This window comes from Nicotiana tomentosiformis, chromosome 11 (genome assembly GCF_000390325.3).
Source record: "Nicotiana tomentosiformis chromosome 11, ASM39032v3, whole genome shotgun sequence".
Taxonomy (NCBI): domain Eukaryota; kingdom Viridiplantae; phylum Streptophyta; class Magnoliopsida; order Solanales; family Solanaceae; genus Nicotiana; species Nicotiana tomentosiformis.
The window spans coordinates 114,199,745-114,343,923 of record NC_090822.1 but is presented as its reverse complement, the minus strand read 5'-3'; the positions used below and the strand labels follow the sequence as shown (position 1 = coordinate 114,343,923).

The following is a 144,179-nucleotide window of genomic DNA, read 5'->3' as shown; positions in this document are numbered from 1 at the left end:
TGCTCCATCTGGGGGCAGAGGTCAGCCAAGCAGTCCTACATATCCAGCACCGCCGCCTCCTCAAGGTGCTCCAGTTCGACCCTATTTCAGTGCCATGACAGAGAGTTCCTACTGCCCACCGCTATCTACGGTTCTTCCAGTGGGTATTTAGGCCATCAGGGCCAGACCTCAAAGCAGCAGTCCACCGCTTCGAGGGGTTGTTACGAGTGTGGATATCCTGGCCACATGAAGAGATTTTTTCCTAGATTTCGCGGCAAGGCAGTGCAATAGGGTCAGCAGCCCATGATTACAACACTAGTAGTCGCATCAGCCGTCCGGTCGCCCAAAGGTGAATGGCAGATGGGCAGGGGCCATCCTAGAGGTGGAGGCCAGGCAGGTGAGGCCAGGCAGGTGGAAGCCAGGAAGGTGGCACTCCAGCTAAATTCTATGCTTTCCCGGCCAGACCAGATGTAGTGGCCTCAAATGCCGTGATCACAAGTATTATTTCTGTCTGCGGTAGGGATGATTTAGTATTATTTGATCCAGGGTCTACCTATTTATATGTGTCGTCTTTATTTTCTCATTTCCTGGATGTTCCTCGTGAGTCCTTGGGTACTCCTGTTTATGTGTCCACTCCGGTGGGCGATTCTGTTATTGTGGATCGGGTCTATCGGTCCCGCATTGTTACATTCTATGGTTATGAGACTAGAGCGGATCTTCTGCTGCTCGATATGACCGACTTTGAGGTTATCCTGGGCATGGAATGATGATCTCCATATCATGCCATCCTTGATTTCCATGCCAAGACTGTTACCTTGGCGATACAGAGTTGCCTAGATTGGAGTGGAAGCTCGTCTGTCAGCACACCTAGTCAGATCATCTCTTTTATGAAGGCTCGACACATGGTCGAGAAGGGTTATTTGGCTTATCTAGCTTATGTTTGGGATACTACTGTGGCAACTCCGGCGATTGGTTCAGTACCCGTAGTCCGGGAGTTCTTTGATATGTTTCCTTCTGATCTTCCAGGCATGCCACCAGATTGTGATATCGATTTCTGCATTGATTTGGCTCTAGGTACCCAACCTATATCCATTTCACAGTATCGTATGGCTCCGAAAGTATTGAAAGAATTGAAGGAACAACTTGAGGAGTTGCTAGCAAAGGGGTTCGTCAGGCCGAGTGTACAACCTTGGGGTGCACCAGTGTTATTTGTGAAGAAGAAGGATGGGACTATGCGGATGTGCATTGATTACCGCCAGTTGAACAAAGTTACCATAAAGAACAAGTACCCATTACCACATATTGATGATTTGTTTGACCAGTTACAGGGTTCCAGGGCGTTCTCTAAGATCGACTTGAGATCGGGGTACCATTAGTTGAAGATTCAGGATTTGGATGTTCTGAAGACTTCTTTCCAGACTAGATATGGCCATTATTAATTTTTAGTGATGTCTTTTGGTTTGACTAACGCCCCAATGATGTTTTTGGATTTGATGAACAGGGTGTTCGGGCCTTATATTGATTCACTCGTCATTGAAGACTGCTTGAGATCGACTTGAGATAGGGGTACCATCAGTTGAAGATTCGAGATTTGGATGTTCTGAAGACTGCTTTCCAGACTAGATATGGCCATTATGAGTTTCTAGTGATGTCTTTCGGTTTGACTAAGGCCCCAATGGTGTTTTTGGATTTGATGAACAGGGTGTTCGGGCCTTATATTGATTCATTCGTCATTGTCTTCATTGATGACATTTTTATCTACTCGCGCAACATGGACGAGCACGAGCAACACTTGAGAGTGGTGCTTCAAACCTTGCGGGAACATAAGCTATATGCTAAGTTCTCCAAGTGTGAGTTTTAGCTAGATTCTGTAGCATTCTTGGGGCTTGTTGTATCCGACGAGGGTATTAAGGTGGATCCCAAAAAGATTGAGGCAGTTCAGAGTTGGCCTCGTCCTGCTACGGCGACTGAGCTAAGGAGATTCTTGGGGTTAGCAGGATATTATCGCTGATTCGTAGAGGGCTTCTCATCTATTACAGCACCTTTGACTAGGTTGACCCAGAAAGGTGCTCCGTTCCGTTGGTCTGACGATTGTGAGGCGAGCTTCTAGAAGCTCAAGACAGCTCTGACTACTGCACGAGTTCTAGTGTTGCCTTCCTGTTCGGGGATGTATACCGTGTATTGTGACACTTCACGCATTGGCTTGGGTTGTGTATTGATGCAGGAGGGGGGCGAGTTATTGCATATGCTTCACGTCAGCTGAAGCCCCATGAGAAGAATTATCCTGTACACGATTTGGAGTTGGCCGCTATTGTTCATGCTCTTAAGATCTGTAGGCACTATCTTTATGGGGTGTCCTGTGAGGTTTATACTGATCATCGCAACTTGCAGCATTTTTTCAAGCAAAAGGATCTCAATTTGAGGCCATGCAGGTGGCTTGAGTTACTAAAGGACTATGCCATTACTATTCTTTATCATCCGAGCAAGGCGAATGTAGTTGCGGATGCCTTGAGCAGAAAGGCGGAGAGTATGGATAGGTTGGCATTTATCTCAGCAGAGGAGAGGCCATTAGCTTTGGACGTTCAGTCCTTGGCTAGCATACTTGTGAGGTTGGATATTTTAGAGCCCAACCGAGTTCTTGCATGCGTTGTTGCCCAATCTTCACTATTGGAGCAGATCAAAGCTCGATAATTTGATGATCCGCACATGTTGGTTCTCAAGGAAATGGTACTACAGGGTGGTGCCAAAGAGGTTACTATCGGTGAGGATGGTGTTTTGCGACTCCAGGGTCGTCTATGTGTTCCTAACGTCGATGGCTTGAGGGAGAGGATTCTAGAGGAGGCACACAGTTCATGGTATTCTATTCATCCAGGTGCTACGAAGATGTATCGCAATCTGAGGTAGCATTATTGGTGGCGGCGGATGAAGAAAGACATAGTTGAGTATGTTGCGAGGTATCTAAATTGCCAGCAGGTTAAGTATGAGCACCAGAGGCCAGGTGGCCTACTCCAGCAGACGACTATACTTGAGTGGAAATGGGAGTGCATTACTATAGACTTCGTAGTTGGGTTGCCGCGAACCTTGCGGTAGTTTCATGCAGTTTGGGTCATTATCGACAGGTTGACCAAGTCGGCACACTTCATTTCGGTGGTGACCACGTATACTTCGGAGAGGGTGGCCCAGATTTATATTTAGGAGATAGTTCGGTTACACGGTATGCCTATTTCTATTATATCAGATAGAGGCCCTCAGTTTACTTCACATTTCTGGAGAGTGGTACAGAGTGAGTTGGGGACCCGGGTAGAGCTCAGCATAACATTTCATCCATAGATCGACAGGTAGTCAGAGCGGACAGTTCAGATCTTGGAGGACATGCTCAGGGCATGTGTGATTGACTTTGGAGGGCAGTGGGATCGATTCTTGCCTTTGGTCGAGTTTGCTTACAACAACAGTTATCAGTCCAACATTGAGATGGCTACATTTGAGCCTTTATATGGTCGGCGGTGTCATTCTCCCATCAGATGGTTTGAGCCCGGCGAGGCTAAGTTATATAGTACTGATTTTGTGAAAGATGCCTTAGAAAAGGTAACGTTGATTAAGGAGCGACTTCGCATAGCACAATCCAGACAGAAGAGTTACGCGGATCAGAAGGCGCGTGATTTATCATTCATGGTGGGCGAGAAGGTTCTCTTGAAAGTCTCACCGATGAAGGGGATCATGAGGTTCGGGAAGAAGGGCAAGTTGAGCCCAAGGTTTATAGGTCCATTCGAGGTGTTGAGACGAGTTGGGGAGGTCGCTTATGAGCTTGATTTTCCTCCCAGCCTATCGGGAGTTCATCTGGTTTTCCATGTGTCTATGCTCCGGAGGTATCATGCCGACAGGTCACATGTGTTAGACTTCAGCACGATTCAGTTAGATGAGAGCCTGGGATATGAGGAGGAGCCGGTTGCCATTGTCGATAAGCAGGTCCGCCAGTTGAGGTCCAAGAGGATTTCCGCAGTAAAGGTTTAGTGGAGGGGCCAACCAGTCGAGGAGGCGACTTGGGAGTCCGAGGAGGACATGCGGAGCAGATATTCACACTTATTCAACACTCCAGATATGATTCTAGATCCGTTCGAGGATGGAGGTTTGTTTAAGAGGTGGAGAATGTAATGATCTGACCGGTCGTTTTTCTTTCCAGAACCCTGTTCCCCTAAATAAGTCTCTTCGTATGTGTTTTTACTGTTTTATGACTTGCGAGGATGGTTAGTTTGGGATTTGGAAGAGTTCGGGTTGAAATCGGAACACTTGGTTCCTTAAGGTTGGCCAAAATTTTTAAGTTTGACTTCGGTCAACATTTTTAGTAAACGACCTAGGAATTGGGATTTGACGGTTTCAATTGATTTGTATGATGATTTCGAACTTGGGCGTATATTCGGATCGGGTTTTGGATGACCCGGGAGTGTTTCGGCGCCCAATAGTTAAAGTTGGCTCTTTGAAGGTGTTAAAGTCCTTTAAATTTAGTTTGGAGTAGGTTTTGGAGTAATCGAGGTCCGTTTGGGATTCCGAGCTCGTGAATAGTTCTGTATGGTGATTTAAGACTTGCACGCAAAATTTGGTGTCATTCCGAGTAGTCTAAGTATGATTCGGCGCGTTCGGAGCGATTTGTAAACTTGTAGTTCAAAACTTGATAATATTTGGTTTTGGAGTGTGATTATTGGTTTTGTTGTTGTTTTACGCATTCCGAGAGTTCGATCAGGTCCGTATTATGTTTATAGACTTGTTGGTGTGGTTGGACGGGGGTCCCGAGGGGCTCGGGTATGTTTCGGACCACCCGGAGCCAAGTTAAAAAAACCAGATTTTTCAGTTCTGGTTACCTTCTTCGCATTCGCAAAGAAGGATTTGGGCAGTGGGGCAATTAGCCCTTCGCGTTCGCAAAGTCCCCCACGCGTTCGCGTAGAAGGAAGGGAATCGGGGGGAGGGGGAGGGGGGTCAATGTCATTGTTCTTCGTGTTTGCGAAGGTGCCCTCGCGTTCGCGTAGGACAGGGCTGGTAAGCCTTCGCGTTCGCGAGTCCCCTGTTGCGTTCGCGTAGGTCAAGTTTTCCTGGGTCTGGATTGATTGCCTTCGCAAATGCGAGGCCTGTTTCACGTTCGCGAAGAAGAGGGCAGCTGGGCAGAGAGTTTTAAAATCAGGACTTAGCCATTTTTGGGTTCATTTATTGCACTCTTGGGCAATTTTGGAGCTTAAAAAGGGGGATTTCAATCTGGCTATTGAGGGTAAGTAATTTTTACCTAATGTGAGTTTAATACATAGATTATGGGTAGATTTAAATATGTAAATTTGTGAAAAACATGGGTTTAGGTGAAAAACCTATGTCTTAATAAAAAAAATGAGATTTTAACCACGAAAATGGTTATAGAATGGGATGAAAATGGTATATTTGAGTCCTTAAGGTTATGGGTGATGATTTTCTCCGAACATTTCCGGAATCCGGGCACGTGGGCCTGGGGTGAATTTTAGGATTTTTTTTAATTTTGGGTTGGGTAATCACTTTAATAATTAGGATATGAACTTTTGAGCATGTACATTTGACTAGTTTCAAGTCGTTTGTAACCGAATTTGAGGGTTTACGCACAATCTTGGACCGAAAAGTAGGCTTTGAGACGTGGTAAGTCTCTTTTCTAACATTGTAAGAGGGAATTAATCCCATAGGTGAATTTAATTAATATGTGCTTGTATTTGTGGGGGCTACGTACGCACAAGGTGACGAGAGTTCGTACGTAGCTACTAATTATGCTTATGTCCGGGTAGTTTAGGTTTACACCATGCTTTGTTGACATCGATAATTAATTATGCTTACTAATTGTCTTGAATTGAGCGGAAGTTGAGGATTTCAATATTTTAAAAGTTTCCAGTTGAATTTCTTGTTTTGGAAAGAGTTGAGGGATATTATGATAACTTGATAAATCTATGTTCAACCGCGTCGCAAGTATATTCTGCGAGTGGGGTAAATTTCACTACTCTCATGAGAGTGGGCCGTTCGCCTCCGTATAATTAATGGATGCATCTATGATTCGTGTCGTTCGACCCTCGACAGTACACACAGTATATGTATATGTATTTTGGATCGGGCCATACATCCTCAGCATAATTCATGGGTAATAATACTGGGAGCCCAATTATGATTGATATTATTTCATGGGCTTGAGAGGTTAAATGGTTAAATGAGAAAAATTAATTTGGTACTTACTATCGGTGAAATGATTATTTAATTGATGCTTGCTTCCGAGTTCTATTGTCATTTATATACCCCATGTTTAATTAGAATTTTATATATTTTATTGTTGGCCCATAATAAGTGTCGAAGTCGACCCCTCGTCACTACTTCTTCTAGGTTAGACTAGATACTTACTGGGTACATGTTGTTTATGTACTCACGCTACACTTCTGTACTGAATGTGCAGGATCTGAGGCAGGTGCATCTGGTTATCAGTCCGGCGCGCACACTTGACTACTACGAGACTTTGCGGTGAGATACCTTCCGATCCCGTTCTGCCGCAGCGGGAGTCTTCCTTTGCTTTATTTTCTGTCTATCTCGTTTCGGACAGTAGTGTAGTATTCTTTTGTATATTCTACTTGTAGCTCATACACTTGTGACACCAAGTCTTAGAGATTTATGCTAGTAGACACTTGATGGTTTGGGGTTATTTTTCTTATCTCATTTGCTTGAAAATTTTGATCTTGCATTTTTATTAAACTCTTACTTCTTATTTATGCATAAACTAAAAATAAACTTTTTCAAATCTTTAAAAGAGAGGATCACAAAGTTAGTTCCCGGTTAGCTTGCCTAGCGGTAACGTTGGGCACCATCACGGCCTATAGGAGGAATTGAGTCATGACAATAAGGGTGACTATTGTTAGGAATGATATGTGATGATGTGGGGTTATTGTGTTGGTAATTTTTATGTGATGATGTGGAGTTATTGCGTTGGTAATTTTCATGTGATGTTGTGATTTTTCTTGTGTTTATTTTTATATCTTGTGCAACTTATTTTGTTGTTTCGGTAAACATGATAATAATCGGATCTATGTTGAAATTGTGAGCTTGTGGCTATTGTCGGGCGGATTATGTTATTGGCACGTGAACTGTCCGTGCAGATGTAATATGAAATATGGGCACGAGGTGCCAGGAAAATATAATGATTATGTTATTAGCACGCGAATTGTCCGTGCAAATATGATATGAAATGCGGGCACGAGGTGCCGGAAAAAATATGATGATTTTTATTATTGGCACGTGAGTTGTCCGTGCGGTTTTGATAGAAACATGGGCACGAGATGCCGTGGAAACATGAAAGTGGGCTGAGACCCGTGTTACAAAAATATGAAAGTGGGCTGAGACCCATGATTATGAAATGAGGTATCACAGAGTGACATTTATTTGAAAGAATTTATATTTGAAATATATTTATTTGAAAGAAGTATATTCGAAAGATATTTATTTGATAGAATTTTATATTCGAACAATATTTATTTGAAAGAAGTATATTCGGAAGGTATATATTCGAAAGAATTATATGCGAAAGATTTATATTTGAAGGACTTGATTAATTGGTTGTACTTGTATTCCTTATTCATTTGAGCAATAATTATGGTGTTCTTATTATCTTGCTATTTATATTACTGGTTGATTTTTGTTGCTATCACTACTAGTTATTTTTCAGTACTATTGTATACTGCTATATTGCATAGGTTATTTGACTAGTGAGTGTCTTGACTGTACCTCGTCACTACTCACCCGGGTTAGTCTTGATACTTACTGGGTACCAACTGTGGTGTACTCATACTAAACTTCTGCATATTTTTGTGTAGAGACAGGTATTGGAGGTATCGGACTCAGGCAAAATTAGTGTGTTGATCGAAAGGATTCAAGGTAGAGCTGCTTGGTCGTCGCAGTCTCTTGGAGTCTTTCCATTTTATTGTACTGTCAACTCTTATTCGAACAATATTGTATATTCGATCCTTGAGATCATTGCATGTATTCAGTTAGAATTCGTGACTCAGTATTACCAATCTTGGGAGGTTGTTATATTTGTTTCCGCTTTTGGTTTCGACACTTGTATTAAATTATAGGTTTCAAAAAAAAGGCTCGAAATATAATTATAATCGGCTTACCTAGTCTTAAAAACTAAGTGCCATCACGACGCCTAGGTAGAATTTTGGGTCGTGACAGTATTGATTACCAAAAAAGTAGAAAGTTAGAGTTATATTTACAACTAAGTTTCACAATATGGATTAGGAATTCCAATCCAAAAATATATAAACTTTAATTTTAACATATTTAATAATTGGGTATTATGAAAAATACGGTACAACAAAAACACTAGTAAAAGATGGCCCATGCTCAGCATCGACCCAAGATATTTTACATGCGAGAATTTTTTTTTACATTTTTTTTATTTTGTCTTTGCATTAAATAGTTAATTTATTAAGAGAACATTACTTGTGTTATTTAATTTGTTGCCCATGAGATATTAGAGTGTGTGGGTTGATTGTTCAATGTGAGCTTTTTTTTCTTATTGTTTCTTTTATTCTACTTGTCTTTTTTTATATTGTAGATTCATTTAGCGATTATTCATGATTTGTGCGATCGCAATTTGGTGGTCGTCTAATATTAAAATTTTTTTAATATTTAAAAAGATGCGCTTAAGGTTCAGATATTTTATAAAATAATACAAGACATTTCATTTGGATGTCCTCATTATGGCATTCGTTAGAACTTGCTCCCCTCCGTAGTCCTCTTTCTTCTCTTTCTTATTTGTGATTGATTTGAATTGATTTGGTTAAAACTGAAAAAGCATCATTATTGAGTTCTGTTGAATTGATTGTTGAAGAACATTTAATCTATTAGTGTTAGTATATCGGATACAAAATTTAAAGTTATTTGGACGTATTTTGAATAAAAAACTCTTCTCATGATGATATATCGAAATATATGAACTATTTATTTTGTATCAAAATATACGCATTATTTATTTTAAAATTATGATAGGTCGTATACAAAACTCCTGATAATGAGCACAAGGATTTGTAGGTTGTAGCAAGTCCATCCATTAGAAATCTAGTGATCTTTGCTTGATGCGGTAGGATTGAACTTCATCGTTATTTGATAAATATTGAAGGATTGACACTTTAAAGTTTTCTGTGCATATAGACAAAATACAAAAGAATTAGTAACAAAGAGGTTTATTTGTCTTAATAAAAAGTTCATACCCGACAAAGTAAAAGTGGCTACCATGACATTAAAAATAGTCACCTTACTGAACAATGTTGTAGTTATAATAAATAAAACAGATTGTAATTATGCTAATCTATGTGTACTGAAAAATTAAAAAATCTGTAGACTAATACGAAATTCATATTAGTGCATTAGGAATTTGTTCTTCTATCAAACTTCAATATCTTCAAAGTAGGACTTACATAAAAGATTTTTTTAAGCTTTTCGACTTATTTTCTTTAGCGAAAAATTATTCGTTAAATTGGTTGTCTATATAATTAATTAATAAGAGGTTTACATACAAATTTTAGGGTACCATTGAAAATCGGATCCTCACCATTAGTAGCAACAGAAAAAATAATCTTCGTACAGTTCAGCTTATTCAATTACTTTCACCTTTAATTCTCCTCTTTTTACTCTTGTTCTTATTACTCTGCTCTACTGAACCAGCACTGTCTAATATGTCAACTTCTTCTTTTTCTTTTTCTTTTTCTTTTTTCTGATTTTTTTAGAATGACTTTGCTTATGTACAACTACAAAGTACCCATCAATTTTATTTTTTTCAGTATATGAAAATTAGCACATAAATTTTGATATGTCGAATAAACTTTGTTAGATCCATAATCATTTGAATTTGGATTATATCTCATTAAATATAATTCAAAATGTTATATCAATAAAGCTTTAGCAATGAAATCCACAAGGGACAATTTTCCTACATAAAAAAGCATTACTCTGATCCTCGTCAATGGTAGCAATAACAGCAGCAACAAATATTTCATACAATTCAGCTAACTCATTTAATTTTCACCTTCAACTGTCCTCTTTTTACTCTTTTTCTTATTACTCTGCTTTGCTGAACCAACATTTTCACCCTCGCTATCCACGCTCTTCCTCCTCTTCCTTTCCTCCTCCTCCTTAACCCTCAAATCTTCTTCCACTTTCCCCACCACCTCGCCCTCATTGTCACCAACACCCTTATTTTTCTTTTTCTTCTTTTTTTATCCCTACTTATATAACGATCCGACCGTTCGTTTTACTTTCTAGATCTCTGTTCTCTTAAAAAAGACTCCACGTATATGTTTTTACTATTTTATGACTTGCGGGGATGGTTAGTTCGAGTTTAAAAAGGTTCGGGTTGAAATCGGAACACTTAGTTCCTTAATATTGGCTTAAAAGGGTTAAGTTTGACTTGGATCAATATTTATAGTAAACGACCCCGGAATTAGGATTTGAAGGTCCCATTAGGTTCGTATGATGATTTTGGATATGGACGTGTGTTCGGATCGGATTTTGGATGACCCGAGAGCATTTCGGTGCCTAAAGTTGGAAGTTGGTTCATTGAAAGTTTTCAAGTTCTTTAAATTTAGTTCGAAGTAGATTTTTATGTTATCGAGGTCCATTTGGAATTCTGAGCCTAAGAATAGCTCCGTATGGTGATTTAAGACTTGTACGCAAAATTTGGTGTCATTCCGAGTAGCTTAAGTATGATTCGGCGCATTCAGAGCGAGTTGGAAGAACTTGAAGTTCATAAGTTGATTCAATTTGGTTTGGAGTGTGATTCTTAATTTTGATGTTGTTTTACGGATTCCGAGGGTTCGAGCGAGTCCGTCTTATGTTTACGAACTTGTTGGTATATTTGGATGAGACCTCGGGGGTCTCGGGTGCTACTCGATCGATGTACGGATCGAGTTTAGGCTTGAAAGAGTAGCTGGTGCACCAGATCTGGTGTGCCCGCACCTGCGAGCTTTTTGGCCGTAGAAGCGGTTTGGGGCGAGTGGTCAGTGGCCCGCAGAAGCGGGAGTCCATATGCAGAAGCGGATTCAGCCGGCCTGGGCTAGGACCGCACCTGCGATGGATTGTCCATAGATGCGGCCCATGGTCCGCAGAAGCGAAAACGCTAGAGGCAGTAAGGTCCATTTAATACTGTAATGACCCAATCGGTCATTTTGACTTTTAGAACCCCGTTTTCCTAAATAAAATTCTCTATATGTACTTATAATAAATTATGACTTGTGGGAATGGTTGGTTCGGGACTTGAAAGTGTTCGGGTTGAAATCGGAACACTTGGTTTCTTAAGTTGGCCTTAAAGTGCTAAGTTTGACTTCGGTCAATATTTTGAGAAAATGATACCGGAATCGGGATTTGACGGTTCCAATAGCTCCGTATGGTGATTTTGGACTTAGGAGCGTGTTCAGAATTTTATTTGGAAGTCCGTAGTTAAATTAGGCTTGAAATGGCTAAAACAAGAATTTAAGTTTGGAAGTTTGACCGGGGAGTTAACTTTTTGATATCGGGGTCGGAATCCAGTTCCAAAATTTTTTATAGCTCTGTTATGTCATTTATAACTTATGTGCAAAATTTGAGGTCAATCGAACTTGATTTGATAGGTTTTGACATCGGATGTAGAAGTTGGAAATTTAAAGTTTCATTAACCTTGAATTGGAGCATAATTCGTGGTTTTAACATCGTTTTATATGATTTGAGGTTTCAAATAAGTTTGTATGATATTTTAGGACTTGTTGGTATATTTGGTTGAGGTCCCGAGAGCCTCAGGTGAGTTTCGGATGGTTAATGGATCAAAAGTTGGACTTAAAACAACTGCTGCAATTTTTCCTTTCTGCTGGAAATTCTGGGTTGTGATCGAGCCCAAGATCGAGGGTCATGATTGAAGGCCCATGCTCAAGAGCCATGATCGAAGACAAAGGCTCGAGGGCCACAATCGAAGTCACGATCGAGGCCAAGGATCGAGGTCATGATCGAACCACGATCGAGGCCGATGATCGAGGTCATGATCGAGGGCTACCTGGGCAGAATTATAAAGGAGGGCATTTGTCCCATTCGTCATTTTTAATAAATTGGAGCTTGAGCAGAGGCGATTTTTGATAGATTTTCAAGGAAAAGACATTGGGGTAAGTGATTCTAACTCGGATTTGATCAACATACACGAATATATCCTTGTTTTCACCATTTAATTAGTGTTTTGAGATTGAGATTTGGAAAATGTTTAGAAATCTCATAGAAACGAATTTTTGAGATTTCGGTATCGATTCAGAATCGGATTTGAGTGAAACTGGTATGGTTGGACTCGTAATTGAATGGGTTGTCGGATTTCGTAACTTTTGCCGGATTTTGAGATGTGGGCCCCACAAATAAAGTTTTAATTAATTTCGGAATTTTTATTGAAAATATAGTATTTTCTTATGAAATTGATTCTATAATTTTTGGTGACTGTATCGAATTATTTTTTGGTTAAATTCTAGCCATTCAGAGTTGGATAATCGAGGAAAGGGTCTACTAGTAGATTAAATTGGAGCAAGACGAGGTAAGTCTCCTGTCTAATCTTGTGAGAGAGAAATTACCCCATAGGTAATTAAATTAATAATTGTTGCTAATTGTGGGGGCTACGTACGCATGAGGTGACGAGAGTCAATCCGTAGCAACTATTAATGCTAAAGTCCGGGTAGTTTAGGACTCAAAGCATGAATTACTTGTGTAAATTGTATCCGTTATTTAATTAAATTATTTGGTATATATTTTGAATTGTTAGAAAAATTATTAAAAGGTGAAAAATCTCATATGCTTAATTTTCTGTTTAAATTAATTAATTGTTAAAGGAATTGTTCATCCTCTCAAATTGATCTTATAATAAATATACTCTCCTTGCGGAGGTACATAAGAAAATGTCCTTTCTTGTGGAGCGGGCCGAACGCCTCTGCAGGATAGATGCATCTATGGATCGTGTCGCACGTCCCTTGGCAGTGTACACGACACTCTGGATCGGGCCGTACGAACTCAGCAGAAATCGTGCCTAATAATGATAATTATACGATACCTTGGCATTTCAATTGCAGTTGTGAATTTAATTAATAGTTTGGAAATTGTTGCATTTGAAGGAATTTAATTATTTCTGCTGGTTAAATAAATTATTATTAACTCTGTGAATCATGTTGATCTAGATATTCTAGTTTTATTTCAATTATTATTATTGACCCATAGTGAGTGCCAAAGTCGGCCATCTCGTCTTTACCACTTCGAGATTAGGCTTGATACTTACTGGGTACATGTTGTTTACGTACTCATACTACACTTGCTGCACATTTTGTACAGGACCTGAGGCGAGTACTAGTGGAGGACCTATCATCTTACACCCACGTTATCCAGAGGCGTAGTGGTGAGCTGCCTTTCTGAGCCGTTCTGCAGCTACCAGTGTCTCTTCTTGTATTTACATTCTATCTATTTTATTTCAGACAGTATTTGGAGTTTTGTATAATCTACTAGATGCTCATACACTTGTGACACCAGGTCTTGGCACACACATTGGTAGAATTGGGAGTTGATTATATATCTTGGATTTAAATAAATCAGTATCTTTTATATTTTCTTTAATATTGCTAGTAAAATAATAAAAATTACTTAGAAAATTATTCTGAAAATAATTGACGTATGTTTAAATTACTAGTTGGCTTGCTTAGCTGTAGTGTTGGGCGCCATCATGACCTATAGGTGAAATTGGGTCGTGACAAATACGAGACTTAGGCTGTTTTTGGCTCATTTATTTTACTTCTTGGGAGATTTTGGAGCTTCTCGGAGAGGGATTTTGTGACGACCCGATCGATCGTTTTGAGTATTACAGTCCCGTTCCCCTATTTACTACTCAATTTATGCTTCACAATCGTTTTAAGACTTACTGGGTTAGTTGGTTCGGGTCCGGAAGAAATTTAGAGTGAAATGAGACACTTAATCTCATAATTGAAAATATTAAGTTAGAAAAGTTGCCCGGATGGGGACTTATGTGTAAACGACCTCGGATTCAAATTCTGATAATTCCAGTAGCTTCATATGATGATTTTGAACTTAGGAGCGTGTCCGAAAAATTATTTTGAGGTCCATAGAGGAATTAGACTTGAAATGCCGAAAGTTAAATTTTTGGGAAGTTTGACCGAGGGGTTGACTTTTTGATATCAGGGTCAAAATTTGATTCTGAAAATTTTAATAGGTATGTTATGTCATTTATGACTTGTGTGCAAAATTTGAGGTCAATCAGACGTGATTTGATAGGTTTCGGCGTTATTTGTAGAAATTAGAAATTTCAAAGTTCAATAGGCTTGAATTGGGACGTAATTCATGGTTTTAGCATTGTTTGAGGATTCGACTAAGTTCGTATGAGATTATAGGACTTGTTGGTATATTTGTTCCCGAGGGCCTCGGGTAAGTTTCGTATGGTTAACGGATCAAAAATATTGAACTACAACAGCTACTGCAATTTCCTTATGTTGGGAATTTCTTCTGCCAGATTCGAGCCCAGAAATCTCTCAGAATCGAGCCCAGAACCTGCTAGAATCGATCCCAGATCGAGCCCAGGGTCGCGGGCCACGATCGAAGCCATGATCGAGCCCAGGGTCGAGGGCCACGATCGAAGGCAGGGTTGAAGTCACGATCGAGGCCTTGGATCAAGGGCCAGGATCGAGGACCATGATCGAGGGCTAGGATCGAGGACCTCGATCGAAGGCCAAGATCGAGGCAGAACCGAGGTTGTCTGGGCAGAATTATAAAAATAGGGACTTCGTCCCATTCGCCATTTTTGCCAAATTGGAGCTTGAGGAGAGGCAATTTTTGATAAATTTTCAAGGAAAACTTAAGGTAAGTCCCTTGTGATCATTTTTACTCCATAATGTTGAATTATCATCGAATAATACGACTAGATTACTTGATTTTGAGGTGTAAATCGGAGATTGGAACTTAGAAATTTGGAAATAAGATTTGTAGATTTAAGAGTCGAGTTGAGGTCAGAATTTAGTAAAATTGGTATGGGTAGACTCGTGGTTGAATGGACTTTCGGATTTTATAACTTTTGTCGAGTTCTGAGACGTGGGCCCCACGGGCGATTTTTGAGCTAAAATTCGAATTTTTATGGAAAATTTGCTTTTTCTTATGGAATTAATTCCAATAAATTTTATTGACTGAAACGAATTATTTGTGACTAGATTCGAGGCATTCATAGATCGATTTACGAGGCAAAGGCATAGCAGAGTAAAGAATTTCACGCTCTGAGGTAAGTAACAGTTTTAAATCTGGCCCTGAGGGTATTAAACCCCGAATTTTGGTATCATGTGATTATTTTGGAGGTGACGCACATGCTAGTGATGGGCGTGTGGGCGTGCACCGAGGGGATTGTGACTTGGTCCATCCCAGGAAACTGTAAAGTTGAATAATTTTTAGTTAGCTATATGCTCTCTATGCGTTGATAAAAATTTGACTGTAAATCATGTTAGAAATCATGCTTAGGCTATGTGATAGTACTGTTGGGACCAACAGAGGTCGCGTACTTGTTGAATTGCCTGCTAAATGCTATATGTACTCAGTCTCAGTTTTTACTTGCACATTTTATCTCACTCTCTGTTATTATTATTGATACATCATATCATTGTTGTTTGAGCTGATTTCATGATTAATGAAAGCCCGAGAGACTGGAGAGATTTATGACTGAGAGAGGCCGAGGGCCTGATTGTGAGATATTGAGATCATAGCACGTGAGTTGTCCGTGCAACACGTGATTTGGCTGTGCAGATCCTTATATTATACTATAGCACGTGAATTGGCCGTGCAGTACGTGAGTTGGTCGTGCGGATCCTTATATTATAATAGCATATGAGTTGGCCGTGCAACACGTGAGTTGGTCGTGCGGATACAGATATTTATATTATGGCACGTGAGTTGTCCGAGCAGATTATAGCGCTTGGGCTGTAGGAGCCCCTCCGGAGTCTGTACAGCCCCAGTGAGCGCGGGTACCCATTGAGAGTGAGTGATGAGGGCTGGGAGATGAGGACTGGGAGCCTAGTGAGTGATTGTTGTTCTCAGAGGTTGTACTTGATTTTTATTTGTTGTTGCACTTAGTTGCTATCTGTCCTTGCTGTGAAATCTCTGAAAGATTTTTATCTACGGATTACATGAACATGAACTGTATAAAAATTGATTTGACATTAAATTGCCAGATTTGACAGCATGTATATTTTTTGCTGGAATTACTGGAAATGAACCATAACTATGTAGCTCGTTTCTATCTTCAGTTTATTATTTATTATTGTTACTTGCTGAGTTGGTTGTACTCATACTACACCCTGCACTTCGTGTGCAGATCCAAGTGTTCCCGGACATAGCGGGTATTGATCCTTTCGCGCAGTTGATTTTCAGGAGATTTTGAGGTAGCTGCCATGTTCCGCAGACCTTGTCTCTCCTTCTCTATCTCCTTGTTTACTGTATTTGGTCTCAGGCTATTATAGACCATATTTTCTAGACTTGTATTCATATTAGATGCTCATGAACCCATTGACACCGGGTTTTGGGAGTATTTATATTTGTACTTATGAGATTTTCTTCCGCTGAAATTAGTCATTATGTTTTCGTATTTAAAAGATATGTGATTTATTGAGATTGTCGGCTTGCCTAGTATTGAGTTAGGCGCCATTACGACGGGCTAGGTTTTGGGTCGTGACAGATTTCCACCTAGCAATTGAAGGTAAGTAATTCCTACACAATGTAAGTTAAATACATAGATTATGGGTATATTCTAACATGTAAAATTGTGAAAATTATGGGTTTAGTTGAAAAATCTAGGTTTCTGATAAAAATGGGATTTACCCACGAAAATAGTTATAGAATTGGGTGAAAATTATATATTTGAGTTCGTGAGGTTATGGGTAACAATTATCTTCAAACAAATTTGGAATTCGGGCACGTAGGCCGAGGGGTGAATTTTAGGAATCTTCTGATTTGGGTTGGGTAATAGTTAAATTATGAACTTTTGAACATGTATTGACTAATTTATATAACATTTGGCTAGTTTTGGATTGTTCGGCACTGAGTTGAGGCTTTAGAACAAATTTGTGGGCCGGAAAGCGAGCTTTAAGACAAGGTATATTAATTATCTTGAATAGGACTGAGGCTAGAGACTTTAAAGTTAAAAAACTTCCAATTTAGAATTCTTATTTTGGGGAAGAATTGACGAATATTTAATATCTCTGAGATATCCACGTCCTCTCGCGTCGTAAGTACTTCTGCGAACGAGGTAAACTTCTTTATTCTCATCAAAATTGACGAATGCAAAACACACACTATAATATGCTCGCTAATCGAATATAGTATAATATAATATCGTATCCACATGGATTGGAGTTAAACAGTATTATCGTACTTTGTAGCTAGATTGCTATCCAAGATAATCAATAGTTTAGAATTATGTGATTAAAAACTAAAATTAACTAAGAATCTAAAGCTAATTGACGAATGACAATCAAAACAAAAATAAGCAAAGAAGATATCAATGGGAGAAAATAGGGATTGATTGGATATGTGCAAGATAAATGATTGGGATTTAATTCTAGTTAATTCACTTCTAATGTTCAAGTGCGTCTCTCGAACTCACTCAATTATTAGTTCAAACGTTTAGTAAAAACTCCTCTCTCGATTAAGTCTCAACCTCACAATATGAACCAATGTAAGCTCGGTGAAGATATGCACGACTTCGTAGTGGATTGGTTTTTAGGAGAACCTCTCTCGATTATCCTCCTAACTAGGTTTAATCAGCAGTTCAACTAGCCTCTTTCGATTACTAAGAAGAGTTAATGAATTCAACCAAACAGATAATGCAAAGATATCACAAGTTATGCCTCTCTCGATTACATAAACATGTGAATATAGATGCAACTATATAAAACATCCAAAATGATTCAATACATAAAAAACTAGAGTTATAATCCACAAACAAATATCAAAACACCAAATCCATCAAACACTAAAGGGAACTACTCCATGGATATGGAGTAATTCATCACAAATATGTTTAAAGTAAAGAAAAACATAAAACGATCCAAACTCTTGTCTTGAGTGAGGATTGAATGATGAATTCCTTGTGCTTTTGCTTCTCCACCTCCTCCTTAACCTCCTTAGGTCTTAGATGAGTCAAAAGTCCTAAACATAATATTTTTACATGTATTTATACCAAGTAGAGTCAGGCCCAAATAAAACCACCTTTTCCTACGCGAATTAGGACAATTACTTTGTAAAATTTGTACAGGCGTGCCGCATGGGGCGACGCGCCAGGCGGGGCGGCAGTGGGAAACTTTACAGAGCTCAACAATTCATAGGCATCAGGATTTGTACTAGCGCGTCACACAGTGTGTCGCATAGTACGTCGCATTAGTGCAAATTTCTCAGATACGGATTTTGCTTCGATTATGACATCCAGACTTGGTCCTCGACCCCCGAACACGATCCCGGCTTAATCCCTTGGGCTTTTACTCAGACTTCAAAGCTCCAAATAGCTCAAATTCATTCTGCAATATCTACATAGCTCGGAATCCTCCTACCAGGCATAAAATACACAACTAGTCAGAACACTAGCGATTAAAGCTCAAATTCAATTAAAGTGCAGTAAATTAGAGTGCAATAAGTGACTAAAATACGAGATTATAGCCTACCATCAACACCCCACACTTAAATCATTGCTCGTCCTCGAGTAATCAAACTACACTTCATAAAGACACGACCGTTTTAAACAACTCTCATAACTCATCAAACCAAGAATATTTAAAATAGATTAAGCACAATAACGTAACATCATAGCCTCAAAATTTGACTCAAAAGTATCACGTATTTTTCACAACCTACTCACTTACTCTAACATAGAGGTCAACGACATTACCTTCCTTTGTGAATCATGTGCCCTCACATAACAATATAGAGTAGTTCCTCACACAATAAAAGATAATTAGGAACGCAAGATATAAAGAATTCACTCACTCTCAGAAACAACATTCATATGCCACAAAAGATGCACCATAGGCTTGCCCGTAGTGTACTACTCTACTAATTGAGTCCAATCAGTCAAGGATCAAGTAGGACTTTAATTGGATGTAATGTAAGATGCGGGATGGGCCGGATACCTTTAAATATAAGAGTGACTACACCTCCTAGGCACTTTAATACATACATTTCATTGTTCAAAACCCCACACTTATGTCAAACCATAACTCCACCTTTACATCAATATACATTAACTCTCAACTTCTTTAAGCACAATTAAATCAAGATTTACTACTATCATGGAATATTTTGCACAATCATACAATATTTTTTTTTCCTTTTCAATTCAAGTGGCTCTTACTTTTTCAATACAGTGCACCTTTCTCCTTATTTCATTAGTTCCACTCAAAAGCCAAACCAACCACCCCACACTTCAAATTTTACAAAGTTCATAACAAATTTAAGTACTCACTAGAGGATAAAGGTTCAAATAGATGGTCAATTCACAACAAATGGGTAAGGCTTGTAATGTGGTTGCCAAAGAAACAAGATTACAAGCTCAAAGGGGTTAACTAAGATACATAACAATTAGGTGGGTAAGAGCATATAATTAGTTCAACAAAGAAATGCCTAAATCACTTCCAAGCCTGAACAACACTACTATTTCGCTTTGCAAACACACAGGACAAGTTCTAGATATCAAATGCAATGCACAAAATACACAAAACCTCACACACACATGGTACCTAACTCACTCAAGATCAAACTATCAAGACACTTTAGTCAAAGCAGTTAAGCAAAGTTAAGATCATACACTTTAAGGTACTTATACAAGAGTCAAAAACTTAGCCTAAGCGTCACAGCTAAAGCACTCATTATTCTCAAGGTATAATAGAGTCAAGAGATATTACTTTTAATTGAAATCACAGCACAAGGTTTCCTACTATTCTACAAAACCAAAAACTAACTACACCTGGTTCAAATAAAACCCTTGGAAAAGAATTGCGGCACAAAGAAAAACCAAGAGGGAATTATTACACTAACTACAAAAGAAAATCTTTTTGTCTCTTCCTTTCGACTTTAATCCCTCAAGAAACCTGTCGAATGATATCCATCGTCGGGAAAAGTCAAAAATTTTAAATTTTTATGGTTTTATTTTTCATTTTTTCTTTCAAACTACTAAAATTAACAAACAAAAACTAAGACTAATATACATACAACATACAAATATCCCCCACCCCACACTTTAAGTTGTGGCATGTCCCCATGACACATAATTAAAAAGCATAAGGTGAAGGAAACTTCCCTGAATTTTCAGTCGGGGTCTGAGTCGAAGTCGGGCTCCATTCTACACGCCCGAACTAATGTACACATCCATGCAGACAGCTTCTTCTCAGCCTTCTTGGGGTACACCCCACACTTATCATTTCCACTCATTGCAGCCTTTTCTTTCGAGCTCTTCAGTTTCCACTCAACACTTGTAACTGGCTTCTCATTCTTCACCCCCGTTTCTACATTTATCTCAAAAGTCACAGTCTCCTCACCCACTCTAAGCATGAGTCTTCTCTCGTGTATGTCTAACATTGCTCTGCCCATTGCTAAGAATGATCTTCCTAAGATGAGAGAGACCTCTTTATTCTCCTCTATATTCACTATTTAAAGTCTACAGGAAATACAAACTTATCTACCCGTACTAAAACATCTTCCACTATCCCCTCGGGTATCAGAGTTGTTTAGTCAGCCAACTACAAAGATATTGGTACCTACCATATCTCTACAATCTCACTCTCCAGCTTCATGTAAATAGACAAAGGCATTAGATTAATTGAGGCAGCAGAATCACATAAAGACTTATCAAATTTAATAGTGCCTAAAGAGCAAGGTATAGTAAAACTCCATGGATCTCCACGCTTTTGTGGGAGTTTGTTCTGCAAGATTGCATTGCAATGCTCTGTGAGCTTGACTATTGATGTTTCTTCTATCTTTCTCTTCTTTGTCAGGATTTCCTTCAAAAATTTTGCATAAGCTGGCATTTGGGAGAGCACCTCTGTGAATGACAAATTTACATGAACTTGTTTCAGCATATCCAGAAATCTCTCAAATTGCTTGTACAGCTTCTCTCTATAAATCTTTTGGGGAAAAGGTAAAGCAAGCATGTGCTTACTCTCTTCATATTCATCCCTTCTTGAATTCTCTTCCTTCTTCTTTTTCTCAGTTCCCTTCTCGCCTTTCTTCTTCTTATCAACTTAATTTTTCAGCTGATCCCTACTTTCTTTTTCAAATACCACCTCTTTATGGATAGGGGTGGGCTCTTTCACTATTTGTCCACTTCTTAGAGTTACAACATTTACCGTCTTCTTGGGGTTTCTTTCAGTATCAACTGGCAAAGTACCTGGGATCCTTTCAGACAATATGGTGGCAATTTGTCCCACTTGCTTCTCTAAGTTTCGCAGCCTTGTGCCAAGTTCTTTGATAGATGCACCATGAGAATCTAACCTCTTATCTGTCTTGATAATAAAGAACTTCATCAGATCTTCTAACCCAGGCTGATTGGATTGTTGAGGTTGAAATTATTGCCTTTGATGATTTTGGAAGCCTGGAGCTCCTTTTCCCTAGAATCTGGAGTTGTTTTGTTGCTACGCATTTGCAGTACCCCCAGGTGAACTCCATGAAAAATCGGGGTGCTTCTGACCTATTGCATTGAAGTTATAATTTCCCATATTATTTACTTCCTCGGTTGAGGCATGACACTCATGAGTAGGGTGTCCTCTTCCAAATATATCACAAGTTGCATGATTCTCACTTTGTACAGAAGCTAAGGTCAGCTTCCATATCTTTTTCGCCATGGCGTCAAGATGTACCTGCACAGATGTGTTAGCATCAACCTGGTGAATACCATTCGCCCATCTTCATTCAGCACTTTCAGAGGGCCACTGATTTGCATCTTCAGACAATTCATCAAGAATAGTGACTATCTCCTCTGGTGTCTTTTTCATCAAAGGGCCTCCAGCTGCATTACTCAATGTTCTACGTGAGGCCGATGTCAAACCATCCCAAAAATCCTGGAGTTGCATCCAGAGTTCAATTCTGCTATGTTGACAATTTCGAACTAATTCCTTAAACCTCTCCCACACTTCAAACACAGTTTCAGTATCTTTCTGGAAGAAGTTATGGATTTCCCTTCTAAAATTGCCCGTTTTAGCTGAGGAGAAATATTTATCAATAAATTTTCTGGTCATCTCCTCCTATGTTCTAATTGATCCCCAGGGCAAGCTTTTAAGCCACTGCTTTGCATCATCTTTGAGTGTGAAGGGAAATGCCCTTAAATACACTGCATCTTGTGACACACCATTATATTGAAAGGTGTTCATAATCTCCTCTAAGTTCATTAGATGTGTATTTGAATCTTCGTTTGGCTTCCCTATGAAGACACAACAATTCTGAAGAGTTTGGAGAAACCCTTGCTTCAATTCAAAATTGTTCGCAGCCACTGGAGGTGGTCTAATACTTGATAAGCCTTGGTTGTAGACCGGTCTAGCGTAATCACCAAGTGGTCTCCCAGCTCCGGGAGCTATGTTTCTGAATTGGTCTGCACCCACGGGTCGATTCTGAGCAATTCTCCGAGCCCTCTCCTCTTCATAGACAAGTTGTGCATTTCGAAGAGCATCTTCCTCCGCATCTCGTGCAGCTTTTTTTCATTGTTGGGCTGCCTCTCTTGCAGCCAAATCAATATTATCATCATCTCCAACCATAATTTCTTTGGTTGAGGATTGCCCAACCTTCTCTATATTCTCGGGGAGATTTCTTTCCTTCCTTAATTATCGCAGTTGTTTCTCGATTTCTAGTTCGTATGGTAGCAATTATTTCCAGAAGATCGAGTCATGCACCAATCTAACATGTAGCCTGCGCACAGTTAAAAACCACCAACATAAAACAAAAACAAAAAAAATAAATAAAAAGAAATATTTCTGAATTAGCACTACAAACTATTTCAAACACTATTGATGACAATCCCCGACAATAATGCCAAAATTGACGAACGCAAAACACACACTAAAATATGCTCGCTAGCCGAATATAATATAATATAATATAATATCCACATGGATTGGAGTTAAAACATTATTACCGTAGTTTGTAACTAGATTGCTATCCAAGATAATCAAAAATTTAGAATTATGTGATTAAAACTAAAATTAACTAAGAATCTAAAGCTAATTGACAATGATAATCAAAGCAAAAGTAAGCAAAGAAGATATCAATGGGAGAAAATAGGGATTGATTGGTGCAAGATAAATGTCTGGGATTTAACTCTAGTTAATTCACTTCTAATGTTCAAGTGCGTCTCTCAAACTTACTCAATTATTAGTTCAAACGTTTAGTAGAAACTCCTCTCTCAATTAAGTCTCAACTTCACAATATGAACCAATGTAAGCTCGGTGAAGATATGCACGACTTCGTAGTGGATTGGTGTTTAGGAGAACCTCTCTCGATTATCCTCTTAGCTAGGTTTAATCAACACTTCAACTAGCCTCTTTCGATTACTAAGAAGAATTAATGAATTCAACCAAACAGATAATGCAAAGATATCACAAGTTTTGTCTTTCTCAATTACATGAATATGTGAATATAGATGCAACTATATAAAACATCCAAAATGATTCAATACATTAAAAAACTAGAGTTATAATCCACAAACAAATATCAAAACACCAAATCCATCAAACTCTAAAAGGAACTACTCCATGGATATGGAGTAATTCATCACCAATATGTTTAAAGTAAAGAAAAACATAAAACGATCTAAACTCTTGTCTTGAGTAAGGATTGAATGATGAATTCCTTGTGATTTTGCTTCTCCACCTCCTCCTTAGGCCTTAGATGTGTCAAAAGTTCTAAACATAACTTTTTATATGTATTTATACCAAGTAGGGTCGGGCCCAAACGAAGCCACATTTTCCTACGCGAATTAGGACAATTACTCTATAAAATTTGTACAGGCGCGCCGCATGGGGCTCCAGGTTGGGAGGCAGTGGGAACTTCAGAGAGCTCAACAATTCACAGGCATCAGAATTTGTACTAGCACTTCGCACAGTGTGTCGCATAGTGCGTCGCATTAGTGCAAAATTCTTAGAGTACGGACTTTGCTTCGATTATGACATCTAGACTTGGTCCTCGACCCCCGAACACGATCTCGGCTTAATCCCTTGGGCCTTTACTCATACTTCAAAGCTCCAAATAGCTCAAATTCATTCTGTAATATCTACATATCTCGGAATCCTCCTACAAGGCATAAAATACACAACTAGTCCAGAACACTAGCGATTAAAGCTCAAACTCAATTAAAGTGCAGTAAATTAGAGTGCAATAAGCGACTAAAACACGAGCTTATAGCCTACCATCAATAGGAGCGGGTCGTTCACCTCGGCAGTGTAACAGATGCATCTATGATTTGTGTCGTTCGACCCTCGGTAGTGCACACAGTATATATATTTTTGGATCGAGTCGTATGACCTCGGCATAAATCGTGTGTAATATTACTCGAAACCTGATTTCACTTGATATTACGTTATGGCTCGAGATGTTGTAAATTTATTAAATGACAGATATTGATTTGGGATTAAAGATATTGGTTAGAGATTTTGAAATTTATTATCAGTTAATGGGTCATTTACTTACTGCTTGACATTGTGTTATTGTTATTGTTTCCATGGCTTATACACGTTTAGAATTCCTGTATTTTATTGTTGGCACATAGTAAGTGTCGATGTCGACCGCTCGTCACTACTTCTTTGAGGTTAGACTGGATACTTACTAGGTATATTTTATTTATGTACTCACGCTACACTTCTGCACTAATCATGCAGGATCTGAGGTAGGTGCACCTGGCAGTTATCCCGGCGTGCACCCCTGATACTTCGAGACCGAGTGGTGAGCTGCCTTCCGAGTCCATTCTACAATACCTGGAGTCTCTCTTTTGAATTTATTTTCTGTCTACTCTATTTCATACAGTAGTATAGTGTTTTGTATATTCTACTAGTAGCTCATAAACTTGTGACACCAGGTCTTGGAAAATATGCTAGTAGACATTCTGTGGTTTTGAGTATTTATTTCACCACACTTATCCTAATAATTATTTATATTTTATTTTATTAAATCTTTCACCTCTCACTTGCTTAATAAATAAAAATCAATTATTTCGAAGTCGTTAAAAAGAGTAAATACATGTCTAGTTCACGTTGGCTTGCCTAGTGGCAACGTTGGGCGCCATCACGACCTATAGGTAAATTTGGGTCATGACAACATGGTATCAGAGCACTAGGTTCATGTAGGTCTCACAAGTTATGAGCATGCCTAATAGAGTCTTGAGGATCGGTGCGAAGATGCCGTACTTATCTTCGACAGGCTATAGGGTGTTAGGAAACTACTCTTTCTTCATCTCCTATCGTGTAGTTAATGTTGTGCTAAGTATCTTTCTCTTATTCTCTCACATATTATGAGAACGCACACGACAGATGTACCTGATCATGGAGGAGTTGCTCCCCCAGTTGTTTCAGGTCGAGGCAGAGGCCGAAGAAGGGCTCCAGCCCATGGTAGAGGACGTCCCAAAGTTGCCCCAGTTGTGCCACCAGTGAATCCAATAGAGGATCCGATTATTGAGGAGTAGGGGGTGCTTGCAGCAGAGCTAGCCTTGGTAGATTTCATGTCCGCACCGGGATTCTAGGAGGTCATGGGTTGTATGCTGCGGTTCATGGATTTTATGACTCAGGCTGGTTAAATTTTAGTGGACCCAGCCACATCTCAGGCGGGAGGGTGAGCACATACTCCTACTGCTCAGGCTCCAGGGCAAGCAGCTGTCATATATCAGACCCCGGGCGCACTACCCGTGGGCGGAGTTCAGCCAGCTGCAACAGTTATACGTGAGCCCAGACCAGTTGCGGCCGGCAAGCCGCAGAAGCCATTGGACAGATGGACCAAGCTACATCCTCCTATCTTTGGAGGTGAGAGACATGAGGACCCCCAGGACTTTATTGATCAGTGTAGAGACATACTGCACAACATGAGGATATTGGAGTCCCACGGGGTGGACTTTACCACCTTTCAGCTGAAGGAAATGGGATGTAGATGGTGGCATTCTTATCTTCTCGGCAGACCAGCATGTTCTCCTCCCATGACTTGGGACCAGTTCACATCTTCCTGGATAGAGATATTCCACCCTCTCAGAGGAAAGAGTTGCGATTTCAGTTCGAGCAACTCCAGTAGGGCCAGATGTCGGTGACCGACTATGAGGTGAGATTCTCTGAGTTGTCTAGCCATGCACTTATGATACTTCTTACCGATGCATAGAGAGTGTGGAGGTTTGTTGCGGGGTTGCACTCTAGTATCCAGGCCACCATGGCCCTAGAGGTTGATATGGGGACTTCTTATGAGCTAGTTGTAGAGATAACTCAGAAGATCGAGGGTGTTCGTCAGCAGAGCCAAGAGCAGATGCCGCAGGACAAACGGTTTCATTATTTTGGAGGGTTCAGTGGTGCTCCATCTAGGGGAAAAGGTTAGTTTGGCAGAGGTCAGCCTAGCAGGCCCGCATATCCAGCACCGCCGCCTCCTCGGGGTGCTCCAGTGCGACCCTATTTCACCGCCATGCCAGAGAATTCCTACCACCCACCAGCTATTTAGGGTTCCTCTAATGGTTATTCAGGCCAATAGGGTCAGACTTCAGGTCAGCAGTCCACTGTTCTGAGGGGTTGTTACGAGAGTGGGGATCCTGGCCACATAAAGAGGTTTTGTCCTAGACTTTGGGGAAATGCAGTACAACAGGGTTATCAGCCTATAATTACAGCACCAGCTGTCGCACCAGCCATCCGGCCGTCTAGAGGAAAAGGGTAGGTGGATAGGGGCCATCCTAGAGGTAGAGGCCAGACAGGTGGCACTCCAGCTAGGTTCTATGCTTTTTCGGCCAGACCAGATGCAGTGGCCTTAGATGCCGTGATCACATGTATTATTTCTGTCTGCGGTAGGGATGCTTCGGTACTATTTGATCCAGAGTCTATATATTCATATGTTTCATCTCTGTTTTCTCATTTCCTGGGTCTTCCTCGTGATTCCTTGGGTGCTCCTATTTATGTGTCCACTCCAGTGGGTTTTGTTATTGTGGATCAGATCTATCGATCCTGCATTGTTACTTTCTATAGTTATGAGACCAGAGCGGATCTTCTATTTCTTGATATGACCAACTTTGAGGTCATCCTGGGCATAGACTGGTTGTCTCCATATTATGCCATCCTTGATTGCCAAGTCAAGACTGTTACCTTGGCGATGCCGGAGTTGCCTAGATTGGAGTGAAAGGGTTCATTTGTCAATGCATCTAGTCGGGTTATCTCTTTACTGAAGGTTCGACACATGGTCGAGAAGGATAATTTGGCTTATCTAGCTTATGTTCGAGATACTACCGCAGAGACTCCGACGATTAATTCAGTGCCCGTAGATTGGGAGTTCTCCGATGTGTTTCCTTTTGATCTTCGAGGCATGCCGCCAGATCGTGATATCAATTTCTACATTGATTTTGCTCCAGGTACCCAGCCTATCTCTATTCCTTCATACCGCATGGCTCCGAGGGAGTTGAAGGAGTTGAAAGAAAAGCTTGATGAGTTGCTAGAAAAGGGGTTCTTCAGACCGAGTGTGTTGCCTTGGGGGTGCACCGGTATTATTTGTAAAGAAGAAAGATGGGACTATACGGATGTGCATTGATTACCACCGGTTGAACAAAGTTATCATTAAGAACAAGTACACGTTGTCGCGTATTGATGACTTATTTGACCAGTTGTAGGGTGTTCTCTAAGATTGACTTGAGATCGGGATACCATTAGTTGAAGATTTGTGATTCGGATGTTCCGAAGACGGCTTTCCGGACTAGATATGACCATTATGAGTTTCAAGTGATGTCCTTCAGTTTGACTAATGCCCTGGCGACGTTTATGGATCTGATGAACTGGGTATTTAGGCAATATATTAATTTATTTGTCATTGTCTTCATTGATGACATTTTGATCTACTCGCATGGAGAAGCACGAGCAGCATTTGAGAGTGGTGCTTCAGACTTTGCAGGAACATAAGCTATATGCTAAGTTCTCTAAGTGTGAGTTTTGGTTAGATTCCGTGGTATTCTTGGGGCATTTTGTATCAGGTGAGGGTATTAAGGTAGATCCCGAGAAGATCGAGGCAGTTCAGAGTTGGCCTCTTCCTACCACAGTGACCGAGATTAGGAGCTTCTTGGGGTTAGCAGGTTATTATCGTCGATTTGTTGAGGTTTTCTCATTTATTGCAGCACCTTTGACTAGATTAACCCAGAAGGGTGCTCCGTTCCGATGGTTTGACGATGGTGAGGCGAGCTTTTAGAAGCTCAAGACCGCCCTGACTTCAGCACTGGTGTTAGTGTTACCTTCCGGTTCAGGGATGTATGCTGTGTATTATGATGCTTCACGCGTTGGCCTGGGTTGTCTATTGATGCAGGAGGGGCAAGTTATTGCATATGCTTCACGTCAGTTGAAGCCCCGAGAGAAGAATTACCCAGTGCATGATTTGGAGTTGACCGCGATTATTCATGCTCTTAAGATTTAGAGACATTATCTTTATGGGGGTGTCCTGTGAGGTTTACATCGATCAGCGTAGCTTGCAGCATTTGTTCAAGAAGAGGGATCTCAATTTGAGGCAGCAAGTGGCTTGAGTTACTGAAAGATTATGATATTACCATCCTTTATCATCCGGACAAGGCGAATGTGGTTGCGTATGCCTTGAGCAGAAAGGCGGAGAGTATGGGTAGTTTGGCATTCATTTCAGCATAGGAGAGGCCATTAGCTTTGGACATTCAATCTTTGACTAACTGACTTGTGAGGTTGGATATTTTAGAGCCCAGCCAAGTTTTTGCATGCGACGTCGCCCAGTCTTCACTATTCGAGCAAATCAAAGCTCGCCAGTACGACGAAACGCACATGTTGGTTATCAGAGAGATGGTAATACAATGTGGTGCCAAGGAGGTTACTATCGGTGAGGATGGTGTTCTGCAACTCTAGGGTCGTTTATGTGTCCCTAGTGTTGATGGGTTGAGGGAAAAGATTCTAGAGGAGGCACACAGTTCTCGGTATTCATCCAGGTGCTACGAAGATGTATGGCGACCTGAGGACGCATTATTGGTGGCGGCGGATGAAGAAGAACATAGTTGAGTATGTTGCAAGGTGCCTAAATTTCCAGCAGGTTAAATATGAGCATCAGAGGACATATGGCCTACTCCAGCAGATGGTTATACCTGAGTAGAAATGGGAGCACATTACTATGGACTTCGTAGTTGGGTTGCTGCGAACCATGAGGAAGTTTGATGCAGTTTAGGTCATTGTCGACAGATTGACCAATTCGTCACACTTCATTCCGGTTGTGACCAAGTATTCTTCAGAGAGGTTAGCCCAGATTTACATTTAGGAGATTGTTCGATTGCATGGTGTGCCTGTTTCCATCATATCAGATAGAGGACCTCAGTTTACTTTGCATTTCTGGAGGGCAGTATAGAGTGAGTTGGGGAACCGGGTAGAGCTCAGCACAACCTTTCATCTGCAGACCGATGGGCAGTTGGATCAGACGGTTCAAATCTTGGAGGATATGCCCAGAGCATGTGTAATTGACTTCGGAGGGCAGTGGGATCGATTCTTGCCTTTGGCTGAGTTTGCTTACAACAACAGTTATCAGTCCAGTATTGAGATGGATCCATTTGAGGCTTTATACGGTCGGCGATGTCGTTCTCCCATCGGATGGTTTGGGCCCGGCAAGGCTAAGTTATATGATGCTGATTTGGTGAAGGTTGCCTTGGAAAAGGTAAAGTTGATTCAGGAGTGACTTCGCATAACACAGTCCAGATAGAAGAGTTACACGGATCAGAAAGCATGTGAATTATCATTTATGGTGGGGGAGAAGGTTCTCTTGAAAGTCTCATCGATGAAGGGAATCATGAGATTCGGGAAGAAGGTCAAGTTGAGTCCAAGGTTTATAGGTCCATTTGAGGTGTTGAGGCAAGTTGGGGAGGTTGATTATAAGCTTGCTTTGCCTCCCAGTCTATTAGGAGTTCATCCGATTTTCCATGTGTCTATGCTCCGGAAGTATCATGCCAACAGGTCGCATGTGTTAGACTACAGCACGGTTCATCTAGATGAGGGTCTGGGTTATGAGGAGGAACCAGTTGCCATTGTTGACAGGAAGGTTTGCCAGTTAAGGTCCAAGAATATTTATGCGGTAAAGGTTCAGTGGAGGGGTTAACCAGTCGAGGAGGCGACTTGGGAGACCGAGGAGGGCATGCGTAGCATATATCCACACTTATTCGGCACTCCAGGTACGATTCTAGACCCGTTCGAGGACGAATGTTTGTTTAAGAGGTGGAGAATGTAACGACCCGACCGGTTATTTTGCTTTCTTGATCCTCGTTCCCCTAAATAAGACTCTCTATATGTGCTTTTACTATTTTATGACTTGTGGGGATGGTTAGTTTGAGTTTGTAAGGATTCGCGTTGAAATCGGAATACTTAGTTCCTTAATATTGGCTTAAAAGGGTTAAATTTGACTTGGGTCAATATTTGTGGTAAACGACCCCGGAATCGGGATTTGAAGGTCCTAATAGGTTCTTATGATTATTTTGGACTTGGGCGTATGTTCGGATCGGGTTTTGGATGACCCGAGATTATTTCGGCGCCTAAAGTTGGAAGTTGACTCATTGAAGGTTTTAAAGTTCTTTAAATTTGGTTTGAAGTAGGTTTTGGTATTATCGAGGTTTGTTTGGAATTTCGAGCCTAGGAATAGCTCTGTATGGTCATTTAAGACTTGCACGCAAAATTTGGTGTCATTTCGAGTAGTTTAAGTATGATTCGGCGCATTCGGAGCGAGTTGGAAGAACTTGATGTTCATAAGTCGATTCGATTTGGTTTGGAGCGTGATTCTTAATTTTGATGTTGTTTTACACATTTTGAGTCTTCGAGCGAGTCTGTCTTATGTTTATGAACTTGTTGGTTTATTTGAACGAGGCCTCGGGTGCTACTCGGGCGATGTACAGATCGAGTTTAGGCTTGAAAGAGTTGCTGGTGCACCAGATCTAGTGTGCCCGCACCTGCAAGCTATTTGCCCACAGGTGCGAGCTCTTGGCCGCAAAATCGGTTTGGGGCGAGTGGTCAATGGCCCGCAGAAGTGGGAGCCCATTCGCAGAAGCAAAGTCAGCCGGTCTGGGCTAGGACCGCACCTGCGATGGATTGTCCGCTGGTGCAGTGCTACAGATGCGGCTCATGGTCCGCAGAAGCGAAAACGCTAGAGGCAGTAAGGTCCATTTAATACGGGAATTAGGCCATTTTTGGCTCATTTATTTCACTTCTTGGGCGATTTTGGAGCTTCTTAGAGAGGGATTTCTACCTAGCTATTGAAGGTAAGTAATTCCTACACAATGTAAGTTAAATACATAGATTATGGGTAGACTTTAACATTTAAAATTGTGAAAATTATGGGTTTAGTTGAAAAATCTAGGTTTCTAATAAAAATGGGATTTACTCACAAAAATGGTTATGGAATTGGGTGAAAATTATATATTTGAGTTCGTGAGGTTATGGGTAATAATTCTCTTTAAAAAATTTCGGAATCCGGGCATGTGGGTCGGGGGTGAATTTTAGGAAGATTACGATTTGGGTTGGGTAATTACTCTAATAGTTAAATTATGAACTTTTGAACATGTATTGACTAATTTATATAACATTTGGCTAGTTTCGGATTGCTCGGCACCGAGTTGAGGCTTTAGAACGAATTTGTGGGCCAGAAAGCGAGCTTTAAGACAAGGTAAGTCTCTTGCCTAGCCTTGTAAGAGGGAATTCATCCCCTTAGGTGTATATTGTTGTGCGTTATTTGTTTGGGAAGCTACGTACTCACTAGGTGACGAGAGTCTGTGCGTAGCTATATTTCATGAGATGTCCGGGTAGTCTTAGATTTACATCATGATTTGATTGTACTATCATATTTGTTATGTATATTAATTATCTTGAATAGGACTGAGCCTAGAGACTTTAAAGTTGAAAAGCTTCCAATTTAGAATTCTTATTTTGGGGAAGAATTTATAAATATTTAATATCTCTGAGAAATCCATGTCATCTAGCGTCGCAAGTACTTCCGCAGGCGAGGTAAACTTCTCTATTCTCATGAGAGCGGGTCGTTCGCCTCGGCAATGTAACAGATACATCTATGATTTGTGTCGTTCGACCCTCGGTAGTGCACACAATATATATATTTTTGGATCGGGTCGTACGACCTCGGCATAAATCGTGTGTAATATTACTCGGAGCCTGATTTCACTTGATATTACGTTATGGCTCGAGAGGTTGTAAATTTATTAAATGACAGATATTGATTTGGGGTTAATGATATTGGTTAGAGATTTTGAAATTTATTATCAGTTAATGGGTCATTTACTTAGTGCTTGACATTGTGTTATTGTTATTGTTTCCATGGCTTAGGAATAGTGCTCAGGAATTGTGCTAAAGTCTCCTAAAGTCCTGGGGTAAAAATAGGCACCTCTGGTACCTGTCCCCCAACTGGAGATACTAGTGGCTCCTCAACTACTGCTCTGACAGGTGCTCTAGCTGTAGCACGCACTCCTCTTCGGCCTCTGCCTCTGTCCCGACCCCTGGCAACACCGACTCTAGGGAAGCATTGTCCGTAACTGCAGCTCATGTCTTCACCATTTATGAGAGAATAAAATGACAAAGGTTTAAACTCCGAGATTAATAAACTTGCATGATAGGAATGAAGGAAAGTGAAACTGTCCTGATAGTTCTGTAGCCACTCAAAGATAAGTACAGACGTCTCCGTACCGATCCGCAAGACTCTACTAAACTCGCTTATGACTCGTAGCACCTATGAATCTAGGGCTCTGATACCAACTTGTCACTACCCAAATTTTCCTCTGTAGGATGTCGTGACGGCACCTAGTCTCTAAGACTAGGTAATCCTAACACTTATTGAATTAATAAAAGAATTTGACCAACAATTAATAATTATGAAATAGAACCTTATACACAACTTACAATTCCCAAAACCGGTAGTACAAGTCATAAGCTCTACTGAGTTCGCTAAAAGAATCCTTAAGTACAACTGTTCGGAATAGAAATCAACCAGTACAAAAACAAAATCGGAAGGTGATTTGCGAACGCGACGGCAGGTTTACCTTGAGTCTCCACAGCTCTACCAGCCAGCTAACAACCAACAACAATCGTGGCAACTAGATTTGCACAAAAATATGCAGAAGCATAGTATGAGTATACCACAGTGGTACCCAGTAAGTATCAATACTAACCTCAGTGAAGTGTGGCGAGGGACAGTCAATACACCTACCAGACTAAACAACCTGAACAAGCGTAAAGGTGAACTAACGGAGGAAACAATATTAATATAAAGCTAAGCAGGATAAGGAACACAGATTAATACTTGCAATGATACACTAATAATAACAATATTTAACAGGAAGCAGGCGTGTGATAATATTGTAGAGTAAGTTGAACATTGTCTCTAAGTCCGGGGAAATCAAATAAAGGGAAAACCAGCAACAACTCCATAAGAACAATCGCTTTCACACCAGATCTGTTCAAGCATTTCCACGAGGTACCGAACCTCATAATCACAGCTCGCGGGTCCCAATTCTTGAACCCTAATCACATGGCATCTTGTGACCACATTACAATTCATAACCGCACGGACGACTCACGTGCCAAGAGAACAATTCTCACACATAAGGCAAATAGACGAGAGTACATGCAATGGTCAACAATGTCAGGATTTCTCTTCTTAAATCGATAGGGTGATTTAACTACGTGTATGCTTGTGCAAGTGTGCTACCACAAATCAAGTCAACCGATAAGAGTAGAGACAATGCATGGCACATAAGCAATGATCACAACAAAAAGTACGCAACAATGAAGTTGAAACAATGACTAGCATAACAAAATTAGCTACATAGTACTGAGCAAATAATGCAACACGGAGAGGGACAATTAATAGTATGCTAAGAAAACAACAATCAAAGACAAGTGCACAGAAATAGGGGAAATGACAACAGATCCCTCCCGAGGTACCACCTCGTAGGCTCAAATTGTAAATGAATCACAACGGCACGGAAGAAACCTCGTGCAAATAATAACAACCACAAAACAGAAACCTCATGCAACAATAACGACCGCATGACAGAAACCTCGTGCCACAATAACATCCGCACGACCGAAACCTCGTGCCACAGTAACCTTCGCACGGCAAAAATCGCATGCCACAATAACATCTACACGGCAAAAACCTCGTGCCATAATAACATCCACACGGCAGAAACCTCGTGCCACAATAACCTTCGCACGGCAGAAACCTCATGCCACAATAACATCCGCATGGCAGAAACCTCGTGCCACAATAACATATGCACGGCAGAAACCTCGTGCCACAATAACATCCACACGGCAGAAACCTCGTGCCACAATAACACTGAATATCACAGCAACAACAACAATAACACAAGAATACAGCAAGTAATTAAACTCAGGAACTCCATAACACAAAAGGACGGAAGAACGAACTCACAAGGAAAGACACAAAAGGAGATAATGGTACAACATAGCAATAGCTCAACAATTAAGAGATATTGTGTAGCAATGATCCCGCATAAGTACAATTCAACGATAAGAGGGATAACATCAATCAATGACTCCAATTAGGGGTAAGTCAGCAATGTTAAGGGATAATAAATCTTCACTTAGGGTGGAGCAATTACGGAAGAGATTCAGAAAATTCAATTAAGGATAAGCAGATTATGGAAAAGATAATAATAACTTCAATCAAGGATAAACAATTACGAACAGGATATCATAGCAATAAAAGAGGCAACAACTTCAATTAAGGCACATAAGAGTATAATCAACAATAAGGCTAGAACATGAAGCAATTAATTCCAATTAAGGCTGGTAAGGGTGAATTTAGTAAATGAGGAATTTAACATGACAAAACAACTTCATATTTAATGGACATAAGAACCTAAGAGCACTAGACGGTCAAATTTCCACAAATAAGTCGGGGCACATACTCGTCACCTCGCGTACTCGGCCTTCACATGACACAATTAGCACAAAAGAGTCAAATCCTAAGGGGTAGTTCCCCCACACAAAGTTAGGCAATATACTTACCTCAAAGAAGCTAGACCGTTACTCTAAATTAACTTTCTCGCGTGAAACAACCTCTGGACAGCTCAAATCTAACCAAAAAAATATCAATTCAAAAATAAAACTCATAGAAAACAATTCCGGATAATAAAGCTTCAATCTTTAACAAGAACTAAAAGTCAACCCCCGGGCCCGCACCTCAGAACCCGACCAAAATTATAACATCCGAACACCCATTTGATAACGAGTCCAACCATACAAGAATTACCAAATTCCTATATTAATTCGTCCTTCAAATCATCATTTTATATTTTGAAAGATTTCGACAAATTTTCCCCAAATTTCCAACTTAATTCACTAATTAAATAATAAAAATAGCAATGAATTCATGAAATATAACAAGATTCGGGTAGAGAACACTTACCCCAATGAGTTGCTTGAAAAACCCACGAAAAGTCTCCCAAAACCGATGTCTACAACTCCAAAAATGAATAAATCCTCAAACCCTTTGAAATATATGATTCTTCCCAGGGATCCCACTTCTGCGGTTAGCAGGTTGCTTCTGCGACATCTGCTTCTGCGACCTCAGCTTCTGCGAAATTTATCCGCTTCTGTGAAAAGGCCTTGCCTCAGACAAAATCGCTTCTACGACAGCATATGTGCTTCTGTGCATGCGCTTCTGCGCTCAACATCCCGCACCTGCGATCAACGCACCTGCGCCGAGGGGTCCGCAAGTGCGACCACATCAGAACTCAGTCCAAACCAGCCTCACCCAAAAAATGCTCCAATTGATCCGAAGTTTGTCCAAAACTCACCCGAGCCCCGCGGGACCCCATCCGAATATACCAACAAGTCCTATAACATAACACGGACCCGCTAGAGGTCTCAAATCACATCAAACAATGTCGAAACTACAAATCGTACCACGAATCGAACTTATAAATTTCCAAGTCTTAGTGCTCATTCTGTCACGACCCGAAATTTCCACCTTCGGGACCGTGATGACACCTAACATTTTACTTGCTAGGCAAGCTAACGTTAGAATAATATTAGCTATTTTTAGCTAATTTTAAATTAATTAATAACAAAAAAATAAATGCAGAAATAAAGTCTGAAATAAAGTGAATAATCTATAATAATAATAGCAATGTCTAAATATCATCCCAGAACTGGTGTCACAAGTGCATGAGCTACTAGAATAATACAAATAAAGGTCTGAATGAAAATGAAGCTGTCTGAAAGAAATACACAACTACGAGAAAGTGGAAGGGGACTTCAAAACTGCGAACGCCATGCAGTTATACCTCAAATCTCCTGCGAATAGCTGAATCTGAGAAAATCTATTGTACGCCACTGGGACCAACTCCGGTATCTGCACAAGAAGTGCAGAGTGTAGTATGAGTACAATCGACCCCATGTACCCAATAAGTGCCGAGCCTAACCTCGACGAAGTAGTGACGAGGCTAAGGCATGTCACATACATTAACCTGCACGCAATAATAATAGTAATAATAATAATAATAATAACAACAACAACAATAATAGAAATAAAACAGGTAACTCATTTCAACAGTTGAAGCCAACTCAGCAGTCATAACCAATTATTATTTCAATCAGTTTCCGTTGCGGCGTGCAACCCGATCCCACAATATATTCATATTAAATTCCGTTGCAGCGTGCAACCCGATCCTATAATATATTCATTTTCATTTAATCATGTTGCGGCGTGCAACCCGATCCTCCAATATATTCATTTCAATTAATTATGTTGCGGCGTGCAGCCCGCTCCTCCAATATATATTCACTTTCAATCAATTATGTTGCGGCGTGCAACCCGCTCCTCCAATTTATTCACTTTCATTTCTGTTACGGCATGCAACCCGCTCCTCAATAATATAATTTACCAATTCTTATAAAAGAAATTACTCCAATAAATGCAACAATTAATATAAAATTATAAGACAACAAGTATACAATAATTATGATTTATTTAGAAATAAGTGATAACAAGTAGCAATTAATTGTGGACATTAAGGAGGAAATAGGCAATTTAATAATTAGTATGCTAAATGTCAAGTAGCAATTAAGTCACATAAATCAAATAAGCATGTAGCAATTATAGCATGGATTCAAGGCATAATATTGAGCAAGGAATATGAGAGAACCAATTAATATAATAATTAATTTATGATTTAAAATAATTTATAATTTTTAAATAATTATGCAAATAATTAATTTGACGACGTATAGACACTCGTCACCTCGCCTATACGCCGTTCACATGAATTTTACATAACAAATAATTCAAGGGTTTTATTCCCTAATGCAAAGAGATACTTCAAGTTCTTGAATTGCTGGACTGAAGGTGACTCATTCATGCCTCTAGTTCAAACAATGTGGAGTAGACTATTCTTTGGGAACCCAATGTGGATCTTCCATCAAAAAATCAAAGTTCTGTGTTCTGAATTAAGCAAATGGTCAAGGCAAGAATATGGAGATATTTTTCAGAAGGTAAAAGAATTTGAAGAAAAAGATAGACAAGCAGAAGAAAAATGGGCACAAACCAACAGTGAAACTGATAGAATGCATCTCCAACAACTGAATTCCCAATATATCATATATATGAAAATATAGGAATCAGTTCTGAAACAAAAAACCCAATTGAAATGGTTCAAGGAAGGTAATGCAAACTCCAAGTACTTTCACAGTTTGATCATAGGAAGAAGAAGGAAGCTTTTTATCCATAAGATCAAAAACAATGACAATGAGTGGATTCAAGGAGATGATGCAATTGGGGAAGCTGCCTGTGAACATTTTCAGCAACTGTTCACAGATCCTGGAGGCATGATCAGGGAGGATCTTCTCTCATGTATTCCTACTCTGGTCAATGAAGATGATAATGAATCCATCAATAAGGAACCTACCTTAGATGAAATCAAGGGGGTGGTCTTCTCAATGAACCCTAACAGTGCAGCTGGTCCTGATGGTCTTAATGGCAAATTTTATCAACACTGCTGGGAAATTATCAAGTATGACCTCCTGAATATGGTAACAACATTCTTCTGTGGCCACTCAATGCCTAGGTACATGACACAAGCTTGTCTGGTCCTCCTTCCAAATGTGGAATTTCCTAACTCCCTTTCTGAATTCAGATCCATCAGCTTGAGCAACTTCATCAACAAAATTGTTTCCAAAGTTATATGTTCCAGAATTGTTCCAATCCTTACTAAACTCATCTCCCCCAAACAAACTGGTTTTGTCAAAGGAAGGAGTGTCTATGAAAACATCATGCTTGCCCAGGAAATAGTCCAAGGCATCAAAAAACCAAACATATGGGGCAATGTTGTGATCAAATTGGATATGGCAAAAGCATATGACATGGTATCTTGGTCCTTTACTTGCATCATGATAAGAAGGTTGGGTTTTAGTGAATTGATAATTGACATGGTATAGAGGATCCTCTCAAACAACTGGTATTCAGTCATTGTCAATGGAACAAGATGTGGTTTCTTCCACTCTACAAGAGGTTTGAAGCAGGGTGATCCCTTATCTCCTGCTCTTTTTATTATAGGGGCTAAAATCCTATCCAGAATGCTCAACAATCTCACTCATGACCAATTTTTCAATGGTTTTTACATGGAAAAGAGAGGCCCTCAGATCACACATTTGAGCTTTGCTGATGATATCATAATTTTTACCTATGGCAGTAGAACTTCACTGCAGAAAATTATGGATATCCTTCAGGCCTATGAAGACACTTCTGGACAGTTGATTAACAAAATCAAAAGTCATTTCATGACTTCCCCTTGTGCCTTTCAATGTACCATCAAGAGAGTCCAACAAGTTACAGGATTCTCCAAAAATGAATCCCCAATCACTTACCTGGGTTGTCCTCTCTATACATGAAGAAAGGGAATTGCTCACTTCAGCTCCCTTGTCACCAAAGTTGTGAGTAGAATCAGAGGTTGGCATACCTAAACATACCTTATGGAGCAACTTCCTTACTGCTAAATATTATCAAAGGTCTTACCTTATCTCAAAAAAATGGAATTATGGTCAGTCACAATCATGGAAAATAATGATGACAAATAAGAAGGAAGCTGAGCTTTCTATTTTATGGAGATTGAGATGGGTACTTCTTATGAGCGAGTTGTGGAGATAGCCCGGAGGATTGAAGGTGTGCGTCAGCAGAGCCGGGAGTAGATTATGAGAGATAAGTGGTTCAGGTACTCTGGAGAGTTCAGGGGTGCTCCGCCTAGGGGCAGAGGTCAGTTTGTGCGGGGGCAGTCCAGTAGACCCCCATATCCAGCACCACCACCTCCTCGAGGTGCTCCAGTGCGACCTTATCTCAGTGCCATACCAAAGAGTTCTTACCGCCCACCAGCTATTCAGGGTCCTCTCAGTGGGTATTCAGTTCCATAGGGCCAGACACTTAGTCAACAGCCCATCGCACCGAAAAGTTGTTACGAGTGCGGGGATCCCAGTCACATGCGAAGGTTTTGCCCCAGGATTCGGGGTAGACCAGTACAGCAGGGTCAGCAGCCTATGCTTACCAGACCAGTTGCTCCACCAGTGGTCCGAGCACCAAGAGGTGGAGGACAGGTGGGTAGGGGCCATCCTAGAGGTGGAGGTCAGCTAGTTGGTGCTCCAGCTCAGTTCTATGCTTTTCTGGCTAGACCAGATGCAGAGGCCTCAGATGCTGTGATTACAAGTATTATTTCTGTTTGCGGCAAAGATGCCTCAGTATTATTTGATCCAGGATCCACATATTCATATGTGTCATCTCTATTTGCTCCATTCCTGGGTGTTTCTTGTGAGTCCTTGAGTACTCCTGTTTATGTATCCACTCTTGTAGGCAATTCTGTTATTGTGAACCGGATCTACCGGTCTTGATTTATTACATTCTGTGGTTATGAAACTAGAGCAGATCTCTTATTGCTCGAAATGATCGATTTTGAAATTATTCTGGGTATGGACTGGTTATCTCCATATCATGCTATTCTAGATTGTTATGCCAAAACTGTTACCTTGGCTATTCTATCTTTGCCTAAGCTGGAGTGGAAGGGTTCGTCGGTTAGTTAATTTAATCGGGTTATTTCTTTTATAAAGGCTCAACACATAGTTGAGAAGGGTTGTTTGGCTTAACTAGCCTATGTTCGAGATACTACTACAGAGATTCTGGCTATTGATTCAGTGCCAGTAGTTCAGGAGTTCTCCGATGTATTTCCTTCATATCTTCCAGGTATGCCACCTGATCGTGATATTGATTTCTGTATTGACTTGGCTCCAGATACTCAGCCTATATCTATCCTACCGTATCGCATGGCTCCGAAAGAATTGAAAGAGTTGAAAGAACAGCTTGAAGAATTACTAGCTAAAGGGCTCGTCAGACCAAGTGTATCACCTTGGGGTGCACCGGTATTATTTGTGAAGAAGAAAGATGGAACAATGCGAATGTGTATTGATTATCGCCAATTGAACAAAGTCACTATTAAGAACAAGTACACGTTGACGTGTATTGATGACCTAATTGACCAGTTGCAGGGTGCTAGGGTGTTCTCTAAGATCGACTTGAGGTTGGGGTATCATCAATTGAAGATTCGAGATTCGGATGTTCCGAAAACTGCTTTCCGTACTAGATATGGTCATTATGAGTTTCTGATAATGTCTTTTGGTTTAACTAATGCCCCGGCAGCGTTTATGGATTTGATGAACAAGGTATTCAGGCCGTATATTGATTCATTTGTCATTGTCTTCATTGATGACATTTTGATCTACACGCGCAGTAAGGAAGAACATGAGCAGCATATGAGAGTAGTGCTTTAGACATTGCGGAAAAAAGTTATATGCTAAGTTCTCTAAATGTGAGTTTTGGCTAGAGTCTGTAGCATTTTTGGGACATATTGTATCGGGCGAAGGTATTAGAGTTGATCCCAAAAAGATTGAGGTAGTTCAGAATTGGCATCGTCCCACTACGGCGACTGAGATCAGGAGTTTTTTGGGTTTAGCAGGTTATTATCGTTGGTTCATGGAAGGTTTTTCATCTATTGCAGCACCTTTGACCAAATTAACCCAGAAGGGTGTTCAGTTCCTATGGTCCGATGATTGTAAGGCAGGCTTTCAGAAGCTCAAGACAGCATTGACTATAGCACCAGTGTTAGTGCTACCTTCCGATTCGGGGATGTATACAATGTATTGTGATGCCTCACGTGTTGGTTTGGGTTGTGTATTAATACAGGAAAGGCGAGTTATTGCATATGCTTCATGTCAGTTGAAGCTCCATGAACAGAATTATCTGGTACATGATTTGGAGTTAGGTGCGATTGTTCACGCCCTTAAGATTTGGAGGCATTATCTTTATGGGGTGTTCTGTGAAGTTTATACTGATCATCACAGTTCGCAGCATTTGTTCAAGCAGAGGGACCTAAATTTGAGGTAGCGCAAATGGCTGGAATTACTAAAAGATTATGATATTACTATCATGTATCATCCGGGTAAGGCAAATGTGGTTGCAGATGCCTTGAGCAGAAAGGCGGAGAGTATGGGCAGTTTGGCTTTCATTTCAGCAGAGGAAAGGCCATTAGCCTCGGATATTCAGTCCTTGGCTAACAGACTTGTGAGGTTGGATATTTCAGCGTACAATTCAGATTTTGGAGGATATGCTCAGGGCATGTGTGATTGATTTTGGAGGTCAGTAGGATCGTTTCTTGCCTTTGGTCGAGTTTGCTTATAATAACAGTTACCAATCCAGCATCGAGATGGCTCTATTTGAGGCTTTGTATGGTCGGCGATGTCATTCGCCCATCGGGTGGTTTGAGCCCGGTGAGGCTAAGTTATATGATACTGATTTGGTAAAGGATGCCTTGGAAAAGGTAAAGTTGATTCAGGAGCGACTTCGTACAGCACAGTCCAGATAGAAGAGTTACGCGGATCAGAAAGCGCGTGATTTATTCTTTATTGTAGGTGAAAAAGTTCTCTTGAAGGTTTCGCCGATGAAGGGGATTATGAGATTTGGAAAGAAGGGCAAGTTGAGCCCAAGGTTTATAGGCCCATTTGAGGTGTTGAGACAAGCTAGGGAGGTTGCTTATGAGCTTGCATTGCCTCCCAGTCTATCGGGAGTTCATTCGGTTTTCCATGTATCTATGCTCCGGAAGTATCATGCTGACCTATCACATGTGTTGGACTTCAGCACAATTCAGCTAGATCAGAGTTTGGGTTATGAAGAAGAGCCATTTGCCATTGTTGATAAACAAGTTCGCCAATTGAGGTCCAAGAGGATTTCTGCAGTAAAGGTCCATTGAAGCGACTTAGGAGGCCGAGGAAGACATGCGGAGCAGGTATCCACACTTATTCAGCACTCCAGGTAAAATTCTAAACCCGTTCGAGGACGAACGTTTGTTTAAGAGGTGGAGAACGTAATCACCCAACCGGTCATTTTAACTTTTAGAACCCTGTTCCCTAAAATAAAACTTCTCGTATGTGCTTTTAATGATTTATGACTTGCGGGGATGGTTGGTTTGGGATTTGGAAGTGTTTGGGTTGAAACCGGAACACTTGGTTCCTTAAGTTGGCCTTAAAGTGCTAAATTTGACTTCGGTCAACGTTTTGAGAAAACAACCCCGGAATAGAATTTTGACGATTCCAACAACTCCGTATGGTGATTTTGAACTTAGGAGCGTGTTCGGAATTTTATTTGGAAGTCCGTAGCTAAATTAGGCTTGAAATGGCTAAAATAGGAATTTAAGTTTGGAAGTTTGACCGGGGAGTTGACTTTTTGATATCGGAGTCGTAATCCATTTCTGATTATTTTCATAGCTCTGTTATGTCATTTATGACTTGTGTATAAAATTTGAGGTCAATCGGACTTGAATTGATAGGTTTCGGTACATAATGTAGAAGTTGAAAATGTTAAGTTTTATTAAGTTTGAATTGAGGGATGATTCGTGGTTTTAGTGTTGTTTGGTGTGATTTGAGGGTTTGACTAAGTTCGTATGATATTTTGGGACTTGTTTGTAAAATTGGTTGAGGTCCCGAGGGGCTCGGTTGAATTTCGGACGACTAACGGATCACTTTTGGCCTTTGGAACACTGATGTTAGCTGCTGGTATTTTCTTCTGGTATCCTTATACGCAATCGCGTAAGTTGGTCTGCGATCGCGTAGAGTAATTTAGGCAGAGGTGGATTTATTCTACGCGATCATGTGAATGGGGTTGCGATCGCGTAGGGTTAATTTAGGCAGCTGGAAATTTGTTCACCGCGATCGCGTGGATACGTCCGGGATCACGTAGGATTGGCCAGTGTGTGTATCGCGATCGCGTGTCATTGTTTGCGATCGCGTAGGGGAAATTTGAGAGGAATCTGGGCCACGCATTTGTGCTACGCGATCGCGTGAAGAGGGATGCGATCGCGTAGAGTCAGAACTTGGTGCATCGCAATCGCGTGGGACTTGATGTGATCGCGTAGGGTTAATGTTTGGGCAGAAAATTTGTGCTACGCGATAGCGTGAGGAAGTTCGCGATCGCGTAGAAGAAATCACTGGGCAGAGAGTTTAAGTTCTGAAAATGGGATTTTTAACGATTTGGAGCTCGGATTTAGGCGATGTTTTGGAGATTTTCAGAGAGAACAACGGGGTAAGTGTTCCTAATTCAATATTGGTTAAATTACCTTAATCCATTACTATTTTTATCATTTAATTGGTGAATTGAGTTGGAAAAGTTTGAAAACCCTCTTGGATAGATTTGAGGATTTGAGGGCCGAATTGTTATTAGAATTTAGTGATTTTGGTATGGGTAATGCAATGTAGATACCCTCCCCATCATCATTTGTTGGAATCTATGGAAAAACAGATGCACTGTCAGATATGGGGGGGAATATCATCCATCACCAGGACCTGCTATTCCATTGACTCTGATATTCAGCTGCTTCTCGATACCACTCATCCTAACACCAGATGGCCCAGAAATTGGTCAGATCTTTTCCACACCATTGAAAACCTCTCCCAGCACGCTAAGGTAACTACGGTAACCTGGACAAAACTTGACCTTGGCTTTGTAAAAGTCAATAGTGATGGCAGTGCTCTAACAAATCTTGGAAGAATTGGAGTTGGGGTCATTATTAGAGATCATGAAGGTGCCCTAATACATGCCATTGCAAGCACTTTAGGTGAAGGCACCAACAACCTTGCAGAAGCTCTAGCAGCATACATTGGGATAAATTGGTGCATTGAGAATGGTTATACCAAGATTCACCTTGAAACAGACTTAAACCTCCTGATTCAGTGGTTGACCAACAATTCCCCTCCCTCATGGAACCTATGTATGCAGATTCAGAAGCTCAGAGATTTGTGCTCCCATTGTGCAATCATCCATTACTCTCGTGTTTACAGAGAAGCCAATTGTCCTTCAGATGCTCTTTCTAAACTCATCCACACCCTTTCTTCACGAACTCATTACCACAGCTTGTTAGAACTCCCTTCTCACATCAGGGGTCAGATCTGCTTGGATCAAAGTGGCACCCCTGCCTTCAGACACAAGAAAACAAACAGGATCCATATGCCACCATACCTTCTACACCCTCATTCTGATGCTCTTGATTGAGATTTCTAGACATAGGGAAGCAGGCCCACTGATTTACCTCACCAAACACCCAAATACCACACTATGCTAACAGTTTTCTATTTTTTGCAGGTTATATCTCCTAGTGAACTACCTAATTCATTGTCTTTCCTCCAGTGTGTGGTATCAACACTCTTGGTGCTCATTCTACTGAAAGCTAAACAAAGAACTAGTGTAGGGCATTTGGAGATAAGAATTCTCCCTCACCAGTCATACCCACTATTAGACTTGTGCATCCCCATTGCATTCCCACAGCAACACCTCCCAGATCCTTACCTATGCACCCTCATAACAACACCCCATCCCCACTCTCCAAATGTAGGAATGCACAGAAACCTTCTCAGAACCAACCATACACCCTTAACCATCAGTCAACAACCTTTCAATCCCTTCCAAATTGCACCAGTAAACACAAGAACCTGAGTTCAACCATCCATGAACCTCACAATACTGATAGAACCAAACAATTGGGCAAAAATATCCAACTTTTATCTAATTCTGTTTTCTTTTTGGCAGGTTTCAACACTATCTCCATGTTCAATCAATTAGTGTATTTTCAGAGTGTGGTATTAGCATCTATGATGCTCATTCTTCTGGAAATATACCAATTAAGAGAAGTTGATAGGCCCATCAAAACTAAGAATAATGCAGCAGTTTCTCCTATGATAGTCCACACAAATGGATAATTCTCCTTACCTCAATGCTGCAGCCACCCTTTAAATGGCAACCAACCACCTCATGTCAACCACACATTCCAACAATACAGTTCACCACATAACTGCATTTGTGAATACTTTCCCAATCCTCATCTCTTTGTCTCAGAATTCCATTTACCTACAACCAACCACCCCACAGCTAACATCACACCCCAGTATTGTAGCCCAACACATACCTGCAACTGTGTTTTCTCACCCTCTTCTCACCCTTCTAGTCACAACAATAACCAAACAACCTACTTCAGTATCCACAAGAACCTACAAGTAGGTGGCCAAACAGGACAAGAGATACCCCCAGTTATCCTCTGCCATCCTCATTCACACTCAACTCCACTCAGTGTTCCACCTCTGAATCCAGAACCCCAAGAACCTGGAAACAAAGTCCTCTTCTCAGAATATGGAGCCCTTCTGCTCCCTCTTTGCTAACATGTTTGCTCAGTTTTGCATGTACCTTCAATAGACTTAGCCAATTGATGCACTTTTAGTGTGTTGTATTAGCATCTATGATGCTCATTCTGCTGAAATTGCATCAATTCAGCCAAGTCCCTCATGACACACTCTCACTCACTGTCCAATCACACAACTGTTGGACACATGGTTGTATGAGTATCACATCTCAGATGCACACAAATAACAGTCACCAGCAACTTCAACTCTACTGCCCTCTTATGCCATACATCAGCCACCACCAGAAGACATCAATAATGCTGACACTGCACCACCAGTCAGCCTCCTACTCATCAGTTCCTCAACACCGGGAATTACCTAGGGGCCCAGTCCCCCTGACTTGTTCAGTGCAGCCACAAATGTCTAGCCCCAGAATTCAGAAGACGTCACCAGCAGGCCTACAAGATCTTTGGACAACTGAAGCAGGACAATGCTTACTTTTTTCTGTCAGAAAGATCAGACAACAACAGCATTTCAGTCCAATTCTATGGACCTTTTTGTTAGTTATCTTCAACCTGGATTTCTTTGACCTCAATGTCAAAGCAAGGTTGAAGATAGCCCTCCCCCCTCCCCCCCACACACACACACTATCACATGTATTTTGCCTCACCTCATAGGGATCTTTTACTATTTTGTTAGATGTAAAATTTGTTGTATACGGAAGTCCACCTTCCAACTCATTTGCTTAGTAGATTTAGGATCACTAGTACCTTTTGGTATAGTTGACCTAGGCTTACTTCACTTTGTTTTTTTATACCCCAAGTGACTATCATTTTTGGATAGACACTTGGCATATCACTATACAACTAACTTAACATAACATTCAGGGCTCACTTGGTTGTCAGAATAGGATGAATAAGTGGTCTTTCATTTTCGGAGGTCTGGTTATGTCCTCCTCCATTGTTTTACTTTATTGTTTATATATGAAATCAGCCTTTGGCACAATGCCTAGTGGAGTCATTATGGAAATAAGGGTTTTATTCCTTCAAGTCAAGGTTAACCACGATATTTACCTCGCTTTGCAACCAAATTCAAGATTCCAATAAACCTTTGCCTCGCGAATTCCTGTCCAAAATCTTCAAATATAATCACAAACAATTCAATATACTCAACATAATTAATTCCATATGAATTTACTAATTTTCTGGATTAAAATTTGAAATTCATTTTAAAACTCGACAGTGGGACCCACATCTAGAATCTCAGAAAAACTCATTAAATCCGAGCACCCATTTCGATACGAGTTCAACCATACAAAAATTATCAAATTCTGATGCCAAATGGACCTTCAAATCTTAAATTTTATATTTGGAAAGTTTTACAAAAATTCTAATTTTCTTCCATCTAAATCCGAAATAAACGATGAATATAAGCATGGATTTATGAAATATAATCACTTTCAGGTATAGAACACTTACCCAAGTCGAAGTCGTGAAAAAACCCTTTGGAATCGTCCAAATCCGAGACTCAAAACTCAAAAATAAGTAAAAATGGCTAACACTCTATTTTTATGTGTTCTATCCAGCATTTTTGCATCTGCAGACAAATTTCCGCATCTGCGGACTGGCATTTGTGATACATAGCTCGCATTTGCGGAACAGGGCAGCCAAGCAGAGGACCGCATCTGCGGACTTTCACGTCGCAGATGCGCGAAGGGAACCGCAGAAGCGCGAAAGATCGCATCTACGATCATGGCACCGCAGAAGCGGGCATCGCACCTGCGTCCCAAGCTTCGCAGAAGAGAAGCTTATCCCCTAGACTCAAAGTTGCAGAAGCAACACTGCCTCCGCAGAAGCGATCACGCACATGCAGCCAAAATTGTGCAGGTGCGAAATACCAGAACCACACATGCAAGTTTTTACCAAAATGGTCTGAAACACGTCTGAAACTCACCCGAGCCACTCGGGACCTCGTTCAAATATTCCAACAAGTCCCATAACATAATGCGGACTTACTTGGGGTCTCAAATCACGTCAAATAATGTCGATATCATAATTTACACCTCGATTCAGACTTATGAATTTCAAACATTTCAATTTACAAAACTCGTGCCGAAACATGTTAAATGAATCCAGAATGACTTCAAATTTGACACACAATTCATAAATGACATAACGGAGCTATTAAAATTTTTGGAATCTCAATCCGAGTCCGATATCAATAAAGTCAAATTCGCGGTCAAACTTTAAAAATCTTTAGTTTCCGTTAAATGGCGATAATTTGAGGTAGGGACTTCCGAATCCAATTCCGGGCATATGCCCAAGTCCCAAATCATTATACGAACCTACCGGAACTGGCAAAACACTGATCCGAGTCTGTTTGCTCAAAATGTTGATCAAAGTTAACTCAGTTGAGTTTTAAAGCTCTATTTCATATTTTAATCCATTTTTCATATAAAAACTTTTCAAAAAATTATACGAACTGCAAATGAAGGTCGAGGAATGAAGAATAGTGATATTCGAGGTCATAGAACACAAAAATGAATGTTTAAATTAAAGATGACATTTTGGATCATCACATTGTCCACCTCTAAAACAAACGTTCGTCCTCGAACCGAATTAGAAAAGTACCTGAGCTGGTGAAAAGATATGGATATCTACTCCGTATGTCCGACTCGGACTCCCAGGTAGATGCTTCTACCGGTTGACCTCTCCATTGCACCCGAACTCAAGGATAACTCTTAGATCTTAACTGTCGGACCTGCCTGGCTAGAATAGCTACCGACTCCTCTTCATAAGTCAAATCTTTGTCCAATTGAACTGAGCTGAAATCTAACACATGGGATGGATCACAATGATATTTTCGGAGCATGGATATATGAAACACCGGATGAACTGTTGATAAACTAGGTGGTAGTGCAAGCTTGTAGGCTACTTCACCCACCCTTTCAAGAATTTCAAAGGATCTAATATACCTAGGGCTCAACTTGCCCTTCTTTCCAAATCTCATTACACCTTTCATAGGTGAAACCTAGAGCAATAATCTTTCTCCAACCATGAATGCAATATCACGAACTTTACGGTCGGCATAACTCTTTTGCCTAGACTGAGCTGTGCGAAGTCGATCTTGAATAATCTTGACCTTATCCAAGTCAATCTGTACCAAATCGGTATCCAACAAGCAAGCTTCTCCCGGTTCAAACCAGCCAACTAGCGAACGACATCGCCTCCTGTATAATGCTTCATATGGAGCCATCTGAATGCTCGACTGGTAACTATTATTATAGGCAAACTCCGCAAGTGGCAAGAACTGATCCCAAGAACCTCCAAAGTCTATAACACAAGCGCGAACCATATCTTCCAATATCTGAATAGTGCGCTCTGACTGTCCGTCTGTCTATGGATGAAATGTTATACTCAACTCAGCTCGCATTCCTAACTCACGTTATACAGCCCTCCAGAAGTGCGAGGTGAATTGCGTACCTCGATCAGAAATGATAGACACGGGCACACCGTGAAGGTGGACAATCTCGCAGATGTAAATCTCAGCTAACCGCTCTGAGGAATAGGTAAATACTTCTGGAAGGAAATGTGCTAACTTGGTCAACCTGTCCACAATGACCCATACTACATCGAACTTCCTCTGAGTCCGTGGGAGCCCAACAACAAAATCCATAGTGATACGCTCCCACTTCCACTCAGGAATTTCTAATTTCTGAAGTAAACCACCAGGTCTTTGATGCTTCTACTTAACTTGCTGATAATTCAGACACCGAGCTACATATGCAATTATATCATTTTTCATTCTCCTCCACCAATAATGTTGTCGCAAATCTTGATACATTTTGGCGGCACCCGGATGAATAGAATACCGGGAACTATGGGCTTCCTCAAGAATTAATTCACGAAGCTCATCCACATTAGGAACACATATACGACCCTGCATCTGTAGAACTCCATCATCTCCCACAGCAACCTGCTTGGCACCACCGTGCCGCACTGTGTCCTTAAGGACAAGCAAATGAGGATCATCATACTGTCGCAATCTGATACGTTCATACAAGGAAGATCGAGCGACTGTGCAAGCTAGAATCCGACTGGACTCTGAATCATCTAACCTCACAAACTGATTTGCCAAAGTCTGAACATTGGCAGCTAATGACCTCTCACCAACCGGAATATATGTAAGGTTGTCCATACTCACAGCCTTTCTACTCAAAGCATCGGCTACCACATTGGCCTTTCCGGGGTGATACAAAATGGTGATATCATAGTCTTTCAACAACTCCAACCATCTTCTCTGCCTCAAATTGAGATCTTTTTGTTTTTACAAATACTGTAGGCTACGATGATCAGTAAATACCTCATACGAGACACCATAAAAGTAATGCCTCCAAATCTTCAGCGCATTAACAATGGCTGCCAATTCTAAGTTATGAACAGGATAATTCTTCTCATGAACTTTCAACTGCCGCGATGAATATGCAATCACCCTGCCATCTTACATCAATACTGCACCAAGTCCAACGCGAGATGCATCACAATATACTGTATAAGATCCTGAACCTATGGGTAATACCAATACTGGCGCCGTAGTTAAAGCAGTCTTAAACTTGTGAAAGCTCAACTCACACTCGTCTGACCATTTGAATGGGGCACCCTTCTGGGTCAATTTGGTCAATGGAGATGCTATAGATGAAAATTCTTCCACAAACCAGCGATAATAACCTGCCAAACCCAGGAAACTCCGGATCTCTGTAGCTGAAGTAGGTCTAGGCCAATTCTGAACTGCCTCAATCTTCTTAGGATCCACTTTTATGCCTTCTGCCGATACAACATGCCCCAAAAAGGCAAATGAGTCTAACCAAAATTCTCATTTTAAAAATTTGGCATATAACTGATTATTCTTCAAAGTCTGAAGCACAGTCCGAAGATGTTGCTCATGCTCCTCTCGACTGCTGGAGTAAATCAAGATGTCATAAATGAATACAACCACAAAGGAATCCAGATAGGGCTTGAACACCCGTTTCATTAAAGCCATAAATGTTGTCGGGGCATTTGTCAGCCCAAATGACATCACTAGAAATTCATAATGCCCATACCGAGTCCGAAAAGTTGTCTTAGGGACATCAGATGCCCTAATCTTCAACTGATGATAGTCATACCTCAAGTCAATCTTTAAAAATACCTTGGCACCCTAAAGTTGATCGAATAAGTCATCAATTCTTGGCAACTAATACTTGTTCTTAATAGTAGCCTTGTTCAACTACCGATAATCTATACACATCCGCATTGAACCATTTGTTTTCTTCACAAACAACACTGTTGCATCCCAGGGCGAGACACTAGGTCTAACGAATTCCTGATCAAGCAAGTTTTGTAACTGCTCCTTCAATTCTTTCAATTCCGGTGGTGCCATACGGTATGGTGGAATAGAAATGGGCTGAGTGCCCGGAGCCAAATCAATACAGAAGTCAATATCTCTGTCGGGTGGCATCCCCAGTAAATCTGCAGGAAATACATCTGGAAATTCATGAACAACTGGTACTGAGTCCACAGAAGTAACATCCGCACTGAGATCGTGAATATAAGCAAAATAAGTTAGACACCCCTTCTCGACCATACGTCGAGCTTTCACGTAAGAGATAACCTTACTTGTGGAATGGCCAAGAGTCCATTTTCACTCTATTCGAGGTAACCCTAGCATGGCTAAGGTCACTGTCTTAGCATGACAATCCAATACATCATGATAAGGTGACAACCAATCCATTCCCAATATAACATCAAAATCTACCATATCAAGAAGTAGAAGATCCACGCTAGTCTCAAGACTCCCAATAATAACAACACACGAATAATAGACATGATCTACAACGATAGAATCTCCCACCGGTGTGAACACACACACAGAAGCACTCAAAAAATTACAAGGCACAACAAAATATGAAGCAAAGTAGGAGGACACATAGGAATAAGTAGATCCTGGATCAAATAGAACTGAAGCATCTCTATAGCAAACTGGAACAATACATGTGATCACGACATCGGATGACTCGGCCTCAAGCCTAGCTAGAAAAGTATAAAATTGGGGCTGGGCCCCACCAGTATGAACTACATCTCTGGGACAGGCCATAGCTCGTTAGTCTCCACCTCTAACAGTCTGGCCTCCACCTCTAGCAGTCTGACCCCTGCCCCTAGCTAGTCGGGCGGGCGGTGGAGCAACTGGTGCCGGTATGATAGCACGAGAATCCTGTTGTGATCTGTTGCTCAACAACATAGGGCAATGCCTCCTGATGTGACCAATGTTCCCACACTCATAACACCCATCCTGTTGTCATGGCTGCTGAAGCTGAAGCTAACCCGAACGAGTCGGATAGCCACCATAGTGACTCTGGAGTGGTGGTGTACTAATAAAAGCTGGATATGCACCAAATGTCGGCTGCCCAGAGTAAGGCATAATAGGACCATGACTCCCTGAAGCACCGTGAGATGCCTGAAGTTTTGAATAAAATGGCCTGGGAAGATGACCCCTACCATAAGTACCCCTGCCTCCAGATGAGGCACCTCTGAAATTACCAGAATGGTGGGGCCTCTTATCTGACACTGGCCCTATCTCCTATGAAAGAACCATCTCGATCCGCCTGGCGACGTTAGCAGCCGTCTGAAAAGAAATCTCACTCCCAGTCTCCTTGGCCATCTGTAGCTTGATAGGTTGAACGAGTCCATCAATGAACCTTCTAACCCTCTCTCTCTCTCGGTAGGAAGCAGAAGAAGAGCATGACGAGCTAGATCCACAAAACGGGTCTCATACTGAGTGACTGACATACTGCCCTGCTGGAGATGCTCAAACTGCTTGCGGTAATTCTCCCTCAGTGTGATAGGAAGGAACTTCTCTAGAAATAGCTACGAGAACTGCTCCCAGGTAAATGCAGTGGAACCAACTGGTCTAGTAAATACATAATCTTTCCACCACCTCTTGGTGGAACCAGTCATCTGAAACACGGCAAAATCAACCCCATTGCTTTCGACTATCCTCATGTTTTGCAATACTTCATGGCATCGGTCAAGAAACTCTTGTGGGTCCTCAGAAGGTGTACCACTGAAATGGATTGTAAATAGCTTAGTAAACTTGTCCAACCTCAACAAAGCCTCAGAAGACAAAGTAGGCATATCATCGGCATGTGCTGCAACAATTGGCTGAACTACCCCAACTAGCGGGACTGTTGGAGCCTGATACTGGGGAGCTGTCTGCCCCAGAGCTGGAGTAGTGGGAGATTGTGCTCCTCCCACAGCCTGTGAGACGGCCGATGCCACTGGAAATGTACCATTTTGGGCCACACCCTCCATTAGGCTCACCAAACAGACTAGAGCATCCTGAAGCACTAGAGTAGCTATGAATCCTTCCAGGACCTGAACTGGTCCAACATATACAGTCATAGCTAGAACCTCCGCTCCCAAATCCACTTGAGGTTCTACAATAGGTGTTGTTGCTCACGCTCTAGACTGAGCTCTACCTCGGCCTCTGCCTCGGCCTCTAACTCGACCTCGGCCCCGACCTCTACCCCTGGTCATAGTTTCCATCGGGGGCTCTAGTCCTTGTCCGTCAGTAGATGTATTATGTGTTCTCACCATCTGCGAGAGAATAAGAGTAGAATGGTTCAATCATCGATGATAGAATAAAATCGCACGACAGAGTAGAATAGAAGTGAAATTGTTCCTAAACTTGATAGCCTCTAGAAGATAATTACAGACGTCTCCGTACCGATCCTTCAGACTCTACTAAGCTTGCTCGTGACTCGTGAGGCCTATGTAACCTAGTTCTCTAATACCAACTTGTCACGACCCGAAATTCCTACCTTTGGGACCATGATGGCGCCTAACATTTCACTTGCAAGGCAAGCCAACGTTAGAATAATATTAGCCATTTTTAAATAATTTTAAATTAATTAATAACAAAGAAACAAATGCGGAAATAAAGTCTGAAATAAAGTGAATAATCCATAATAATAGCAATATCTAAATACAAACCCAGAATTGGAGTCACAAGTGTACGAGCTACTAGAATAATACAAATAAAGGTCTGAATGAAAATGAAGCTCTCTGAAAAAAATACACAACTACGATAAAGTGGAAGAGGACTTCAGAACTGCGAACACCATGCAGTTATACCTCAAGTCTCCTGTGAATAGCTGAATCCGAGCAAATCTACTGTACACCACTGGGACCAACTCTGATATCTGCACAAGAAGTGCAGAGTGTAGTAAGAGTACAATCGACCTCATGTACCCAGTAAGTGTCGAGCCTAGCCTCGACGAAGTAGTGACGAGACCAAGGCAGGTCACTTACATTAACATGTACGCAATAATAATAATAATAACAACAATAATAGAAATAAAATAGGTAACTCAATTCAACAGTTGAAGCCAACTCGGCAGTCATAACAAATAATTATTTCAATTAGTTTTCGTTGTAGCGTGCAACCTGATCCCACAATATATTCATATTCAATTCCGTTATGGTGTGCAACCCGATCCCACAATATATTCATTTCCATTTAATCTTTTTGCGGCGTGCAACCCGATCCTCCAATATATTCATTTCAATCAATTCTGTTGCAGCGTGCAATCCACTCCTCCAATATATATTCACTTTCAATCAATTTTGTTGCGGCGTGCAACCCGCTCCTCCAATTTATTCACTTTTATTTCTGTTGCGGTGTGCAACCCGCTCCTCAATAATATAATTTACCAATTCTTATAAAAGAAATTACTCCAATAAATACAACAATTAATATAAAATTATAAGACAACAAGCATACAATAATTATAATTCATTTAGAAATAAGTGATGACAAGTAGAAATTAATTGTGGACATTAAGGAGGAAATATGTAATTTAATAATTAGTATGCTAAATGTCAAGTAGCAATTAAGTCACATAAATCAAATAAGCATGTAGCAATTATAACATGGATTCAAGGCATAATATTGAGCAAGGAATATGAGAAAATTAATTGATATAATAATTAATTCATGATTTAAAATAATTTATGATTTTCAAATAATTATGCAAACAATTAATTTGACGACGTATAGACACTCGTCACCTCGCATATACGTCGTTCACATGAATTTCACATAACAAATAATTCAAGGGTTCTATTCCCTCAAGTCAAGGTTAACCACGATACTTACCTTGCTTTGCAACCAAATTCAAGATTCCAATAAACCTTTGCCTCACGAATTCCTGTCTGAAAGCTTCAAATCTAATCACAAATAATTCAATATACTCAACACGAATCGTAGGAATTAATTCCATATGATAGTGGGACCCATGTCTCGAATCCCGAAAAAACTCACGAAATTCGAACACCCGTTCCGATACGAGTTCAACCATACAAAAATGATCAAATTTCGATGCCAAATGGACCTTCAAATCTTAAATTTTATTTTTGGAAAGTTTTACAAAAATTCAAATTTTCTTCCATCTAAATCCGAAATAAACGATGAATATAAGCATGGATTTATGAAATATAATCACTTTCGGGTATAGAACACTTATCCAAGTCGAAGTCGTGAAAAACCCATTTGGAATCGCCCAAATCCGAGACTCAAAACTCAAAAATGAGTATAAATGCCTAACACCCGATTTTTATGTGTTCTGTCCAGCATTTTCGCATTTGCGGACAAATTTCTGCATCTTCGGACTCGCATTTGTGAGACAAATCTCGCATTTGCGGAACAGGGCAGCCAAGCTGAGGACCGCATCTACGGACCTTCACGTCGCAGACGCGAAGGCGCAGATGCGCGAAGGGAACCATAGAAGCGCGAAAGATCGCATCTGCGATTATGCCACCGCAGAAGCGGGCATCGCACTTGCGTCCCAAGATTCGCAGAGGCGAAGCTTCTCCCCTGGCCTCAAAGTCATAGAAGCGACACTGCCTCCGCAGAAGCGATCACGCACATGAGGCCAAAATTGTGTAGGTGCGAAATACTATAACCAGACCTCCAAGTTTTTACCAAAATGGTCCGAATTACGTCTGAAACTCACCCGAGCCACTCAGGACCTTGTTCAAATATTCCAAAAAGTCCCGTAACATAATACGGACTTACTCGGGGTCTCAAATCACGTCAAATAATGTCAAAATCACAATTTATACCTCGATTCGGACTTATGAATTTCAAACTTTTCAATTTACAAAACTCATGCCAAAATATGTTAAATGAATCCGGAATGACTTCAAATTTGGCGCACAAGTCATAAATGACATAACGGAGCTATTCAAATTTTTGGAATCTCAATCTGAGTCCGATATCAATAAAGTCAACTCCGCGGTCAAACTTTTGAAATCTTTAGCCTTTAGATTTATAGTTTCCGTTAAATGGCGATAATTTGAGCTAGGGACTTCCGTATCCAATTCTGGGCATACGCCCAAGTTCCAAATCACTATACGGACCTACCAGAATTGTCAAAATACCGATCCGAGTCTGTTTGCTCAAAATATTGACCAAAGTCAACTTAGTTGAGTTTTAAAGCTCTATTTCACATTTTAATCCATTTTCACATAAAAACTTTTCAGAAAATTATACGGACAACGCATGTAAGTCGAGGAATGAAGAATAGTGTTATTCAAGGTCATAGAATAAATAAATGAATGTTTAAATTAAAGATGATATTTTGGGTCATCACACGTTCTTTATTACACTACTGACATCAAAAACCTATTTCAAACCACCATTACTAACATTAAGTACGATGGTTCCATCAATTCCATGCATGACTCCAAATTGAATGTTGGTTCCATCAACAATTACTCATTATTTGATCTCTACAACTGCTATTGATAAAGGTTAAATTATTTTCACCTTCCCCTAAGAAATCAAAAAGGGAAAAAAATGTGCCTCAGTCATGAAAAAGGATAACATTGTTAGTTGAAATCTCCACATATGATAGTTAATTTTTAAAAAAATTATGTTTCTTACATTAATTACTCCTTGGTTAAAGGTGGAGTTGTCACTATTTTAAACTAATAAAATTACAGAACCTATAGGGATATCATTTAAGAAGCTTCAGGGAAAGCACCATCAGAAAATTTGCCCCTTCCGTTAGTTTTTAACTTGGTTATGTTAGTGAGACTAAAGGTGCTCCACTTTAGCAAAGTTAAGAGATTAAAGATGCTCCGGGTTATATTTGAAGGACTAAAATGAACCTACTCCCATAGATAAGGGACAATTTTAGTCAAAGCTCCTAACTAGTCACTGGTAAAAAACTTAATGCTCATTCGAACAACAAAATATAGTAAATACTTTTTTTGTAATGACATGACCGGACGTTTTAAGCTCTAGCGCATCGTTCAGTATTTTGAGTCCTTGAGTAGCTTTACTTCAGGTATTATGACTTGTAAGTGTGGTCGGAGTTAAATTTCAGAGTTCATTTGGAAAGAAAATTCTAATTTCGGAAGCTTTAAGTTGGAAGAATTGACTAAGGTTTGACTTTTGAGTAATCGACTTCAGAATCGGGATTTGAAGGTTCCAATAGGTTTGTATGATAATTTCGTACTTGGGCGTAGGTTTGGGTTGAGTATCGGATCACCCGGGAGCATTTCGGCGATTATTGTGGAAAGTTGGCATTTGGAATGCTTTAGAATTTCTTAAGTTTGGTTTGAGGTGGACTTTGGTATTGTCGATGTCCGCTTGGGATTCTGAGCCTTGGAATAGGTTCGTATAGTGATTTATGACTTGTGCGCAAAGTTTGGCGTCATTGCGGAATGTTTTGATATGAATCAGACGCGTTCGTCGAAGTTTGAAAGTTTAAAGAAAGGTTTCGATCGTCGATTTGCAACTTTGATATTGTTTGGTGTAATTTGAAATCCCGAGTAGGTTCGTGTAGTGTTTTAGTATGTGTTGGTATGTTTGGATGGGATCCCCGGGGCCTCGGGTTTGAAATGAATTAAAATCGGATTGAAATTTAGATCTGAGGTAATGCTGGAAACTGCTGAAATCTGGTGTCACCGCACCTGTGGTGGTTTGGTCGCAGGTGCGGACACACAGGTGCGATGGGGGTCGTCGCAAAAGCGGAGAAAGCCTGCCAGGAGAAGGGCCGCATGTGAGGCTGAAGGCGGGTGAAGGTGCAGGAGCGAAAGAATCTCGCACATGCGATGCCGCAAAAGAGAGGAATGTTTTCGCACATATGAGGCTTCGTGTTGGGGGATTTTCCGCAGAAGCGCAGGAGTGGTCGCAAAAGCGATACCACATGTGCAGGTGTTTTGTCCGCAGAAACGGAGTTGGATGGGCTTAGTGGGAATCGTACCTGCGATGGGAATTTCCGCAGGTGCGGAGTCGCAGAAGCGACTAATGGACCACAGGTGCGAAGGTCAGGCTGGGCAGTGTGTTCTTTGAAAACGGGGATTTGGCTCAATTCCACTTCATTTGGTCCATGGGAGCCGATTTTAGAGCAATTTTGGAGTGCCATCTTCATCTTCTATTTTGAGGAAAGTGATTTCTTCACATTGTGAGTTAAATACATGGTTTATATATGAATTTAAGCATGAGAATTTGTAGAAAATTTGGGATTTTGGTGGAAAATCTAGAAATTGGTATTTTTGGATTTTGATCACGATTTTGGAAATGGAATTAGGAATAAATTATATATTTGAGTTCGTGGTATTATGGGTAAAGTTATCTTCGAATATTTTCGGAATCCGGGCACGTGGCCCCGGGGGTTGATTTTATTGACTTTTAGAGTGGAGTTGGGGATTTTTATGAATTGATTAATTATAATCATTGGAGTATATTTTGATTGAGTTGCAAATTATTTGACTAGTTACGGATCGTTTGGCTTTGAGTTGAGGTGTTAGAGAGGCGTTGGAGCCGGTTATGGATCTTCGAAGTGAGGTAAGTCTCCTGTCTAACCTTGTGAGTGGGAAACTACCCCTAAGTGATATTCATTGTTATGTGCAACTAGTTGTGGGTGCTACGTACGCACGAGGTGACGAGAGTCCGTACGTAGCTAAAGCATGTTTATGTCCGGGTAGACTTAGGACTTTATCAGGTAATAATTGAATTATTTGAACTCGTTCTGCTGGCTTAATTAATTAAAGTTATAACTGAATTTGATTTAGAAATAAATATATGTCCGAGCCTTAACACTTTGACTTGTGGGCGAGTTATTTGAGAAACGGTAAAGATTATATTCGTTCTGTGCTCATGTACTGGATTGTAAACACGTGTCTCGTAATTCGGTAACTTCCTTCCTTTCTTGTGGAGCGGGCCGAACGCCTCAGCAGTATCATAGATGCATCTATGGTTCGTGTCGATCTACCCTCGGCAGTGTACATATTATTCTGGATCGGGCCGAACTACCTCGGCAGAATCGAGCGTTATATAGCTAGTAGTCCGAATATTCACGAGATACACCTTCCACCGATGCTTGACATTTTTATGGTATTCCTTATTTATTTGATATTGACACTTGGCATTTCCTGAGCTATTAAGGTAGAATATAAGATCGAGAAATTTATACTTTAAAAGAAATATTTGGAAGATTATAAAATTTACAGATTTACCCCACTATCGATGTGCACTTCATATATGTTATGAATTATTATATTATTTTATTGGACCTCAATAAAGTATAGATATCGACCCCTCGTCACTACTTCTCCGGGGTTAGGCTAGATACTTACTGGGTACGCGTTGAATTACGTACTCATGTTGCACTTCTGCACTAAATGTGCAAGATCTGGTAGGTTCATTTGGTGATCATCTTGGCGCGTAGGCGCATCTATTGAGGAGACTTTAGGTGAGCTGCAATTCAGACTACGCATCGCAGTCCACCGAGTCTCCATCATACTATTTATTTTATCATGTCTTATTTACATTCTGGACAAATGTTGTATTATTATTGTACTCCTTAGAAAATGTTCATGCACTTGTGATACCGGGTTTTGGGCGTCGAGGAGTTGTAATGGTACTGCAGACATGGTGCAAGATGTTTTTCCCTTCATGTTCGGGCATGCTATTATCTTCGCCTTGCGGAAGGATGTTCTTTTATTTCAGCTCAGTATCTGTATTTTCAATGGTTTAGGGACTGTGCACGGATTGCTACGATGTTTATGCGTTGTTATCGCACAATGTTAGTGTAATGGTAAGGTGCTTGTTTATATGCCGAGGCAGTGAATGACTTGGAAGGAGGATTTCTCAGTGCATGATTTAGAGGTTCAACATTTAATTCCAGCAAAGGAAAGGCAATCGGAACATAGATGTTCAGGCCTTGGTCGATGAAGCGACGAGACTTGATATTTTCGAGTGTGGTAGAATTCTCATTTATGATGTGGTGTCGTCGTCCATGTTGGAACGCATTAAGGTTCGCCGGTGTTATGGTCTTCTTCGAGTTACCTTCGGGGCAGGATATTGGGAAGTGGCGCCTAAGAAGCGGTTGTTAGAGATAGCAGTGGGTAGTGGTTCAGAAACGAATTGGTATTTCTACCGTTGATGGCTCGAGAAAGATGATCTTCTAGGAGGTTTAGAGTTTGTAGCAATTCATTAGTTCCGATGCTACATGTATAGATTTTATTTGAGGCAACATTTGGGCAGCGAAGTATGAGGAAGGACATGGCGGGAAGTGTTTTGTGGTGGTTAAAGTACTAGCGGGTCAAGTATGAAAAGCAGAAGTCGAGAAGTTGCTTAAAGGAGATAGTTTAACCAAAGTAAGAGTGAAAGATTAACATATGGATTCTGTGGTAGGATAGCCACGTGCCTTGATAAAATTTAGAGTTGTTTGGGAATCATGGTGGAAAAGTGACTAGGTCTACGGATTTTATTTGGGATGGTGGCTACTATATTGAGGAACATTGAATATGTTAGAAGGAATTTGCTTGAAATGAAGAGGGGTGTAAAAACTTGATTATCGTTGGCATGCAACAGACTTGTACAGCTAGTGGGCGAGCATGGGCTCAGGAGAGTTTACTGATTTCGTGGTAGTTGTACCTAGTGCAGCGTCGTTGGAAGATGTCGGTAAGGAATTCCACAAGTGGGTGATCTCCTATGAGTAGATTGGCAGTTGCATGATTCTGATGAAGTTTCTACGAAGAGTTCTACTTACTACCCGACAGAAGGTCGAATATGCGATTATGGCTGATAATTTGGGATGTCCATGAAAAGTTTAATAAGAAACTATAAGAAATTTTGTGGGTTAAGTGTGCGAGATCATGATAATTGAGAAGGAGGAATCCTGATGGGTTCTAGGTTTATGTAATTGTAGCTTCAAGCTAAATGGGGGAGCCCCACCGTCTACGATTGAATCACGTGGTTGTTTGCTTGTGCGGTTTCTGGTTATCGGTATATTGGTGGGTTATTATGACTAAGGGAAAAAAACATCACGGGTAATTCGAGCAAAGAAATTGATAAATGTGCATTATATTCTGCCTTATCAATTTATGTGCAGGTTTTGGGAAGATTCAGAGTTTATACTTCTTGTGGATGTGATGTACAAGGAAAAAAATTCCGCCAGTTGCTTCTTTGAGAGGGTGTTCATGTGCTAGTAGAGGGTTGAAGTTTGGTTATATTCGAGATCAGGTCAGAGTAGGTGACTCTCAACAACGGCCCTAGTGGGTTCAAGAATTAAAGTGCAGTGCCTAAGGATTTCGGGTCCGTTGTGTGGTTAAGGATCGAGTTTTCATAGTGGATTACGAATGGGACTTCGAATGTTATATGTTATTATCGGGTATGCGGTGTAGTATTGAAGGAAAGGAAGAAATAGCTTCGGATTCGCGGAAGGCCTTGTAGAATGGTTGCACCAGTTGGAGATGCTATTGTGCACATAAGGAGAGTATGAGAGGGTTCATGAGTATTGAGACGAAGTGGTCTCGTGATGCGGGTCACTCGGGATGAGTGCGGATTTGGTTCGTTACATTTTTGAATGGAGCTATTGTTATTTCTAAGGCAAGTCGAGAGTAAATTAGAAGAAGTTGGGTCGGTTAGTAATGGCTGAATCAGCATGATTGTGGCAAAGATCAGTTCCTTCAGCGTGTGAAGTTATACATGTAGTTTGTGGTTGTACGCGCAGGCTTGACAGCCACCACAACTTGATTGATTTGGGAGGCATCTGATTCAAATGGCCTTGTAGTGTAAATGGATTCTGGAGGAGTCATGACAGTTTAGATCACGACTTGAGGTTTGTATTTTCTGCAGTTTGGGAATTCAGTTGCGTGTTGCATTGGTTCTTCTGAAATGAGCTAAGTGAGAGGTTTCTAGCCAATGAAGTGTTTATTCTACTGGTAGTTCAGGGGTTATGATGAATTCGTGTATTCTCGCGTAGCGACATGATAGGTGAAGTGAGCGACATGGGAATTTGAAAGTTGAGAATCAAGGTTGCGGTTCGGTGTTGACAAGAATGTCACGAGCTCAGATGAGCAAGGGAGAATTCAGATGTTTAGAGTAAGCTTTTATTTTCTTTAATGTCACCTGAGAATGGCATTCTATGTAAGAGGCTTTGTGTATTGATTTGCGGATTCTTGATTTGCTCTACAGAATTAGTATGGTTGGTGGTATGGATGTGCAGACTTTGCTACATGGGCGGAAGATCGTGGGAGCGGACCCCACGGGAAAATTTGTATGAGTGTGACATGTTAGTCATATGATTGTTAAAGATTGAAACCAAGTACAGAGATTTTTGGTATTATCGTTAATGTGAGAGTTTATGCTTAGAATGTGTTCTATTCCCTTGGTTGTGTACTGTGGGAGTTGGCCCAGAGTGGACGGTTGCTCGTGTGTGTCATGAATGGGGCCATTGTGGATCCTTGGAAGGTTATTGACCCGGTATGGCATGATCAGAATCGGGTTGAGTTCCGTTGATGGGTCTAATGTGAAGGTGTGCTCTACATCAGGTCGGATGTGTTCATTCGTCATAACATTGCTTACGGAGGAGTCGTCGGGCATTGGATGTTATTTCCGTCGTCATCTATTCTATGTAAATCTATATTATGTCATGTTGGTTGTGAGACGGCTTGATTATTTGCACGTGTGTTGAGGGCCCGTGTAGCTTGTGGTGTTATATGAGCAGGATGGCTCTCGTGACGCAAGTCGTATATCGCACCTTAGTTGTGCTTGGGTTTCATAGCGTATGGCGCTATCCATCTCCCCAGGATTTGTATTATGCACTTGGCGTGCTTGTGGTCGATATTCAGGTATTTCATAAGTATAAGCGTTACGACTTGATATGTGTGTTTTCTTCTTGATTGTTATGTGCGGATCGGGTGGCACGCCGTCACGTGTATATTGTTTGGATCGGGTGGCACGCCGCCACGAGCATATTGTGTGGATCGGGTTGCACGCTGCAACAGTGTCATATTGGATCGGGTTTCACGCCGCAATAGTGAGATGTTGAGCATAGTTCCTTACACTTATTCTGTGTGCCTTGTTTTTCATCCCTGAGGTAGGTTCATAGCATCTATTCGGCCGTTTTATTCGTTACGCAGGCTAGGTAATTTCCTGCCAGAGTTCGTTCTTCCTTATGAGTTATATTCGAGTGATAACTTGTTGGCGCTTTGATAGTGTTGCATAAGATCTTTGTCAGTGTTTGAGGTGACTTATTGCCTGAGCAGTTTGTACTGGGTGAGACGAGATTATTGGGCCTAAAATTAGTGCAATCATATTTATATAAGGTATATTAAAGAGAAAATATTGTTATTCAGTTCAGAATGAGGTAATGGTTCTTGTCAGGAGGAGAGACTCCATGCTTTATTGATTCGACAGGTGGTTATGAGTTTCTACATGTCTCTTTCGTCATGGCAGTATTGCGAGAATTGGAACAGGGCTCATATGTGTTATGAGGCGTATTGCAGGCATCAGATTCGTGAGATTTCAGTTGTTATGGTCGGAGGATGTATTATGGGCATGTGAACTATGTGGTGCATGGTGTGAATTCAGCAAATATGTACGATCATGTTTTGGTACAGTGTGTAGTGATTGATATGGTGTTCGTATGTTAGAATCAGGTTTTGTAGAGAAATTCGGAGGTTGGAATTTGGTTCTAAGGCTTTTTGACTAAATAAAAAGGGAGGATCTTCAGTCTGGCTCGGGCTAATGTGTTTAACTAGGTTGTGGTGGCAGGGGTAGGTGCACGAGGTGTTAAACAATGGTTTTGGACAACTCCGGATCAGTCCTTAGCACGTTCGAGGACGAATGTATGTTTAAGTGGGGGATAATGTAACGACCCGACCGGTCGTTTTGAGTTCTAGCACGTCGTTTAGTGGTTTGAGGCCTTGAGTAGCTTCACTCCAGGTATTATGACTTGTACATGTGGATGAAGTTGAATTTCGGGAAGTTCGGAGTTGATTTAGAAAGAAAATTCTAATTTCGGAAGCTTTAAGTTGGAAGAATTGACTATGATTATTTTGGACTTGGGCGTAGGTTCGGGTTGAGTATCGGATCACCCGGGAGCATTTCGGCGCTTATTGTGGAAAGTTGGTATTTGGAAGGCTTTATAATTTCCTAAGTTTGGTTTGAGGTGGACTTTGGTGTTGTTGATGTCCGTTTGGGATTTCGAGCCTTGTAATAGGTTCGTATTCTGATTTATGAATTGTGCACAAAGTTTGGCGTCATTCCAGAATGTTTTGATATGAATCGGACGCGTTCGTCGAAGTTTGAAAGTAAAGAAAGGTTTCGATCGTCGATTCACAACTTTGATGTTGTTTGGTGTGATTTGAGACCCCGAGTAGGTTCGTGTCGTATTTTGGGATGTGTTGGTATGTTTGGATGGGGTCCCGGGGGCCTCGGGTTTAAAAAGAATTAAAATCGGATTGAAATATGGATTTGAGGTAATGTTGGAAACTGCTGAAATCTGGTGTCACCGCACCTGCGGTGGTTTGGTCGCAAGTGCGGACACACAGGTGCGATGGGTGTCGTCGCAGAAGCGGAGAAGCCGGCCATAAGAAGGGCCGCATGTGCGGAGCTTTGGCCGCATATGCGCAAGCGCATAAACGATACCCTGGGCGCAGAAACGAGTGAAGGCGCATGAGTGGAAGAATCTCGCACTTGCGATGCCGCATAAGCGGGGAATGTTTCCGTAGGTGCGAGGCTTCATGTTGGGGGATTTATCGCAGAAGTGGAGGAGTGATCGCAAAAGCGACGCCACAGTGTGTCGTGTTGTCCGCAGAAGCGGAGTTGGCTGGGCTTAGTGGGAACCGCACATGCGATGAAAATTTTCATAGGTATGGCCACGCAGAAGCGACTAATGAACCGCATGTGCAAAGGTCGGGCTGGACAATGTGTTCTTTTAAAATGGGGATTTGGCTCAATTCCACTTCATTTCGTCCATGAGAGCCGATTTTGGAGCAATTTTGGAGTGTCTTCTTCATCATCTATTATGGGGTAAGTGATTTCTTCACATTGTGAGTTAAATACATGATTTATATATGGATGTAAGTACGAGAATTTGTAGAAAATTTGGGATTTTGGTGGAAAACCTAGAAATTGGTATTTTCTGATTTTGACCACGATTTTGGAAATGGAATTAGGAATAAATTATATATTTGAGTTCATGGTATTATGGGTAAAGTTATCTTCGAATTTTTTTGAAATCTGGGCACGTGGCCCCGAGGGTTGATTTTATTGACTTTTAGAGTGGAGTTGGGGATTTTTATGAATTGATTAAGTATAAGCATTGGAGTATATTTTGATTGAGTTGCACATTGTTTGACTAGTTACAGATTGTTTGGCTTTGAGTTGAGGTGTTAGAGAGGCGTTGGAGCTGGTCATGGAACTTCGGATTGAGGTAAGTCTCTTTTCTAACTTTATTAGGGGGAAGCTACCCCTAGGTGATATTATTGTTATGTGCAACTAGTTGTGGGTGCTACGTACGCACGAGGTGACGAGAGTCCATACGTAGCTAAAGCATGTTTATGTTCGGGTAGACTTAGGACTTTATCAGGTAATAATTGAATTATTTGAACTCGTTCTGCTGGCTTAATTAATTAAAGTTATAACTGAATTTGATTTAGAAATAAATATATGTATAATAGGCCGAGCCTTAACACTTTGAGTTGTGGGCGAGTTATTTGAGAAACGGTAAAGATTATATGCGTTCTATGCTCATGTACAGTATTGTAAACACGTGTCTCATAATTCGGTAACTCCCTTCCTTTCTTATGGAGCGGGCCGTATGCCTCGGCAGTATCATAGATGCATCTATGGTTCATGTCACTCGACCCTCGGCAATGTACAAATTATTTTGGATCAGGCCGAACGACCTCGGCAGAATCATGCGTTATATCGCTAGTAGTCTGAGTATTCCTTATTTATTTGATATTGACACTTGGCATTTCCTGAGCTATTAAGGTAGAATACAAGATCGAGAAATTTATTAAATATTTGAAAGATTATGAAATTTATAGATTTACCCCACTATCGCTGTGCACTTCATACATGTTATGAATTATTATATTATTTTATTAGACCTCTAGTAAGTGTCGATGTTGACCCCTCGTCACTACTTCTCTAGGGTTAGACTAGATACTTATTGGGTACGCGTTGATTTACGTACTCATGTTGCACTTCTTTACTAAATGTGCAGGATCTGATAAGTTCATTTGGTGATCATCTTGGCGCGTAGGCGTATCTGTTGATGAGACTTTAGGTGAGCTGCAATTCAGGCTATGCATCGCAGTCCACCGAATCTCCATCGTACTATTTATTTTATCATGTCTTATTTACATTCTGGACAGATATTGTATTATTATTGTACTCCTTAAAAATGCTCATGCACTTGTGACATCGGATTTTGGGGTTATACTAGTTGATGCTTAGGGTTTCGTATATTATTATCGCCTTTCATTTCTTTTATAAATTACAAATGTTGTACGTTCCCATGACTTGAAAGTGTAAATCTCCTTTTCTTATTAAAATTTGTGATTTTGAAAGTAATAAAACGAGCAATCAAATTGGCAAATCACCGTTGGTTTGCCTGACGGCCACGTTAGGCGCCATCACGACCTATAATGAGTTTTGAGTCTTGACATTTTTACTATGGTTACCTCTTAAATAGAAAAGATTCAGGGCTATTGGCCTGCCTCTGGACGAAAAAAGATACAAAAAAGACAACAATAAACCTAATGTTGTCATCATACTTTTTTGAATACCACCTACAAAGTAGAATGATTAGTTATGTCATCATAAGAATACGAATGAACATTTTATTTTTAGCAAGTTTTGTCCTTTCATGAAAAGTTAGATTTAAGGCAATAGGAAGACAATTTGATTGTCACATATTAGGTTCACTTGTTTGACTTCACTTCACCAGAATTATTATAAAAATTATTTCAACTAGATTAGCTCACGAGTTACAAGCGCCATAACTCGAAATTATACTTTTTATACAAGATCTAATGGATAACGTCTTTGCTCTTATCTTGTTGAAAGCTCGTCTAGTTTGCATTAGAATATCTAATAATGTATGTGTTGAGCTTAATGTTTATTTTCTTGACATATATAGTAGAGACAAACACACTAAGTTTTTGGTACCAACCTTGGCCCCAAGTGTTTCAAATTGATTGATAGAATGAATTATTATTTTTTTATACGGTCTCAGACAATCATTGTCTCATGAGTTAATTTGAAGTTGAGTTATGTTTAAAATTTATTTTTTTAACCGTACGAGTGTTCTTTTTCCTCGTATGCTAGTTCCTCCTCTAACTATTGAAATACCTTGGAGCTATACGAGGCTTGAAGTTGATAGAATAAAAATATTTAAAGTGGAAATTAAATAAGAGTATTAAGTTGAAAATGAGTTTTGACATGAACTTTACTTAAAAAACTTTTGAACTTTTATAGTTGAAAATCATTATTTTACTTGAAATACTCCTCAAATAAGTTGAAAACTTCATTTTCATTATTTAAACTTGAAGTATAAATAATAGACCAAATTATAAAATAAAAATTTATTTGTAAATAGTATATCAAATTGAAGTTGAAATAATGAAATAATTTGTATGGACAAAAGGATTGGTGGAATAGTAGTAAAGGTTAACAGTTAAAAAAAACAAATAAAGCTCTTTTTAACATTCCGGATTCGAACACGAACTCTTTGAAAGAGGGCAAAAACTCCAAACGGCACTTACCACCCGATCTACACGACATACAGCTCTCGCCACCTTCACCATTCAAATAATATTGTAGGGTTTTTCTGTCTCCTCACTTAAGCGCCTCAGTCGGCGTCAGTACCGCCCCATAAACCCCAACCCTCCCGCCCAATAAGCCTCTTCTCCTTAAACCCCTACACTTCACACTTTCATTCCTCTGTACTATTTCAGTACAGAAGGAAAAAAAAAGAAGTCTCTTTGAGATGAGGAGAACACAAGAGATAATCCAATTCACTAAACAGCCCTACATTGAAGATGTTGGTCCTAGAAAAATGTCAGTTAATTCAATTTTTTTTTGTTTTTTGTTTTTAGTTAATGTTTTGATCGATTGTTTTTTATTGTTGTTGTAACAGAAAAAGCATTCAATTTTCTCTATTCTCAGAGGCGGAAATTTTGAAGTTAGGAGAAGTTGAAGTCTACCGTGGGGTTTACTATGAATCTACTAAAAAGCCTATTCCTAATGGCTTGTTAGATCCCCGCATGGTAACCCTCTTTTAACTCCAATTCACATAATAATCACATTTAAACTGATTTAGCAACATAACCACTGGACATTGTTTATGGAAGGCGGGTCCCAACTCATCTATATACTACTCCATCCGTTCCATTTTATGTGACGCAGCTTCTGTACAGCTTGTTGGATGGTTGTGACGTATTGTATCAATTATTTTGGTGAATACAATATTTGTTTTGGTTGTTACTTAAATTTTATTGTATCATATTATTAAATCCGTAGTCATGCAACGATAAAAAGTTCCATTTTATGTAACGATGGATTTGGTGTGGTCGCGCCGATTATTTGTTCCCCCCATTTTTGTATTAGTATTTAATAATTACATTTTATTCTTTACCCTATCCCTTTTTGATAACTCTACCTAGTACCCTACTCTTTCTTTATAATATTGTAAGCTTATTCCTCATTAGCTAGGGGTAAGGTCTACGTACACTTTACCTTCCCCATACCCTACTTGTGGGATTTCACTGGGCTTCTTGTTGTTGTTGTTGTTTGTATTCCTCAAATTGCTGGCTATGTGACATTATAAAACGATATAATCTATCCAAATATTGGATTCATCAATACAATACAGTACAATACATTATGAAACGATACATAGCAACCAACAACAATAAAAACAACATACCTAGTATTATCCAACACCGTGGGATATGGGGAGGGTAGTGTGTACGCAGACCTTACCCCTACTTTGTGAGGATAGAGAGGTTGTTTTCAATAGACCCTCGGCTCAGTATAATATAAGTACCACATTAATGAAAATATAAGCAAGAAGAGACAATATAAAAAAAGCCATATAAAAGCAGAATAAAACAATAAGACAGTAAAGTGATCAACAATGAAAGAAAATAACGGTTAGTCATAAAACCTACTACCAACAGAAAACGAGAATGCGTGTCAATACTAATGTTATGAACACTCTACACTACCTACTCTACTACCCTAATTCTCGATCTCCATACCTTTCTATTACGGGTCATGTCCTCGGTCAGCTGAAGTTGCGCCATGTCTTGCCTAATCACCTCTCTCTACCTCTTCTTTGGCCTACCTCTACCTCTCCGTAGGCCCTCCAATGTCAACCTCTCACACCTCCTCACCGGGGCGTCTGTGCTCCTCCTCCTCACATGACCAAACCACATAGCAACCATCAAAACAAATTGTTATTAGTACATTTCAAAAAGAATGGCACATTTCAATATTTGGAAACTGTTTAACTTTAACTTCCCATTGCACTTACTGAGAAACTTCTATAGCCATACAAATACTCTGGCATGTTTAAGACCAAAGCTCTCAAACGTCTTCGTTTTTCCTTAATATCCATACCAAGTCCATACCAAGTCAAACTATGTCACATAGGGTGTATATAATTTGTGGTTTTATTGTATAGAGGTGTAGCTGTTGCTCTGGAAATTATTTTTAGGGCTGCTGGGAGTATAATGCAGATTAATCATTATTTTTGGAGCGCGAGTTGTTTACAGGTTTTTAGTTGCTAACAGTTTATGATCTGTGCATATCAGTTTAAATGAGTGGAGGCTAAATAAAGCTATTTTTATTTATGATTAGATGATGAAAAGGAACAACCTTGACCTTCATGTTTCTCTTTGAGTTTGATTAACTTTTTTTTTTATGTCTTTGATGCTGATTTCTGTATCTTGATTATACGAAGTTTTGGATTTTCAGGGGCCTCCAAACAAGAATGGGGGTTGTGAAACATGTCACGGGAACTTTAGAGAGTGTCCAGGTCATTACGGATACTTGGTGCTTACTCTACCCGTTTATAATGTTGGATATTTAGGGACGGTGGTGGACCTCTTGAAGTGCATATGCAAGGTGATATCTTGTTTGAACTTAACCCCTATGATCTCTGCGGCAATAAGCTATTTGTAGTTTTCACTCTTTTCTGGTATATATCAACTTTATACAACTTCAAGAATGCAATTTAACTAGGCAGAGAGGTTGAAAATTTAGTTTTTCTTCCACATCATATTGGTAGTAGTGAGGAAAAATTGTATACAAATTGTTTAAAATTTCTTTGATTGAAAAAAAAGAAGTCATTTATAACTTTAATTTTTAGCTGTTAAATGATGAAAATTTGTGATAGTTTTATGTTAAGTTATATTTTTAGAACTGTGAAATTTATTTAGAGACATTAAGTAGAATAATGAGAAAAAGACACTTAATTTCCTATTATTCTCAAGACAAAAATAGCAGTATATTGATCAAAACTCCAGATAATTGATGTGCCTTTTCATAATACTTGTGCAAAACTCCAAAGTACAAACAGAATATTCAGTTTAGAGTAGGCGTTCATTTATTATAAATCAGATTGCATTTCCTATTAACATGACAATAAAATTATCAGATAATTGCAGTTGTCGTAAATATCCCATTAATACAGAAAAGGATAAGAAAACATGGTTACGAGCAGATGTCCTCCAAAAAATACGTAATCTGATTTTTCCAGTTAACGATTATGAACTCTGGAGGGAAAGCCTTAGGATCATGTAACTCTTAGTGAGAGACCTTGATTTTTATAGTCTTGTTCTTGTTTTTATTACTTTGCTTGTTGTATACTTCAAAGTTCTCATATGTCGTGGTCCAAAATAATTAGTGAAGAATGGAGTTGAGAATAATAAGCATTTTTGGTTGTCATGAACCTTTTTTTTAAAAAAATTAAGGTTATTATGAACATTATTATGATGTTAAAAAAACATGTCTGGTGCTTATGAACATTTTTGTTTCTGGTTGAAATTAAAAACAGAAATGCTCTTAGAGATCAAATATAAAAGTCGTTTTGGTATCAAAGTTTTTGTTATGGAAAATTTAAATGAAAAGTAGAAGCTGGTTTGGAGGCACAAAATTTTTTGAAACAAATTCAAAAAAGAAGAAGTGGGGCGTACATATTATGACACTGACTTGCTCTTTTATCGATGAAATTGTTTCTCCCAAAAACGAAAAGAAAGAGAATTAAAAAGAAATAGACGAGAATGACTTTGAAGTAAGAGGAAAAAAGGCAGTAATTTGAAGTTAATGTTGAAAAACCAGTAATTTTGAATTAGCATGGTAGAGGAAGTAGATGGGATGTTTGGGGAGTATGCTATTTATGCAGTAATTTTAAATTAGCATGTAAAAACTAGCTTCGGAGGCAGCAAAATCTTTGAGTCAAATTTAGAAGAAAGAAGAAGTGAACTCTGATGGGTTTGTTGTAGGGGAGAGATAAAAATAGTTTTAAGGTGAGTTAGTTTGGGGGGAAGGTAAAAGACGACAGGTAGGGTAAGGGTAGACTTATCATGGCATGAGGGTTTAAGGCGTGTTATATGTGCAAACATGAAATTGCCTGTTTTACGAATATAAGGAAAAATAACATTGCGATGCATTTCATCCGCTGAAGGTAAAGTTAGGATGTCCTGGTGGAGAATGGTCACTGCAAAAGTTAGCTCAGATAGGGATATAGCACAGGTCACTAATAAAAATAAACATGGCTGGGAATAGCGATAGAGTAGGTACAAATTGAACAATCCTAACTGACTTCAAAAGCTAATTGGTAGTCATCCATGCCACAACAACAATTTATTTGATTCTGATACTTTCACCAAGATTCCCATGTGAAGTTGGTTAGGAGAGTAGTATTTACCAAACCAAAAAAAAAACAAGAAAAGAAAAAGAAGAAGATGGTTTGGAGATAGTACGAGTGACATTAGCAATTTATGATGCCCTGTCAGAATTTTGTTTTCTTTTGGCTTTTTTCCTTCCTTTGACCGTGCTCAAGAGCTTGGTATCTACTTTGCGTGCAGTGCTTTAATATTTTTCCTTATGCAACCGCTTTTTTTATCAGTGCTGCTCCTCAATACTTCTAGATGACAAGGAGTGTCGAGTCTTTTTGAAGAAGATGAGAAACCCAAGAACTGAGCCTTTGATGAAGAGTGAACTACAGAAAAAGGTTGTGAAAAAGTGTACTTCCATGACAAGTGGCCAGAAGACTGTCACATGTTCCAAATGCGGATACATGAATGGTTTGATATTCTTCTTTATCTTCATCTTTTTGGCTAAAGCTAGTCCTTTGTTCTAACTAGATGCCATCTACATTTTTGTTGACTATTCATTATGCATGTGCAACTATTTTTACGCGATTTTGGAGGGCATTCATTTGAAAAAATCTAGGAAAATTGCTTTATCTCTAATATCGAAATCTAAGTGAGCAGATATTATTTAACTTGTAAATTTGAAAAATATGTGAAAATTGGTGAAACTTTTTTCTTGAAAAATTGCTTCAGATTCTCCAAAGCTGAAAAAGTAAATGTTTTTCGATTTTTCTAAAAGCTGAAATGCTACTCCAGTGGTGTTTTTTATAGTTTCCTGCAATAACTAAAAACTTTTATCGAGAAATGGCATTTGGTTGCAATTCTTTTTTCCACAAAAATTGATGAAGATTTTCGCAAAAGACTTTCGACACTTTTTGATAACAAATGCTCCATTGTTTAGAAGGTTGGGCCTTGAATTTTTCTTGATATCTAGTGCTGAATGTTAAATTTTGTTTTAGCTTTTACGTTGAGGAATTCATACTCGGAAACAGTCTTTCTGCCCTTCCAGGGTAGGGGTAAGGCTGCGTACATCCTACCCTCCCCAGACCCCACTTGTGGGATTATACTGGGTGGTTGTTGTTGTCGTTGAGGAATTCATATTTCTCTTTATAGAACCAATGATGTAATACTTCTTTTGGCATGTGAATCGTATAATATGTGGATAATTCTTCAACAAAAAAATTCCTTAATACTAATTGTTAAATTCAAGCTCATTGTAACATGCATATTGCCCGTAAGATTGTATCAATAAAGAAACCAAATTGTTATAATGCCTCTTGTAGATAAATAGTCACCATACCTACTAATTTACATTGGGATGGATCTTTGGTCCGAGTTGCATTTTGTCTTTTTATGCTGGATTATATTTCATAATGGATGAAGGTGTTAAAAGAGAACGAGGTAGACCTAAAATAACTTGGAAGGAAGTTGTCTCGAAAGACCTACAATCTCTTGGAATTAGTGCAGATTTAGCGAAAGAAATTTTTTATATAGGCAATATCAGTTACTCCGTCCCAATTTACGTGGCACCGTTTGACTAAGGACAAAGTTTAAGAAAGAAAGGAAGGTTTTTGAAACTTGTGGTCTAAAAGAAGTCTTGGATATTTGTGTGACTATAAATCTTCTTATTAAGGGTAACATGGAAATTTTAAAGTTAAATTGTTTCCAAATATTAAAAATTGACATTCTTTTTGGGACATACTGAAAAGGAAAGAGTGACACATAAATAGAATGCAGGGAGTAGTTAGGAATGTATTTTAGTCATGTTAAGACGTTTGTTTAGGTCCTATACTTTGTAGGAGTCTTTTAACGCTATTAGATATTCTTATGCGAGTAGGAAATATAGAGAATGTCTAGCACTTTTCATATTTATTTTTATGTTGTATAATGTTAGCGTGAGACGATTTAAATGGGGAAAAAAGTTATGGGTTGATTGGTTTGGGGTGACGCATTACATCATCAACACCAACAAGCCCAGTGAAATCCCACAAGTGGAGTCTGGGGAGGGTGAAGTATACGCAGACCTTACCCCTACCTAATGAAGGTAGAGAGGCTGTTTTCGAAAGACCCTCGGCTCAAAAGAAGTAAAAATGAAGCAATAAACAGACAGTAGCAACAACCAGGTAAGTAGACATGGGAACAAATGAAGATACGTGCAACAACAAATATCTAAGAATACGACACTATAAAAGTAGATTCAGTCTTGCTGGAAATAATGGCACAATATGAAATAGCAAGGGGCTAGGCATGGAAAAATACAAGACTAGGACTAATACTACTGGGATGCCTAGACGAAACTCTAGAGTGCCTATTAACTCACAACGCTAATCCTCTACCTCCACACCCTCCTAATACTACTGGGGTGACGCGTTACATGAGAAGCGTTAAATCATGTCAGCATTTTGCTTCAGTGGCTTCTCTTTATGCATAGAGTAGATACTTGTCATGTAGTTCTCTGATAAGCGAGCAATTTGTTCACTAGGATAAGTAAATAAAATATCTCTGTAAGGACTCATTGAGGGTAGGGGTAGGAGTAGATGGGTTATTTTCTGAAGTCTTTATCATAAGCTCTAGGCAAAGGATGAGTTAGAGTTTTCCATACTTATCGATTTGGATTCCCATATGACAACAAAAAAGTTTGCTTTTTCGCTTGGTTGGCAGCGAGAATTTGAGAAAAAGGCGAATTACATATGTAAGTTGGTGCTTCGTGTGCACATGTCTAGGTGAAGATAGATGTTGACCACATCCTACTATATTGTTAAGCGGTAACTCGCTTGTCGTGTGTGGTTTTGAGATGATTCAGGATGACTCTTCAATTGGAAATTCAGAAGAACAAAAGAGAATTAGAAGAGCATGAGATGTTGCACTACTAGCATTTATTTGGGTCATGTGGAACGAAAGTAATATGAGAACATAGAGAACGACTATGTACATTTGAGGATTAGCTTGTCATTCCTAGTTTCTTTTTGGTGCACCCATGAGATTCCAGTGTATATAGAAGATTGGGTATCATTCATAGAGACTCATATTATGTCGTAAATTTTCTAGTTTTTGGTATACCGCTTGTATATGAGAGATTTTCCCATTATTAATAAAAATATTTACCGTATAAAAAAATGTCGAAGTTTATATAATTTTTTTTGAATTGTGTGACCATCTCATTCAAAAAACTAAGCTGTTAGGGAGATCACACTGTATTTACTTAATTATGTATTCAGCATGCCCACTCACGTGCATATCTGAGTTTTTTTCATGAGCCAATCACATAGAAATCCTCTTTGATAATCTGTAGCGATGAGACTCGAATTTGAAACCTCTGCTTGCTAGTATGTAATGTTGAAGTGTGTGACCAACTTATATAAAAGCTTAAACCGTCAGCGAGTACTTTTGATAAGTATTAAGATATTATAAAAATATTTGAACTAAGCTAGTGGAATAAGCGTAGTTGCAAATTGCGTCTCTTTTTAGCATTGTATCTACTTCATTTATATTAACCAGTTTTCGCCAAAAAGCAACCAAAAAATACATCTATGTTCAAGGCTATGAATGCTTCTTCTTTTTCTTAATTATGCCTTCAACGATTTCGAATGGTTGAGCTGAAAATTTTATTAGATATAGGGGAGACTGGGTGCTTTATGGTTTTTGCATGGTGATAGTATCTTCTAGACCTCATTGTTTATCTTATTCTTTTATTTTATTATAATTATTAGGTATGGTGAAAAAGGGCCAGTTAAAAATCATCCATGAACGAGGAAATCGTTTCTTGGATGAGTTTAATGCGGCTATCTCTCACAAGATAGAGCTCAAGACATCTGTTAGTGTACCTCCAGAAATTGATCCAAAAGCAGTTTACTCCCTTTTTAAGAATATGTCTGATGAGGTATTGTTTGATATTTGTTAACTTTTGTACTCCTTCTGTGCAATCCTTTATTCTTCTTTCTACCATTGTTCTCTCATTGTTACATATGCAGGATTGTGAGCTACTCTACCTCAGCGATAGACCAGAAAAACTTCTTGTCACAAGTATTCCAGTGCCACCAATAGCTATTCGCCCTTCAGTATTTGTGGATGGTGGAACACAGAGGTCATATGCATTTTTGTCTTATAAATTTTTAATTTGATCTAGATATTCGTAGACAATATAAGATATTTTAATGCACAAAATTTTTTCTCCAAATGAAAGTTTTTAAGTTGTTTATAAATTCTCTTTTCTGTCAATTTAGGTCATAAGTAGTTGTGTTACTTGTTTTGGGATGTAAACTTTTCGAGGTGTAGGTCGTCGACAATCTTATGTTTGCCCGAGATATAAAAATATGACAAACAAACGTCTTGTGTTGGAGGAGATTGGCAGTAATCAGGATATTTTGTGACTAATGGTTACATCGTTGACCTAACATAGGCTAAATAATTTCTAATTGGACATTGAGACCCCATTTGTTTTTGTTGAGATTAAGACGTATGAATCTGGATACACGTATGAATATTAAGATGTGTATTAGGATTAAGACGTCTGAATATTAAGATGTTGTATTAAGATTGCTTGTTTTCTTAACATATGGGTGTATAAATTTTTTCTTTATTTGAAATTAATAAATATGAAATTCAAATAAAATACTAATTAATCTAATAATATATCAACAACATAATTTTAAAAAAAATTATATGGTGTTTGGTGGTGGTGATGACTAGTGGTAGTGGGTTGTGGGTGCTGACTGGGAGTAGTGGTTGGTGGTGGTGTTAGCTGATGGTGGTAGTAGTAGGTAGTAATTAGTGGTAATGATGGCTGGGCGATAGTGGTTAACCGTTAACAATGGTGGTAGTTGGTGGCGGCGGCTTATAATTGTGGTGGATGATTGTAGTATCTAATGGCGGTGGTGACTGATATGGGTGGTTGATGATATATAGTGGTGGCAGATGGTGGTGATTGTTGGTAGTGATTAGTGGCTATTGTGGTAATGGTGGTGATGATTGTAAATAGTGTCCAGTGATGGCGGCGTCTGACTGTGGTGACCAGCGGCGACGATTGTGGCTGAGTAAGGTGGTTGTGTCTTGTGGGTGGTGGTAGTTAATAATGATGGGCAGCTACTGGCGATGACGGCGGTTAGCGATGAAAGTGGATGAAGTAGTTGTGAAATGTCATTTTTGCAGAAATCTCAGAATGGTTTGCATCTTAATGATATTAATACTTTGTTGTAGGCCTTAATCATTCAGATTTATTTAGACCCATTAAATGGTTGTAAAATAAAAAAATAGACACACTTAATGATTGAGATATGAATGATTAATAGCCTGTTTGGCCAAGCTTCAAAAATTAGCTTATTTTGAGAAGTGTTTTTTCTCAAAAGTACTTTTGGTGAGAAGTATTTTGTGTTTGACTAATTAATTTGAAAAGCACTTCTGAACAACAATTAGTGTTTGGCCAAGCTTTTAAAAAGTATTTCTAAGTGTATTTTTCTCAAAAGTGCTTTTGGGGAGAAACTACTTTTTTCTGCTTCTCCAAAACTGCTTCTATTAAAAAACACTTTTTTTCTTCTAAAAAGGTTGGCCAAACACTTCAACTTTGAAAAAAAACACTTTTTTTTGTTGAAAAAAAGTGCTTTTGGTTTTGGAGAAGTTTGGCCAAACAGGCTATAAGATTTAGACATAAAAACAAACTTTAGTTAATGACTGAAATATACAACAACAACAACGACCCAGTAAAATCCCACTAGTGGGGTCTGGGGAGGGTAGTGTATACGCAGACCTTATCCCTACTCCGAGGAGTAGAGAGGCTGTTTCCGAAAGACCCTCGGCTCAAGAAGACAAAAAGAAAAGAGAAAGAAAAGAAAAGAGACAATATCAGTACCACCAACAGATACCATAAGAAAAAATTAACAACGTCATGAAAGCCAGAAAATAGGTGCAGAGCAAAAGCGGTAACCATTAAATAGAGTCGGTTCTATGAAAAACGAAAGAGTAGTAAGACACAACATTGCCACTAGCTGTCTTAGACAAAAACCCTACCAAGCTAGCTTCACAAATGTACGAACTATGGAAAGACTCAACTACCTCCTAACCTATAACCCTAATACTCGACCTCCACAGCTCCCTATCAAGGACATGTCCTCGGAAATCTGAAGCCTCGCCATGTCCTGCCTGATTACCTCTCCTCAATACTTTTTAGGTCGCCCTCTACCTCTTCTCGAGCCTTCCAAGGCCAGCCGCTCACACCTCCTTACCGGAGCGTTTGAGCTTCTCCTCTGAACGTGCCCGAACCATCTAAGCTTCGCTTCCCGCATCTTGTTATCAATGGGAGCCACGCCCACCTTCTCCCGAATATCATCATTCCTAATCTTATCCATCCTAGTGTACCCCCACATCCACCTCAACATCCTCATCTCTGCTACTTTCATCTTCTGGATATATGAGTTCTTATCAGGCCAACACTCAGCCCCATACATCATGACCGGTCTAACCACCGCTCTATAAAACTTACCTTTGAGTATCGGTGGCACTCTCTTGTCACACATGACTCCAGATGCTAACCTTCACTTCATCCACCCCACTCCAATACGGTATGTGACATCCTCGTCGATCTCCCATCCCCTTGGATAACCGACCCAAGGTACTTGAAACTGCCTCTACTCGGGATGACCTGTGATTCAAGCCTCACATCCACGTCCACTTCCCTCGACTCAGTGCTGAACTTGCACTCCAGGTATTCCGTCTTTGTCCTGCTCAGCTTGAAACCCTTGGACTAAGAGCCTGTCTCCAGGCCTCCAGCCTCTCGTTAACACCGGCTTGCGACTCATCAATCAGAACTATGTCATCAGCGAATAACATACACCATGACACCTCCCATTGAATATGATGTGTTAACGTGTCCATCACCCGGGCAAATAAGAACGGGCTGAGCGCAGAACCTTGGTGCAATCCCATAACAATCGGGAAATGCTCAGAGTCGCCTCCAACTGTCCTAACCCGAGTCTTAGCCCCATCATACATTGTCCTTAATCGCCCTAATGTAGGCAATCTCCAGAGAACTTTTCTAGGAACCTTGTCATACGCTTTCTCCAGATCAATAAACACCATGTGCAGATCCTTCTTCCTCTCCCTATACTGTTCCACCAGTCTCCTAATAAGGTGTATAGCTTCCGTAGTAGAACGACCCGGCATGAACCCAAACTGGTTGTCGGATATAGACACCAGCCTCCTCACCTTTGCTTCAACCACCCTTTCCCAAACTTTCATGGTATGGCTCAGTAATTTGATACCCCTATAATTGTTACAACTTTGGATATCACCTTTGTTCTTATACAACGGAACCACCATACTCCACCTCCACTCATCTGGCATCCTCTTCGTCCTAAAAATAACATTAAACAACCCCGTCAGCCACTCCAAGCCTGCTCTACCCACACCCTTCCAAAATTCAACCGGAATTTCGTCCGGCCCGCTCGCTTTGCCCCTGCTCATCTTACGCATAGCTCCCGTGACCTTCTCAACCTTGATGCGCCTGCAATACCCAAAGTCACGGTGGCTCTCGGGATGCTCCAGTTCACCTAGCACAATATCTCGATCCCCTTCTTCATTAAGAAGTTTGTGAAAGTAAGTCTGCCATCTCCTCTTAATCTGGGCATCTTCCATCAATACTCTACCATCTTCGTCCTTGATGCATCTCACTTGGTCCAAATCTCGAGCCTTCCTCTCTCTCGTCTTGGCCAGCCGGAATAACTTCTTCTCCCCGCCTTTCTCCCCAGTTCCTCGTACATACGACCATAAGCCGCAGTCTTAGCCTCCGTGACCGCCAACTTAGCTTCCTTCCTAGCTACCTTATACCTCTCCATGCAGGCTCGCGTCTCCTCCTCCCTTATGCTCCCTACTAACTTCAGGTACGCCGCCTTCTTCGCTTCCACTTTACCTTGGAACACTTCATTCCACCACCAGTCTCCTTTGTGCCCTCCAGAGACGCTCGCCGAGACCCCTAACACCTCTCTCGCAACCTCCCTTATACAGTCTGCTGTCGTCGATCACATAGTGCCCGCGTCCCCACTACTCCTCCAGGCTCCCATAGCCGACAACCGCCCCTCCAAATCCTGGGCTTTATCTAATGACTGAAATATGAATAATTAAAATTCAAACCTTCATTGAGTACAAACAAATGAGGCCTAAGCATAGTTTTATTACGTTGTGAATTTATAGTCCATGAAAACTTGATTCCTAATATTATGGGGATATTCTTCTTATTTTTATAGCTTTACATGATTGACACATTGATATATCTATCCATATTCTGATAGATGGTCAAATTACCACTTGAAGTCTGACTTTGTCCTTTGCAGTGTTATTATCTTCGAATTACCACTTAATGATTGAGATCTGATGATTAGGATTCAGACCTAAAAAATAAACACACTTAATGACTAAGATATGAATGATTAAGATTTAGACCTTCATTAGTGTGAACAAATGAGGACTAAGCATAGTTTTATTGCTTTGTGACATGAACAACAATTTTCAGTGTTAACTTTTAGTCTATGAAACTCGATTCCTGATTTTATGGCCAAATCATTCAGCTTTACATGATTGATACTTTGATATTCTGATAGATGCTCAAATTACCACTTGAAGCTTTGTCCTTTGTAGTGTTATTATCTGTCACCGTATTGATTCAAATACTTTTGTTAATGCCTTGAAGTTGTTCAATTGCATGTTGCAGCAATGAGAATGACATCACGGAGAGGCTTAAGCGTATTATTCAAGCAAATGCCAGACTTCTCGAAGACATTTCTGATACCAGTTTTCAAAATAAGAGTCTGGTATTTTTTAGTTCACTTCCTGATCTTTTTTGATCAAAGACTTCCTTCTCATTTTGAAAATCAATGATTCAGTGTTATCAATATCAGCTTTTTGTAGCCTCCTTTTTTGGTTAATTAGATGGAAATTTTAATATAGACTTTATATTCAATATGTGCTGTATTGCTGTTATGTTATAGTCGAACTCTGCCTACTGGAATGAGAAGTACTAAGCATGTTTTGATTACTATTGCATCTCACCCATCGCCAAAATATTTTACATTTCATATCGACATTTTAGGAGTCCATTTTTCTTATAAGTGATGTTCAGAAACCTAATTTGATTATATCTCCCGTCCCATAATTGTGGGTGGCTATTTGTGGTTGTTTTTTCTTACAACAAGTATAGAGTAGAGTGTTAAGAGGAATCTCAATTGGTCTTACTCCTTATTGAAGTTGTTGAGTTTTATAAAATCCACATTAGATAAATAAGAGCAACCAAATTATAATGATTTTGGGCCACTTTACCATTTGCATGAATGTTTCAGTTGGATGCTTAGGTCTTTAGTGTGGTATCTGAGACACACTTTGTTAATTGTGAAGAACATTTACCTTGAGTCTGATTCAGCCTCAAAAACTAGCTCATTTGGTGAAAATTGTACTAGACCACATGAGAATTTCTGCTTCTGCCCAGCTTTTTTTCACCTTGCCACTTCTGTTAACTCCTTATCAGGTTCTCAGCGTGTTATTTCTAGCGTCAGCTTTTGCCGGCTGTAGAAAAGCACCAGTTGATAACTTTATTTCTAAGTTGGAGATGTACTTTAAGATATTTATGATGCAATAGCATGCAAATTACAACTGATGGGAATTCTTTCATATATTATGCACTTTAACACTGGTGGGTTAGTCCTTTGTACTTGCTGGCTTAGCAGATAAAGTTGTCCTCAGGGGTGAATACTAATACCAGGGTTACATTCTCTCCTATCTAAATTAACCTTCTTACTTCCATAATATGAATTAGAGAATTTATCCATATATACCTGTGGAGAGAACTGCAACGATAGATTTTAAACCTATCTTAGGTAAATTATTTATCAAATTCTTTTAGAACTGTTGAAACGGAAAAAGCCTTGCGCTTTTGTTAAATCTTGGTATTCCGCACACTATTGCAAATTACTGTGTCTTCAAGATTAAATGGCTAGGATAGTGTCGGGTAGATCTTTGAATCTAACTACTGTATAAGCGATTCGACTTGGTTTGTCTGGTAGTTTTGTTAGTTCTGCCAAATCCTAGTACTACTTCACCAAATTATCTCCTTTTCGAAAGATGCACCTGTTTCTCTTTGTCTTATTGAACACTATGACAGTCACTCGAGAGTCTAGATATCAATCCTGCTAAACTGTGTGTGCCAAGCTTTCTATTCCCTGATGAACACTACAAAATGATCATGCATTTTTTGACATTGGTTTGGCATAGTTACTGAATGTTTAATATGAGCTTTTCCTATTAGAGATATATGTCAGCAAAAGGTGTCTATTTAGACTGCACTCGAGGCGCGTAACAGGCAGGGTTTTTCCAAACGTTAGAGCTGTTTGGAAGTTATGTACCGTGCATGGATAATCGTCAATTTGCTGATGCATTAGGACCAGATGTTTTCTGCCTATTCATGCTACTTTCCTCTTTTTTTTAGCTTACTAGATGTTACAACTTTGATATAGAGTGCTTGGGTTGATCTGCAAATGGAAGTTGCACAGTATATAAACAGTGATGTTCGTGGAGTGCCACTACATTTGCAAGCTAGTAAACCAATGAGTGGTTTCACTCAACGCCTTAAAGGAAAGCAGGGACGATTCCGTGGAAATCTCTCAGGGAAGCGTGTGGAATATACTGGCCGAACTGTTATATCTCCTGATCCAAATTTGAAAATTACAGAGGTCTGCCATGGAACTAATGTTTGATCAATATTGGTCGTTTTATTTCACTATGAAGGGAGAATCACAAATACATATGCAGGTTGCCATTCCAATACTGATGGCTCGAATTTTGACATATCCTGAGCGAGTTTCACAGCACAACATAGAGAAGTTGAGGCAATGTGTTCGTAATGGACCAAATAAATATCCTGGTGCAAAGTTTATTAAGCATCCTGATGGAACTGAGATGTATGAACTATTAAATTTTTTAACCCCTTCCTGTAAATCGCATCCATAAATCTTCTAAAGCCTGTCTTAACTGTATAATGCAGATCGTTGATGTTCTCTTCTAGAAAGCGTCATGCTGATGAATTGAAATTTGGTTATATTGTCGATCGACATCTGGAAGATGGAGATATAGTCCTGTTTAACAGACAGCCAAGTCTACATAGGATGTCAATCATGTCTCATCGGGTGACTATTCTTTGATCAAATGATGTGTGAATGGATGTTTTGTTCATGCGGGCAGTGGATTGATTCTGTTTTTAAATTTTAAAATTTTCCTTCAGGCAAGGATAATGCCATGGCGCACATTGAGATTTAATGAATCTGTATGCAATCCTTATAATGCTGATTTTGATGGGGATGAGATGAATATGCATGTGCCACAAACAGAAGAGGCGAGAACAGAGGCTCTTATGTTAATGGGGGTAAGTTTATTCCTTCCGTCCATCTTTACCTGACATATGTGAAGAATTGAGTAATATGGTAGTGTTTTGAGTTAGCTAGACAAGTGTTTGAATTAATAGTAATGTGAAAAAGAGAAGTCCAGGTGAGAAAAAGGCCGCATCTTAGTGTTTTGAGGGTAAACATTTGATGTGTTGAGAAAAGTGTCAACCTTTTGTGGTTGGACTAAGACAAAAATATGGCCTATACTATCCAAACGATACAAAGTCTGTTTTGACTTTTTTTATTTTGACTAACATTTTCAATTGTATTCATATTTAAGAGAAGTAATTTGCTTGGTATAGTCCTTACGATAAAAAATTTCTTGGTATAGTCCACGGTTTTATTTTATATACATTATAATGTAGTACAATTTCTGGGAAGAACCAAAAATCTAGATTCAATATGGGATGATGATATGCCGGGTGGTGTTTTTCATTCCATTTATGCAGCTTAGAGTTTACTGCTTCAGGACATCTATTTGACTGATGACCATGGGGTCTCAAAGGCTCCATTTCGTCGATGTAGTTTACTTTTTCCCTTTTCCAAAGCAAGGCAGCTTATCTTTTCCCCTTTCTACTCAATCTTTTTGTGATCAGTACTCTTGTTTCCTGTTGGAGATAAAATATAGATTTGCTTGTTCCATTGTCAATGATGTTGTCTGTCTGAAAGCTCCATTGGCGTATCAGGATGGTGTCATCTTATATCATGATGACATCCCTAGCTGCTGCTTATTAGCTGAAGTTATTTAATTGGATGTATAGGCATATGTTACAAGATCGGGGGGGGGGGGGGGATTTGGTTCTGCTTCTAATTTTCCTTTATTCCAGATTTTTTCTCAAGGCTTTTTATGTGAGGTCAAGGTTTCATTATCTATGCTTTAGTAATCTTACTTTTCGGTTAGAAAGTTTCCTGATAATTGGTAATTAAAAAAATTCCTGAAAATTATAATTGGAAACTTAAAAGGCAGAACTTCAAAACTCTTATCTTTTTCATGATATTTTGTGGCAAAAATGTGGCAGAAATTGTTTCGGTATCCTCTAGCTATGACCAAAACAGGCTATGAAGAAATATCGAACCTGTTCTTTGCTTGTCCCTACATTAGTTTTCTCCTTCAAGTGTTTGTGATGGTAATGCAGGTTCAAAACAATTTATGCACTCCGAAGAGTGGCGAAATTTTGGTTGCTTCTACCCAGGATTTTTTGACGTCTTCCTTTCTCATCACGAGGAAGGACACATTCTATGAGCGTGCTTCCTTTTCACTTATATGCTCATATATGGGCGACGGAATGGATCCTATAGATTTACCAACTCCAGCACTGATTAAGGTTGGTAACTACGAAAGAGTTTGTGAACTTTTACTTCTGTTTGCTGCCTAATTGATGAAGTTTTCATTTTCAAACATTCTTCTTTGATCCTTTTTCTATTCCTCTATGTGTTCCTTTCATGCTTCCAACTTGCTTGATGATTGATCAGACATAAGGTTTCACAAGCCAATGAAGTGTTTTCACAAAACTTTGAAAATTCTAAAGTAGCAATTGCACAGTTCAACATGTGAACTGCAGTGATTATCAAGAATAAATCAAATATGAAATACTTTCCCCGGAAGTGCTTTCACAAGTATTAAGCATATGGATGTGCAATTTGCATTTTTTAAATTTCAGAAGTTGAGGTTTTCTTTCAATTAATTCTTTTTTCCGTTCAGTTAATATCTTTTTATTGTTTTTATGTCAGAATGTTAGTGTTGAAGAAACAATTAAGTAAATAAAGTTTGTTGTCTCTAATAGCTTGAGCTTTTAGATGAGATGGTCACACACTTCAATATGGTATCAGAGCAGTCATAGATCCTGTGTTCGAGTCTCACTGCCATCATTATAGAGAATGAATTTCAACGTGCTTGGCCAATGAAAATATGAATGAAGCCTGCAGAGGGGGCGTGTGAAGAGACAATAAAGTAAATAAAGTGTGCTCTCTCTAATAGCTTAAGCTCTTAGATGAGATGGTGATGTACTTTCAAGGTTTTGCACCTCTCAAGCACAAAGAAGAGATTAAAAACAAAAGCACCCCGCTAAAGTTTTTCACAAAACTAGCGAAAGCGTTCTTCAAACTCACGTTAGAAGAATGTAAGATGAAAAGAAATCTAACCCACACCGCCACACGTTCCTCAATCCCACAAGATTGCAAGAAGCGTTGAATAAGCGAAGAAGAGGAAACAAGAGTCAATCACGTTTTTGAAGCTAATGCTCAAAGAAACTATTCACCAATGTTTATTTTCAGCATATTGAGCCCTTTAAATAAGCCTTACAATGGGTATAATTGATGAGGTTAATGAAAACTAATCCTAATTGAACTAGAATAAGAATAAGGTTAAGAAAAATCTATTCTAACTAAAATAGGAAAAGGTATTCTAGTAAGGATGAGATAGTAACTAACAATCCTAGTTTGACTAGAACTATAAATATAATCCTACTAAAATAAGAATTAAATTACTAGGAAACAAGAAATAAGAAATACTAATCTTTAAGGAAAAGAAATCCTAACCTTGAATGGATTCTTGGCTTCTTGGCCTTCTTCATTTTGCATCAGATGGTCACACACTTCTACAGTTAGAATAGAATACTGGCCGCGTATATACTCTTACATTGGAAGAATGTTTTTAAGCATTGTTTAAAGTCTATAAAAGCATATATGCATAAAAAACTTGTCTCCATGCATTCTTCAATCTCTTCCCTTATTTCTCATCTATTGGCCATGTTTTTAGTTTGTGCGACTACTTTAGTCCCTGGAAGTGTGGACGTCTTTACTTTGGAATGCTGATAGGGAATGCTGGCTTGGTGATCAACAGGTCTTTAACATGTTTTTCTGAGGAAAATATATGTTTCCTAAGGGGTTGAAAAAAAATTGACACTCCCAATCTGCTGAGAACAGAAGGCAATGTAGTGGGTTGTGGAAAGGGTGTGCAAGGACTCGGAAAGTCTGGCAATGAACTTTTTGTTTCCTTTTTTTTTTTTTGGCTGGTCTTGGGGCTGCCTTACACAGCATAAGCAGACTAACACCTTTTAGCTTTTGAAAGCATGTGTAGTTACTAGTTACCTCTGTGTATTTTTCAGTAAAGATATAACAGTGAGGCTTTTGTAGACTCATTATGGCAACCGCTTTTTAGGAATTTGCTGGTTATGGGGCTTCCTTACCCACACCATCAGCAGATTTCCACTTTTTTGCTTTTGCAAGTATGCGCTGGTGCCTCTTTCCATCTGTCAGTAAAGAAGTGAGTGAGTTCATCATAAAGTAGTACTCTGGAATTAGGTCTTTGTCCTGTGTCTCATGAGGGCTTGTCTGTGTCGGATTTGTGGGTGGAATAGTCCATAGATGGCCATACTTTCTTTTCCCCTAATGCTCTCTCTCTCTCCCTCAGAGAGGGAGAGATAGATATATATATATATATATATATATATATAGAGAGAGAGAGAGAGAGAGAGAGAGATTATCTTAGCCCAAGTAGTAGATAAGTGTGTAATCGAGAGGAAGAAAAGGAAATTGGGTGGGAGGGGAGGGTATTGGGGATATGGTTCTCGAGAGAGGTGCTTAGAGAAAGGACGGGGGCAGTTGTTTCAACAATTTCTTTCTGTATTTTCTTTATATTGTTTAGCTTATTTTATTCTTTGACAACATAGAGTCAGCGAAGTGGGTAGTTGCCCTAATTAAGGAAACTATTAGTGACATTTGACCTTCTTTTATGTTAATACTGCTAAAATTCAGAAATATCATTTGATTGAAAATTTTGATCTTTGAAGCTTTTGGCGAAAGCAACAAGTCATCTTTCTTCCTAGATATTTGATTTGGATTGGAATATGCATATTAACACTAATCAAAATCATAGTGCACACCCTTCTTTTTTTTTTTATTAGTAGCTATGGTTTGGTTGAGTTTTGTTTCCATCTTTTTACGTGCTGAAGCCAGTAGAATTTACTGTTTGTCTTGTCTTTGGATCTTCAAATGACTGAGATGGCTTTTCACAGCCGGTTGAGCTTTGGACCGGGAAACAACTCTTTGGTGTGCTGCTGCGTCCATATTCAAAGATGAGAGTCTATGTAAATCTAACAGTCACAGAAAAGAGTTACAGCGGGAAAGGGGAAACAATGTGCCCAAGTGATGGATTTGTTTATTTCCGTAATAGTGAACTGATCAGCGGGCAACTCGGGAAGGCTACATTAGGTCAGTTTACCTTTAGTGCCCATTTAATCGAAACAGACATGATTTTTATATTATTTGCCATATAGTTTGATTTTGTTGATTCCCCTCTTGAGGTACATGTGTAAAAGGCCACCTGCTTATGCACTAATGTTGCTATGGCACAGCCTTAATCTTTTCTCGTACCCTTTGATTGATTACATTGGAAGGGGTTCTCATGTGTATTGTCCTTTTAACTTATGGTCTGTTCTTTTTTTGGATTTCAAGACCGTAATCAATAATGAGTGACAGTAGTTGTTATTTGTGTGAGATGACAACAGGAAATGGAAATAAGGATGGTCTATACTCTGTTCTGTTGAGGGACTACAAGTCACATGCTGCTGCAACATGCATGAATCGGCTTGCAAAATTAAGGTGCGCTAGTTAGATTCAGATCAGCCATTTACTTCTGCATTTTGCTGTCAACTGAAGTTAATTTTTTATGCTGACATTAGAGAAGTGTACTTCATACTTCAACTTTGTAGTTGATATTTAGACTTTTAGATGAAATAAATGATTAGAGGATTTCAATTTCACGGCTAAGATCAATTGTAACACACTTTTTGCCCTTCTTACTTGTAGTTGGATATGAATGTCTAATAAAGGTTCTTGCTGTGATTGATTTTAGCAAGTTTACTGTGTATGTTAAGGATTTGGTGCGTCTAGGCTAGCACTAGGAAGTCAAAGGAACATCAACAACAACAACAAAAAACCCAGTGTAATTCCGTAAGTGGGGTCTGGGGAGGGTAGTGTGTACGCATACCTTACGAAGATAGAGAGGTTGTTTCCGGAAGACCCTCGGCTCAAGGAACAGTGAAACTAAAGCAACAAACAATTGCAACAACAAAATAACATGGTAATGGAAGCGAATAACACAACATGTACGAATACGAAACAAGAATAAGAAAATACAACAATAAAACTAGTAAAACAGGCAAGCCTAGGAGCGACTCACGACAAATTTTCAACCTTCCACCCTAATACTCGTCCTCCACACCTTCCTATCGAGGGTCATGTACTCGGTAAGCTGAAACAATGACATGTCATGCCTAGTCACCTCACCCGGTACTTCTTAGGCCTACCCCTACCCTTCCTCAGACCCGCCATGTTCAACCTCTCAGACCTCCTAACCGGGACAACTATGTCTCGCCTCTTCACATGCCCGAACCATCTCAGCCTTGATTCTCGCAACTTGTCCTCCACAGGGGCCACTCCCACCATGTCCCTAATAACTTCGTTCCTAATCTTGTCTTTCTTAGTATGCCCACACATCCATCTCAACTTTCTCATTTCAGCTACGTTCATCTTTTGGACATGGGATTTCTTGACGGGCCAACACTCAGCCCCATACAACATAGTCAGCCTAACCACCACTCTGTAGAACTTGCCTTTAAGTCTAGGAGGTCAAAGGAACATCAAAGAAAACATACGATTAGAGTAAGGTAGCTCTTAAACAGTGCAGCAGAGATGCATTATGCACAAAAAATTAGTGGCAATTTTTTCAGTTTAGGGTTTTCCGTTCCTTGATATTAGTCATAAGCTAGCTTCCTTGTGTTTGTTTGTATCATTTTGAATGCTTGAAATATTAATAGGAGTGTAGTTCTTTAGTGCAACTGAATTAATATTGCTAACTTAATGAAGCTTAAGAAATTCTCCAAGGGAAAAATCCCCAACAGAAAAGCTGTAACAAGATTGTTTGCCTTGCAAAATTGAAGCTCTGAATGTTTTATGATATCCAATGTTAGAAGAAATTTGATCTTTCTGAATTTTATGATTAACACTGTCAACACATAGAAGTTAATATATAGCATTTTAAGTTCAAATATTCTTGAATTAAGTTAGTCAAGCACTTTTTTGTCGCAAGTAAGCCTGCCCAAGGATGCTAGGTTGTATCAAAGTTGTATATATACACATTCTGTAACACCAAAATTGTTCTGTTCAAGAGGAATACCTTGTTGCGATTGAATCCTGAAATACCATCATGGTTCGACACAATTATTTCATATAGGTCTTACTCTAGTAGTGTTTACAAAATAATTGCAAAGCTGATGGCTGGAAGACTGAAAAAGGTGATTGGGAAGCTGGTATCAGATAATCAGAAATGCCTTTGTAAAAGGCAGGCAAATTGTTGATGCTGCTATGATAGCAAATGAATGCTTGGAGTATCTATTCAAAAGAAAGATCAAAGGAGTGGCTTGCAAGCTAGATTTGGAAAAGGCTTATGACTATATCTTTTGAAGCAAATGGACTTTGGTGAAAGGTGGATTGGGTGGATACAACAATAACAACAACAACAAACCCAGTATAATCCCACGAGCGGGGTCTGGGGAGGGTATTGTGTACGCAGACCTTACCCCTACCATGAGGGTAGAGAGGCTGGTTCCGATAGACCCCCGGCTTAAGGAAAGAATGAAGAAAGTAGTAACAACCAGCAATACCAACAACAAGATAATAAGAAAACAAACACTAACAATAACAAGATAATAAGAGAACAAACAGTATCAACAACAATATAATAAGAAAACATGTAGTAATCAAGACTGTCAATAACCGAATACAAGGCTAACTACTACTACTACTACCGGTATGGGAAGACACACACTCGACTACCTACTAACCTTCTACCCTAATTATCGACCTCCACACCTTCCTATCAAGGGTCATGTCCTCAGTGAGCTGAAGCAACGCCAAGTACCGCCTAAGCCTCGCTTCCCACATCTTGTTCTTCATCAAGGCTACTCTTACCCTATCCCGAATATCTTCATTTCTAATTTTTTCAATCCTGGTATGTCCGCACATCCATTTCAACATCCTCATTTCCGCTACTTCCATCTTCTGGACATGAGAGTTCTTGACTGGCCAACACTCTGCTCCGTACAACATGGTAGGTCTGACAACGACTCAGTAAAATTTACTCTTTTGTTTAGGTGCCACATTCTTATCACATAAAACACCGGATGCGAGTCTCAATTTCATCCACCCCGCTCCAATACGATGAGTAACATCTCAATCTCCCCATTTTCTTTGATAATAGACCCAAGGTACTTGAAACTAACTCTCTTAGGGATGACTTGTGTATCAAGTCTCACGTCCACGTCCGCACCATCAGTTTCATCACTGAACTTGCACTCCAAGTACTCAATCTTGGTCCTACTCAACTTGAAACCTTTATACTCCAAGGTCTGTCTCCAAACCTTCAGTCTCGCATTAACACCGCCTCGCGTCTCGTCAATCATAACAATATCATCCGCAAATAACATATACCATGGCACCTCCCCTTAAATGTGGTGCGTTAGTGTGTCCAACGCTAAGGCAAATAAGAATGGGCTAAGAGCTGACCCCTGGTGCAACCCCATCATAACTGGAAAGTGGTCTGAATCCCCCCGGCCCGGTCCTCCCTCGTATCTTAGATCCATCATACATGTCCTTAATAACCCTAGTGTAAGCCACCGGAACACCCCTAGCCTCCAAACACCTCCATAGAATCTCCCTCAGAACTTTGTCGTATGCTTTCTTTGGATCAATGAACACCATATGTAAGTCTCTGTTCCTCTCCCTATACTGCTCCACCAACCTCCTTACAAGATGAATGGCTTCCGTAGTCGAACGTTCCGGCATGAATCCGAACTGGTTTTTGGAAATAGACACGCTCTTCCTCACCCTCGCCTCCACCACTCTCTCCCAAATTTTCATAGTGTGACTCAGTAGCTTGATACCCCTGTAGTTGTTACAATTTTGGATATCTTCCTTATTCTTATACACCGGAATCAGCATACTCCACCTTCATTCCTCAGGCATTTTCTTCGTCCTAAAGATGCTGTTAAACAACCCAGTGAGCCATTCCAAGCCAGCTTTACCCACGCTCTTCCAAAATTCTACCGAAATTTCATCTGGCCCAGTCGCTTTTCCCCTGCACATCTTACGCATAGTCCCCCGACCTCCCCCATTTTGATACGCCTACAAAAACCAAAGTCACGACGACTCTCGGAGTGCTCCAAATCATCCAACACAATACTCCTATCCCCCTCTTCATTTAGGAATTTATGGAAGTATGTCTGCCATCTACGCCTAATATGCGCATCATCCATCAATACTCTGCCATCCTCATCTTTGATGTACTTCACCTGATCCAGGTCACGAGCCTTCCTTTCTCTCACGTTGGCTAGCCTGTACAACTTCTTATCTCCACCCTTGTCACTAAGTTCTTCGTACAAACGTCCAAATGCTACCGTTTTAGCCGTTGTAACCGCTAACTTCGCCTCTTTCTTGGCCCTCTTGTACCACTCCCTGTTCGTCCTCTTCTCTTCTTCGTCCTTGCTCTCCACCAGTTTCCAGTACGCCGCTTTCTTGGCTTCTACCTTTCCTTGGACCTCTCCATTCCACCACCAATCCCCCTTATGACCTCCAGAGTAACCTTTCGAGACCCCTAGCACCACTCTAGCAGCCTCCTAATGCAGTTCGCTGTCAAAGTCCACATACCACTCGCGTCCCCACTACTCCTCCATGCTCTCATGGATATTCACAGTTAACTTTTCTGTCCTGATTAATGAATGTCCTCAGGGTTACTTCAAGTATTACAGGTGGCCAAGGCAGCGGGATCCTTTGTCTCCTTATCTATTCTTGCTGATGATGGAGATTCTAAGCATCCTGCTTCAAAAAGCAGAAAATTTGGGATGGATCAGAGGGTTGAAGTGTAGAAGAAGTGAGGGAGAAGACTTCCAATCTCACACATACTTTATGCAGATGATACTTTGATTTTGTGTGAAGCTGAGTATTAATGCAGAACATTGCATTGGTGATTTGGCAGACATTATTGGTTGTAAGATGGAGCAGCTCCCTACGGCTTACTTAGGCCTGCCTTTAGGAGCTAAAAAGAATGACCAGAAGATGTGGCAGGGAGTTCTAAGGTGTAGGAGTAAACTTGTTCCATGGAAGAAACGGCACTTGTCATTTGGGGGAAGACTTACACTGGTTAACGGTGTATTGGATGGTATGCCTACTTATTTGATGTCAATAATAAGAATGCCAACAACAGTGGAGAAAAAATTGAGTGCTATGCGAAATAAATTCCTTTGGGAAGGTAATGCTGATAGAAGGAAGCTCCACTTGCTCTTTCAGTGCTTTTTCCATTTTCCTTCCTTCACTTCCAACTCTTGTCCCTGATTTTTTCTTATCTGCATTTTGTCATCTTTGGCTTTTGTTGCCTTGAGGTGTTTCTGGAGCGTAGCTATTCATTGATGACATGTAGATTTAGTATTTAGATCCCTTATCAACCTGATATCGTTTTTCTTTGTTATCATTGTGTCAACCATATTTCTTTTCCTGATCGAGTCCATGTTCAACTATATTGTCCCTCTCTACCAAGGAAACAGATGATACTAGATATTGAGTGCTGACATTTCCAAGTTTATTTTTTGAACCTAAGCATAAGTTTTCATTGATAACCCAAAAGCCAAGCACTCCGATAATGCTGGTCATTGGTTATCAAAAATATAATGCTGGTCATTAAAAACTGATCTTTCTTACAAAAGCTGCTTTCTTGTGTAAGGAGTCTATGAAATCTATCAATCTATATTCATCATATACTGCACCAGAGGGCTCGCATGCTAGGACATATCAGTTATAAGGTAAGCAAGGCATATCCTTCCTTTTAAAACATCTCCTATTCTTTTCATTCCTTAGTGTCCAATCAATACAAGCTGTTCTTTTGAATCCCCCTTTGTTTTCTTTTACCCTTAGTCCTATCCTGATCTTTCTTCCGTCCCAGCAGCAAAATAACTCTATACCTGATAAAGACATCACGTAGTACACACCAAAAATGCTACGGATAGTTCCCAGAGTTGGGGCCACCACTGGACTATGTGATGCTTTCCAGTTTGTTTACCCAATTTTGTTAAAATTTTATCAGCACCTTTACAAGGGTGGTTCTGGTTCTACATAAGATTGAAACTTCTTTCCGGTTGCCATTTGGTTATAGCAGGTGAATGGGAAATTTTCTTTTTGTGATTTCTTGGCTATTTAAGCTTAAAAAGTCTCTTTCACCAATATTGATGCTGAAATTAGTTATTCTGATTGCAAGTTGTTTTTTTTTTCATTCAATATATAGACTTCATTGAAATTAAAACACATCATGTTTCATCACAGCATAAGCTCCTATAAAATGAAACGACATAATCCTACAAGTATTTTTTTCATTAGAATCATAAATAAAGCACGGGTCTTCCACCTTAAAACCCTAGCTTGGTTCTACGCCAGTGCCTGCGCATAGCATTGTACCTGATAGTGTTGTCAGTCCTCATATGGCTCCAGTAAGGAATGGGCCTGTTTTGCCTCTGCTTCTTCGCCAGTTTCTTCTTAATTATATGTCTATGTGACGGCATTTTCACCAGTTGGAGATTCTCAGCGATAAGCTCTGATGCTGCTTGAACATTGAAACCCTCAATTGCAAGTTGGCTATTGTAGCACTAAGTTCATACGCTTTTGGTGTTTTTGAATTTTCAGCAAATTTGCGCCCATTTCAAAGAAGCATGCATTTTCACATCAACCTTTTCGCTTCAGCACCATGGACCTTATCGTTTTGTTGCACTTTTCTTTATTACAAACACTGACCTTATCTATGTTTGTGTCTTGCTAGTGCTCGGTGGATTGGTAATCATGGATTTTCTATAGGGATTGATGATGTCACACCTGGGGAAATCTTAGTTAAGCAAAAACTAGAAGAGATTCATCAAAATTACAAGAAATGTGAAGACCGTATCCAACAATTTAATGAAGGAAAGCTTGCCGTGCAACCAGGCTGTGATGCTGCCCAGACTCTGGAGGCTGAAGTAACTATGTCGTTGAATAAAGTTCGTGACGACATAGGAAAAGTAAGAACAACTTATCTTTTCATGTGCTGCCTGTTTCCAACTAACAGTCGTCACTTGTGGGGTTCTTATCTATCATAACAGGTTTACTGCTTGTGAGCTCTCTCTTGCTACTAGAACCTTCACGTCTTTGATCTCTTCCTAGCTTCCCTGACAGATAAAAGGAGGGAAAGCATGGACAAGGAGAGCTTAGCCACAATATTTAAAAAAAGGGCAGCCTGATGCACGAAACATCTGTCGTTCACGCAGGGTCCAGGGAAGGGCCGCACCCCGAGGGGTGTAATATAGGAAGCCTACCGTGATGCAAACATCAGTGGCTGATTCCACGGCTCGAACCTGTGACCTATAGGTCACACGCAGACAACTTTACCGTTGCTCCAAGGCTCCCTTTCCTTAGCCACAATATACAAACATTTAAAACTTCAAGACCGAGTGAAGTGCTAAACTTGTGAAAGTACAATAGTAAGTATAGAAGGCAAAGAGTTACGTTTGGCTGCTGACTGAAGTGCTCATCATGTAAACAGCAGCTCGAATGGATCACCATAAGTCAATCTGATTAAACCATATCTGATGATGTTAAAGTTCAATTCATCAATTAAAGAGTTGTGGCTACCCATATAAAGTATAGGAAAACCCGTGTGCATCAAAGCCTTCAAAATCCAGGGGCCTAATTTAGACATAATCTACAGCCCTTTCAAAATCTACTGTCCTAAGACCTTATGTTTCCATAGTTTTTTTTGGCGCCTCTTCACGGTCTTCTATCAAAATTTTGTCAAATTAGAAAAACCCTTGCCAAATTGCACAAACCATTTTATGATTTAATCAAATTGTGGCCTATTATATGTGGATTTATACATTATATTCATGTTCCTCACTTAAATCCCCAACGGACATCAAAGCTTTTTGCGCTTTTCTCCTTTGCTAACACTGGATCGAGCAGATAGGGAATTAAAAGTCTACGTTAGTCTGAAAATATGCAGAGTGGTTGTGTTTTCCTTCTCTGAAGCGCATGCCTTCACCTATGAGGCTCTAATCCCCTCGCTTCGCATCGCTTGAGAAGCAATGACTGGTAATAACACGAGTAATAAGATAGATATGCAAAAGAGTTTGTAATGGAACACGGTATTAGCATGCATACTACGAGTATGGGAAAAGATGAACTGTAGATGTCTTGAAAACAAGGCTGTTGCAGTGCATAGACTGAAATGTAAATGTTTATCTCTTTTGGCTTTTTGGACTTGTTGCTTGAATTTCCCGGTTCCCTCCTGGAGCAAAATTGATTGGCACCTTTGTCACTTGTATATAAGTGGGCACCCTCTTAGTGCTGTTTTTGTGGAGCTAACCTTTGTGATGTTCTTTTTTTCTTCTTTACTATCACCTGGAGAACAATGTCTCCTTGCATCAAAGAAGAGAGCCCAGTCAGTAATAGTGCCAACTTGTGATGAGAATTTTCTTCCTTAAAGCAAATCGTCGCTTTAAGGTCCCACCAAATCTATGAAAAAAAGAAATTGAGTGGTCATTTGCATCTAACGCCTGCATCAAATAATATTTAGAGTTAGGAGGCATGCTTCTTTGCAGTCTCTTTCTTTCCTCTTGTACCTTTCTCCCAGAGATATAGTTGTTGTGATGTTTAGTTATTAACTCATAATGTCACATTTTGATACGGGATGATGGAGCAAATTTGCCTGAATATGAAATTTTTTACAGATCTGTATGAAAGCACTACATTGGAGGAATAGTCCTCTGATCATGTCACAGTGTGGTTCAAAAGGATCCCCAATTAACATAAGCCAGATGATTGCATGTGTTGGTCAGCAGTCCGTTGGCGGTCGTCGTGCTCCTGATGGATTCATAGATCGCAGTCTTCCTCATTTTCCTACCAAATCAAAGTTTCCAGCTGTGAGTACTTCATGTTACATTATCAGTTTATTTGTTATTCTCTGGATCTTTAGTCATTGCTCTTCCGACAAGAGCTTAAGGTCTTTTCTTGTACGCCTACCTATACTGGTAGTAGGTGGGATCCCTGAGAACATCCTCCTATTCTTGTCATAACTGTGTTCACTTATTTTTTGTTCAATCTTTTCAATTAAATTTATTAAGCTGCCGAGGGTCTATCAGAAACAACCTTCTCTACCTTGCACAAGGTAGAGGTAAGATATGAGTACACCCACCCCCACTTATGGGACCACACTGGGTATGTTGTTGTTGCTGTCTGTTGCTGCCATAAAGTTATCATGATTCCGTATCTAATTCTTTATGTGACGTGTCTTCAGTAACACATTGTCATATATAGTTATTTCAGCGGACCACACGTTACAATTGTTTCTCATTCACATACGTGGCTGCACTTGTACTATTAAATGATTGACCGGACGCCTTAGGTGAGATATGCATTTAGCAGATAGTGCTTGTGACTATTGGTCTGTCTATTCTACCAATGGAAGTTCACCTGCCCACTCGTTAGCTATTGGTCTATCTGTTCTACCAATGGAAGTTCACCTCAGCTCAATTGCCTCTCGTATATTATAGTTACTTTGAGTTGGCTGAAGAAATGGTAATGAACTGGAAACCTAATAAGAGCGGATAAATGTGGTGCTTTTGAACACATAAGGATGATTCTGAATTTGACAAAGGAACACATTCTTTGCTGGCAGCCATCTGTTGTGGGAAGAACAACATTTCTTTGGTGGGGCCGTGGGGAAGACGTATCCTAGGGACTAGGCACATTTACCATGTTCTGCAGCGGGGGTAGATGGGCTCTCCATGTCACGGCTGTTTCTACTGTGAGATCCCAGAATTATTTCCTTTGATAAGCCATTATATGTAGGTCTAAGTGGTCATGTGGTGCACTATCTTTGGTTCCAGGAATGGGAAAGGGTGATAAGCCATTATATGTAGGTCTAAGTGGTCATGTGGTGCACTATCTTTGGTTCCAGGAATGGGAAAGGGTGATAAGCCATTATATGTAGGTCTAAGCGGTCATGTGGTGCACTATCTTTGGTTCCAGGAATGGGAAAGGGAGGGGATGGTTTACTTCACTTAGGTTAAGTATTGATGATATAAAAATAAGAGAGAGAAGCAGATGCTTCGATGGTTTTGATGATTTGATGATTATAAGACATGCCTATTTATAGGTGTCAAATGGAAGACTATCCACATTTATGCTGTAGCATGTGATGTTTCCACATTAATAATGAAAACTCGATCCCTTGTTCGAAAAAAAACGAAAAAAAAAAATGGAAGACCATCCAACTTCTTTGTCGTTTCCTGGTAAGACATTCCTTTTCAGATTTTGATCTTTTTTTGTTTTATTCAATCACTTTTTAAGTGATTGGTTAAAAACTGAGATATAATGACGGAGAGATGGGAATAAATTATATGACATCATGGAGAACATTGATTGCTCAGAAGCTTGGTATGACTGGGTTGAGAGAAGGACAAATACTTTATGCTGCATGTCAGTGAGTAGGAAGGTGCTTTTATGGCTGTGTCAACTGCTTTTAAAATGGTTTATTCAGATTCATCAATTGCAGTTATGTTATTTTAAGGAAGAAATGCTTAAAGTAATTATTGATGTTACTTATGCACTCAATTGTACAAATTGCTTGTATGTACGCCCGCTGATGCTGATTACAGTTATGTTTTTGTTCCAGGCTAAAGGGTTTGTAGCTCATTCCTTTTTTGACGGTTTGTCAGCAACTGAGTTCTTTTTTCACACAATGGGAGGAAGAGAAGGCCTTGTTGATACGGCAGTATGGATTTCCTCTTTCGACTTATTTGATGGTGTTACTATTTATTTCTCATTCGGACATTAGATATGTTTACCTGAATTCTTCATTTGTCTGCCTTGACATACTTGTATGGAACGGATGTGATATAAGTGCGGATACTTGTAGATTTTCTTGAAATGCACTAAAAATTAACAAAAAGATTGCACAAACTCGCATCGGATGCTTACCTGTATCAGATATGAGAGTGCATGTAACATAGAATATGTCCGGATCCAACAGATTCTTGCTGATGTCTTCCTTTTAAGTGTCAAGGCTAAAGTTTTGCCAGTGTTGGGTGTTCATCCATTTCGATCGTCACAGGTTAAAACTGCTGACACCGGATACATGTCTCGTCGACTTATGAAAGCTTTAGAGGACCTTGCTGTTTATTATGACAACACTGTACGAAATGCCAGCACAAGTATAATTCAGTTCATGTATGGTGATGATGGCATGGATCCTTCACAGATGGAAGAGAAAAAAGGCCGTCCTCTGAACTTTAGCAGATTATTTATGAAAGTTAAGGTATGAGCTTCAATTTTTTAATAGAATTCTCAACAGTTTTATGGCGAAGGTTAGAAAATTTTGATAATAATTTCTATTTACAGGCAACGTGTCCTCCTAGAGGTGAGAAGAGTTTGTCTTACTCGGAAATCTGCGAGATTGTCAATGAAAGGCTCTCATATCATGATATGAGTCCTGAAGGGGGGTGCTCAGAGGCATTCCGGGCTTCATTATCAGATTTTCTGATTAAACATTTAGCTGAAACCTTGAAGAGATTACGGGAAGCCCTCTTATTGGATGGAGAGCAGTATGCAGGGGGTGACCGTGAATATCTTGAAAACATTGCATTAAACATATCTGGTATTACAAAGAAGCAACTACAGGTAAATAGATTTAGAAGTTCCTTTTTGCCGTTCTCGAGGATTTTTGGGTAATTCCTTGCTCCAACTATAAGGGGTTTACTAACAGAACTTTGAGCAACAATTAAGTCACTACCTGATTTTTTCCCTTCATATGGAGTATTGGTTATCCTTTAAGATGTGAAGGTATATTATAAAATTAATGTCATTGAGTATGATGCCAAATAGTTATTCAGATGTAGCTTATTATCTTGTCAGGAGTTCAATATGACATGTTTTCTATTACTGCTAGACTTTAAATTCTTATGGCTACTATATTATTGATAGAAGTTTTCTGACTGGCCAAGTATAAATTAAATAAATAGCAAGAAAAAGCAAGAATTAAATCTTTGTTTCTCCTTAGTGGAAACTTTATATACTTCAATCTAACCATTGTATGTGGCATTATTTGCTTTCCCAAGTGGATTCAATGAACTTTTATTTGCATTTAGCACTAATATAACAAAATATATGGATTCAAAATCTTTTTCAAAAGTTCTCTGTGCCCTTGAATGATAAAAATATGAAGTATGTGAAACAGAATATAACTGTTCTGCTTCACATACTGTAAAGGCGATACAATTTTGACTAGTGTAAAGATTTGCATAAAACAAAATGAAACAGAGGAAGTAATTTATTTTCAATCAAAAGTTTCATAAACTAATTTGTCTGAAGTATCTAACAAGCTATCTTGCTTAATTGTGAATACTAAATTCAAGTTTAACTGGATCACGGGAGTAAGTGTTTGATGATATGTCTCAAATGCTAACCAAGTAGATTTTAGTTCTCTATTTCGGAAATTGTTTCTCTTTTAAATGAAATTGTGTCTTAGTTTCATATTAAAAAAAAGTAAGCCCCGTAACAGGAAAAATCAAAGTTAAAGTCTAATAGGTAAATGAATATGAATTCTTCAAATTTTGAAAGTCATATACAACAGTCTTTTTAGTTGAAGTGTGTCAGATATTTAGGGAAGTCCAAAATTAGAAAGAGTGTCGGCAAATTAGAGCAAAGCGGTTATTGACCTTGATGTGTCACATTTGCTGTAAACTATCTTATGTTGCACTTTTTCTGTCAGTATTTTTAAAATCCTAGCTCCCTCCATGTAAAGTCGAGAATGTTATCCTATATTAACTGTTCTGCTGGCCAAAATCATTTAAATTGGAATCAAGGAATAATTCTATGATATCCCCTGTAGTAGGACTTGGAAATAAAGATATAGCATGTAAAAATTGACATGAATCTGTGCCCGGTATTCCAGGAACGGTTGGGTATCAAATAGGTTATAAGACCTACGAGCTGTACTTCATTGAGTAAATAATTTCAATGGGAAATTTAGGAAAAGAAAGAAAGGAGAAACTAAGAGATAAATCTTTTCTACTTAAAAAGAAAAAGTATCTGTAATTTCCCCAAGCAATAAAGTTACTAATAGCACTGTGTGATGTGTGGGTTTTTATTTTTCCTTGCTTGTTTGTAGGTGTTCCTCAACATGTGCATCTCTCGCTATCACCTGAAAAGACTAGAATCGGGAACTGCAATTGGTGCAATTGGAGCTCAGAGTATTGGGGAACCTGGGACACAGATGACATTGAAAACCTTTCACTTTGCTGGAGTTGCAAGCATGAGTATCCTTGATTATTTGGAGCTTAATTTTGCATCTTCAAGTTGGATTTTTTGGATAGTCTAGATGGGTTTTTATCATATTATCCTGTTTCTTTAACTCTTTGGTAGACGTTACACTTGGAGTTCCTCGAATAAAAGAAATTATAAATGCAGCAAAAAAGATCAATACTCCTATTATTACTGCAAAACTTCTGTCTGCTGCTAATTTAACTGCAGCAAGGATGATAAAAGCCCGCATTGAGAAAACTCTTTTGGGACAGGTAAGTTACTTGTATTTGCTAAATCTTTTTAGACTTAATGCCTCAGTTGACACCTCAACTTATCCCGTTTTGCAAAGCTGGCCCCTAAGTTCCATTTTGTTCCGTTTAAACACCTGTAGTTGGTAAAAACACATTTCAAACGTTTCTGAAAATAGAAATAGCGCGTATCTCTCAATCACTCTTATGTGTTATACATATCGTTTAACTTTTTGACACGTCTCAGACAAAAAAATGACACGTCAAGGCATATTATAATTGGCAACACATTCATCTGGAAACCATTCCTCTCCTTCCCCTTGACTGCCTCTTTATTCGCTAACTCCAACCACCACTCCCTTGACGACCTTATCTCCTTTGTACCTTCTCTACATTCTCATCTCACCCACCATTTATCACTGGCAGCGCCCTCAAGCGGGGAATCCCAACAGCACCAGGCCTCCACCTCTTATTCACCTCCACCCTCATTGCCTTACCACCACTGCCACCACTGAGCATATTGCCTCCACCTAAGTTGCTTGGACTCAGGTGCAGGTGTCCGATACGGGTGCGAATCTAGAGTCAGATCTTTCATGATCTAAATTTTAAGATTCGGTGGTACGGGTGTGGATGCGGGGGTTCGGCTAAAAATAATTCAAATATCTAAAAATAAAGTTATAAAAATATTTCTAAATTATGAAACATTATGTGGAAAACTTACAAGGTATATTCCGAGAAGGAGAAAAATATTGATCAAGAGGAGAATCTGAGAAGGAGATAAAAGGAAAAAGACTAACATAGAAATTTCTATTTACAAGGTATTTCAGTTTCTTCAATTTCATCTTGGCATTTATTTTTGGTTTCAAAAATCATTGTATCTGTCCCGAATTTCTCCGTCGATTTTGGTCGAAGTACCCAAAATCAGTTGACCAAATCTGGTACGGATCCCACACCCACACCCATGTCGTGTCGACATGGGTGCGGCACCGAAAGTGAAGAGTCCGAGCAACTTAGGCCTCCACCACTTCCTCTCTTGTATACTCTTCACCTCCACCCCTGTCTACAGTGCTCCTTGTGCACACCCACCACTGCCCTCCTAGCCATTTTGCTTTCTTTGTTGACCGGCAGGATCCCTGTTTTTCAATCACAAATCGAACCTCCTACAACTCTTAAAGGTCCGGTCTGCTCTTGTTGGCTTCAAAATTCAAGTTGGGTAAGAGTGGTACAGATAGAACTCAAAGGATGGGATTTGGAGTTGGGGATATTGAAAGATCATGAGGCATGAGGAATTTGGTAATTTGATTATTTGACCTTTGGTCTTTAGGCCAATTCTACAGAAAAAAATTAAATTTTGATGGCAGCAGAAAGCATAGCAGTGTTTGGAGAGCTGTAACCAAAGAAAAAGAAAGTAGAGAGAAAGATAACAGGGATGATTTTCTTCTTATTTGCGCTCTCCAAACACATAATTCACATGCTTTTAAGCCACATCATCGAAACCGATGCCACATGAGCATGGTCAATGGTCAAAGGTTTTAAAATATGTCTTTTTACCAAGTATAGGTCTTTAAATGGGGAAAAACGGGAGTCGGGGGCCGTCTTTGCAGACCGGGACAAGTGAGATGTCAATTTAGGTATTAAGCCGTCTTTTTATGATATAATAGTTGCTTAGTTCTTGAACTGCTTACTGTGCTGCTAGAGATGGTTGCTTTTTTTTTTTTACTTCATTGTTTGCATCTTCAACTAAATCATTGATAATAACACTACTGAGCCCTAGTTGGATTGCTACACTGCTTCTTTCTCTGAAGCTTTTATCAAATGACTCCTATAATAGCCTTACATTCCAGTACACTGGGCTTCTCAATTGAAAATCTACCGAAAGCAACGCCTGTAAGATCTCAAGTTTTAACTTTGGTATAACTCATGCAACATTTTCAACTTTCTACTTAACTTATGTAGCATTTACTTGTTCTGAAAAATATGAAGTTCATGAAAAGCTACTTAAAATCTGTAAAATATATGCATAATATTAAAAATATTCCTTGCCCTGTTTAGAGCAATATATTTTGATCCCTGCCATTTCTTCTTCCACTCAAACCTCCCTGATTAATTTGTGAAGCTCTCATAATGACATTGAACTAAGTACTTTGTGAGTTGAACATTTATTTCCTATGCAGGTGGCTAAGAGTGTAAAGATTGTGATGGCGTCTCGATTAGCATCAATTGCTATTACGCTAGATATGGAGACAATTCAGGTGTCACAACTGTGTATTGATGCTTATACTGTCAAGCAATCGATTTTGCAGACCCCAAAAATAAAATTGAAAGAACAGGTGAGGAAGGTTGTGTTTCTGGTTCAGCTGCTTATCTGTTAATGATATCTTATTGGGTAAAATTCCTATTTGCTGCAGCAAGTAAAAGTTTTGAACCACAGGAAGCTGGAAGTTTTTCCTCAGGCTAATAAAGATAAGCTGCATTTTGAACTTCACCGGTTGAAAAATAAGCTTCCTGTTGTTGTTGTGAAGGTATGACAATTATCAAGAATTAATTCAAATTTAATCGGTGGGTTTTTGTCCGAACTACTCTGTTCACTTCAACTTGCAAATCTTGTCGGGATTTCAGGGTATTACTACGGTTCAAAGGGCTGTGGTGAACAAAGAACAAGAAAGAGACCGTAAGAGTGATGTCAAAGGAGAAACATATGAGTTGCTTGTTGAAGGGTAAGTTTTATGTACAGCTTCTGCATTCTACATCATTTGGTTGTGCTCTGTTTGGTGTGGCAAGATTGTTATTCACTACAATATTCTGATAACTAGATGTATTCAAGATCTCAGAACTTATTTCTCTTTCCGGAAGAGAGATTCCAAAAGTTATTTCACTTTCCATATTCTGTTTTGTTAAATTAAAGAATAACCTAAGAGAAGGGCTAGTTAGGCTATCGAAAACGTTGCACCAATCTAGAGAATTTGAAACCTCCTTCTCAAACAATTGCTTAAAGTGAAGTAGATTAGAACTTGGGTCAATCTTAGTCTTTGTAACCTCCTTTTGGACAGATCCTTTTCAGCCAGGATAGTCTCGGACTGATAATGCCCCCCCTACCAAATTGATTATCTTCAATTATTTATACCTCTAACATTAGATATTCATCTGATTGTATCTAGCAAAATAAATTGGTAAATTTTAATTTTAAAAGTATATTCATTAGCAAACATAGTGTATTTAACTAGTCAATGGCTACAAATACTCATTAAAATCCAGTGAAGTTATTGCAAATTTGTCTGGTATTTTTTTCTTTGGGACTTGCATACACATCTTATGTTTGCAATTAATGATTTTAGACAGTCTCAATATCATAACAGTACACCAAACTAATTTAAAAATTAAATGCAATTACGATCTCAAATATATGAAAAGAAGACAAAAAACTGTAACTGCGGGCTGCATTTTATGTCTATGCAGGCAGCGTAAGGCTGTCGGCTGTTACATGAAAATTACTGTCTCTACCAAGATTCTGGAGGCTCTGATACCATATTGAAGCATATCACCTACCTCATCTAAAAGTTTAAGTTGTTAGAAAGAAGGAACACGGTAAAATATTTATTTATCTATGTAAATTTAGGTTTGTTACATTTTTGAAAATCAAATAAGGAATAACTTTGAAATTATCTTTTCAATTGAAAAAAAGTAATTAATGGAACAATTTTAATCACGAGATCATGATTTGGAGCTTTTCTGGGGCTGGTTTGTTGCAGTTAGATCATTTAAAAAGATTTGAAAGGATTATAAAGTATGTGCAGAAAATCTGTATTTGTTTGTTTGATTGAGAGGTTAACTGGAAGGCTAGCAACTCATCTAATCAAATGATATTTCAAAATAATATTATCTAATATAGTTTCAAGGATCCTGTGAATGAAGTGTAAAAGAGAGTAACAGTCCTACCTTACTGTTTTGGTTCAATTTTCAACAGCTTGGGTTTTTGGTTTTTTTTTCTGGGACTCCATGATCCAGTTAGTTCTTGCTATAAAATAGAAGTCCTTCCACACGATACCTGATTTGCTCTTTCCTTTCTGCAGTACCGGTCTCCTAGCCGTAATGGGCATTGACGGAGTTGATGGACGTAATACAAAGAGTAATCATATAATGGAGGTGCAACAAAGACTAGGCATTGAAGCAGCAAGGATCTCCATAATTGATGAGATTAACTATACCATGTCAAGTCATGGAATGACAATAGACTTGCGGCACATGATGCTTCTAGCAGATCTGATGACATATAAGGTAATTCTCCTGGAAATTTTTTCCTCATCCAAAAACATGTTGGATTCCTTTAATGTCCGATTAACAAGTTTAATGGACGCTTTTTTTTTTCTATCATAGGGTGAAGTTCTGGGAATTACCAGACATGGCGTTCAGAAAATGAAAGATAGCGTACTGATGTTAGCCTCATTTGAGAAGACAACCGACCACCTGTTTAATGCATCTGTAAATGGAAGGGATGATAAGATAGAAGGAGTTAGCGAATGCATCATCATGGGCATACCAATGCAGATAGGCACTGGGATGTTTAAACTTCGGCAATGGTATGTGTCTGATATTTTGGCATGAAATTTTTAATCTTGAACCTTAACGTATCTTATATGTGTGTCGTAATTATTTGAATAAGCTAATCATCAGAAGCTCCAAAGGGAGAAAATTGATTAGTCTACACAACCTTTAAGGTCTTATTGCTAGATCAGAGAAGTAATATTCTGAGGAATGGTTCCTTTTCATATAATAATCTAGTGTTGGCCTATCTTTGCTTCCGACTGATGCAGGACGAGAAGGGAGATGGGATAAATGGGAGAAAATTAGAGAGAAGTGCGCGAGCGAGAGAAGAATAAGATAGACCACGGAGATTTCTATCATAGGTTTAAGTCATCTTTTTTGCAAGTTTCTGAAACAAAATAAACAAAGCCTTATTTATAGAGTAGGGGGTCCTAAACAAGATTTTCTATTTTTGTTCCAATTACCTGCAGTTATTGTGGTAGCTCCTAAATCCTAGCTGCATATTAAAGTGACTTTTCTATCTGTGGTGAATCTCTAAAATCCAATGAAATCCAAACGTCTGCATTGGGAGGATAATGCCAGAATAACTTGGCTATTTTGATCCCTCTAATTATCATATTTTATCCTTTATTTCTGCCCTCTTCTCTTGTCATTCTTGTGAATGTCTTTATAGTTTGATGTTCTTCATACATTCCAAGTTAACTAATCCCTTGTTTCCCGGTGTTGTCTTTCCTTTCTCTATGCCAGTGTTCAGCAGGTTGAGCTGAATTATCAATCAGAACCTATGTTATCCTAGGACTTCTAAATGAATTTTTCCGGTTCTGCTAAGGTAATACTTTGTCAATGCCTCAATGGCATTTGGGAGGCGTTGCTGAATTCTCTTGGAAGGATAATGGCAGAGGTAAAAATGAATTTAATATGAGGAGAATATGCGCTCTTTTTGTGGCTTGATATTTCGATGCAGCTGCTTGTTTTCTTCTCCCATTGCATATTGTGCATCAAATTTGTTTTTATAGTTCCTAATCTGGAACTATTCTTCAAAATGCTTTAATGGATAGTGTATTCACTTTTCTGCCCTTTTTCCTTCTGCTTATTGTTTTCCATCTATTTTTCATGGGGCACCCGCTCTCGGGTTTGGGGGAGGACGGAAATGGAAAAGCTGGAGCATTGTCATATGTTATTTGGATATTAATTGGGTGCTACCTTTCTCGATTTAACCATCTTACCTTTTATCTTCTTTGGCACTGATTTTACAGGTAGACGACTTGTAATATTTCTTCCTATGGCGTGATATGCAGATGCTAGCATTGACCATGCAACATCAGGTGAATTTTAAAGAAATCGTCGAAGGAGGCAGTCTTACCAACACCTGAAAGATTGGTTTCACCAACCTTATAATGTAGAAAGTTACTCTGGCCCCTGTTGGTAATCATGTTTACGGGTGACATTGTTTTCATCTTTATTCAAGGCAAAAAGTATCGTTGGGATTTCCTCCTCCATCCTGTGGTAACACATCCTTATGTTACTTCATTATGGCTGGTGCAGATTTTGTTAGTATTTTTTATGATTCATTTGTAAAAAGGGTTGGCATATTGATACCTCATATTGGGAATCTTCCCTCAGGGAATTGCAGAATGTCTAGAGGAATAGGAGTAGTGTAGAGTCTGTGAAGTGAGGATATATCAAGTTGCTATGTTGGCTTGAAAATATATATAATATGCACAGAAAATATATTTAAAGATAAATGTGAAACTTCTTACTTGGTGATGTGCTTTTTGCATAAATTTCTAATTTCCTAGTTTACGTTTCGCAAATTAGGAAATTTGAATTATAATATTCAGAAGAGGAATTTGTCCTTTTGGCATAAATTTCCTAGTTTATGTTCATTTAGAGTCAAGATAGAAAGGTAACTTGTGATCAAGGGAATTACACTTTTCTTTTCTGGAGTTCACCATTTCTGGACTTCAAATTTAGGGTAAAACCTCTCACGTGTTTGAAGAGGTCGATGACGTACCTGTCACTTTATTAGATGTGTTCTTCTGGATGTCAATATTTTTTTTAATTTACAATGTTGAAATTACATGAAAGGTGATGTAAATTGATTTTTTGGCGTTCCACAGCATCAATTTTCTTTTCTACAACATTGATATTTGTGTGTGTATGTGTTGCAATGTTTAGTGATGAATTAGTCTTATTTGGCTATTACTTAGCTAATGTTGCAAAGCAGTTAGTTTGTTAGATGGTTCCCGAAATTAGTTAGGAGTTAGTTACAGTGAAGGGGAAAATCCTTGGGCTTAGATTCATCCATATATAGATTGTATTGTGTACATTTGGATTCATTCATGAAAATAATACTTTCTCCTACTCTTGAACACTCTTTCTCTAGCTAATATCTCGATTGTAGCCCTGACTTAGCTGCACTGTTCTTCGAATTCTTGCAATTCCTAGAGCTATTGTCTTTTGTCTGCACTATGTGCATCAATTGGTATCAGAGCAACACGATTCTCGGCTCTAAATCATGGCTAAAAACAACGAAATCGTGACCAAAAATAGAAGTCAAGACCAACAATTGAAGGAAATGGAAGAAAAACTTGTCCATATTCAAATGCAATTACAGAAGCTTATGGAAGGAATGACTAGCATGAATGAGCGCAATTTAATGGCGGACAAGGAGATGATGGAGAGCGAACTACCATCAATAACCTCAACAGAAAAGGGAATGGAAATGAAACTCGTAGAGTTGAATCTTCATCAGAGGACAGAGATTGTTTGAAGTTGTACCTGAAAGGAGAGCAAGGGATAATCATGGCAATCAAACACCTACTGCTAATTTCTTCACTAGGTATTCGAGGTTAGAATTTCCTAAATTTTCTAGACACGACTTGAAGACTTGGCTGTATAAAGTGGATCAGTTCTTTGCTATGGATGAGGTTCCCTTTGATCAGAGAGTCAAGGTAACTTCAATTCATTTGGAAGGTGAGGCAATTGCTTGGCATAGGTCATATATCAAGGCTAGGAATTCAGTGATCGGTCCTACTCGGACTGAATATGTAATAGCTTTGAATGAGAGGTTTGGGGAAGAATTTGAAGATCACATGGAGTCGCTGAAAAATTTGATGCAGTCTGGTAGTGTAAGGGAATACCAAGCTGAATTTGATAGGTTGTTAACTGGTGTGAATCTCTCTAATGAGAATACTATTAGCTGCTTCTTGGGTGGTTTGAAACTTGAACTTAACAAAGCAGTAAAAGTACAGGTCCCAAGGACACTAATGCAAGCTTACAAGATTGCAAGGTTACAGGAAGAAGTGTTTGAAGCTCAAGCAAAAACTTGGGGATTAAAACTTGTGTATAAACCAGCTCAAAATGGCCTGCTACCCACCCCAAGTCACTATAAATCACAGAGCTTCCAAAAATCAACTATTCCTCAGCCCACATTCAAGAAACCAGTTGAATCCCGACAGGCTTGGCCTAGTAAAATTTCAGGAAGAAGGTTAACTGCTGCAGAAATGGTTTTTTCTGTGATGAAAAATATGTCCTAGGGCATAAATGTAACTCCAATAGAAAGATTTATATGGTGGAAGATGTTGATGGTGACACAGCTGCAATTGAGGCATTGGAGGATCCATTGCAAGAGGTCATGGAGGAGATAGATGAGCTCATGACCATATCCTTACAAGCTTTTATTGGTGTGACAGGTTACCAAAACATTAGGGTAACCGGATACCATGATAAGAGACCTCTACAAGTCCTTATGACACATGAAGCACACATAACTTCATTGACCAGGACATGGCCAAGGAGTTAGGATGTCAAGCAAGCAGTATTATGGCTCAATCAGTTAGTGTTTCTGATGGGAGGAAGGTGCAGACAACCTCAGTTTGCAGAAATCTTCAATAGCTTCTACAAGGTACAACATTCAGTTCTGATTTCTTATTACTGCCATTGGGTAATGTAGATATTGTTTTGGGTGTATAATGGCTAAACACCTTAGGTAGGATACTATTTGACTTCAGGAATAGGACTATTAAGTTCATGTATCAAGGCAAAAAACATGTCTTAAGAGGAACAACTAATCACTTGAAGTCAACTAAGGCAAAAATTGTTAATAAAATTGAAGGAGGGAGTACTCAGTTTTACATGCTGACATTGACAACTGGTGAGGAAGAGGGAAGTTATTGTCATTATATTCAGGCTGCACAGGGTGACCCCATTGCTCCTGAATTATCTGATCTAATTGATCGGTATGCTAGCATCTTTGCCTTGCCTAGTACTCTTCCACCCCACATAGGTGCTTTTGATCATAGGATACCATTGATTGAGGGTGCAAATCCAGTAAACAAGAGACCCTATAGATATCCTGGGTCAAGAAGGATATCATTGAGAAGTTAGTGCAAGAGATGCAGACCAAGGGTTTATACGGCACATCACAAGTCCTTATGCATCACTAGTTGTATTAGTGGGGAAAGAAGATGGAAGCTGGAGGATGTGTATTGATTACACAGAATTGCACCAGCTGACTATTAAGGACAAATTCCCTATACCTATTATAGACGATCTGTTGGATGAATTGGGTGGAGCAGTGGTGTTCTCTAAGATTGATCTTAGAGCAGGTTATCATTAGTTGAGAATGGCCGAGAGTGATACTCATAAAACAACTTTTAAAACTCATGACGGCCACTATGAGTTTTTGGTTATTCCATTTGGACTAACCATTGCCCCTCCTTTCAAAATCTCATGAATTCAGTTTTCAGACCCTTGCTAAGGAAGACAGTATTAGTCTTCTTTGATGTTATATTAATATACAGCTAGTGTATGACTGTGTATGACTGATCATATTGAGAATGTGAAGGCTCTTTTCGAACTGATGCAAAAATTCCAATTGTATGCTAAGATGTCTAAGTGTGCATTTGAAGTTCCTAAGGTAGAGTATTTAGGTCACTTTATCATTCAAGAAGGGGTCTACGCAGATCCTAAGAAGATTATAGCAGTGAAGCAGTGGCCTATTCCCACCAATATCAAGCAGTTAGGTGTTTTTTTGGAGCTTGCTGGATATTATAGAAGATTTATACAAGGTTATGGAGCTATATGCGGACCATTGCATGACTTACTCAAGAAAGATGGTTATGCATGGAACTCTGAGGCTACTGCAGCGTTTGAGAAGTTGAAACAAACTTTGGTTTCTGCTCCTGTGTTGGCAATGCCTGACTTTTCAAAACCTTTCTTGGTTGAGACTGATGCAAGTGGTTAGGGTATAGGAGCTATATTGATGCAACAGGGGCACCCTATAGCCTATATCAGCAAATCATTGGCACCGTCTATGATAGAGAATTACTAGCTCTCATATTTGATGTCACTAAGTGGTCACGCTATTTGTTGGGAAGGCCATTTATTGTCAAGACTGATAAAAAAGCCTTGAAACATCTGTTGGAACAACATATTCATACTGATTGGCTTTTGATTTATCTGGTGAAGTGGACAGGCATTGATGCTTCTCAAGCTACTTGGGAATATCTCTCTGAGCTACATCGTAGATTTCCTATATTACAGTCTTGAGGACAAGACTGTTCTACTGTTGGGGGCATTGTTGCAATGTTTAGTGATGAATTAGTCTTACTTAGCTGATGTGGCAAAGCAGTTAGTTAAACTGTTAGAAGGTTCCGGAAGTTAGTTAAAGTCAGGAAATTAGTTAGGAGTTAGTTACAGTGAAGGGGAAAATCCTTGAGCTTAGATTCATCCATATATGAATTGTATTGCGTACATTTGGATTTATTCATGAAAATAATACTCTTTCTTCTTCCACACTGACTTAGCTGCACTGTTCTTCAAATTCTTGCAATTCCTAGAACTATTGTCTTTTGTCTGCACTATGTGCATCAGTATGTGCGTGTGTGTGTGAAATGGTAGTCACTACCTTTTTGGCTGAACCTATTGTTGGCAAAATTTTCTCCTTTTCTTGGAATGTAAATAATAGTTTGGCCACCGTCTAAAAACATAAGGCAAATGACCAAGATATTTCACATCGTCAGTTTGTTCGTATGAATATCTCGCCGGCAAGGTTTAACTCTTAAAAAGGAAATCAAGAATTATAGAGTATTATTCTCTAAAGAAAAGTCGGGATGTACCAACATAGAAGGAAAAAAGGCTAGCTTTTTAAAAGAATATTCCTGCACTATCCTATTTCCTGTGATTAGTTTATTCTTTTTAGTCTGTCCCAAAAAAGTACTATTACTTAAGTGAATCAGAGAAACTGAGAAAGAAAAGGAAGATGGTAGATATTAAACTTACACGTATTGTATGTTAGACTTCCACTAATACCACTAAGTTGTAGCCTTGATTAAGGAAAAATGATGTAGCCATTCTTACCCTCATATATGTTTATCGATTCTATTCAAATAAAATTTTCTAGACTGAAAGAAAAAAATGTTCTTCCACTAATTTTCTATACTGAGGTTTTCTAGAGCTTAAAAAACATTTATTTTCTCCTTTGTGGCTCTTCACTTGTCCCTTTTGCCCTAAACCATCTCCCTGTACCTTCTTCTCCATGGGGAAACAAATGAATACAGCTACTTTTTTCCAAACTTTGTTCTTTTTATTTTTTTTAGAAATACAAGGTAAGGTTGCATACATCAGTCTCAATATGGTCCAATCCTTCGCCGGATCACACACATAGCGAGGGCTTAGTGTGCCAGGCTGCCCTTTTTAATGGTCTTAAGTACATCCAACTACTTTGGGATGAAGATGTTTGTCTGATTAATTGACTTGTTCTGGTTTAGGGTCCTACAAAAGAGAAAACTAGTAAATATGAGAAACAGATTTGAGTTAATCATGGTCTGGTTTGGGTATAGTCTATTCAAGTGACTGTCATCTTTATATAACTAGATGGTTTTATTTCGAGTACATTAATTTTCTGCTACTCTTCCCCTCTTCAGATAAATCGTCAAACAAGCCAAAACTCCAAATTTACATCAGAAAGAGCTACACAATTGTTGGAAAGAATGGCATTTCATATATACATTGGTGTATAGGAGCACATAGCAATTTAAGATTGATATATTGTACAGTGTCTACTCAATCTGTATAATCACAGAGAGCTATTTGTAACTGAGAGTCAACTGTGTATTGCTTAACGAATGACCTTCTCCACCAAATTTCAAAGGCTCTCTGAATATTGGGACAATCGTCCCCTTTATTAAGAAATCGATCGAACCAGTTAAGTAGTATGGTTTGTTGCTGAGCCAGTGGTAGTGTTAGAATAGTCTGGCCAAGTCCCTCCTCAACTAACTTCTTGTCAATTGATCTACCAGCCCTCTTCATCCACCCGAAATCTTCATATAAACTTTCCAGCCATGTCGATAACAGAGAATATCTAACCTCTTTAGGCACTAATAAATTTCCCCTACCAATTGCAACACAAAGTTGTGCAGTGATCTTGCTGATCTCGTGGCGATACATGGTGGGAATCTTGGAGTGGAGAACAGAGAGTTCTTTTTGTTCTGCCCATAGGTTTACAAACTCATCTCCCATTTTCCTGTCAATTAGGATATCAACTAGCCACTGTAGATTGTCTGCTTCTCGAGCTATCTCACCCATTAGAACCCCTCGATCCTGTCTGTTATCATCCGCAGATGTAGCTTCAGACAAGCAAAGTATTAGAGAAGTGAGGCATCTGTGACAAAAATGATACAGACTATCCCTAGAGATATCAAGGTTACTTTCACGACTGCTACTATTGCTTGCGTTTTCTCTAAGCAAACGAGATATCACTGTTTTCATCTCTTTGCGGGCTTTATCATCCTTGGCATGTAAAACGCCAGTGAGTAATCTCTGGAGAATGTCATCAGAACTTGAAGATGTTGATGGTTCAGCGACCACTCTTTGAAGCACATCAGCTGCTGAATCGGGAAGCTGAAGTTGACTGAGATGAGATACTACTTTTTCCTCTTCTTGTATGGTCCAAGGAACAGCCTCGAGATACTCCAAACAAGCCAGTACTCCATCATCAAACATAATTGCTGAAGATATCTGCGATAAAACATGATAAAGGAAAATTTTAATATAGAAAATAAAAACAAACTCAAAGTCATAAGCATGTTAGTGTAGTTAAAACCTTGCCATACTAATCACTGGAAAAAATGAAGCTTGGTTTAGTACTTTCTATGCATTCCGCTAGTTGCCAGGATATCTATTCGCACATTGCATTAATTTCTTTCACAATGTTTAGCTCTGCATTTTGATTTCATTTACTTAAGGAGCAACAAAAAGCAAAGAATGGAAGAAGATGATTTCCGTAAGATTTACTCTACATCAGGATTAAATTTTCGCTTTTACCACAAGCTGGAAATGTAAAAAGATGGATTTCAGAGGATTCAGTTCGGTTTCACAATTACAACGCCATTCCCCCCTTCTGAAACCTTTCCTTTAGAGCCAAACAAAAGGCTGCTACTCTATATTTGGTTCAACACTTATATCAGCATACTGAATTACAATACCAGTCACTTGCTGGATTACAAGAAGCATCTTTATATTTTAGAATGTAAAAGAAAATATCAACTGCATCAAGTAGTTCTAAACTTTATCAGCTCCCACACATGAAAGTTCATTTTTCTTTCTCTCATTGAACAACACAAAAAGAAAAAGAATCTTGCAACAAGATTCACAGCTCCTTTACCTTCCTAAAAGATAGTAAATAGCTAACCAAACAATGAGTTGAAAAACAGATCAAACCACTGAACATTCACAAACGACCAAAATATAGCAAGATGAAATAATATATATGGCCAGATTTCTAATAAACTTAAAAGCAAATGAATTAAAGGGCATAAGATGTTAAATCCCCCAGCACCCTGTCTTAGTGGTACTTAACACCCTCGCTCGCACTATGACATGAACCACATAGCGCATCATTGTTTTAACAAAACCTACAAGTTTCCCCTACAAAGCCACATTCAGCGCAAGAAATAACTTTTTTGTTATTTTATTGTTTTAGCGCAAGAAAAACTTGCTGAAAAAAGTTAGATTTGAAAACCTGCTTCCAAATGTCATATTTTGTTACTTCTTAAGGAGATTGAGTCTCCTTTTTCACATCTTAAGAATAGTCTTTTATCTTTGATCGCTTTTTGGTGCACTCATTTAGCCCCTACTTGTATAGAAGATTGGGCGTCTTTTGTAGAGAATCATGTTCTGATGTAAATTCTCTACGTCTTTGGTATACTTCGTGTACACGGGAGTTCTCTCCCTTTTGATTAATACAATTTACCTTATAAAAAAAAACATTTTGTTACTTCTTCTGAACATGTCATTTTATAGCTAGTCATTGGTCTCTTATATAAATGATTCTCCTAACTTTATTTGTATTCCACTAAATTTCCTACCTCTATGCGATTACTTTTCCTGCTACTGTCTTCTTCATCAATTTAGGCATTCATAAACTTAAAAATATGAACATACTTCCATTTCAAAAAAAAGAATACGACCATACATTTGTAGAGTATAAATTTATCTTAACAAGCCTTTCCTTCGGCAGGTCATAGGTTGGCATGGTACAAAATGCAAATTATAGGCATCCTTACGTTCACGAACTAGCTATATATGCAATATAATACAGGATTATCACACAGTAAATAATGATCGCTAGGCGATGAAAGGCGATACATGTATTGTTATGCAACTATCAAGACGCCATTAGCTTTATAATAATATTGCTAATATCCTTATTCTTACTCCACATTTTATCATGTACAAAATTCTAAGCGTAGATTAAACTTTTCTTAGATAGAAAGCACAATTAGCCCAAAGCATTTCCAATAGGGTAAGAATACACCAACAAACAACAACAACAACAACCCAGTGAAATCCCACAAGTGGGGTCCGGGGAGGGTAGTGTGTAGGCAGACCTTACCCCTACTCCGGCGGAGCAGAGAGGCTATTTTCGATAGACCCTCGGCACAAGAAGATGGAACGAGACAGTATAGCAGTAACAACAAAAGAATAGGGTAAGAAGAAAAATAATACTCTCTCGTCCCTCCGCCCAAGTCTATCCATTCCTATATTTAGAAACAATTTAACTTTAAATTTCTCATTTTACTGACAAGTTTTTAAAGCCATACAAATGTTACTGCTTATTTTAGCACAAGTTTGAAATGTCTTTCTATCTTTCTTAAACCCCACGCTCAATCAAACTGCTTGAGTCACAGAGGGGTACTAGAAATGATGTTAACACAAAGAGTCTAAGTTATAGAATTCAGGTCACCCAATGGATATCTATGGGTAAAATGTAACCTTAAAAACAAGATAGGTTACTTGCTACAACCGGTATAGTGTAAAAAATTCTTATCTAACAGTGTATATAACTTAAACTCCAGCAAGAAAAAGAATACTAGAACATACCTTAAGCAATCCGATGACCTTGGAAACATCCTCGCCAATCAATTTCTTCTTCAAATCCTCACAATACATAAGCACTAAAGTCTCCACATAAACCTCCACGTCATCACAATCAAGAATCTCCACCGAATGTGACCCATTACTCTTAAGCTTCTCAGCAAAAAACCTACTCCGTCCTATAAGCACGCGCCGGTGAACGTCCATTGAAACCTTAAACCCATCACGCGCCGCTATAGTCAGCCTGACGTCACCCACACGTGGGAACGGTGCATCAGCCAAAACTTTAGAAACTCTCTCGTGTGCCTTGTGACGCGATTCGAAAAGCGAGTGTTTGGACTCTCGGGTCTGTTCCTCCGACATCATTTCGAAAAGGGTCGGGCTTGGGTTGTTGGGTCGGGTCGGAATTTGGGTAGGGGAAGTTGGGCTGAAGACACGCGGCGGCGAAGGAGAAGGAGAAGGAGAAGGGGAGATATAGGGGTTGGAAATGAAGCCTTGTTTAATCATAGTGGAGACTAATTGGTTCTTGGATTTGTTGGTGGTACTGTTAGGGGAAGCAGCCATTTGAAGAAGCTAAATTTTGAGCTTTTTGTTGTGGGGGTTTTACAGTTTTGTGAATTGAGCTTAAATGGAGAAGCAAATGAAGAAGCCAAGATTGATATAGCCGACCCCAACTTATTTGAGATTGATTTTTGTTGGTTTTACAATTTTTCTTGAGTGTGAGTTATTTTGAGGGAATTGAAAAAGAGAAGTGAAGATAGAGAGCTCCAATGGCGGATTTTGGGAAAGGGGGAAGACGGGGGTGTTGGATCTGAAGTTGGTAGTGTGACAGAGTGTATAGGGAAGTGACAGTGTAAAAGTAGTTAATTATTTTTGGGATGAATATAAAACTATAATAACTGCTCCTCAAAAAGTGGGGTTTTCTTTTAATCATATGCTGAAGAGGATTATACTATGTTTTTACACCGTTTTAAAAAAATAAATATATTATACATAGGGACAGGGGAAGGAAAAAATGCGAGAAAAAATTATATGTTGAAGAATCAAATCATTACCAACAAAGTGAAAGTTCAATAATTTTGATTGTGAAAAATTATATTTAAAAAAAAAATTTACTTTACCATTTTTTTTTACTTTTAACGGCCTATCGTAAGGGCATACCTCAAGCCTACCTCAAGGGATACTAATCTCTTCAAGCAAAATCTAGATGCACGAAATCGACCTATAGATAGAAAGAAATTATAGGAGAGAAAAAATAAAGAAGAAATCAAAATTTGTTATGAAAATAATTATAATGTGAATGTCCATTTATTACTCCGCTATAGATAATCTTTCTGAAAAAGATTATCCGTTTGGTACTTTATTGAAGTTTATTTACAAGCAGCTGATACAGACAGGTTGCAAGCAATTGAAATGATTTGCAGCAGCTTTTTATTAAACAGGCAGGTTGCAAGCAGCTCATGCAGACAGCTTACAAGCAGCTCAAGAAAAGCCTCGCAGCTGCTTCCTGAAAAACCTCGCAGCTGCTTCCTTTCTTCTATAAATAGAGGAGTTTTCAGTTCACTATGTACAACAGTTTGAAGTTGAATAAAAATATCAATCTCCCTCTATACTTGTCTTCGATTTATTTACTTTACAGTCTTTATTTTATAACACATTATCAGCACGAGACTCTGCCATTTTGAGCACTTAATTCAAATTTAATTTCTATTTCAGTGTTCATCTCTGATGTAAGGAGACGTTCTTATCTCCGTGGTTAGATTTTGTTCATTCCGAACATCATAGACAGATTATATCCTTGAGGTGTGTTCATCTCCGATGTAAGGTGATGCTCTTACCTCCGTGGTTAGATCATGTTCATTCCGAGCTTCATAAGGCATTATTATATTCTTGAGGATGTGAGTTTTTCTTCTTGGCATTAGTGATGTAGATATCACTTACATCTGGAGTGGCCAAATTTGCTTAAATTAATTTGAGTCTTTTGCTTATATTTTTATATCTTTATCATCGCTTGCTTAGTTATATGTTACGTATACAATACTTATTTTGGTATTTATTTTCATCCTAATTATCTTAATAAAGGACTACAAAGTGGATAACATTGTTAGATCCACTTAAACTCCAGCACGAGTTTGCTAGAAATATACAACCACCAGAAGTGGTTATGTTTCATATATCTCATTATAACTAATATTGTTAACCACCAGAAGTGGTATATGTCTATGACCACCAGAAGTGATAATTTAGGCTTTTTATGGTTACAATTAAAGATAAGCTAGAGAAATATTCTCTATATTACATGCACGCCTCGATTTGCTCCTGAAGTAGTAAATATTTTAAAAGATGTTGAAGCATCACAATTTGATGTGATTAATGCGCGTTCAAATAATTATGTTCGATTTCCTAAAGGATGAGAATTTTTATAAATATTAATCCATTCCCTGAAGTGAATGTGATAATATTAATAAAGTCGTAAATATGAACGCGCTCTTGATGCAAATATATTACAATTCACCTCCAGAAGAGTTAATATGATTGAGAGAATATATACTCAATATTTCATATTTTAAATTTGCTCCTGAAGAAGTAACACAATTGAAATTTTCTCCTGAAGTAGGAAAATATTATGAATAGGTGTTTTCGTGTGCTTAAACAATTATTTTATATTGTTTATTTGATTATGATTTTCTCTCATGATACCAGAAGTGTCTGAGCAATATTTGATAGTACAAAACTTATCAACAACTCCTGAAGAGCTAACTGTTTATCTAGAAGATATAGTAGTGATTGATAAATATTAGATTATGGATAATAAATTAAGGCTCTCGAAGAGCTTATATACAAATATGTCATTCATATTATATAATTATGGTCAAAACATATGTTATAGTAAACCTGAAGTTTACTAATACAAATGGCTATCATATTGAGACTACAAATGTCTGAAAGATTAAAAAATTTTATGTTTCCACAATCATAGGGGGTAAAATAATAGGTAAATGAGAAGTGACCCGCTTTATTCTTCAATTTGTATTATATCATGTGTCACAGTAAACCAGAAGTTTATTAATGCAAAAACAGTCACAGTAAATCAGAAGTTTTACTGAGGCAAAAGTAGCTACTATAAACCAGAAATTTACCGATACAAAAGTAGCCACAGTAAATCAGAAGTTTACTGATGCAAAAGTTTATGTCATAGTAAACCAGAAGTTTACTTAGAGATAGCACATGCCATGATAAACTTGAAGTTTTCATTTACCATTTTTAAATGAGCTATCTGAGAATTCAGATAAGCATATACTGAAGAACTAGAAAATTCTTCAAGAATTCTCTTGTGTTGCTTGTTCTTATAATAAATTGATTATACCAGCTAAAGTTGGGATTAAAATTCCCGAATTCTGGAATATATAAAAGGTAAATATGGGCTCATTCACCTATCATGTGAACCACTTATAGATGCATATATGAGATGATTACATGTGTGTTTATTGTCAACCTGTAGTTTGGCATTTGAAATTGCCTTTCTTAATTAAGAGCATAATTTTTAGATTATGAAATCAAGATAGTTCATCTTGATGATGTTGGTTTATATCCAAGCTAGTTTAGCATTGAATACCTCTTATTAATGACTAAACTATTGCTTATGAGAACAAAGCCTCATGTGTTGGTCTAAGATTTTCTAAATTGCATACAACAACACTTGTATGCATCGGACCAACAAAATATGATAAGTCCTCTCTTCACAATTGATTTTCGATCAGAAATCAAATATTCTTACTATCTAATAACTTTTGATGTGTAGTATATGATTAATTTCTCTACCACAATGCACAAAGATAGGTTTTCCAAAGAAGATTGGGGATATGAGTTATTTTTTCTAACATTTGGGGGATGAATAAATAGCTAGAAAATATGATATATAAATCGAATTATCATTAATATGATCCTCACTTAGAACATAATTCAAGTCAAATGCCAGAAGCATTTGCTGATCCAAAATAAAATATCATATTCCAGCTGCAAATGCTCCTATTAAAATTAAAGTCCCTGAAGGATAAAGTTTACTGCACGCATGAAACGTAGTAAACCGATCGGTTCCAAAGGTAACAATCCTTGAAAAGGATAGGAGCAAATGATCAAAATGATTATAATGATGAGGAAATGAGCTTTAGAAGAGCCCACGGCATAATATTTCATGAAACTCCAGAAGAAGTTCAGGTACCTAAAAATAAAGAAAGTGATGAGATCTCAACGAGTTATGCCACTTGCGAACCGATACAAAATGATCGTCGACGATATATTTGATACAATATAGTGCACAATATTGTGAGGATCAGACCTGTAGTCCAGACACTTGAAGATGTCATGCCATTTAGATGCAAGTCATAACCTATATGACCCATTTGATCAAATTTATATAAATATCCCTGAAGGATTTAAAATGCTTGAAGCATATAATTCAAAGTCTCGAGAAATGTACTCAATCAGATTACAAAAATGTTTGTATGATTTAAAAAAATTAGGGTGCATATGGTATAATCGCCTCACTGAATTGATGAATGAAGGTTATATAAATGATGGCATTTGTCCATGCGTTTTTATAAAGAAAACAACATCAGAGTTTGTTATACGTGTTGTTTATGTTAATGACGTAAATCTCATAGGAACTCCACAAGAGCTCCAAAGGGAAAAACTTTGTCTTAGATTGCAAATTGAATATTTAGCAGACGAGATCTTTATCCATCAATCTGTCTATACAGAAAATATCTTAAAACGCTTTTACATGGACAAAGCGCACCCATTAAGTATACCAAATGGATGTTCGATCACTTGAAGTGAATAAGGATTCGTTCTGACCTCCAGAAGAGGATGAGGAACTCCTTGCTAATGCTAACAAAGGTGGTGCAGATCAGATTGGTGATGCAGATGCAGGTTATTTATTCGATTCCCATAAAGCTCGATCTTAAATCGGGTATGTGTTTACATGTGGTGGTACTGTCATATCATGACGCTTCACAAAGCAATCTATTGTTGCTAATTCTTCAAATCATGTTGAGATAATAGTTATTCATGAAGCAAGTAGGGAATGCGTATGGTTGAGATCAGTGATTCATTTTATTCGAGAAAAATATGGGTCGGAATATGATAAAAAAACCCACAATATTATACGAAGACAATGTTGCATGCATAGCCCAATTAAATGGAGGATTTATAAAAGGAGATAGAACAAAGCACATTTCACCAAAATTATTCTACACACATGATCTTCACAAAAATGGTGACATCGATATGCAACAAATTCGTTCAAGTGATAATCCAGCAGATTTGTCCACTAAATCTTTGCCAACTTCAACTTTTGAGAAGATGGTATACAAGATTGATATGCGGAGACTCATATATTTGGAACAAGGTTTTCATCAGGGGGAGTGAAATATGCGTTGTACTATTTTTTCCTTACTAAGATTTTTCCCATGAGGTTTTTCTTGTAAGGTTTTTAATGAGGCAGATAGAATTGCGTATTACTAAATATGTGTACTTTTTTTTCCTTCACTAGGATTTTTACCACTGGATTTTTCCTAGTAAGGTTTTTACGAGGCACAATATCTTTTAATGAACATCCAAGGGGGAGTGTTATAAAAATAATTATAATGTGGATGTCCATTTATTAATAGATAATCTTCCTGAAGAAGATTATCCGTTTGATACTCTATTGAAGTTTATCTACAAGCAGCTGATGCAGGCAGGTTGCAAGCAACTCAATGAAATGATTTGCAGCAACTTCTTATTAAACAGACAGGTTGCAAACAGCTTATGCAGACAGCTTACAAGCAGCTCAAGAAAAGCCTCGCAGATGCTTCCTTTCTTCTATAAATAGATGAGTTTTCAGTTCATTATGTACAACAGTTTGAAGTTGAATAAAAATATCAATCACCTTCTATACTTATCTTCGATTTATTTACTTTACAGTTTTTATTTTATAACAAAATTTACTTTCAAAGTGTAATATATGCATCGATTCATTAAGGGGCATAACGATGCCCTCTCGTGGCGCCATTTCGGACCTAGCAGCAAACGAGCAACCAAGAGGTAGAAAAAAATGATATTAAAATTTAATTGAAGTAATGATATAAAGTTAAGAATTGAGGTTAATATGATGGAGAATAGCTTCATACATCACTACTAAAATAGGCAAGTCATTCTCCTTTATTTGATGGAACGTTTTTTCCAATAAAATATTTTCTCGCAATCATAATTCAGTTTATATTTTAAAAATATTTTCATCATAAAAAACACTAAGTCAATAAATACGTAATGTGTAATTTTTACATATATTTTTATCACTTGATATACAATCTTATATTTATCACTTATTTACAATAAATTGATTTTGTATATATAAGGTATGTACTTTTACACAACACAAAAAGTTATATGTTGATTTTTAATAAAGTAATTTACCAAGAAAAGAAAGGTACTTTAGCCTGAGCAATTCTCATGCTCAAAGGGTTTATGCCTAAAAGGTAAACTTGTGATTGTTATCTTTAGTTTTTTACCTTTTTTCCCTTAAAGTGCGGTAAGTGTGTGAATAGTAATGGAAAGAAAAAAAGTAGGAGAAGAGAGACTTTATTAGAATTGATGTGACATATATATGTGAAGTTGCACTAATTACAATTCCAAGTGCTGCATTCTCTTATGGTGCACAATGAGTCACACAAACTACACTGAGATACTTAGTATTTTCTCATTGTTGACCAAAAATCCTATTTCTACAATTGATAGGTTACACAATTATTCAAATAAGTCGTGTTTTTTATGACTTTTTTATGTTACAACTTTCGTACCAATTCGGCCGAGCCGGAAGGATTTAGCTATAGAATTTGAAGTCCTTAATTTTTATATTATAGGGTTTCATACCCTCTTCAAGAACTTTTTTTGGCTTTAAGTTTAATATGGGCGTAAATCAAATTAGTACAAATATAAAGTTCCTAAAAAATATTATAAAAAATGATTTGGAGCAGTATATTAGACAAAGGATTAATTATGTCTGCAGTTTAATGTTCCCCTTCTACGAGGGTTCTAATAGTGGAGTAATGAGTATGCCGTGAAATTCAAGATATTATGACGTTTAACTATCACGTTGTTAATTGGAGAAGATATTTAAATCTGTCAATTTCATAATTATATCTCTCAAAAGGCCAAGGTTTTCCGCGTACGGTTAGACCTTTATATAACATCATCCCTATATAATAATATTTTTCTATAAAAGCTAAATTTTTTCGGAATCAATTTTTATGTTATATTATAATATATATTCTCTATAATAACACTTCGGTATAATATCCAAAAATATTCGAAACAAACAAAGCTTTTATAGAGAGGTTAACTATAGTACTATTATTATTTTAGACTCGTTCATGGATAACTATTTGTATGTAATTATTTGATAAAGGTAAGGAAAAAAAGACTCTATATCAGATTGGGTGAAAATCATTTTGATCTTTCAACTTTATCCTAAAAATCAAACAACTCCTCCAACATTAAATAATAGATATTCTGAATCTCAACTGTATTTTTAAAATAAATATTTTACCCTCAATCTTATCAGCCTTGGTATAAATTTTTTTAGCTTTTTTTAATATCACGATATTTTTTCTTAATCTATGCAATGAATTTATCTATAGTGAAAATATTTTTTTAATTTTTTTTTAAAAAACGAAATCATATATAATTTATTGAAATTATAACAACAACAACCAGTGTAATCCCATAAGTGTGGTCTGGGGAGGGTAGGATGTACGCAGTCTTATCCCTACCCTGGAAGGGTAGAGAGACTGTTTTCGATAGACCCTCGACTGAAAAAGACGAAAGAAGCGTTGATAGCAAGTAATAGCAAGACAATATATTTAGAAAACTAAATCGAAGATAACAATAGAAAGTATGAAAGAAGTACCGATAGCAAGTAATAGCAAGACAATATATTTAGAAGACTAAATCCAAGATAGCAATAGAGAATATGAAAGGAGGACTGATAGCAAACTAAGGAAGTACTGATGGCAAGTAATAACAGAACAAGATATGCGATAGTAAACTAAGGATAAACGGGGTACAATACTAATACTAAAACTATCGAACTAATGAAGACAAAGGGAAACGCACGACTACGTACTAACCTTCTACCCTAATCCTCAACCTCCACACCCTCTTATCCAGGGTCATATCCTCGGTTAACTCGAGTTGCGCCAAGTCCCGCCTGATCACCTCTCCCCAAGACTTCTTTGGCCTACCTCTACCCTGCATTTTACGCCCCCAAGGTCAACCTCTCACACTTCCTAACTGGGGCTAGCATCCGTGCTTCCCCTTTTAATATGCCCGAACCATCTTAGTTTCGCCTCTCGCATCGTTTCCTCCACAAGGGCCACTCCCACCTTGTCCCGAATAACTTCATTCCTAATTCTATCTAACCTAGTATGCCAACACATCCATCTCAACATATTCATTTCAGTTACTTTCATCCGTTGGACATGGGAGTTCTTAACTGGCCACCTCCTGCCCCATACAACATAGCCGGTCCGACCACTGCCTTCTAGAACTTTAAGTCTCAACGGCACATTCTTATCGTACAAGACACTGAAAGCGAGCCTCCACTTCATCCACCCTGCTCCGATACGATGTGTGACATCCTCATCAATCTCCCCATCATTCTGAATTATAGACCCAGATACTTGAAACTTTCTCTCTCTCCTGGGGATGACTTGCGTATCAAGCCTCACATCCCTGTCCACTTCTTGGGTAATACCACGGAACTTGTACTCCAAGTATTCTATCTTGGTCCTGCTCAACTTTAAATCCTTAGACTCAAGGGTATGTCTCCAGAATTAAAATATTATAGTAAAAGATCTTACTAATATCAATCAACTAAAAGTTAGTGCAGTAATAGAAAAAATAATAATTAAAAGTATAATTATAGCTTATAACAAATTCTTAAAAGATTACATATTTATACCTTAGATGTTCTTCAAATTACAATTTAGAAACTATGTCGTCAATGAAAATAAATATTCAATATATATATATATATATATATATATATATATATATATATATATATATATATATATATATACGCGTGCGCACACACATAATATAGAACAAAAAAGAAAGTAAAACTTAAATATATATATACTTAATACTAAAGTAAAAATAACAAAGAGTAACGATAAATTTTGTTACAGATTTATCAAAGTACTATTCTAGTTAAATTTAATGAGTTTTAATTATAAAATTTATAATAAGATATTTAGCTAAATATTTTTCCAATTTAAATATAATAAAATTACATGCATAGAGGAGGAATTAAAAATATTAAGGGTAAAATAGATAATGCATATGATACGAGGAGCAGATTCAGAGGCAGCTCAACAGAATTCGGATCCTAAAGTCAAACTGTAACGAGGGGCTTAAGTTCCTTAAAAAGGTTATATATATTGAGTACTCTTCGATCGAAAAATACATATTTTATATATTCAATACTCTTCGATCGGCTCTTGCCATCAAAATGGAGTTCTAAACAAAATTAAAAATCCGACTCTAATTTATAATAAGCAACAGAGAAATTCTATTGTGGATATGAAATTGCAGTCATACAATCAATATGTAAAATTGTAAGTAATAAAAATTCAATACATATTATAAAATTATATTTTTTTCAATCCTCTCTTAATTGACTGCCAAAATTACAATAATATAGAGAAAAGAAAGGAAAAAAAATATCATTGAAAAAATTCCGGCCTTACCAACTTTGTATTTTATTCCACAAAGAAGGATCACAAGAGTGTTGTAGTTCTTTTGACAGGAAGGAGTAAGAATTTATTATAAAGCTTTTTGGAACTTAACGAAGAACAGAAGAATGTAAAGAAAATAATGTCAGAATGTCCTTGTAATTGATATTAAAAAAGTCAATCCCAGGCGGAAAGGTTTCAACTTATCTATTCAGATCTCCAAGATGCAGTAACGGTAAAAAGCAAACCTTCATTTTCCTTTTCCACAACAAAATTATAGCTTTTCACATTAAATACTTACATTTTCTAATAAGGAAAATAAATACATAAATCTAAACTACTAAAAAATGGGCCATATGGGACAATTTTGATATTACAAAAATCTCTAATGCTGGGTTTAAACTAGAATTTGTTGAACCAGAATTGCATGGAGAGGTTCCAGTTTGTGAAATAGAATTAGAGGATAAAAGCACAGAACTAGCTTATTGGCAGAATATTGTTGTTTGCTATGTGTTGGGGGCACACCCACTCTTTTCTGTGTTGAATGGATATATTAGAAGACTTTGGGCAAAGCATGGGATAAACAAGGCGGCAATGCTCAAAAATGGAATTGTTTTGGTCAAGTTTGACACAAGTGTGGGGAAGAATGAAGTAATTCAAGGGGGAATTTATCACTTCGATAACAAACCCTTCATTGTTAAGGCATGAAATCCGGATATAAAATTAACAAGAGAGGAGCTACATACAGTTCCCATATGGGTGAAGTTGCCGAGATTGGACTTCAAGTATTGGAGCCCTAAGGGTCTAAGTAAAATTGGGAGTTTGAATGGGAAGCCTCTTATGGTAGACCAAAATACTGAGAAAAAGATAGGATTGAACTTTGCGAGGTTGCTCATTAAAGTGTATATAGACAGTGCATTACCTGAGAAGATAGCCTTTAAAAATGATAAATGAAACTTGGTGGAGCAGAAAGTCCAATACGATTGGAAGCCTACTCTATGCAAGTTCTGCCAAAAGTATGGGCATACTGAGAAATTTTGTAGGAAGAAGAATAAGCCACAAACCCACCCTGAGGAAAATCAGGCTACTATTTAGCCACTTGCAGAGGATGTGGAGGCTAAACAAGATAGAATTGCTAATGCAATCGCAGGGAGGTCAAAAGAAACTGGTAAACAGGATGGTCAAAGAAAAGCTCAAGTCAATCAGCAAAATTCTCAGCCACAATAAAGACAGATCAAAGAATGTTGGATAACCCCTTTGAATCCCAAAAGACAGCAACATAGGCAAGAGCAGACCGCAATATAATCTCCAAATGCGTATCAAGAGCTGGATAAGCCAGGGCCAAGTAAAGTGGTGCAACATAGGGAGTTCAAGAAAGAGGGAGCTAGGCGATCCAATACCTCTCTCTGACAATGGATAACATACTATGCTGGAACGTTAGGGCGTAAATGATCCTAATAAGCAAAAGGAGGTCCAACTCCTTTACAAGAGAGAAGATACAAGTCTAGTGGAATTACTAGAAACCAAAATAAAAACAAATAGAATAGAAGGGATTGCTAGTAATTTATTTCAAGGCTGGCAATATATTACCAACTAGGAACATCATTACAATGGAAGGGTATGGTTGAATTAGAGACCTGACTAGTTCCATATACAATGCGTATCAGGTAGTGCACATGCACTAACATGTAGGGTCATTAGAATAGGCTCAAATATGCCTTTCCTGATGACTGTGGTGTATGCATACAACACAAAGGATGAAAGAAGAGAATTATGGTCATATTTGGAGTCTGCCAGTGCTAGTTGTAAGGGTCCATGAATCCTAATGGGTGACTTTAATGCAGTGTTGAATATAGAGGATAGACTGGGTGGGAATCCAGTGTCAAGGATAAAGTATTGGACTTTCAAAATTGTCCGGACACTTGTGAATTGATGGAATTGCCATCAAAAGGCAGTAGATATACATGAAATGATAGAGGAGAAGAAATGGTATATTCAAAGATAGATTGGGTGTTTATAAATAATGATTGGTTGGCTCACATGCCATGCTATATTGCTAATTTTCTGCCTGAGGGAATTAGTTACCATAGTCCAATCAAGGTAGAAGTATTAAATGCAGATAATAAACCAAGAAGACCTTTTAAATATTGCAACATCTGGGCCAGCCACCCAAGTTTCATGGAAAGGGTGGAGGCAGTTTGGCATACACTAATTCAAGGTTATACCATACTACAAATTGTCAAGAAACTCAAGCTATTAAATAAACGTTTGACAAAACTTAACAAGCAGCACTTCAACAACATATTGACTGAGGCTGAGGAGGACAAAATAGCTTTGGATCAGGTACAAAAAGGACTGCAATTGAATCCAATTGATCAGCTCTTGCAACAGCAGGAAAGGGAGCAATATCACAAATTTAGGAGGTCATCCTACTTAGCAGAGAGCTTCCCACAGCAGAGGAGGAAGGCAAAATGGATAAAGCTTGGTGATGATAATTCAAGATACTTTTTTTCAGTTATTAAATATAAGAATTTACAACAAGCTATAACTCAACTCAAAGACTCTCATGAGGTTATCCAGTCAGAAAATGCAAAGATTGCTGACATATTAGTGGAATTCTATAAAGATTTGCTAGGCAGGAAATCACAACATAGAACTAGAGCCTTCCAAAGTTTCTAGAGGCTTGGGCCTACCCTCTCAACTCAACAGCAAATACAGATAATCCAACCTTACTCTAGAAAGGATGTGAATAGTGCTATATTTGGAATAGATAGTACGAAGAGCCCAGGGCCAGATGGTTATGGAAGTGACTTTTTTAAGAAAGCATGGAGTAGTGTGGAGATGATATTAGGACTTCAGTGCTTCAGTTTTTAGAGAATGGGAAGTTGTTGAAACAGATAAACTCCACCATAATTTTCTTGATTCCAAAGGTGCCAAATCCTTAGTATGCTAGCCAATTCAGACCAATATCTTATTATAATATCATATACAAGTGCATATCAAAGGTTATCTTTGTAAGATTAAGGAAAACACTCACCCATTTGGTAGCTAAAAATCAGGCTGTATTTGTAGTAGGTAGGTCATTGATCCATAACATCCTGATAAGTCATGACCTGACGAGACATTATAATAGGAAAACCTCACCCAGATGTTTAATGAAGATAGACTTAATAAAGGCATGCGATATGATGAGTTGAGAATTTATTGAGGAAGCTTTACATGGCTATGGGTTTCCAACATCATTTGTCAAGCTAGTTATGACATGCATTACCACCACAAAGTTCACAGTGAAAGTAAATGGAGAAGGCTATGATTATTTTGAAGGGAGAAGGGGCCTCAGGCAAGGAGACCCCGTCTCACCATTGCTGTTTGTTTTGGAAATGGCCAGGATACTCAAGAAGATGAGTGATCTCCCAGATTTCAAGTATCATCATATGTGCAAATCCTTGAAACTAACACACCTAATATTTACAGATTACCTAATAATTTTTTGTAAGGGTGACTATAGATCCATAGCCAGAGTAATGGAGGCTCTACACATTTTCAGTGATGTTATTGGGTTGATAGTAAATGTGGACAAATCTAATATCTTTCTGGCAGGTATTGATGACACAACAAAGAAGGAGATACTGGCAAGCACTGGGTTCTCTTTTGGGACCTTGACAATAAGATACCTTGGTCTACCTTTATTTTCTAAGTGTAGCAAAATGGAATGTCACCAATTGGTAGGGAAGATTACTAGGAGGATAAATATTACTTACTCAAAGTGCCTATCTCATGCAGGCAGACTTCAGGTCATTAATATTGTATTATTCTCCATCTATAATTTTTGGGGGCCTGTGTTTATCTTACCTTAAAGCATACTCAAAGAGGTAGATAAGCTATGCAGAGACTATCTTTGGGGCTGCACTGAGGAGCATAGGAAAATGGCTCTAGTTTCATGGGATAAGGTGTGTGTTCCTAAGAAGTATGGGGGCTTGAATATTAAAGGGTATGTTGCTTCAGTAGAAAAGTATGTAACGACCTGACTGATCGTTTTGAGCATTTACCCTTCGCTTGGTAGTTTGAGGGAATGAGTAACTCCGTATGATGTATTATGATGAGGTTTTATGACTTGTTGGTATGATTGGTTGAGGTCCCGGGGGCCTCGGGTTGATTCTGGATGGTTAACAGATCGAAAGTTGGAATTGACAGGTTACTGAAGCTGGACTCTGCTGGTGTAACCGCACCTGTAAAGCTTTGATCGCAGGTGCGAGCCCGCAGGTGCGGACTGGAATGCGCAGGTGCAAGTTTGGAAGGGAATGTGCAGGTGGCCACAGGTGCGAGGGAATTTCCGCACCTGCGTGATTGCAGATGCGGTAGGGGAACCGCAGAAGCAAAATTGGGCAAGTGAGCTTGGTCCGCAGAAGCGGCTTGGATGCTCGCAGAAGCGAAGTAAGGGACCGCAGGAGCGGAAGGAGCCGCAGATGCGGGTGAGAGGTCGCTTCTGTGATGCCGCAGAAGAGGTTAAGTTTCCGCAGAAGCGGAAGTGCTGGCAGAATACTTAAATACAAGGGTTCGCGATTTTGCTTTATTTTAAACATTTTGAGCTCGGGTTTTGGCGATTCTTGATAGGATTTTCGAGGGGATTCTTGAGGTAAGTCCCTTGTGCTAATTTTTGATCAATAATCTTGCTTCCCATTGAGTTTCTCACCTAGTTGATATGTATTTAAGGTGTAAATTGAGGGTTTGAGGCTAGGGATTTGGAGAGTTTGATTTGGGAATTTGGGTAACGATTTAGTGTCGGATTTTGATAGATTTGGTATGGTTGGACTCGTGGTTGAATGAGCTTTCGGGTTTTGTGACTTTTATCGAATTTCAAGATGTGGGCTCGGGGGCCGGCTTTTGAGTTGATTTTTGACTTTTGATTAATAACTTAGCATTTTCTTATGGAGTTGATTCCTTTAGCCCCTATTAATTATATCGAATTATTTACGGCTAGATTCGAGGCATTCAGAGGCCGTTTCATGAGTCAAGGGTATGTTGGAGTAGAGAGTTGCTCGGATTGAGGTAAGTAACACTTCTAAACTTGGTGCTGAGGGTATGAAACCCCGAATTACGTGTTATGTAATTGATGTTGAGGTGACGCGCATGTTAGGTGATGGGCGTGTGGGCGCGTACCGTGTGAGTTATGATTTAGTCGATTCCATGGAACTCTGTAGCTATTTTATTTGAACATTTTTACTGTACACTATGTGTTAGAGCACTTGAACTGTAATTTATGCTTAGAAATAATATTTAGGCTATATGCTTGTATTATTGGGACCCACAGTGGTCGTTCTTGCTGTTGAGTTATATGTTTAATTGCAGTCGTGAACTCAGTCAGATTTATTATTACGTGCCATATTTCTGTATCTATTATCGTATATTGTCACACATCATATCATTGATTAGGGTTGCTTACCATGAGTATTGTGAGCCCGAGAGACTTGAGAGATTAGTGACTGAGTTGGGGGCCTGAGTGTCGTGTTGTGAGTGATATCTATATATTTATATATGTGGATGAGGTTGCACGCTGCAACGAATATATATATATATATATATATATATATATATATATATATATATATATATATATATATATGTATGTGTGTGTGTGTGTGTGTGTGTGTGTGTGTATCAGGTTGTATGCCGCAATGAGCCTTATGGCTATATATATGTGGATCTGGTTGCACGCCGCAACGAGCCTCTGGCCATATATTGTGCTGAGTGACTGAGTGTGGTGAGCGAGGATTGAGACGGGCATATTGAGCGCTCTGAGAGAGTGAGTACTTGGGATTTCACTGTGTTGCATCACATATGGTATTCACCTTGGCATGTAGTCATATAGATGTCATTTTCATATTATCAGTCACACTTGGTCTCTTTTTACCGGTGTTAAACTTAACTGTTGAACATGGAAGCATGTCTATTTTTCTGCATTGTTAAATTATGTATCTTTATTGTATTGTTAGAGCTCGTCACTACTTTTAGACCACAGGTTAGACTTGTTAATTACTGAGTTGGTTGTACTCACGCTACACCCTGTACCTCATGTGCAAATTCAGGTGCTTCTGATCACAGCGGTTGCTGAGTTGCGGAGTCCGAACATTTGGAGATCATCGAGGTAGCTGGTGGGCATTCGTATACCTCGACTCTCCTCCCTTACCTTTCATGTTATTTATTTCACTTTTATTTTCTAGACGGTGTACCAGATTATATCTTATGTAGATGCTCATGTACTTGGTGACACCCCAATTTTTGAGAGAGATTATGTATTGAGTTATGACTTCCTATCCTGTTTTAAATGATTTTCCTTTAATTAAGTTGTTTTCATATCTTTCAAAGGTTTAAAGTGTTGGAAATATTTGAATAGTCGGCTTGCCTAGTACCATGATAGGCCTCATCACGACGGGTTGGTTTTGGGTCGTGACAAATTTTATGTTTGAAGCTTTAAGTTGGAAAAGTTGACCAAGTTTGACTTTTTAGTATTTGACCTCGGATCAAAGTTTTGATGGTTCTGTTAGGTCTGGATGGTGATTTTTGACTTGGACATATGCCCGGATTCATATTTGGATGTTTCTAGAAGGTTTCGGCACTATTTGACAAAAGTTGGCAATTTAAAGGTTTGTAATGTTCATAAGTTTGACCGGGAGTTGACTTTGATGATATCTGCTTCTAATTATTATTCCGGGATTTGGAATAGGTTCTTATGCCATTTGGAACTTGTATGAAAAAATTGGATTCATTCCGTATTGGTTAGGCTTGAATCAGACGCTTGGTTCGAAGTTAGAAGTTTATGAACTTAAGAGATTGATCTTGATCGATGATTCGTGGTTTTGATGTTAATATGTTTTATTTGAGGCCTCGAGTAGGTCTGTAATATGCTTTGAGACTTGTTGGTATGTTCGGACGGGATCCCAAGGGGCTTGGGTGAGTTTTGGGGTGATTTCAGACCATTTCTACGCCATTTTGAGTTGCTGGTTTTTGGCTACAGCAGTGTGCATCGTGATCGCAGACTTTGGGTCGTGTTCGCGATGAGTAAAATGGAAAAAAAAGGCACCTATGATTCGCGTTCGCGAAGAAGAAATTCTGTTGTCACTGACCTGACTTTGGAAGCTTATATCTTGCACTCTATAAGAATTTGGAGATGATCCAAAAATAAAAGTTATATCCCTTTGTGTCTAATTTTCAAAAAATCAAACCATTTGTCATTTGGAGTTTTGTACAAAAAGTTATGGCTGATACACTATAGGCTGTATAGAAGAGTTGGGCAAGCTTGTTGGAATTTGTTCATCGCGATCGCGAGGGAATGCTCGCGATCGTGAAGGGTAAAAATTGAGCTGGAATATTTTTAAATCGTGATCGCGATGTTGGGAACCGCGATCGCAAAGAGGGACCCCTGGCAGTGCATTAAAATATCAAATTTCAGGATTTTGAGTTCATTTTAGCATATTTTGAGCTATGGAGCTCGGATTGAAGCGATATTTGAGGCGATTTTTACCATATGGATTGAGGTAAGTGTTCTCTACTCGGTTTTGATTATATTTCATGAATCTATCCTCATTTTTGGTATTTGGTTGATAATTGCTAAAGAGAAATTTGGGGGTTTTGTCTAAAATTTCATAAAGTGAATATTTGAGTTTTGAACATTGATTCGGAGTCGGATTTGAGTAAAACTAGTATGGTTGGTGTCACGACCCAAAACTCTGAGTAGTCGTGATGGAACCTAACCCAACCCGCTAGGTAAGCCAATTAATCACTAACCAATTCTAATAACAATTAATAAAGAAATTAAGTAAAGAAATATCCGAATCTTATACATTCCCTAAGGACTGGTAGTACAAATCATGAGCTTCTAAGATTAGAATTTACAAAGCTGGTGTAAAATAAAAATACATCATCTATTTGAAAAGTACATAAACAAAGTTTTATGAATCTAAGGCTACCATGAACAAGAGGCAGCTACAACTGGAATGCAGGTACATCTTCATATCCAGCTCCCAACGAACATAGCAACATCAACAGCCAACATCTGCATGCAAGGTGCAGAAGTGTAGTATGAGTACAACCGATCCCATGTACTCAATAAGTAACAAACCTAACTTTAGGTTGAAAGTAGTGACGAGCCAAGGTCGGGTCCAACACCAATAGCCAACAACAATTCATAACAACATAACACAAGTAATAAAAGAAGTAACTCAAAGATATAATGCTCAGCTAAATCATGATTTCTGAAAATAGTTCTGCCTTTCCAGTATATCAGAGAAAACCTAAATCGTTTACCGATGTCACGACCCCAAATTCCCTCCGTAGGATGTCGTGATGGCACCTAGTCTCTAAGACTAGGTAAGCCTATCAATGCAGAATAATAATAAATATCTGAAATAAATAAATTACAATTCAAACAATTTCAACTCCCAAAACTCGGTAGAAATAAGTCACAAGTTTCTAAGAATTTATTCTCTATGTCTCTATATATCAGAGTCTAAAGCAAATAAGAAAGATAACATAGTAAGATAGAAAGGGACTCCGGAGTCTGCGGACGCTGGCAGATATACCTCGAAGTCTCCTCGTATAGCTAGTTTACTGATGCCTGGTCTGATAAGATGTACCTAGATCTGCACAAAAAGATGTGCAGAAGCGTAGTACATCTTATCAAACCACGCATCAGTAAACTAGCTGTACGATGAGACTTCGAGATATATCTGCCAGCGTTCGCATACTCCGGAGTCCCCTTCTATCTTACTATATTGTCTTCCTTATTTTCTTTAGACTCTGATATATAGAGACATAAAGAATAAATTCTTAAAAGCTTGTGACTTATTTCTACCGGGTTTTGGGAGTTGAAATTGTTTGAATTGTAGTTTATTTATTTCAGATATTTATTATTATTCCGCATTGATAGGCTTACTCAGTCTTAGAGACTAGGTGCCATCATGACATCCTACGGAGGAAATTTGGAGTCGTGACAAGTTGGTATCAGAGCTCTAGGTTCATAGGTGTTATGAGTCACAAGCAGGTTTGGTAGAGTCTTGTGGATCGGTATAGAAACATCTGTACTTATCTTCGGGAGGCTATGGTACTGTTAGGAAAATATTCACTTCTTTGATTCCTTATCGTGCGGCATTGATTTAGCTTGAAACATATATCTCATATTCCTTTGTATCCGCTCGTGTATGACATTGCGCACTCGGTATCAGTTGTGTGTCAACGGTTCGTGATGCCACAAATGGACTACGAGGGAGCTAGAGATGCTCAAACATTGCCTTAACGTGTGGTTCTGACTAAAGATGCGGGCGTATTGATAGATCACCTAGTGAATCATGTGCGGGGTGCAACGGACATTGGTGTCTCGTTGATTTATACAAGTTGTGAAGGTTATTATTGTGGATCATCGGACGTTGTGACCTATGAATTCACGCCGTCCACTATCAATGGGTGAATTGCGGGGTCATGTATTATATCAGTTTTTGGCCTGAAATGTATATATGTGGTACTGAAAGGTTCCCTAAAATTTACACATGTTTAAGGCCTGAGATTTTGTAGAGGATAAGGTTGGGACTTGCGGTATGTCCGCCTCCTTAATAATCCTATACTTCAATACCAAAGGAGTTAGAGAAACAACTCTAAATTTACAGAAGGTCTACTCAGTGTGGACGTCACAATTGCGGATTTTGGGGTGCTTCGAAGGAAGTACACTTGTTGACGAGATTCTGGACTATGTGGTTCGTGCCAAGATTTGTCTGTATGGAGCTCTACTTTTGTGATCGTTGAGTATAAACAGGGGAAAGGGCTACCCCAAAGAAGAATCGAAGAGTATGTTAAGAAATGGGTCAGCTCAACAGTGTTGAGTCAGCATAACAAAAGAAGAAATTTGCCTTGGGAGAGATAATTCTCCACCGGTGTTCGTGGAAAGCCTATGAAGAGGGCAGACCAGCCAATGCAACACCGCCCACTTGGCTCAGTTCTCAGAAATGCTTTTGAAAGAGTTTGTTTTCCGGACTCTTCGTAATGTGTGGCGCATAGGGTTTGAACGGTTGCGTCAGGTCACCATTGACGGTGTCAGAATATGCCATCAAGTTTAATAAGTTAGCCCATCATACTCCTACTTTGCTTCCTATAGCCAGAGGGCGAGTTCACAGACTCATTAAAGGACTCAATTATGATCGTAAAATTTTGTACTGCTCGGGAGTTACAAGCTGATACTTCATTTCTGCTAGTTGTACAAATTTCCAAGATATTAGAATGTGTTAGGGGTGAGGAAAAAAGGAAACAAAGGAGACCAAGATGTCTCGAGGTTCTGGGAGATTCAGTAGATTCTACTCTGCAAGTATAAATCATTATGGCGGGGGCTCGGGCAGTCGGCCAGCCCAGTCCGCACATCGGATTAGTCGGGGTGCTTGAGTAAGTTCTTTTAATACACTACCGACATGAGTTACTACAATGGTTATTCCAGTTATCTGGCACAGACTCAATATGAGCATCCTAACCCGCAAAGGGGTTGTTATGAATACGGTGATACTAGGCACATCATGAGAAAATTGTCCCAAACTTGGGAGAGACTTATTTCATCAAAGCACTCAGGATACGTGCCCCATTGCAGTTACGACACCACCCACACGACCAGTTATGGGTGGAGGATAGACGGGTAGAAGGCGTCCTAGAGGTGGATACCCAGCCATTGATATATTTGTTTTATGGTATGGCGGAGGTCGCTATATCAGTTGGTGTCGTTACAGGTACGACCTTGATATAATCTAAAGGAATAATTTCCTTAACTTGATTCGGTTCTGAGTATCGAGACGAGTCCTCCTATTGTGCTCCACTTATGAGTGAGTTTCATAATTCTATAATCTACTTATGTGTTTACTCCTGTTGGGAGATTCCATGGAGATAACTACACCTATCATTCCATGTTGGTCACTAATTAGACCTGTGAGGCTAAATGTGACTTTCTGTTACTCATTTCGGTAAGTTTTGATGTAATTTATGGATAATTAATTACAAATTATGAATTAAATGCCCTACCGGTGTGGGGTTCATTATGTGTTGTGATTTTGTTTAACGGAAATTATTTAGAAGGAGCAAATGAAAAGTTTCGATTGGCACGATGTGCATATTACTTGTGATTCAGAACCGAGGACGAGATCCTCGCATTTTAATATAAACTGATATGTTTAAACCGGGCTACGAGCTGCAGTGGAAGTTATATAAGGACGAGATCCTTATGAGGAAAATTCTTGTGTTTAAGTTCTCCCTTGTGAATTTTAATTTGTACAATAGTACTAATAGGGAGTCATGCCTGTTAGGCTTATTTCAAAATTCTATATGAAATTCTCTATGCATACTTGCCAATTTTGTGTTGTAATTATTGAGTTTTAACCTACGAGGTAGGTTCCCGCCCAGATGACGTTAAATGTAACTCATTAATTCGGGTAAATATTTATGAGGTCTTCATGCCTCGTATCTCGTTATCAGTATTGTGAAGGTTTGAAACGAGATTTTTGTTAACATGAAGTTAATTGATGATTTTGTAATTGATTATGAACAACTATTAAGACCAGATTGACCTAGAATGGTGCTTCGTTCATATGGACCGAGGAATGTGAGAAGAGCTTCCAAAAGCTCAAGAAAGCTTTGACTACAGCCCTAATTTTGGTATTACCTATAGGTTCAGGGTCTTATATTGTGTATTGTGATGCGTCGCATATTGACCTCGGCGCAGTGTTGATACAAGGTAGTAGGGTGATTGCCTACGCGTCCAGACAGTTAAAGGTGCATGAGAAGAATTATCTTGTACACAACCTTGAGTTAGCAGTTGTTGTTCATGCCTTAATTATTTGGCGGCATTATTTGTACGGTGTCCATTGCGAGGTCTACACCGATCACCGAAGTCTACAACGTTTGTTTAAACAGAAGGATCTTAATTTGCTGCAGCGGAGATGGTTGGAGTTGCTTAAGGATTATTATATCACCATTCTCTATCATCCTGGGAAGGCATGGCCGATGCCTTGAGTCGTAAGGCGGAGAGTTTGGGCAGCTTAGCATATTTAGGCCTTTAGCCTTGGATGTTCAGGCCTTAGCCAACAAGTTTGTTAGACTGGATGTTTCCGAGCCGTGCCGAGTTTTGGCTTGCGTGGTTTCTCAGTCTTCTCTTTATAACCGTATCAGGGAACGTTAGTATGATGACCCCCATCTGTTTGTCCTTAAGGACACAGTTCAGCACGGCGATGCCAAGGAAGTCACTATTGGAGATGAAGATGTATTACGGATGCAGGGCAGGCTATGTGTGCCAAATGTAGATGGTTTGCGTGACTTGATTTTTCCAAGAGGCTCACAGTTCACGGTACTCCATTCATCTGGGTGCTGCAAAGATGTATCAAGACTTGAGACAACACTATTGGTGGAGGCGGATGATGAAAGACATAGTGGAATATGTAGCTCGGTGCCTAAATTGTCAGCAGGTGAAATATGAGCATCAACGACCGGGTGGATTCTTCAGAAGTTGGAAATTCCAGAATGGAAATGGGAGCGGATCACTATGGATTTCGTTGTTAGGCTCCCACGGACTTGGAGGAAGTTCGATGCAGTTTGGGTGATTGTGGATAGATTGACCAAGTCAGCTCATTTCATTCCTGTGATTACTACTTGCTCTTCAGAGCAGCTGGCTCAGGTATATATTCGCAAGATTGTCAGACTTCACGGTGTACCGATATCTATCATCTCTGACCGGGGTACACAGTTTACCTCACGGTTTTGGAGGGCTATACATCGAGAGTTGGGTACTCATGTGGAGTTGAGTACAACATTTCACCTTCAGATGGACGGGCAGTCCGAACGCACTATTCAAATACTGGAGGATATGCTTCGTGCATGTGTGATAGATTTTGGGGGTGCTTGGGATCAGTTCTTACCACTTACGGAGTTTGCTTACAACAACAGTTGCCAGTCAAGCATTCAGATGGCTCCGTTTGAGGCCTTGTATGGTAGGCGGTGCCGGTCCCCAGTGGGTTAGTTCGAACCGGGCGAGGCTAGGTTATTGGGTACATACTTGGTACAGGATGCCTTGGAAAAGGTTAAGTTGATTCAGGATTGACTTCGTACAGCCCAATCTAGACAAAAGAGTTATGCGAATCGGAAGGTTCGTGATGTTGCATTCATGGTTGGTGAGCGGGTATTGCTCCGAGTTTCGCCTATGAAGGGTGTGATGAGGTTCGGGAAGAAGGGCAAGTTGACCCCTAGGTATATAAGGCCTTTTGAGATTCTTGAAAGAGTTGGAGAGGTGGCTTACAAACTTGCATTACCACCTAGTCTCTCTGCGGTTCATCCGGTATTCCATGTTTCCATGCTTCGAAAATATCACGGTGATCTGTCTCATGTGTTAGACTTCAGTTCGGTTCAGTTGGACAAGTATCTATCTTATGTTGAGGAACCAATGGCTATTTTGGATAGGCAGGTTCGAAAGCTGAGGTCAAAGAGCATTGCTTCCGTGAAGGTTCATTGGAGGGGTCATCCGATCGAAGAGGCGACTTGGAAGACCGAGTATGATATGCGCAGCTGTTATCCACACTTATTCACCAGCTCAGGTACTTTTTCTAACTCCGTTCGAGGACGAACATTTGTTTTAGAGGTGGAGAATGTGATGACCCAAAATGTCATCTTTAAATTTAATAATTAATTTTGTATTGTAAGACCTCGAAAAGCACTATTTATCATTTCTCGACTTGCGTATGCAGTCCGTAAAATTTTTCAGGTGAAAATGGATTAAAATGTGAATTAGAGCTTTAAAACTCAACTAAGTTGACTTTGGTCAACATTTTGAGCAAACGGACTCGGATCAGTATTTTGACAGTTCCGGTAGGTCTGTATCATGATTTGGGACTTAGGCGTATGCCCGGAATCAAATTCCGAGGTCCCTAGCCCGAGATATGGAATTTTGATGAAAAATAAAAAGTTTAAGTTCAAATAGTGACCGGATGTCAAATTATGTGCAAACGACCTCGGAATAGAATTTTAATGATTCCAACAGCTCTGTATGGTTATTTTGAACTTAGGAGCATGATCGAAATTTTATTTGGAAGTTCGTAGTGGAATTAGGCTTGAAATGCCAAAAGTTGAATTTTTGGAAAGTTTGACCGGGGGGTTGACTTTTTGATATCGAGGTCGGAATCTGATTCTAGAAATTGGAATAGGTCCGTTAGGTCATTTATGACTTGTGTGCAAAATTTGAAGTCATTCCGAATTGATTTGATGTGTTTCGGCATTAGATATAGAATTTGAAAGTTCAAAGTTCATAGATTTTGATTTGAGGTGCGAGTCATCGTTTTGATATTGTTTGATGTGGTTTGAAGCCTCGACTAAGTTCGTATTGTATTTTTGGACATGTTGGAATAATTGGTTAAGGTCCCGAGGGTCTCGGGTAGATTTCGGAAGGTAAACGGAATGTATTTCGGACAAAGAGGGTTGCTGGAAATTTCTGTTGCAGAAATTTTGCCAGAAATTTCTGGTACATGGAGCCAACTTTGGAAGATTATATCTTGCAATTCTTAAGGAATAGGAAAATTTTCAAAACATGAAAGTTGTAGTTATTTGATTCTAGTTTCCATAAAGTTAAACCATTCATTATTTGGACATTTGTATATAAAGTTATGATAGATTGAATAAAAGCTGGTAGAGCAGTTTTGCCAGAAATTTCTGATGTGTGGAGCCGACTTTAGAATTTATATCTCGCAATTCATAAGGAATCGGAAAATTATTAAAACATAAAAGTTGTAGTCGTTTGATTCTAGTTTCCAGAAAGTTAAACCATTCATCATTTGGATATTTGTACATAAAGTTATGATCGATTGAAGGAAGGCTGGTATAAGCAAGTTCTGGTGGACTTTTAGTGACGGAAAATGGACTTTTAGTGACGGATGGGCAGAAACTTAAGGACCAAAAATGGTTTCCTTCATTTCGTTTTGGATTTTTGAAGCACGGTTCTTGGGCAATTTTTGGGCAATTTTCAGGGGAAAACATTGGGGGTAAGTGTTCCTTATCTTATATTGATTATATTTCATGATTCCATACTCATTTACATCATGAATCCGTGAATTTATGGAAGAAAAATCAAGATTTTTGCAAAATCTTCCAAAAACAAAAATTTAAGATTTGGAGGTCGAGTTGTTGTCGAAATTTGGTAAAATTGGTATGGGTGGACTCGTAATTGAATGGGTTGTCGGATTTTATAAGTTTCGCCGGATTCCGAGGCAAAATTTGAGCTAATTTCGGATTTTATTGAAAAATATAATATTTCCTTATGAAATTGATTACTATAATTTTTGTTGACTGTATCGAATTAATTATGACTAGATACGAGTCGATCGGAGTCGAAAAATCGAGGAAAAAGCATAATACTTGGTTAAATTTGGAGCAAGTCGAGGTAAGTGACTTGTCTAACTTTGTGTTAGAGAAATTTCCCCTAGGATTGATAATTGTAATGTGTGAAAAGTCGTGTACACGAGGTGACGAGTGTGTACACGGGCTAAATATGAAAGATTATATTTTAAATTGTGTAGATCACTGTTGTGCATTAATTAAATTATTTCATTTTGTTATATTTTTCATTATTGATTTAATGTTTATATTTTAAATTTGTTTGACCTTTTTCTACTAATTGTTTTATCTGTTTAGTTAAAACTTGGTTTCTTTTATTCTGTGCATTATTTGAAGGTTAATTTTCTTTAAATTAAATATTATTAATATGAAGTATTTGATATTTTTAAACTTGATATTGAAGCAACGTATTAAAGATTTTGAAATATTATTTTTCTGAATTATTTACTCCTGAATATTTTTGTAAGATTTTCGTACTTATTGTGATGGAGCAGTGAGCTCTTTATTGTGAAAAAATATTATTGTTGAATTATTTTGACATGAGCCGTGAGCTCTTTATTGTGGAAAAAAATTATTGTTGAATTATTTTGGCAAGTTAAATTATTTGAGTACTTGAGGTACAAATTGTGATATATTGTGATATTGATACGCATGCGGTAGTATAAGGTCTAGATATTGAAACACATACGGTGAGATAAGTGTGGCTTAAAATGCGTGGCTAGTAGGGGAACTACTAGAATCATGCGGTGTGATAAGGGTGGCTAAAACGCGGGATGCTATTTCGGAAAAAATAATTTCTTTAAAATTAAATGTGAAGGCTCCTGTGGTGATATAAGAAAATGAGATATTGTGAATTTATGTATGATTTGGGACTATGAGGCGGTACCTCGGGAGTGCCTTGTTGATATTTCTTTATTTATGTTCTTGTCTTGGGTGATTTTGTTTCATTTAATATGTAAATTCTTGTCTTCTTACGTGATGTACTAGTTGACTTTATTATTATGTGTTTTGTGCTCCTAGTTGTATTGTGTTGACTTTGGCTTTTTAGCACGAGACTCTGAAGAAGTATATTTATGGTTTTTCTTACTAATTTTCGATGATTGAGTTGATTTAAATAAAAAAAATTATTATATGTTTTACATTAAATGGTTTTACATCCAAATCAGTAGTTTATCTGATGCTTTAATTTAGGTACAATATTATTTTCTTCACCCAAATAATTTCTAAAATAAATTTATTTCTTTGTTGATTTCGTACTTGATTTTAAAAATTGTAAACTCACTTTAGTGGAAATAAATTGATCATGTGGATCTTATATACATTGATATTATTGGCACGTGAGTTGTCCGTGCAGTTGTGATAGAAATATGGGTACGAGATGCCGTGAAAATATAGAAGTGGATTGAGACCCGTATTTTTTATGATTATGAAATGAGGTGTCACACGGTAACTTTTATTTGAAGGAATTATATTCCAAAAATATTATTTGAAAGAATTATAGTTGAAAGAAATTTATTTGAAGGGAGTATATTCGAAATATATATTTATTTGACAAGGTTATATTCTAAGGATTTTTATTGAAAAACTTATATTTGAAAGATTTATACTTGAAGTACTTACATTGGAAAGACTTATATTTGAGGGACTTGATTGATTGGTTGTATTTGTGTTCCTTATTCGTTTGAGCAATATTTATGGTGTTCTTGTTGCCTTGTTGTTTACATCATTTATTTATTCTTGTTGTCATCATTGCCATTTGTTTCTATTATTATTATTATTATTATTATTATTATTATTATTATTATTATTATTATTATTATTATTATTATTATTATTACTATTATTATTATTATTATTACTATTACTATTATTATTACTATTATTATTACTACTACTACTACTACTACTATTATTATTATTATTATTATTATTATTATTATTATTATTATTATTATTATTATTATTATTATTATTATTATTATTACTATTATTATTATTATTATTATTATTATCATTATCATTATTATTATTATTATTATTATTATTATTATTATTACTACTACTATTATTATTATTACTATTATTATTATATACTGCTACACTGCACATGTTAATTGATTAGTGAGTGTCTTGACTGTACCTCGTCACTACTCCACCGAGATTAGTCTTGATACTTACTGGGTACCGACCGTGGTGTACTCATACTACACTTCTGCACATTTTTGTGCAAAGCCATGTATTGAAGCTATCGAACTCGGACAGAGTTAAAGTGTGATAGCAAGGATTCAAGGTAGAACTGCTTGGTCGTCACAGTCCCTTGAAATCTTTTCATTTTATTGTATCGTTAATTATTAATCAAACAGTATTGAGTATTCGATCCTTGAGATCATTTCATGTATTCGGTTAGAGTTTGTGACTCAGTACTACCAGTCTTGGGAGGTTGCTATATTCATATTTGTTCCGCTGTTGGTTTTGATTATCTATTTAATTCAGTTTCGTTTATAAAAAAATGGCTTCGAAATGTAATGAAAATCGGCTTACCTAGTCTTAGAGACTAGGTGCCATCACGACGCCTGTGGTGGGATTTTGGGTCGTGACAACCGAAGTTGCCAAAAATATGAGTAAGTTTGAAAACAATAATTTTTCCCAAAAATTCTTTCAATAATAAATAAGATGTTTCATTTTCTTTCCGGATAGCCAGTGTGAAATGCATCACCATGCACATATGCCAATACGTGTGAGAGATCATGAATGACGTGATACCGTACAACATGAGGAAAATACTTCTCTATGCATGTGTGTCATGTGTACATGGCAATGCAATGTATCTCAGAGATGAACTGATGTACTC

The 144,179-nt window shown here is 38.7% G+C and overlaps 6 protein-coding genes and 1 non-coding gene across 8 annotated transcripts; 4 read left to right on the top strand and 3 right to left on the bottom strand.

The window, feature by feature from the left end:
• Positions 1–20,804: 20,804 nt before the first annotated feature.
• LOC138902047 (uncharacterized) lies at positions 20,805–21,887 on the bottom strand. Its single transcript, XM_070189858.1, has 3 exons — positions 21,695–21,887; positions 21,393–21,544; positions 20,805–21,275 (listed from the first exon to the last, which is right to left on the bottom strand). Exons 1-3 carry the CDS (start codon positions 21,885–21,887, stop codon positions 20,805–20,807), a joined length of 816 nt encoding a protein of 271 aa, XP_070045959.1.
• A 238-nt stretch (positions 21,888–22,125) lies between these two features.
• LOC117278685 (small nucleolar RNA R71) lies at positions 22,126–22,232 on the top strand. Its single transcript, XR_004509030.1, has one exon. It is a non-coding gene; the product is annotated as a small nucleolar RNA R71 (small nucleolar RNA).
• A 45,825-nt stretch (positions 22,233–68,057) lies between these two features.
• Positions 68,058–107,540, top strand: LOC104104038 (DNA-directed RNA polymerase III subunit 1). 2 transcript variants are annotated; one of them, XM_009612023.4, is made up of 28 exons: positions 68,058–68,372; positions 68,452–68,581; positions 70,293–70,442; positions 72,448–72,625; positions 75,904–76,073; positions 76,165–76,277; positions 80,892–80,991; positions 82,687–82,902; positions 82,982–83,130; positions 83,214–83,355; positions 83,451–83,591; positions 84,747–84,935; positions 87,627–87,822; positions 88,119–88,212; positions 94,472–94,706; positions 96,411–96,602; positions 98,357–98,455; positions 98,795–98,998; positions 99,082–99,360; positions 100,850–100,997; positions 101,104–101,255; positions 103,406–103,561; positions 103,640–103,753; positions 103,851–103,948; positions 105,302–105,506; positions 105,606–105,808; positions 106,521–106,674; positions 107,072–107,540. In XM_009612023.4, exons 1-27 carry the CDS (start codon positions 68,302–68,304, stop codon positions 106,567–106,569), a joined length of 4,173 nt encoding a protein of 1,390 aa, XP_009610318.1. In that variant the 5' UTR covers positions 68,058–68,301; the 3' UTR covers positions 106,570–106,674; positions 107,072–107,540. The 2 variants fall into 2 exon arrangements, with proteins under 2 accessions (XP_009610318.1, XP_009610317.1); XM_009612022.4 differs by having other exon boundaries at positions 107,030–107,540.
• On the bottom strand, positions 93,937–94,273 carry LOC104104037 (large ribosomal subunit protein eL39-like). The gene has a single exon (XM_009612021.4). The coding sequence runs from the start codon at positions 94,215–94,217 to the stop codon at positions 94,065–94,067; it is 153 nt and encodes a 50-aa protein (XP_009610316.1). The 5' UTR covers positions 94,218–94,273; the 3' UTR covers positions 93,937–94,064.
• A 3,055-nt stretch (positions 107,541–110,595) lies between the features above and the next one.
• On the top strand, positions 110,596–111,021 carry LOC108946469 (uncharacterized mitochondrial protein AtMg00860-like). Its single transcript, XM_018773388.1, has one exon. The coding sequence runs from the start codon at positions 110,596–110,598 to the stop codon at positions 111,019–111,021; it is 426 nt and encodes a 141-aa protein (XP_018628904.1).
• Positions 111,022–112,703: 1,682 nt separating this feature from the next.
• Positions 112,704–116,960, bottom strand: LOC104104040 (BTB/POZ domain-containing protein At5g60050). The gene is made up of 2 exons (XM_009612027.4): positions 116,160–116,960; positions 112,704–113,795 (listed from the first exon to the last, which is right to left on the bottom strand). Exons 1-2 carry the CDS (start codon positions 116,715–116,717, stop codon positions 112,842–112,844), a joined length of 1,512 nt encoding a protein of 503 aa, XP_009610322.1. The 5' UTR covers positions 116,718–116,960; the 3' UTR covers positions 112,704–112,841.
• Positions 116,961–127,918: 10,958 nt separating this feature from the next.
• On the top strand, positions 127,919–128,611 carry LOC138902046 (uncharacterized). The gene has a single exon (XM_070189857.1). The coding sequence runs from the start codon at positions 127,919–127,921 to the stop codon at positions 128,609–128,611; it is 693 nt and encodes a 230-aa protein (XP_070045958.1).
• Positions 128,612–144,179: the final 15,568 nt, after the last annotated feature.

Excerpts from the sequence above, each read along its gene's own strand:
- LOC138902047 (XM_070189858.1), bottom strand. The coding sequence starts at position 21,887 with ATGGCGAAAAAGATATGGAAGCTGACCTTAGCTTCTGTACAAAGTGAG. Across the intron at positions 21,545-21,694 it reads TTCATGGAGTTCACCTGGGG|ATAAGAGGTTAGATTCTCAT; the intron begins GTACTGCAAATG and ends TTATCAAGACAG. Across the intron at positions 21,276-21,392 it reads AAAGAAACCCCAAGAAGACG|AAGAAAGGCGAGAAGGGAAC; the intron begins GTAAATGTTGTA and ends GTTGATAAGAAG.
- LOC104104037 (XM_009612021.4), bottom strand. The coding sequence starts at position 94,217 with ATGCCGTCACATAGACATATAATTAAGAAGAAACTGGCGAAGAAGCAG.
- LOC104104040 (XM_009612027.4), bottom strand. The coding sequence starts at position 116,717 with ATGGCTGCTTCCCCTAACAGTACCACCAACAAATCCAAGAACCAATTA. Across the intron at positions 113,796-116,159 it reads AGGTCATCGGATTGCTTAAG|ATATCTTCAGCAATTATGTT; the intron begins GTATGTTCTAGT and ends GTTTTATCGCAG.
- LOC104104038 (XM_009612023.4), top strand. The coding sequence starts at position 68,302 with ATGAGGAGAACACAAGAGATAATCCAATTCACTAAACAGCCCTACATT. Across the intron at positions 72,626-75,903 it reads CAAATGCGGATACATGAATG|GTATGGTGAAAAAGGGCCAG; the intron begins GTTTGATATTCT and ends TATAATTATTAG. Across the intron at positions 103,949-105,301 it reads TATGAGTTGCTTGTTGAAGG|TACCGGTCTCCTAGCCGTAA; the intron begins GTAAGTTTTATG and ends TCCTTTCTGCAG.
- LOC138902046 (XM_070189857.1), top strand. The coding sequence starts at position 127,919 with ATGGTATATTCAAAGATAGATTGGGTGTTTATAAATAATGATTGGTTG.
- LOC108946469 (XM_018773388.1), top strand. The coding sequence starts at position 110,596 with ATGACTGATCATATTGAGAATGTGAAGGCTCTTTTCGAACTGATGCAA.